This window comes from Elephas maximus, chromosome 6, assembly GCF_024166365.1.
Source record: "Elephas maximus indicus isolate mEleMax1 chromosome 6, mEleMax1 primary haplotype, whole genome shotgun sequence".
In the NCBI taxonomy this organism is placed as follows: Eukaryota; Metazoa; Chordata; class Mammalia; order Proboscidea; family Elephantidae; genus Elephas; species Elephas maximus.
The window spans coordinates 102,832,545-102,976,723 of record NC_064824.1 but is presented as its reverse complement, the minus strand read 5'-3'; the positions used below and the strand labels follow the sequence as shown (position 1 = coordinate 102,976,723).

The following is a 144,179-nucleotide window of genomic DNA, read 5'->3' as shown; positions in this document are numbered from 1 at the left end:
TTGGCTTTAGTTGGTACATAAATTTGAATAATACTCGCGTTAACTGATATTCCTTGTAGGTGTATGGATATTATCCTATCACTGACATTGTTGTACTTCAGGATAGATCTTGAAATGTTCTAACCTACTATTATAAATTGAATTGTGCCCCCCAAAATGTATGTTCAAGTCCTAACCCCTGGGACCTGTGAATGTGATCTCTTTGAAGATGTTATCAGTTAACATCAGGTTATATTGGACTAGGGTGAGTCCAATATTACTAGTGTCTGGATAAGAGAAAAGAAACACAGACCAGAGATGCAGCAGAAAGATGGCCATGTGAACACAGAGGCAGAGATTTGGAGTGATACATCTACCAGCCAAGGAAGGGCAAGGATAGCCGGCTGTCAACAGAAATTAGGAGAGTGGCATGGAACAGATTCTCTCTCAAAGACCCCAGAAGGGATCAACATAGCCGATACCCTGATTTTGGACTCCTAGCCCACATGACTGTGAGACGATAAATGTATATTCTTATAAATCACCCAGCTTGTGGTACTTTGTTATAGCAGCCCCAGGACACTAATATACCTGGGGACTTTACGAGAATTACTCATGCCTGGGCCACACACCCTGGAATTGTGACTGAAATTTCTCTTGCAGCCAGGGTAAAACCATTTGCCATGGAGTCAGTTTTGACTCTTGGTGACCCTACATGTGTCAGAGTAGAATTCTGCTTCACAGGATTTTCAATGGCTGATCTTTCACGTGTAGATCTCTAGGCCTTTCTTCCAAGGCACCTCTGGTTAGACTTGAACCTCCATTCTTTCTGTTAGCAGCAGAGTACTCAGTCATTTATACCACCCAGAGACTCCAGCTAAAGTGGAGAACCACAAATGGAACAGTCAATGTATTGTGTAGGTAGCTCCAGAATTTGGGGGTTGAAGGCAAGGAGAACCTTTTAAGCTTTGGGAGATCTCAAGAAATAACTAGGCTTTTTTTTTTTTTTTAAATCCCCACTCATCCTTTGTTTTCCTCCTTACATGCCACCTCCCTTCTTACTTCCCCTCCCCTTTTGCAAGATGTCCTTAACTCAAACAGCTTCTTTGGCCTTGAACCACTTCTGTCTATAACCTTCCTGTATGAGCCTACTATTTAAGGCTGCATTTGGCTTTATCTGAATTTGCCTGAGTAAACTGTTACAGTATGGAAGAGGGAGTACACGTATTTACTCTGGGCCTCACACAACCTTGACAGGACCCTAGTGGTCAGAATGGCTTAGAAGGCCTGACACAGGACCCCACATCTTCAGTTATTCCTCACTTACAGTAGCACTGAGTTTATTCCCACTGCACCGTAGTAATTTATGTGGCTATCTCCTAGACACTCCCAGACTGCTGGCAGCCATTTTTGCTGACTGAGAAAGGGTGGTACTAAGCTTTCTGATTGAGAACAAGGTGATGCTAAGACATCTGGTTGTGGCAAGGTGGTATTAAGCCATCTGATTGGGGACAAGGAGGTTATAAGCCATACTCCCCTCCAAAAATTATCTTTAAATGATGCATGTTTTTCCTCACTTCACCAGAAGAAACTCAATATGGCCTTTCCCTTCTGAAGGCAAAAGATAGCTAAGGACTTACTTGCTAAGGACATACTGGGTCTTTATTTCTTCATTCTTTCATATACCTGTGATCAAAGCCAGAGCAACATCCCTGGAATTCAGAGCTCATAGGGAGCCAGAGTTTAGGATCAAATCTTTCCTTATAATTTTCATCTCCGGACACCCCTGAGGGAAAATCATTTATTCTAGGTGCAGTGAAAAACTTGTTTAGGTTTGACCCGCTTAATTCTCTGTGAGTTACACTGGATGTGAATAAAGAAGGTTTAAGACCAGACCCAGGCTGTATCAAGAAACCACAGCTTATTAAAGAAAAAGAAAAGGAAGGCTCTGACAAGATTTCCTCCCACTAGCCTTTTTTTAAAAACCCCACTTTAAAGATAATAAAAAGGTACCTTTCCAGGATAATTTCTCGCCTCCCCCCCCCACCTTGGGTGTAAAGGGTGCAGAAGATGAAACCTTTGGAATTAAAAAAAAAAAAAATTAAATCCAGTAACTTGGACATAAATGTAAATCCTTTTGCTTTCAGGTTTAACAGAGTTTCTGAAATTTATTTTAATGGGGTGAGGAAAGGGGTGGGGAAGAAAAGAAAAAGCCTCACCATTATTGCTGGAACCCCATTAGGAGTTCACTTGCTTCCCTCAAATTTACATATAACTTCCACTTAGTGACACCCCCTCTTTTTCTCTTTACGGTAGCTTTTATTGAATGCCATCAAATTGCTGTCATTTGGATATGTATATGCAAGGCTATACCTGGGAATTCCCAATCTTACTCTGAAAGAATTTTCTGAGCTCCCTACATTCACTGCCCTCTCCTCCACACTTGTCACTTAGCTTCCCTATCTTAGGGACTTACATCCACCTAAATGCAAGGGTACATTTTCTACACATTCAATTAAAAGCTGAGAACAAATCTATTCCTTAGAAGTCTCTGATCTTAAGACCATATGCTACACAGAATTCATGGAAAAAATGTGGACTTTGGACTTAACGGAGTAAAAGTTTGAAATTTGACTCTGTTGTGACCTTGTATAAATAGGTTCTTTTTTTTGAGCCTCAGTTTTCTCATTTGTAACATGGAGAAAGTGATACCGATGTATTAGTCAGGATTCCTCGCTCCTTCTCTATTCCTTCTCTGCTATCTTCTCATGATTGCAAGATGGCTGCTGCTCCAAGCTTCTTGACCTCCTTCAATGTGGAAAGCAAGAATAGGGGTAGGAAAGAGGCAAAAAGTACATGCCAGCTGAATCTGTTCTTTTTTGTCAGGAAAAGAATAGCTTTCCTGAGAGCCTTCCCTGGTAGATTTATGCTTACTATTCATTGGTCAGAATGTGTCACCTGGTCTCCCATAGCTGCAAGGAAGCCTAAGAAAGCAAGTTTTTATAGTTGGCACATTGTCAACTTTAACAAAAGCAGGTTTCTATTAGTTTGGAAGAAAGTGAGAATAGATCCTGGAGGCCATGACATTGTTTATATCAATCTACTTCACAGCATTGTTGTGAAGATTAAATGAGACTTTTATGTAGAATGCCTGACCCATCTCAGGTGCTTAGTAATATGTCCCTTCACAACATGACTTTGATGAGGCCACATCCTTCATATGGATGTGGGTGTGTGCTTTCAGGAAGAAAATCAAGCATGCATCAATGGGTTTTAAAGAGGACTCTGCCACTTCCATCAACACCCTTGACCTCTATCCCTTGAGTGGAGAATTCTCACATTCAGGGTAGTTAAACTCCTTCCCTGATGGCACCCCCGTGGGGGCAGTAACAGTAGGTCTGCCAAGATCAAGGCTGATTTCAAGCCCTACATCATCCTCTGGGCTCACCTACATCTGAATATAATAATATGTTGATAAAATACCTTGTCAAACTCCACAGCAGTTCTCTGCCACACAGTCTCATTACACTCCTGCTTCATAATTAAAATGGAAAGAGCTCAAGCCCGCTGGACTTGTCGTTAGCATGCAGCGTGGCTGCCACAGACGGAACGTCAACATTTGATTTCTGGGGTTGGCCCCATATGCTGGCAGCGGCCTGGGGCCTTTGTTCACTGTGGCGATTCAACCTCCTCAGATTTCTTACTAAGCAAATGTATGTGAATGAGGTACCTGTTTTTCTGCTCTCACTGAGAAGGTGTAGGATGGGAAATCTTTATGACAGGACTGAGGGGGGAGATGAAAGACACTTGAGAGAAAACAATAACCTGGGGAAGAGACTAAGCTAAAATCTCATACCCTGGTAAGAAAGATGCAACCCTTCTTCAAACTTTCCAACCCTACTCACTTAGGGTTGGAGCTATTCAGAATATCTTATAGCTTACGTTGCTGAAGTGCCCAAAAAGCTGGGAAGGAGCAGAAGCATATAAGCATATACATATTTTAGGGAGCTCTTCATTTCTACCAAGAGTTGCACACCCTTGGGACATTAATTTGACCTAGGACTAACCCAACCCACTGCCACTGAGTCAATTCTGATCATAGTGACCCTATAGGACAGAGTAGAACTGCCCCACAGAGTTTCCAAAGAGCACCTGGCAGACTCGAACTGCAAACCTTTTGGTTAGCAGAAGTAGCTCTTAACCACTATGCCACCAGGGACTAAAAAACCCATAAATTAAGCATAAAGCCAACAATCCCATGCACTAAATTTGGCTAGATGCTGTCTGAGCCTAGGAAGGAAAGAAAAAGCTGAACTCCCCTACATTTAATTACGGCTATCTGTCCTAAAAAAAAAAAAAGTCCTATCAAGACCCCCAAAAAGTCAGAACCTAGTCAATCTTCCCAAATGGCAACAAAACCATGCCACAGACCTAGCCATGTCCTCTGCAGGTCAAACTCTGCTACATCTTGTGTCGAAGGAAGAGAGGAGAGATGTGATAATTCGTGATATGTGACAAACTTCAACTGGAAAACATTTTATCCCTTCCAGAAAGTATCTGGATAAGAGCCAGTTATTCAGGTACTAGAAATGACAATGTGGGCAGCAGTGAGTAGGGAAATTGAGAGGCAGGGGACACATCAGACATGGTTTACATGACATGTCTATTTTTGCTTCAAGTGACAGACACCATATTCAAACTATCTTAAGAAAAAAGGATAAGAAATTTGCTGACTTTAAACTCAAGATTCCAAAGATGGCTCCAAATGCTTTAGGCAGCAGCTGGATCCAGTGGTTCCAATGGGTTTTGTTTTCTCTCCCTCTCTTGACCCTCTTAGCCCTGCCTGGCCTCATCCTCAGATGGGCTGTTTACACATGACAGCTCCTAGTAACCTGGCTTCATGTTTTTCTGGCTGAGCAAGAAAGAAGGTGTATTAGTTAGCTCTTGGTTTAAAAATGCTGTATAACAAGCACAAAATCTCAATGGCATACGATAAAAAACATTTATTCTTTATTCATCTGAAGGTGGACTGTGAGGAGTCTTTGCTTTAATCTATGGCTACTGGAGTTGCTTTGCTCCATATGTGTTCATTCTCAGGTCAAGGAAGAGGGGGCAGAAATACCCAGAGCAAGCTCTTCTCAAGTCAAAGGCAGAGGTATGGACAGACAAGTCTCGAATATGTAAGAGAATATCTCAACCCCCTGCTGGTGTCATGTTAATCAGCATCCCATGAATCAAAGTAAGTTGCAAAGCCAAGAACAAAGTCAAGGGAAAAGGAACTGCAAGGTTGAATTACAAAGGATGTACATACAAGGAGAAATGAAGAATTGGGGATAATAATTCAACTAACAAATGAAGACATCTTATTCCATAGTCCAGATAGCTATCCCAGGGTAGACTCAAATGGGACTTGTTTGAATGACGTACCCATCCCTGAACCAATTGCTGGAGACAGAAAGAGGGTGAGCCAGCAGAAGCTATATTGCCTTTTATGATCTAGCCATGGACATCCGTAGCATCACTTTTGTTGCAAGGCAGCCTCAAAATCCAGCCCAGTTTCAAGGGGAGGGGACATAGACTCCATCTCTTGATGAGAAGTGACAAGACTGTAAAAGAGCATGTGGGACTGGAAATATTGCTGTGGTCATTTTGGAAAATACAGCCTTTCGTGTTGCTTTCCCCTTCCTGCTCTGATCTGAGTATGAACAGAACCTGGGATTTGGAGCCATTCAGATGACAGTTAAAATTCTTACTTTACCACTAACCAGCTATATGATTTTAGCCAAGTTATTCAGACACTCTGAGCCTTGGTTTCTTTATCCCAAAAATGTGAATGCAGATATGCATTATGATGGGCAGCTGTGAAAAACATGAGGCCTTCTTTGTAAAGATAATAACTCAATATAGTATAGTGTTCTTTCCTATCCTCCCAGACCAGCCCTCAAGGGTTTTCTTGAGTCATTTATGGTGGTTGGAGTCATGGCTGCAATTTCTCCCTGGACCTGGGGGCACACAGAGTGTGATACTTGACATGAGTGAGTCAAGAAATGGAGTCTAACCATTAGTAGTCAGAACCCAATGCCCTTGACGTCTATAGATCTTTTAATAGAAGTCAGTGAATTGTAACCTTATCAGTGCGCCAGGGGGCACATGTGGTGCTATGACTCATGAGCTAAGTTTAGTACAAAAGTTAGTTCAAAATTGACAATGGCTCTGTCCTTCACCCAAAGAACCCACACAGCCTTGTAAAATAATATAAACAGTTATCAAATAAACAAAGAGACAATTTATCCAAATAAAGGCATGATTTTAAAAGTTTTCTGACTTTCTAACTTCTGTTTGATATGTGTAAGTTAGTATGAAAATGCCATCTATTGGGCCAAACGTTTATTTTTGTGCTGTGCTATATATTTCTGACAAAAAGCCTGTTGCATTTGAGACTTCTAAATTCTCTTTATCAAAGGATGTAATTTGCTTTCATGGAAGATAAAATCTGTTGATCAATTCCTTCCCACTCCACTCTCTTATTTTAATAATTATATTTTCTAGAAAATATTCCTAGAATTATATTTATTTCTACTAAATAAAAATATGCATTCCTAATTAATGCAGTTAACTAGGACTCTGGAAAGCTCACAATCCAGATATCATCTTCTCCTGGCATCTAGACTTCTATTGTTGCAAACCAAAGCTTCTTAGTAACAATCCCTGCCTGACTCATTCTGGCAAAAAGGACATCAAAGGAAAGGGGGTCCACCTGTGGTCATCTTAAGCTTTTGGTTTAGGACTTCCAAACAGATATACTGGAAAACTATATACCAACTGGCTTAGTGTCTTTAAGATCTTTTGGTTAGAGATCCACCCAGAATATATTCATACCCCAAGAACCAACCAACACTCAAATTGAGGGTAAGAGATTGCCTTCGTTACCTCATACTGCTGTAACAGAAATATCACAAGTGGATGGCTTTAACAAACAGAAATTTATTTTTTCACAGTTTTAGAGGCTAGAAGTCCAAATTCTGAGCACTGGCTCTAGGGGAAGGCTTTCTCCCTCTGTCGGCTCTGAAGTAAAGTACTTGATTCTTCAGCTTCTGCTTCCTGGTTTTTTGAAGATCTCTATTGTGGCTTGACATCTTTATTTCCACTCTGCTCACTTGTTTAATCTCTTTTATATCTCAAAAGAGACTGACTCAAGATACACCTTGCACTAATTCTGCCTCATTAGCATAACGAAGTCAGTCCATTCCCAAATGGGATTACAGCCAGAGGCATACAGGTTAAGATTTACAACAGATATTTTTGGAAGACATAATTCAATCCATTACAGAGATGTTCAAAGTAAACGAAAAGGAATTTGGTTTACTAAATGCATCTCTAGACAGAATCCCTATTCTTTTCCGAGCAGGAAGGCAAAGCTCCATTGAAGAGCCTGGCTAGTGGTGAAATAGCATACATACAGAAGAACTGTTTTCCAGATAGCCTTCAACAACTAATTTGTTTCCTGAAGCATGAAATTTAATTACCCATATGGGACATACTTGCATAATCACATACTTTTTATTGCACAAAACTGTGCAGTCCCTTAAAATATAGGGGCAGAATCCTGGTCACAAAAATGTCTTCAACATCGGAGATTTCTACAAGTAAACATTATTTGGTACAAATAACTGTTTGCTAGTATTGATTTTATTTGTTGCCCTTTGATACTGTTGAGCATTCACCTGCACTCATATTTTGCTGTTATGTTGACAAAGAGGGAGCAATGAGTTTTTATTAAATCCTCATAATGCTGAGTCCTGCTATCAAATTCATCCTAATCTTTTGCTAATCCTACTCTTTGATGCTTCTCATAGTACATAAATCTTCCTCAACCTCTCATCGAGATCATGCCCTTCTCCAGCATTTTTCAATCTCAGCTCCACCTCTCTTGAAACAAGGTGACCAGATGGGAACACAAGACTCTCCACAAGGACAAAGATGCACCACCTCTTGGAGGGGAAGCCAATTAACTGTGAAATAGCCAGCAATATTTTTTGCACTCTCTTCACTTTTATAAAAGAGATTGAGATGTCACATTTCCTTGGCTAATGGCTAGTGCTCTTAGGAAAAGCTGGAGCTAATCTAAAAGTGGCTCATCAGGACAGGCTAATTCATGCCTATCAGGACAAAGGGAGAAGAGACCTATCCCCACTGGAAAGCTGAGATGTCCATTTGAAGTTTGGTTTCTAAGGCCTTTTGGGGGATCCTATCTGGATATTAGAAGAGAGACATGCACAAGAGGCCAGGCATAATGCTAGGGGATGGGTATACAGAGGAAACAACAGTCTAAAGGATGGAACAGTACGGATGATATAACCCTGTTGCCATCAAGTCAATTCTGATTCATAGTAACCCTACAGGACAGAGTAGAACTGCTCCATAGTTTTCCAAGGCTATAAATCCTCATGGAAGCAGACTGCCACATCTTTCTCCAGTGGAGCTGTTGGTGGGTTCAAACCACTGACAGTTTGGTTAGCAGCCAAGTGCTTTAACCACTGTACCACCAGGGCTCCTTAAAGATGATATAAAGATCTTATATTCAGTGAGAATTTAATGTGTGCCAGGAACTATTTGTAAGTGTTATACTTGGATTAATTCATTTAATCCTCTAATAGCCTTAAAAAGTGGGAACTATTATAATAATTATTTTACAGAGGAGGAGAGTGAACCTTTGAGAGATTTTCTGAACCTCTCTAAGCCTGTGATCTTAACGTTCATGTCTTTCACATCAGCAGGCCTTTATTTTAAATGTATTTTCTCACCTAATTCCCACAACAGTCCTATAAAGAAGGTACACCTCCTTTTAGAGATGGAAGCCAAGTCCCAGAGAGGTTAAATATCTTCTTCAAGGTCACACAACTAGCCAGCGACAGAAATGAGAACTAAACTCCATTTTACTGAGTTCACCAAACAGCCTTTCTCATCCTTTAATTCGTAAGGATGCTGTGTGGGGGTCACCTCACTAACTTCTTCCCCTCTTCTACTGCTTATACTGTAGAATGTCAGAGCTGTGTGAGACCTTAGAGGCCCTGAGTGGGTGGGGGTGGGGTGGGGAGTGACTTGCCCAAGGACACACAGTTTGTGACAGAACCAGCTCTAAGGAAATAAGCCAAGTCCTGAGGTATCACTGGGTTTTCCATCTTTCTCAGTTTCTTGCTTTTCTGTCTTTGGACTTCTTTAGAGCTTGACTGACTCATGCCTTTGGCATTTTAATCACCACCCTGCATTCTTGGGACGGTCAAATTAGCTTGTTAGTTCTTGGGAAAAGCTGAGCTTGTAAGGATTCTCAGAGTCCAGCAACAAAATGCTACCAACAATCAATAAAAACAGAAATGCCAGAGGCAGCTAGAATGTAATCTTCTGTGGATGGTGTAAGGCCACCCCCACCCCACCCATTCTTGAGAATTCTAACTGGTTCCCTGGTCACAGAGAAGTCATATATCCTATAAACATAGCAAACTCTGACCCTCAGATTTTAGGGAGTGGGGAGAGAAGTCTCCTTTTCTTGTCATGTGAGGATACTAATATGTGCAGATTTACATAAGTTAATTCCTATAACTTCATTTTATAGGTGAGAAAGCTAAAGATGGGGAAATCGAATAACTTGCCCAAAGCTAATAATAAATAAGCATTATATCACGTTGTCCATACTTAATGTATCGTTGAGCCAGAATTTGAACCCAGGCCGATCTAAGTCCTAAACCTATTTCTTTTCTATTACCCTGTTACTGAATAAAGCAAATGTCACAGTCCATTCTTTACCTTCCTACTTCGTCTTTTGGGAGCAGGTATCTGTGTCTTCCATTTACTCTTTCCATACTACCTGAAGGATTTGCCCATAATGGAAAATGAGACAAGAACAAAAACCATGCCCATTACTAACGCTTTAGATTTCTGTGGTCGTGGATTATATAGTTATCAGCCTTTGTTTGCCATGGCTGCAGCTACATTTCCCAAACCTGCTGGCAGAAGTCTGTGTATCACCAGCCCAGTGACCAACAGAACAAAAAGCTACAAATTATCTCTATGGAACATTAATCGAAGGTCTCTGGGCTATAGAATCTTTCTCTCAATTAGAGAGCTGTCTCGGGAGTAATGTTCTCTCTAAAAATCATGATATACACGGCTCTATAAATCGATGAAAGACTTGTGACCATTAAACTTAATTGATACTGAATTTAGAGGAATGAATTTCAATCATGTTACCATTTTATTCGAAAATTAGTTTCTGACATTACCTCTTTTCTTCTCTTGGCATTCAGGGTCACGTCGCACCCTGAAGTGAGAGGCCTAGGAAACGGGGAGACAGACAGGGATCTGGGTGGAAGACTCAGAACAGGGCAAACAAACAGAAGATGTTTCAAGGTGCTATAAACAAGTAGACATAAAACAGGAAATAAAAACTGATTTTAAGTAAAATCAGCAACAACTTCATTTTATATGGTACCCCATATGTTCCACAGGAATAATACCCCACGGCACTGTATAGTGAAACAAGGTAAAAGGGGGAAAAAAAAAAAAGAAAAAGCCTGCTCCAAGGACCACGCTAGGAAAATAATTAACTTCTTGAATATGTTCTCAGGCTTGAGTAGGTGCAATTCTTTCTTTGAGATTACTGCCGGCAATGGTGCTAGGGAGCTGTTGTTTTCTGTAATTGGCTCTGGACGGAAGCCATGCTGAAAGGAAAGAGCAAAGACAGCTTGTAGTTAGTGGTTGGAGTGTGAGTGTGACTGTGTTCATGTGTGAATTGCAGAAAACCCTTCAAAATGTGATCAGATGATCTAATCTAGAACTATCATTGAAGCCACTATGACAAAATAATAGAGGAAATCTATAATTGATTGTTTCTAGAGTGCCCAGAGACCTTTACTCTGTTACCATTCTCTAAATGCCTTCATGGAAGGAGAAAAAAAAAAAAAAAATGGGAGGACACAATTTTTTTTTTTTTTTTTTTTAAGGGAAATAAAGAACCCATGAAAAGTAGGTTTGCACAAAACCTTCCTGTAATGCATTACTGTATATGGTACTTTGGACAAAACAAGCCATACTTATCCACCTCTGTGAACACCTTTCTAGACACATAGATTCTTTTTCTATCTCTTCTTTATTTTCTAGCAACTCCGTTGTAACCACGTCAGTTGTTAATGACATAAAATTATGCCTTCTTCAAACATATTTCCTCTGGAGGGGGGGAACCCACGAACATGGATAATTGTCCCCAATTTTTCTAGTTTTCTTCTTTTCTCTAAAACTCTGTGTACATTATAGAATATGTGAACATTACATGGCTAGGAACTAGTTTATAATAAGCATTTGCCATGTGAACAATGCTTTCTTGTTTATGAAAACTACCGACCTCTAAAGTCTCACCTATAGATATCAACTCTTTGCAAAATACCTAGAACAGCCAGTTAAGTGAGTCAAAATAAAATAATTTATTTTTTCAACTCCAAAACATTTAATTGTCAAATGGTTGACTTTTTATTATGTTATTTCATTGTTTAAGTAGAGACTGTAAACCACAATTTGAAATATCATAATGTTTTACCCTTCTTTTAAGTCAGGCAGTAGGTGGATGGAATCTTAGAAACATAGGAAGTTGCATAGAATTTGAAGAATTGTGATAACCTCTGTTTGAGTAAGTAAGATATGTGCATACCCATTTAGTTTTTCTTTCAACTTTTTTAAAATTGTGCTTTAGATTAAGGTTTACAGAGCAAATTAGTTTCTCATTAAACAATACACACGTTGTTTTGTGTCATTGGTTGCCACCCCCACAATATGTCAACATTCTTCCCTTCTCAGCCTTAGGTTCCCTGTTAACAGCTTTCCTGTCCCCTCCTGCATTCTTGTCCTTGCCCCTGGGCTTGTGGGCCTATTTAGTCTCGTTTTGTTTTATGGGCCTAATTTTTGGCTGAATGGTGAACCTCAGTAGTGAATTCAGGACTGAATTAAAAGGGTGTCCAGGGGCCATACTTTCAGTAAGTCTGGTCTTTTTTGTGTGAGTTTGAATTTTGTTCTACATTTTTCTCCAGCTCTGCCTGGGACCCTCTATTGTGATCCCTATCAGAGCAGTCAGTGGTGGTAGCTGGGCACCAGCTAGTTGTCTGCACTCAGTCTGGTGGAGGCTGTGGTAGTTGTGGTTCACTAGTCCTTTGGACTAATCCTTTCCTTGTGTCTTTGTTATTGTTCATTCTCCTTTGCTCCAGTTGGGGTGGGGCCAGGGGAGTGTCTTAGATGGCTGCTCACAAGCTTTTAAGACCCCAGATGCTACTTACCAATGTAGGATTCAGAACATTTTCTTTATAAACTATGTTATGCCAATTAGCTAGATGTCCCCTGATATGGTCCCCAGCCCTCAGCCCAGTAATGCAGTCCCTTGGGGATTTTGGATGTGTCATGAAGCTTCCATGATCTTGCCTTGGTCAAGCTGTGACAGTATTATATACTCTTACCTTTCACCAAAGTTACTACTTACCTATTGTCTACTTAGTGTTTTTTCCTCCCCATTTCCCCACTCCTCCCCTCCCTTGTCACCATCAAAGATTGTTTCTTTCTGTATGTAAGCCGTTTCATGAGTTTTTATAATAGTGGTCTTATAAATCGTTTGTCCTTTTGTGATTGACTTGTTTCACTCAGCATAATGCCCTCCAGATTCACCCATGTAGTGAAATGTTTCACAAATTCATCATCATTCTTTATTGTTGCATACTATTCCATTGTGTATATGTACCATAGTTTGTTAATCCAGTCATATGTTGATGGGCACATAGGTTGTTTCCATCTTTTTGCATTGCGAATAATGCTTCAGTGAACATGGGTGTGCATATGTCTATTCATGTGATGGCTCTTATTTCTCTAGGTTATATTCCTAAGAGTGGGATTGCTGGATTATACTGTATTTCTATTTCTAGCTTTTTAAGGAAGCACATATCATTTTCCAAAACTGTTGTACCATTTTACATTCCCACCAGCAGTACAAAAGAGTTCTGAACTCCCCACAGCCTCTCCAATATTTGAGCATTTATGTTCTTCAAAAAACTTCACCAAAATGGGGCCAAGATGGCGGACTAGGTAGACGCTACCTCGGATCCCTCTTGCAACAAAGACTCGGAAAAACAAGTGAATCGATCACATACATAACAATCTACGAACCTGAACAACAAACACAGATTTAGAGATGGAGAACGAACAAATACGGGGAAGCAGCGACTGTTTTCGGAGCCTGGAGCCAGCGTCCCAGTCAGGTAACCTTGGCGCCGGGCTTAGGTCTGGGCCCAGGGGAGCTGAACTCAAAAATCTTGTGAAGGTGCAAACAAGGGGCGCAGCCCTACCCCCCTGAACTGACCCCGGGAGGGGCCCCAGCCGGTCCGCGCCAGCGGCGTGGCGACGAGGCTGGTGGGAGAAGTCCCCGGGAGGCAGTGACTGGTTTTGGAGCCGGGAGTGCAGCATCCCAGCCAGGGAACCTTGGCGCCGGGCTTTTGACTGGACGCTGTCACGGCACAAGCACGGGGCGCAGCTCTACTCCCCTGAACTAACACTGGGAGGGGGCCCAGCCGGTCCGCGGGGGCGGCGTGGCGACGCGGCTGGCAGGACAAGAAGTCCCCGGGAGGCAGCGACTGATTTTGGAGCCGGGAGTGCAGCGTCCCAGCAGGGGAACCTTGACGCTGGGCTTTGGGTTGGCAGCGGAGGATCTGACCGCGGCTTCAGCGGGCCAGAGCCCTGGGGGCAATCTCCACACAGCCAGCACACATAGGCGACACGCCCCTCGGGAATCTCAGATAAAATAGTCATTCCAAGCAAGCAACTTTGGCTATATTCCGAGGTGCTACTCTCCTATTTCTATGAACCCTCCCCCACCCTTCCCAGGCAGCTTCATTAACATTGGAATTTCCTGAGCCAGGGAGAGAACGGCTCTGGCTCCGCAGCGGCTTTGCTTCCCCCCCCCCCTTTTTTTTTTTTTTGGTCTTTTCCTAACCCATTCCTCCGGCCTGAGAGAAGGAACCACAAAAAACCCAGGGACCAAAAATCCATCCCTAATTGGACTAAAAACACAGAACCAGCTACAGCCAAGCATATATGATCCAAATCTCGGACGTTCATCCTTACAGGGAACAAGGCGGCGGTTATAATCCAAAGGCAGTTCTGATAGGGATCTGACTGCATTTTTTTTTAGTGGATTTTCTGGAAAAACAAGTTTCCCAGGTCTGATATCTCTGCTTATTCAACAGAGCCCTAACTGACCCACAACAGGGAACTGAGGGCTGAAGCTCCCCCCAGACCACCTAGCCTCTTGCCTTAGGGGTCTAAGGAGGGTGACACCTACCAATCAGTAGAGGTACTTGCACTGGGGGCCTAAGGTACAGCTGCAGTGCCCTCCCACCAAGGTGCTATAGGAATAGAGACACACCTACCTCACTGACACTTGGGGGAAGGCTGTCAGCATCCTGCCCCCTGCCCCAGACAGTGAACCCCAGCTGCTAATAGAATCTGGTGCACACAACAATCACCACTACTTCTCGAGGTGGATAGGTGTTAGGGTGCAGCACACACTTGATGACCCAAAATCAGATTCTACTCAAGAATAGTGAATAGACTCAGGCATATATATCTGGCAACAGCCCAAACCAGCTGGTAATAGGTCATAAGTAAGTCAAGGGCTACAACAAACAAGACAGCACAATCTAGTAGCCCATCCACGTATATTGAAAGAAAACAAAACAAGATAAGACACAGTGAGCAATTATGGAATAAACCATTTTTTTTTATATCTTAGTGATGGCTCGGAGACAGCAGTTGATATCAAACCACATAAAGGAGCAGACCATGACAGCTTCTACAACCCCCCAAACAAAAGAATCAAAATCTTTCCCAAATGAAGATACAATCCTGGAATTATCAGATACAGAATATAAAAAACTAATTTACAGAATGCATCAAGACATCACAAACGAAATAAGGCAAACTGCAGAAAAAACCAAGGAACACACTGATAAAACAGTTGAAGAACTCAAAAAGATTATTCAAGAACATAATGGAAAAATCAATAAGTTGCAAGAATCCATTGAGAGACAGCATGTAGAAATCCAAAATATTAACAATAAAATTACAGAATTAGACAATGCAATAGGAAGTCAGAGGAGCAGACTCGAGCAATTAGAACGCAGACTGGGAAATCTGGAGGACCAGGGAATTAACACTAACATAGCTGAAAAAGAATCAGATAAAAGGATTTTAAAAAATGAAGAAACCCTAGGAATCATGTGGGACTCTATCAAGAAGGATAACTTGCATGTGATTGGAGTCCCAGAACAGGAAGGGAGAACAGAAAACACAGAGAAAATAGTTGAAGATCTGCTGACAGAAAACTTCCCTGACATCATGAAAGACGAAAGGATATCTATCCAAGATGCTCATCAAACCCCATTTAAGACTGACAAAAAAAAAAAAAAAAACACCAAGACATATTATCATCAAACTTGCCAAAACCAAACATAAAGAGAAAATTTTAAAAGCAGCCAGGGAGAAAAGAAAGGTCTCCTTCAAGGGAGAATCAATAAGAATATGTTCAGACTACTCAGCAGAAACCATGCAGGCAAGAAGGCAATGGGATGACATATACAGAGCACTGAAGGAGAAAAACTGCCAGCCAAGGATCATATATCCAGCAAAACTCTCTCTGAAATATGAAGGCAAAATTGAGATATTTACAGATAAACACAAGTTTAGAGAATTTGCAAAAACCAAACCAAAGCTACAAGAAATACTAAAGGATATTGTTTGGGCAGAAAACCAATAATATCAGATACCAGCACAACACAAGGTCACAGAACAGAACATCCTGATATCAACTCAAATAGGGAAATCACAAAAACAAATTAAGATTAATTAAAAAAAAAAATGCTGAAAACAGGGAATCATTGAAGTCATTATGTAAAAGATCACAATAATCAAAAAGAGGGACTAAATACAGGTGGCATAGAACTGCCATATGGAGAGTGAGACAAGGCAATATAGAACAATACAAGTTACGTTTTTACTTAGAAAAATAGGGGTAAATATTAAGGTAACCACAAAGAGGTATAACAACTCCAAAACTCAAGATAAAAGCCAAGAAAAACGTAACGACTCAACAAACATAAAGTCAAATACTACGAAAATAAGGATCTCACAATTTACTAAGAAAAACATCTCAGCACAAAAAAGTAAGTGGAAAAATGAAATTGTCAACAACACACATAAAAAGGCATCAAAATGACAACACTAAACACTTATTTATCTGTAATTACGCTGAATGTAAATGGACTAAATGCACGAATAAAGAGACAGAGAGTCTCGGACTGGATAAAGAAACACGATCCGTCTATATGCTGCCTACAAGAGACACACCTTAGACTTAGAGACACAAACAAACTAAAACTCAAAGGATGGAAAAAAATATATCAAGCAAACAACAAGCAAAAAAAGGAGTAGCAATATTAATTTCTGACAAAATAGACTTTAGACTTAAATCCACCACAAAGGATAAAGAAGGACACTACATAATGATAAAAAGGACAATTGATCAGGAAGACATAACCATATTAAATATTTATGTACCCAATGACAGGGCTGCAAGATACATAAATCAAATTTTAACAGAACTGAAAAGTGAGATAGACACCTCCACAATTACAGTAGGAGACTTCAACACACCACATTCGGAGAAGGACAGGACATCCAGTAAGAAGCTCAATAGAGACACGGAAGACCTAATTACAACTATCAACCAACTTGACCTCATACAGAACTCTCCACCCAACTGCTGCAAAGTATACTTTTTTTTCTAGCGCACATGGAACATTCTCTAGAATAGGCCACATATTAGGTCATAAAACAAACCTTTGCAGAATCCAAAACATTGAAATATTACAAAGCATCTTCTCAGACCACAAGGCAATAAAACTAGAAATCAATAACAGAAAAACTAGGGAAAAGAAATCAAATACTTGGAAACTGAACAATACCCTCCTGAAAAAAGACTGGGTTATAGAAGACGTTAAGGAGGGAATAAGGAAATTCATAGAATGCAACGAGAATGAAAATACTTCCTATCAAAACCTCTGGGACACAGCAAAAGCAGTGCTCAGAGGCCAATTTATATCGATAAATGCACACATACAAAAAGAAGAAAGAGCCAAAATCAGAGAACTGTCCCTACAACTTGAACAAATAGAAAGTGAGCAACAAAAGAATCCGTCAGGCACCAGAAGAAAACAAATAATAAAAATTAGAGCTGAACTAAATGAATTAGAGAACAGAAAAACAATTGAAAGAATTAACAAAGCCAAAAGCTGGTTCTTGGAAAAAATTAACAAAATTGATAAACCATTGGCTAGACTGACTAAAGAAATACAGGAAAGGAAACAAATAACCCAAATAAGAAACGAGAAGGGCCACATCACAACAGACCCAACTGAAATTAAAAGAATCATTTCAGATTATTATGAAAAATTGTACTCTAACAAATTTTTTTAGAAGAAATGGATGAACTCCTGGAAAAACACTACCTACCTAAACTAACACATTCGGAAGTAGAACAACTAAATAGACCCATAACAAAAAAAGAGATTGAAATGGTAATCAAAAAACTCCCAACAAAAAAAAGCCCTAGCCCGGACAGCTTCACTGCAGAGTTCTACCAAACTTTCAGAGAAGAGTTAACACCACTACTACTAAAGGTATTTCAAAGCATAGAAAATGACGGAATACTACCCAACTCATTCTATGAAGCCACCATCTCCCTGATACCAAAACCAGGTAAAGACATTACAAAAAAAGAAAATTACAGACCTATATCCCTCATGAACATAGATGCAAAAATCCTCAACAAAATTCTAGCCAATAGAATTCAACAACATATCAAAAAAATAATTCACCATGACCAAGTGGGATTTATACCAGGTATGCAAGGCTGGTTTAATATTAGAAAAACCATTAATGTAATCCACCACATAAATAAAACAAAAGACAAAAACCCCATGATCTTATCAATTGATGCAGAAAAGGCATTTGACAAAGTCCAACACCCATTTATGATAAAAACTCTCACCAAAATAGGAATTGAGGGAAAATTCCTCAACATAATAAAGGGCATCTATGCAAAGCCAACAGCCAACATCACTCTAAATGGAGAGAACCTGAAAGCATTTCCCTTGAGAACGGGAACCAGACAAGGATGCCCTTTATCACTGCTCTTATTCAATGTTGTGCTAGAAGTCCTAGCCAGAGCAATTAGGGTAGACAAAGAAATAAAGGGCATCCACATTTGGCAGGAGGAAGTAAAATTATCTCTATTTGCAGATGACATGATCTTATACACAGAAAACCCTAAGGAATCCTCCAGAAAACTACTGAAACTAATAGAAGAGTTTGGCAGAGTCTCAGGTTATAAGATAAACATACAAAAATCACTTGGATTCCTCTACATCAACAAAAAGAACATGGGAGAGGAAATAACCAAATCAATACTATTCACAGTAGCCCCCAAGAAGATAAAATACTTAGGAATAAATCTTACCAAAGATGTAAAAGACCTATACAAAGAAAACTACAAAGCTCTACTACAAGAAATTCAAAAGGACATACTTCAGTGGAAAAACATACCTTGCTCATGGATAGGAAGACTCAACATAGTAAAAATGTCTATTCTACCAAAAGCCATCGATACATACAATGCACTTCCGATCCAAATTCCAATGTCATTTTTTAAGGTGATAGAGAAACAAATCACCAACTTCATATGGAAGAGAAAGAAGCCTCGGATAAGCAAAGCATTACTGAAAAAGAAGAAGAAAGTGGGAGGCCTCACTCTACCTGATTTCAGAACCTATTATACAGCCACAGTAGTCAAAACAGCCTGGTATTGGTACAACAGGCACATATACCAGTGGAACAGAATTGAGAACCCAGATATAAATCCATCCACGTATGAGCAGCTGATATTTGACAAAGGCCCAGTGTCAGTTAATTGGGGAAAAGATAGTCTTTTTAACAAATGGTGCTGGCATAACTGGATATCCATTTGCAAAAAAATGAAACAGGATCCATACCTCACACCAAGCACAAAAACTAACTCCAAGTGGATCAAAGACCTAAACATAAAGACTAAAACGTTAAAGATCATGGAAGAAAAAATACGGACAACCTTAGGAGCCCTAATACAAGGCATAAACAGAATACAAAACATTACCAAAAATGACGAAGAGAAACCAGATAACAGGGAGCTCCTAAAAATCAAACACCTATGCTCATCTAAAGACTTCACCAAAAGAGTAAAAAGACCACCTACAGACTGGGAAAGAATTTTCAGCTATGACATCTCCGACCAGCGCCTAATCTCTAAAATCTATATGATTCTGTCAAAACTCAACCACAAAAAGACAAACAACCCAATCAAGAAGTGGGCAAAGGATATGAACACACACTTCACTAAAGAAGATATTCAGGCAGCTAACAGATACATGAGGAAATGCTCTCGATCATTAGCCATTAGAGAAATGCAAATTAAAACTACGATGAGATTCCATCTCACTCCAACAAGGCTGGCATTGATCCAAAAAACACAAAATAATGAATGTTGGAGAGGCTGCGGAGAGATTGGAACTCTCATACACTGCTGGTGGGAATGTAAAATGGTACAACCACTTTGGAAATCTATCTGGCGTTATCTTAAACAGTTAGAAATAGAACTACCATACAACACAGAAATCCCACTCCTCGGAATATACTCTAGAGAAACAAGAGCCTTCACACAAACAGATATATGCACACCCATGTTTGTTGCAGCTCTGTTTACAATAGCAAAAAGCTGGAAGCAACCAAGGTGTCCATCAATGGATGAATGGGTAAATAAATTGTGGTATATTCACACAATGGAATACTACGCATCGATAAAGAACAGGGATGAATCTGTGAAACATTTCATAACATGGAGGAACCTGGAAGGCATTATGCTGAGCAAAATGAGTCAGAGGCAAAAGGACAAATATTGTATAAGACCACTATTATAAGATCTTGAGAAATAGTATAAACTGAGAACACATACTTTTGTGGTTACGAGGAGGGGAGGGAGGGAGGGAGAGGGTTTTTTACAGATTAATTAGTAGATAAGAACTGCTTTAGGTGAAGGGAAGGACAACACTCAATACATGGAAGGTCAGCTCAATTGGACTGGACCAAAAGCAAAGAAGTTTCCGGGATAAACTGAATGCTTCAAAGGTCAGCGGAGCAAGGGCGGGGGTTTGGGGATCATGGTTTAAGGGGACTTCCAAGTCAATTGGCAAAATAATTTTATTATGAAAACATTCTGCAACCCACTTTGAAATGTGGCGTCTGGGGTCTTAAATGCTAACAAGCGGCCATCTAAGATGCATCAATTGGTCTCAACCCACCTGGAGCAAAGGAGAATGAAGAACACCAAGGTCACACGATAACCAAGAGCCCAAGATACAGAAAGGGCCACATGAACCAGAGACCTACATCATCCTGAGACCACAAGAACTAGTTGGTGCCCGGCCACAATCGATGACTGCCCTGACAGGGAGCACAACAGAGAACCCCTGAGGGAGCAGGAGATCAGTGGGATGCAGACCGCAAATTCTCATAAAAAGACCATACTTAATGGTCTGACTGAGACTAGAGGAATCCCGGCGGTCATGGTCCCCAAACCTTCTGTTGGCACAGGACAGGAACCATCCCCGAAGACAACTCATCAGACATGAAAGGGACTGGACAGTGGGTAGGAGAGAGATGCTGTTGAAGAGTGAGCTAATTATATCAGGTGGACACTTGAGACTATGTTGGCATTTCCTGTCTGGAGGGGGGATGGGAGGATAGAGAGAGTTGGAAACTGGCAAAATTGTCACAAAAGGAGAGACTGGAAGGGCTGACTCATTAAGGGGAGAGCAAGTGGGAGTACGGAGTAAGATGTATATAAACTTATATGTGACAGTCTGACTTGATTTGTAAACGTTCACTTGAAGCTCAATAAAAGTTAATTAAAAAAAAAAAAACTTCACCAAAAGAGCATGACTATGACACATCTGACAGAGGTCTCTCTAGTCTCTAAAATCTGTAGGAATATTCAACACTTCTATAATAAAAAGACAAATAACCCAATTTAAAAATGGGTAAAGGATATGAACAGACACTTCACCGAAGAAGACATGCAGATGGCTAACAGACAGATGAAGAAATGCTCATGATCACGAGCCATTAGAGAAATGCAAATCAAAACTACAATGACATACCTTGTTACCCTGACATTACTGGCACAAATAAAAAAAAAAACACATTTAGATTTTCAACCAACCTTTCTGGATCCCAAGGTCTCTATTCGATAATGTATAGATACAGAAACAATAAGATATAATTTCTAACATGTTATTAAGAGCTCATGATCTAGGGAAGATTAGTATATAAAAATGAATGAGCATTTTTTTTCCAATGTGGAATGTGATATGTGACATAAGGAAGATGTAAATGTTATAAGAGGCTAAAGAAAGGCAAGGTCACATCTGTTTTCTCCGGATTTGGGGCAATCAGGTAAGTCTTGATGAGGGACTTGGAATTTGGAGGAATTTGAGGCCTTCAGTACCTATAGCTGGGGTCTCAGGATGGTGCAAATGGTTAAGCACTAGGCTACTAACCAAAAGGTTGATGGTTCAAGTCCACTCAGAGGTACCTCAGAAGAAGGCCTGGTGATCTGCTTCCAAAAGATCTCAGCCATTGCAAAATCCATGAAGTTTTGGAATTAACTCAGTGGCAACTGGTAGTAGTGGTACTTATAGCTACAGCAGAGATTAAACTTGGCCTAACTCATAGCCAGATTTACAGAGATCTGAATGACAGGTGAGCTTTTTATAAGCAAAAAAAAAAAGAAGATTCAAATTGAGACACCCGATTGGGAAAACTGTAAATCATGGACAAAGAATGTTGATAGGTCAGTCTGGCTGGAGGGTAGAGAATGTAAAGGATAGTGATGGGCTTTAAAAACAAGAAAGATGTTCAAAACTCCTAATTGCTAGAATGAGGCAGTATTTATGTTAGTACATGACCTAGAGTAGGATTTTGTGCAGAGGAGTGGCATAATCTGCAGTGTAACTTACTCTTTGCAAACAAAAAAAAAATTGGTTAACTTACGTCTTAAAGGCTTTATTGGAACTATACGTGGTAGCTCACAAAATCAACAAGGAGGCTGGGAGTGAGGTTTGGGAAATAGGCAGGTGACACTGCTGAGAACACAGCTGATCATATCACAGAATTAATCTGGTTAGGACCCCATTACCACCCACCAGTGGGCCCTGCTGGACTTCTGACTCCATTGCCACCACTTCTCTGTACACTGGGTGGGAGACCCACTGCTGCCACCACAGTGTTAATGGATTCTAAATTATTCTTGTTTCTTTGTATTCCTTGCTGCAGCTCGGAATACTAGATGAGCCATCTGATTGGCTAAGCTTAGGTCACGTGCCTTCACCCAGCTTCCAAGGGCTTAGAAGAGCAAATGTCTGGCTTTCTCTACATCTACAATGGGTTTCTCCAAACAGGAGAAGGAATTCAGATGCTGGGTGGCCAACAATAAAAACAAACGCCCATTATGGAGTCGTAGATGAAACCATGTTGTAAACAGTGGAGCATTAACTTTTTCTGAAGCAGAAAAATACCACACACACACACACACACACACACACACAACCCCCTGGGCATTACAGTTGAAAGGTCATCCATGCTCTGATATTTCCATGCATCTCATTTTCATGTCTACTCAGAGCATATCAATGCATATTCAGATTATGTGACATATGCAAATATGCAGCTGTAGCTATTTGCTATACCAACCTACATTTTGAGAATTTGGTATATCGTTTGGGAAAGACCATTCTATCAGGCCAACATGAAACCAAACAATCTAATATTTTTATGTGTGACTAGGTCAGAATTTTAAATGAGAATAATAGATTGAATAATACACCCAAATACGACCATAAGAATTTATGCAACCTCCTACTCTTTCTTTAGGTTGCACTATAAATAAAGGACCCAGGAAGGAACATTCTCATTTTTAAATAGGCCCAAAAGTGACTCCATAATCTCCCCCTCAGTATTCTTTTTTTTGTGTGTACGTGAAACAGTACTTGGCCATGCCAAACCTATTCCTCTTTTATTACTTTTTAAAAATATATAGGTAGAAAACATTTGCCATTTCAGCTGTCTTCACGTGTACAGTTCATTGACATTAAATATGTTCATCAAGTTTAGCCATCACCATTCTCAAATTTTTGCATCGCCCTTAACAGAAGCTCAGTATCCCCTAAGCATTGTGTCTTCCTTTCCTGCTTTCCTTAGCATTCTTATAACCATTCTAGTAATTAAGTGTATTTTGTGATTGTAAATTTTAATCTTAAGAGAGAGAAGGAGAACTTTGTTAATACTTCATAATTTGAATAGAAAGTGAAGCTGATGCAAGAGAAAACTCCCGAATATGTTCAGAAAATTTACAACATGGAACATCTCAGCAATTGCCAATCTTTAAAGGTTATGTCCATCGTGTTGGAAAGTGGCATAAACTTTTCACCCTTTTCAAATAATCAGGCATCATACCGATGCGTAAAATTGTGCACATCAGTGATTCCCACACCGATGTAGGGAAATTGACAGACACTGTTTAAAGGAAGCCCAAGTTTTTGTGCATCAACATGTCATGCTGGGAATGATTATACAACTGCTTTGTTACCCTCAGCCCTGTGCTGTATATTGTAATATCCACTGAATCTTCCAGAGTTCTTTTGTTTGCTTTTGCATAGTGCAGCAGTTCTGGGAAATATAGGTTTGTAAAGTGGTTGATGCTAATACACTTTATAAATGAAGCCCAAAGCTTAGTAATACTGATAAACATTGTCCTTACTGCCGAGGGTGCATTTAGATATGGCCCTCACTCTATATTCATTAGGTTTAGCATCATCAACATAAAATTATAGGCTAATAGGTCTAGAAAGGACCTCAAGAGGTCAACCAGTGTTTGCTGCAGCCATCAGGTATGCCTGCACTCAAGCCGTCCACCCTCATGAGAATCATCATCAATAAACCCTTTAGTACCACTGTGTGTGAGTGTGTGTATTGCTGTACCATTGTTGTTCTAAGTGAAGAGTGGTCAGGAAGTGGCAGCTGACTTAAGATCTCTTTAGTAATATCTTCTCAAGTAGCTTGTTATTATTTACATGGCACTTCATATTTGCAGAGGGATTTTCTAGCACTCACTAATCCTCAGAACATTAGTGTCAGGAAGGGCAGCCCAAGTTCTTCCACAGACAAAGGCACAACAATTAAGAGGCTTGGAGAAATCTGCAAACTAACAGCTAAACAAGGATTAGAATCTAGAGTCCTTGTTCCTGAATTCTTTTCAATCCACCACATTTTTTTTTTTAACTGACCTTTCACTTTGGATATTAATCTATTAGATCCTGATAGATCTCAGAGGAGCTAGGGGCTGGGCAGAGGGGTGGAAACAAAATTAGACTTCTCGAGTCTAAGGCATATGCTTTCCTGAGTGACTAGAGTACCGGAAGATTCATATGGTTGGAGAGGGTTGCACCACTTTGCACTATTATGGGCTAGTTCACTGGTGCCCCTGGGGAAAGGAAGCCTGGTAATGCGAGTGCAGAGGGCACTGAGCTTCCTCCCCTTAAGGTGAGAATATACACCTGAGTATATTTTGACAGGCTGGAGCTAAGAAAATACAATCTGTCCCTAGTTAAGAAGAGAGCACATTGTAATAAATAAGACCTTTCTGACTTTTGTCATCAACGTTAATTAATATTGCAGGTTGGTTGTATTTATTGAGCCTGCACAGGTGTATTTCAGGGCTGGGAATGTTAGTCCATATTGCAATAATTATGGTCGAGGCAAACCAGTTGGAATGAAAACCGGATACCTCTTATTCTTAAAACTTGCTTCACATGTCCCTTTGGAACTGACAAATTGCTCAGGTGAAAGTCATCCCCTGTCAGATTTCTGCAATTTTACCAGCTTCTTGCAACTTTTCATTTTCTTGTTTCTTGTCATGAACACAGAAAAAGAGCCACCTAAAACCTTTGGGATGGCATTTACAGTTTGGCTGCAAAGTGGAAGTGCCGGACAAGTCAGGAGAGGGTTGTCTTTCAAAACAGGACTTCGAAATTTGTCAGTTGCACTGCAAATAGCTGACAAATAATGACATGAGGTGACTTCTATCAGAAACAGGAAGCACTTTTGTTCCAAGGGTGATAACTAGGCAACACTTATTTAAAACTCTGTGCCAATTGTGTACGCTTACACAGGAGGCAACTAATATATGGACAAATTCTGAAAGGTATGTTACCAGCGGGGCAAGAAGTAAAAACTTACGGTTACAAATTAGAAGCCTTAGGCAGAGAAGATAAATCAAGTCATCCCAATATGGGTAAGCAAATAATCTCAGGGATTTGAGAGACAATTCATTGCTCTCTTTTGAAGCAGTCATTACCTGCCTTTGTAAATTAATTCAAAATATTTGGTAAATATGTATGCTGGGATAAGAAAGATGTAATGCCATCATCTCATGATATGATGCCTTGGTAAGGAGGTGCCATCAAGCATTTGAACCTTGATTTAGCAGTCCTGCAGATGGGAATGCTCAGCCTTTCATTCATTCCGTTGGTTATCAGACCAAGAGAAAAATGTTCTATTCAGCCCAAATGTCCCATAAATTTATCCGTACAATGCAGCAAATGTTAAAACGTTTTACTGGTAGGAGTATCAGAGATTCTTGTTGGGGTATCAATGAACCCTTTTTGGAAGGGGAATGTATTGGTTAAAACTGTGTTTGATAGTTTACAAAGGAAATATTCTACATTCTACTTAGGTGAGTAGCATCTGGGGTCTTAAAAGCCTGTGAACGTCCATCTAAGATACTCCACTGATCTCACCCCATCTGGAGAAAGAGGGAATGAAGAAAACTAAAGATACAATGGGAAGATTAGTCCAAAGGACTAATGGACCACAACTACCAAGGCCTCCACCAGACTGAGTCCAGCACAACTGGATGGTGCCCGGCTACCACCACTGACTGCTCTGACAGAGATAACAACAGAGAGTCCTGGAAAGAGCTGGAGAAAAATGTAGAACAAAACTCTAACTCACACAAAAAGACCAGATTTATTGGCCTGACAGAGACTGGAGAAACCCTAAGAGTATGGCCCCTGGACACACTTTTAGCTCAGTAATGAAGCCACTCCTGAGGTTCACCCTTCATCCAAAGATTAGACAGACCCATGAAACAAAATGAGACAGAAGGGTCATACCAGCCCAGGGGTCAGGACTTGAAGGCAGGAGAGGACAGGAAAGCTGGTAATAGGGTTGTGAAGGGAGACTTGACATGTCATGGGGTTGTTAATCAGTGTCATGAAGCAATATATTTACTAACTGTTCAATGAGAAGCTAGTTCTATAAACCTACAACTGAAAAAAAAAGTATATTTGGTCCAAGTAACAGAAAACCTAAATAAGTATGGTTTAAATAGATCAGGATTTGTTTTCCTCATGTAACAAGAAGTCTGGTGGGAGGCAGAGCAGAGATGCCCAGATGCCATCAATGACATAGGCTCTTGGCAGCCTCCTGCTTATCTTCAGTATACTGCCATTTTTTCCTGTGCCTATTGCTTCATGATCACCAGCTGACTGTTGCATCTCCAACTACCATGTCCATATGAAAAGGAAGAGAATGGGGAAAAGAGGAAGCACCTGCCACATCTGTCCCTTTTATTCAGAAAGCAAATATTTTCTCAAAGTTTCCCAGGTGACTTGTGCTTATGTCTCAATGAACAAACTAGGCCATGTGGCCATTTCAAGCAAGGGTGGCAGAGAAAGTTAATATTTAGTTTTTCTATCCTTTATAGTAGAGGCAGCAAGGAAGAAGAAGGTTGGGAATGGCTTTGGTGTTAACTAGTTAACAAGCATGACACCGAAGGGGAAAAAAAATTCAGAAATTTCTTTATGCATTCATTCAACTAATATTTCTGTACTCACCATTTGTTTTTAGTCATACATAGCTCCTGACAGCTGCTTACTTTCTTTCCAAATCTGTGGTTGTTTCATGCTAGTTCCTTTACATGTTCATCTTGCTTTACCTGACCAGTAAGTGTCGGAGTTGAGCACTGGCTCCTAAATTTTCTTCTCACTCCATATTGTCTTGCTAGGTGACCCCATTCATGCACAAGCCTTAAATTGCCACCTGTTAACAGATAATTTATAAATGTACATTCCTAGGACGGACCCCTTCTTTGACCTTCAGACTTGGAAACGCAACTGCTGATTTGATATCACTAGAATGCCTCAAAGGAAACTCAGATTTAATGTCTTCAAAAATGAACTCATGACCTTCACCCCTTACCTCTCCAAACTTTGTCCTCTTTCAAAGTTAACTATTTTGTGAATGCAGCCACCTTTCATCCAGTTGCATAAGCTAAAATTCCCCCTACCCCCATTATCCAATACATGTCGTATACATCTCTTAAACCTATCTCAAATCCATTTACTTTTCTCCATCTTCAGAACTACCCTCTACTCCAAGTTACCTTGCTCAGGATACTCTAACCATCTCCCCATTTCATTCTTGCCCTGGTAATATATTCTGCATACTTTCGCCAGACCCAACCCAAATCGGATCATGTCCCTCATCCTCCTTGCTCAGAAAATTTCAAGGCTTCCACTTTCCTTTGGAAACAAAAGACTCAAATCCTTTACTTGGCTTATGTGGCCAGACCACTGCCTCTCTTTCCAGGCTTATTTTACACCACTCTTTCCTTCCCTCTCAGAATTCCAACTACAATGACCTTTCAATGCCTTGTCCTTACCCTGTTCCTTTTAACCAGAGGGGTGCTACACATGCATTTCCTTCTTCCTTGACTATTAGTCTTCTCCACACTCCTTATGGGTAGCTAATTCTTTCTAATCCTTCAGATCTTAACTCAAACATCACTTTTTTCAGGTCTGTCTTTCTGAACACCCAGACTATGTCAGATCTTCATATTATACTGCCACCTCATGTTAACTTTTCCTTGGCAGAATATATTAAATTGTCATTTTAAGTTTATTTTTGCAATTATTTGCTTAACCTATCTTCGCTACCATATTGTGAGTTTCATGACCACATCATGTTCTTCCATTGTATTTTAATGACTAGCACAGTCTATTTGTTGAAACGAGGGATAGAATGAAGAAGGGGATTGACTGGCCAACACATTCTTTTTCTGGATGGTGTTGAAGAAAGGATGTTTATACCTGTCAATTAGTCTTTGAACAGGCATTCATTAAGACCATCTCAAGAGTAGATGTGATGTATTGAACACTAATGACTGAAGACCAGATGAGTCGTGGGATGACATCAAGGACATCATACATGAAGATGGCAAAAAGTCATTAAAAAGACTGGAAAGAAAGAAAAGGCCAAAATGGATGTCAGCAGAGGCTCTGAAACTTGCTCTTGAATGCAGAGTAGCTACAGTGAATGGAAGAAATGATGAAGTTAAAGAGCAGAACAGAAGATTTCCACAGGCAACTCAAGAAGACAGTGAAAAGTATTATAATGAAATGTGTGAAGACCTGGAGTTAGAAAACCAAAAGAGGAGAATACACTCAGCATTCCTCAAGCTGAAAGAACTGAATAAAAAATTCAAGCCTAGAGTTTAAATACTGAAGGATTCTATGGGGAAAATATTAAACGATGCAGGAAGCATCAAAAGAAGATGGAAGGAATATACAGGGTCACTATACCAGAAAGAATTGGTAGAGGTTCAACCATTTCAGGAGGTAGTGTATGTTCAAGAATGGTGGTATCGAAGGAAGAAGTCTAAGCTGCACTGAAGGAGTTGATGAAAAATAAGGCTGCAGGAATTGACGGTATACCAACTGAGATGGTTCAACAAATGGATATAGCACTGGAGGCGTTCACTCATCTGTGTCAAGAAATTTGAAAGACAGATACCTAACCAACTGACTGGGATAGATCCATATATGTACCAATTCCAAAGAAAGGTGATTCAACCAAATTGGGAAATTAGCAAAAAATATCATTAATATCATGTGTCTGTCATTTTGTCATACTGTGGTGGCTTGCATGTGACACTGGAAGCTTTGCTACTGGTATTTTAAATACTAGCAGGGTCACCCTTGGTGGACAGGTTTCAGCTAATCTTCCAGACTAAGACAGACTAGGAAGAAGGACCTGGCAGTCTACTTCTAAAAACAGGGGCTAGTGAAAACTTTATGAATAGCAGTGAAAAATTGTCTGATATAATGCTGGAAGATGAGCCCCTCAGGTTGAAAGACACTCAAAATATGAGCGGCATTACTCAAAATGAGAAGAAACACCTGCAAACATCCATTAATAATTGGAAAATGGAATATATGAAGTACGAATCTAGGAAAATTGGAAGTTGTCAAAAACAAGATAGAACTCATAAACATCAATATCCTAGGCATTAATGAGCTGAAATGGACTGGTATAGGCCGTTTTGAATCAGATAATCATATGGTCTACTATGCCAGGAATGACAAATTAAAGAGGAATGGTGTTGCATTCATTGTCAAAAAGAACATTTTAAGATTTATTCCAAAGTACAGTGATAAAATTACATCCATATACCTACAAAGGAGACCAGTTAACAAGACTATTATTCAAATTTATACACCAACCACTGAGGCCAAAGATGAAGAAATTGAAGATTTTCACCAACTTCTGCAGTCTGAAATAGGTCACACATGCAATCAAGATGCGTTGATAATTACTGGCAATTGGAATGCAGAAGTTGAAAACAAAGAAGGATCGGTAGTTGGAAAATATGGCCTTGGTGATAGAAATGACACCAGAGATTGTGTGTTGGAATTTTGCAAGACCAATGACTTCTTCATTGCAAATACCTTTTTTCACCAACATGGATGGTGACTATGCACATGGGCCTCACCAGATGGAATACACAGGAATCGAATCGACTACATCTATGGAAAGAGATGATGGGCAAGCTTATTATCATCAGTAAAAACAAGGCCAGCAGTTGATTGTGGAATAGACCACCAACTGCTCATATGCAAATTCAAGTTGAAGTTGAAGAAAATTAGAACAAGTCCAGGAGAGCCAAAGTATGACCTTGAATATATACCACCTGAATTTACAGACAATCTCAAGAATAGATTTGACGCATATAATACTAATGACTGAAGACCAGGTGAATTGTGGAATGATATCAAGAGCATCATACATGAAGGAAGCAAGAGGTCATTAAAAAGCCAGAAAAGAAAGAAAAGACCAAAATGGATGTCAGAAGAGACTCTGAAAGTTGCTCTTGAATGCAGAGTAGCTATAACAAAAGGAAGAATTGATGAAGTCAAAGAGCTGAACAGAAGATCTCCAATGGCAGCTAGAGAAGACAAAGTATTATACTAAAATATGCAAAGACTTGTAGATAGAAAACCAAAAGGGAAGAACATGCTTGGCATTTCTCAAGTGAAAGAACTGAAGACAAAATTAAAGCTTCAAATTGCAATATTGAAAGATTCTATGGGGAAAATATTAAACCACACAGGAAGCATCAAAAGAAGATGGAAGGAATACACAGAATCACTGTACCAAAAAGAATTGGTTGACGATTAACCATTTCAGGAGGTAGCATATGACCAAGAAATGACGGTACTGAAAGAAGAGGTCCAAGCTGCACTGAAGGCACTGGTGAAAAACAAGGCTCCAGGAATTGAGGGAATACCAATTGAGATGTTTCGACAAATGGATGCAGCACTGGAAGCACTAATTCCTCCATGCCAAGAAATTTAGAAGAGAGCTACCTGGCCAACTGACTGGAAGAGATCAATATTTGTGCCCATTCCAAAGGAAGGTGACCCAACTGAATGCAGAAATTATTGAACAATGTCATTAATTTCACACACAAGTAAAATTTTGCTGAAGATAATTTAAAAGCAGTTATAGCAGCACATCAACAGGGAACTGCCAGAAATTCCAGCTGGATTCAGAAGAGGGCATGGAATGAGGGTTGTCATTGCTGATGTTAGGTGGATCTTGGCTGAAAGCAGAGAAAATCAGAAAGATGTTTGCCTGTGTTTATTGACTATGCAAAGGAATTCAGCTGTGTGGATCATAACAAATAATGTCTAACATTGTGAAGAATGGGAATTTCAGAACACTTAATTGTGCTCATGAGGAATATGTATAGAACTATATGAAGAAGAACATGGCATCAGAATTGGTGGAAGACTCATTAACAAACTGTGATGCTCATATGACACAACCTTGCTTGCGGAAAGCGAAGAGGACTTGAGGCACTTACTGATGAAGATTAAAGACCACAGCCTTCCTGTGGATTACATCTCAACATAAAGAAAACAAAAATCCTCATACCTGGACCAATAAGCGACATCATGATAGACAGAAAAAGATTGAAGTTTTCAAGTTTTCATTTTATTTGGATCCAAAATCAATGCCCATGGAAGCAGCAGTCAAGAAATCAAATGATATACTACACTGGGCAAATCTGCTGCAGAAGACCTCTTTACAGAGTTAAAAAACAAAGATGTCACTTTGGGAACTAAGGTATGCCTGATCCCAGCCATGGTATTTTCAGTCATCTCATATGCATGCAAAAGCTGGACAATGAATAAGGAAGATGGAAGGAGAATTGATGCCTGTGAAGTATGGTGCTGGTGAAGAGTATTTAATATACCATGGACTTACTTACAGAAGAATGAAAAAGTGCATCTTAGGCAGAGTGCTCCTTGGAAGCACGGATGGTGAAACTCCTTCTCACATACTTAGGAGATGTTATGAGGAGGGACCAGTTATCCTGAGAAGGACTTTGTGCTTGGTAAGGTCAAGGGTCAGCAAAAAAAGGAAGACCCTCAAAGAGACGGATTGACACAGTGGCTACGACAATAAGCTCAAACAGCATCAATTGTGAGGATGGTGCAGGACAAGGCAGTGTTTCATTCTTTTGGACATAGGATCACTATGAGTCCGAACCAACTTGAAGGCACCTAACAATACACAAGGTCCATGTTTTGACAATAAAAATAGAAAAATAAATGAGATATTGTCCCTGCTCTCAAGGACTTTGTATTCTTATTGGGGAGACACACATACGAGCCAGTGAAGATGAATTAAAATAACACATTTCAATCAATTTGAACCACCAGACATAAAGCCGACAGCAAAGTCCTTTCTGTGAAAGTGAAACACGTGCCAAGGACTGGCTGTCTTTACTCTGTGTCTGCTCCCCATACACCTCATATACTTCATTACTTTTAGCCCATATTATTTTCAGTGTTTAGGTTCACAGATTACAGGGATTTTATGATAAACTGGCTGCTTCCCAATGATATTTATGGAGAAACTGTAGTCTTATAAACAAATTAGGTTCAAACCCAGTTGTGAGGAAGCTGAGTCCTGGCAGGTCTACTGCAGCCAGCTACCATATACAGAGATGTACATTCTTAGGAGTTTTTCTCACTGAAGGTCAAACTTCTTGATCATATTCAGATCTGGGATCCCATTTAACTCTGGTTCTGAAATATTCCCTTTGATGTCCACATCAGTTACTGATCTTTGAAGGGGGATATTCGCAGTAGTTTCTGGGACAGTGGTGAGAGCAAGAGTTGCTGATAGCTCAAACATGGTCCAGCATTTCTCTGTAACTACTAGAACATTCAGTAAATACCTGAAAACTGTGCCACAAAAAGCAAACAAACAAACAAAAAGAAGCAGCAGCAGCTGAGCCGCTGGTGGTGCCGTTTCTATGTTTCACGAATATAATTGAGAGAACTCCTTCATACCATAGAATGATTTCTTATGGGAAGTTCATCTCACTCAGGTGTGCAAAACTATTTTGTGGGTTCTCCAGAAGGTGTAAAACCTCTGTGTTACACAAAGACCTGACTCCTCTAGTAAGGTCACTTACTTTAATCTGTGGCTACGCCCAGACATCCCAAGAATGGCCACAAAGAAAGGAAAAAACCTACTCTGTTCTGGAAATAATGTCAACTGTGGCTCACCATCATACAGACTTCCTCCCCATCAGAATCTCTCTACATTCTTTGAGGGAAAGTTCCCATTGTGTATAGCCAGGATAGGAGGGTAATTCCTGGTTCTTAGTCTCCCAAATGGAAGCTGGGCAGGGGCGGGAAGTGTGCAGCATTTTTCTCATCTTGCCTCAGGTACAGATCCTAGACAGAGAATATGGACATGGTAAGACAATGAGGTCCATTAGGGTTCAGCTGTGGCACCTGAGTGGTGATGGACGTGGTGGCTAAGGCACTAGACTGTTATCGTAGTTGTAGAACACAGCAGCTATTCTTCAGCTTCTTGGTCCTTCAAGACAGCTGGGTCCTCACATTTTTCAAGCCTGATTCCCCAGATTTCTAAAACTTGTGTAAACCTCTAATATTCTTCCAAAAAATTCTTTTGGAGGAAAAAAATTGTTTTACTTAGAATAACCAGAGTATTTTCTGTAGGTTGTGATTATGAACCCTGAATGATGCACACACAGGGGCTTAAGAAAACATACACACACAAATTGCCCTTAATCAAATCCAGGGAGCATATGATTTGGTAAAATGAAGGCTTTCTCCACTCCCATTCCATGAGTTCATTTCTGTTTATAAAGGAAAATCCCATTGTGGATTGTTATAGCACATAACCATTTTTAGGGCTTGGCCATAATCAATGTATTAGTTTTCCATTGCTGCCATGAAAAATACCACAAATTTAGCAACTTAAAACAACACAAATTTATTATCTCACAGATTCCATGGGTCAGAAGTCCAGGTGTGACCCCCACTGGTTTCTCTGCTCTGGGTCTCACAAGGCCAAAAACAAGGTGTTGGTTGATCTGCGCTCCTATCTGGAGACTCTGGGGGAGAATTTGCTTCCAGATTAATTCAGGTAGTTGGCAGAGTTCAGCTTCATGTGATTGTAGAATAGAAGGCCTTTTCCCTTGCTGTCTATTAGCCAGAAGGTTGTTCTCAGCTTCTACAGGCTGCCCGTATTCCCCGGCTCATGTCCAGCTTCCTTCATCCTCAAAGAGAGCAACAGGGGTTCAGCCATTCTCACATTTTTAATCTGTTTGACTCCCCCTTCTGCCTCATTTTTCCTATCCTCTTGGCTTCAGTGACTTCTCTCTGACTTACCCTTCTGCATACCTCTTCTCCTTTTAGGGTTCATGTGATTACATTGGCCCCACCTTGATAATTCCAGGGTAATCACCCTATCTTAAGATCAGCTGATAAGTATGCTTAATTTCATCTGCAAAGTCCCTTCCTAAAAAAAAATTAGTGCTTGAATAATCAAGGATGGGAATTTTGAGAGACATCCTTAGAATTCTGTCTGCTGTATTGAGCTCACGGTCCCTAATTTCACCTACCTGAGAAAATCCTTCCAAGGTGCAAATCTGTAACCAAATGAGTTTAAAAGGCTAAACCCACGATGTACACAGAATATGCAAAGCCAAACAGAACACAAAGCTTACAGAGAAACCCACTGTCACTAAGTGTGTAGGGAACATACAAAAACAAAATATCCCAAGGAGCCCTGGGTTTTGTTAGTTATTGCTGGTCTCATTGAACATTTTTATTCAATGCAATAAAACCAGTTTTATTTTAAACGTGCCCATGAAAGGAGAGAGAAGTGTCTGAACAAAGTACCTAGACATCTTTTGTTACAGTGTTTCCTAAAATGGAGTGCAAATACTAGACTGTACGTGAGTTGATTTTAATACCGTCACTGTGAGTCAGGATCGACTCGACGGCAACGGTTTTGTTTTGGATTTTTTTGGTATGCTGAATATTTTTAGCTTTAATGCTTATGCATTTGGCAGAAAGGAACAGGAAAAATGGACGGATGGAAACAGGGAATTGGGGTGTGGAAGGGAAGAATGTTGACACATCACAGGGACTGCAATCAATGTCACAGAACAATTTGTATATAAATCGTTGAATGTTAATTTGCTCTGTAAATTTTAACCTAAAGCACAAGTAAAAAAAAAAAATCAGAAAATACTTGTGTATTTATTTTAATGTGTAATTTCACAGGTAATATAGTTTAGAATGATGGTAAATATGGGTTTTCCTGAAAGCTGAGGAAGAAGGAGTTCACTTGGAAAGATATCCCAGGAAGCAGAAGTGAGGGTCTAAGAGGGGAAAACAGGGAAGAAGGGAGACCAATGAAAGGGGATGCATAACTGAATTGGTCATGGCTGAACACAACTGGCACTTGATCCACAGGACCTTCTGAGATGAGTCTCAGTGATGACTCAGGAGATGAAAGGAGAAAGTATCCATTGACTCCTATCCTCCACTTATCAAAGATGGCCCCAGGGGCATTTACGTCCCACACTTCTGGGTGGTCAGCAGTTCCTGCCAGTGTTCTGAGATGCTGAACAGGCTATCACTGTGCAAAGCTGGTTGAGATCGACATGAAACTGGTTGCTGCAACAGTGGCTAGAGTAAGACATGGGTCCATGAGTAGCTAAAATGATGAAACAGAGGTGCCCAGTATGTCACTGTAAGTTGATTTACATAACCTGTTGGTGGCATTACCTATATGAGCTAGTCTGGGTCCTCTGAGAAGCAGACACAAAGATGGGATTGAATGTCCAAGAAATTTATTAGGGCAAAGGCCTAAGAGAGAAAATGGGAGGGACCCAGGAGAGGCCGGGAGAGCCATCAGGCCATGAAACAGGCCTGACCCTGAGTAAAGGAGAGAGGGAAGGAAAGAAGAAAGGTCGAGGGCAGAGTATCACACTTTAGTGCAGTTCTAAGGAGAGTTCAACAAGGCTGTCTAGGAGTCCTCAAGCCCAACTGCAGCAATAGTCTACTCAACATGCAAACTTGTATTGGTTTCCCTCCTTCCCTTTTTTACTCTTCCAGACTCTCACCTCTGCTTCCTGGAATGCCTTTCCATGTAAACGCCTTGCTAAGACTTTGCTTTGGCATTCAGGGAAACACATTCTTAGCCTCTTCCTAAACTATATTGTTGTGAAATCATGTATTAAAAAAAATATTCAAATATCAAATACACATATTCAACATTGTTGTTGTTAGGTGCCGTCGGGTCAGCTCTGACTCATAGTGACCCTATGTACAACAGAACAAAACACTACCTGGTCCTACACCATCCTCACAACTGTTGCTATGCTTGAGCCCATTGTTGCAGCCACTGGCTTATTTCATCTTGTTGAGGGTCTTCCTCTCTTCTGCTGACCCCCTACTTTGCCAAGCATGATATCCTTCTCCAGGGACTAGTCCCTCCTGATAATGTGTACAAGGTTCGTGACACAAAGTCCTGCCATTCTCGTTTCTAATTCTAAGGAGCATTCTTGCTGTACTTCTTCCGAGATAGATTCAATTGTTCTTCTGGCAGTACATGGTATATTCAATATTCTTCACCAACACCATAATTCAAAGGCATCAGTTCTTCTTCGGTCTTCCTTACCCATTGTCTAGTTTTCACACGCGTATGTGACCCATGGCTTGGGTCAGACACCTTAGTCCTCCAAGTGACATCTTTGCTTTTTAACACTTTAAGGAGGTCTCTTGCAGCAGATTTGCCCAATGCAATATGTTGTTTGATTTCTTGACTGCTGCTTCCCTGGGCATTGATTTTGGATCCAGGTAAAATGAAATCCTTGGCAACTTCAATATTTTCTCCACTTATCATGATATTGATTCTTGGTCCAGTTTTGAGGATTTTTGTTTAAAAAAACAAATTTTTTTTTTTATGCGCACTTGATGCACATCTTTCTTGATTTTAAACCAAGCAGTATTGCCTTGCTCTGTTTGTACAACTGCCTCTTGTTCTATTTACAGGTTCCCCATGAGCACAATTAAGTGTTCTATAATTCCTGTTCTTCACAATGTTATCCATCATTTGTCATGATCCACACGATATTCAACATAGTACCTAAAATTGACTCACATACTTTCTTGTACCGGGTATCCATTTTAAGAACATCTCCCAGGAATGAGTCCGTCTTCTTATCCCTGCTGCTCTCAGTCATTGGCTAAGGCAGCCTGTGAGAAGCATAGTTCAAGTATTGTTTGTTGTAAACGTGGTGATGAATTTCAGAAGGAAGTCGCTGGGGCCCTCTATCAATACACTCCCTGCAGTCTGAGAGGTACATTCTCAAGGCCACCACAGTATACACATAACAAAAATTATTTATGTGATAACTATGTGACTGAAGTTTTGGAAATCTGGCCCTACCATAATTACTAAGAAAAAAATTTTTTTCCATTTACATTCTTCTAAGATACTAGTCTTAAAAGTTCAAATTATATATGAGGGCTAACCTCTTGTTCCTCACGCAGAGGAACGAATAAGTTTGGGGCAGCTGTTCTTCACTTAGTGAGTGTAACAACATACCACAAAGTGGAAGGCTTTAAACATCAGGTAATTATTGTCTCACAGTTCTGGAGTCTGGAAGTTCAAATTCAGGGCGTCATCAGGTTCATGTTCTCCCAAGGCCCTAGGGGAAGATCCTTTCTTATGTCTCCCTACTTCTGATAGCCCCAGGTGCTCCTCGGCTGCTAGATGCATCTTCATATGGCTATCTTCCCTGTATTTCTGTGTCTCTTGTAAAAGGAGTCCACTTAGATGGAGTTAGAACCCTCCTATATGTCCTCATGTTAATTTAACTGATAACAGCTTCAAAAGTTCTATCCCAAACGAGGTCACATTCAGAGGTACCACGGGCTAAGACTTCAATATATCTTTTGGGGGGACACAATTCAATAGACAACAGTGAGAGAATGTTTCTATATTTTTCTCCTATTCCTCTTACTTCCCTTTTCAGCTTCTAATCCCCATCCCCCACTACTACCTCAAGTTTTTATGTGCTTTTTCTGCTGCTTGGCTTTCTAACTCAGTTCTTCCATAGTCAGCAGAGAAGCTCTTTTAAAGTAAGCATGAATTAAGAAAAAAACAAATGCTGTTAGCTCAATGACAAGGGCTTCCTTGAAGAGATAAGTGTTCTGAAGCCTCCTTTAGCCTGTGGGGGGTAGTGATAGCAGGCTTATTGAATAACTGTTTATTTAATTATTTCTCCTTTGGGACAGGTATGTTGGTATTCATTTAACCCTGGATAAATCCATTTTATCCATTCTCTCTCTCTCCTTTTGCAGTTAGGAAATGGCATCCCAGACCTGTCATCATAACCCTTAATCTCATTTAAAATAAAAAAAACTATAAACACGAAATAAGGCATATAAATGTTCTAAAACAAAGATGTGGATGTTTTCATGTTTTCTTTACAGAAGATACTGGATTAGGAAAAATTTAGAATGATCTAGAAATTCCGTGAATGCTTCTGGTGATAGGAGCATATTGTGAAAAACATGCATCTATTAAGGCACCAGCCGGACAAATATTGAGAAGGATAGAAAATGGGTTTCAGCAGCCTGAGGCTTTGATGAAGGGTAAAAGAGGGTTCCACTTAACTTGTTTTTGGATACTGTCCCAGAGCTCTCAGTTTATTGTGGCTTCTGGTGCGGTATGTGAACATGCAGGAGATGAGGGTATGATTTTTGTAATGAGGTGCATTTTTAATCCTTTTTCTGTTACACTAAATGAATAACTCACCATGAAATACTTTCAGAGGGGGAATCTAAACTGCAGCAGGGAATGGGGCAATGTAAAAATTTTGGAATGTGAAAATTAATAAACTAAGCCGGGGGCATGGTTTCGTAGGTTGTCATTGTACTAGAAACACTGGCACCATTTAATGGAAGTTTTCTCCTCGTGCTTGCTTGTCTCTTAAGTTGTGAACCCGTGAAACTTCTGGAAACTGGTTCCCTAGAAGAAAACAGTAAAAATCAGTTGCAGAATTGTGCTTCATAGGGTTTTTGATGGCCTATTTATTGGAAGTAGATAGCCAGGCCTTTCTTTCAAGGTACCTCTGGGTGGACTTGAACCTCCAACTTTTGATTAGTAGCCAAGCATTTTAATCATTTACATCACCCAGGGACTCTGCCTAGAAGCAAACACTACTCTAAAGCTTGCCTTTCCCTAGTCCGAAAGGATTCTTGTATTTCAGCAAAGCCCAGGGTCGTGAATGTAGGTCTGTTCCAACCCACATAGCGTCCCTGATAACAGGACTAGCATTTCCGTTTTAAAATAGCAAAACATGAGTCCAAGGTTACTCCGTGGGGCTAGTCAAGAATAATAGACCAAAAGTGGGACTCAAGCCTCTTACCTTTCAATATTTCAGTGTTTTAACTTCCCCCTTGGACATTACTTATGTATGGCACTCACATACACACAGAGGTTTCTCAAATACCTATATTTTAAGGGTATTTAGTTGCAGCCCAGCTATTCATATGTCTCCACTAGAGCTACTGCTGCAAAGAATGAAAACAAGGGGAAAATTTAATGCCTATTGAAAGCTGACTCAGAGTGGTAAAGGTGAAAGTGTGTGGTCGGAAGGCTTAGCTGCCTGTTGAGTTCTTTTATTCAATAACTTAAGTGGCCTGTTGTGAGCTGCTTTCACACTATTAACACATCTGGAGCCAGTGGGCATACATTTGGGACTTTTTAGAATGTAAAAGTAGCTTTGTAGGCAAACTTGGGTTACAAAGAAATATTTCGGAAGAACAAAGTCTAACTTTATAGAGTATACCCCTTTCTCCCTGACTCAATTCCACTGGGCTTTTGATTCAGCTTGTGTTAAACCTATATACTTATTTGGAGTAATAAAAGTTGTCCTGTTCTGGATTGTGTTTACCTTGAAGGTAACTCTTTGGATCTCTGACCAGCTCTAAAAATCAAACAAACTAACAAAACAGCCTACAGTTGTATAGACTCTGCTGATGTTCTCCATCTGCTGCTCTGGACTATTCCCCATGCTACTCTCTGCCCCAAGAGGATGACCTGTGGGGCCTGCATCAGTGGGCTCCCTTGCCCTCTGGCTGTTGGTTGGGTTTGGCCAGTGGGAGTCATCAGCATGAAATCAGAGGGTAAGAGGAGAGGGCGGTCAGGGTATTCATTCCCTGGCTTCCTGACATTGGGGTTGGCTGCATTCCTGCATTATAGGTCCAGCTCCTGTTAGTCCTCTCTGTAAAGCTTCTCTCTCCTGATTCTAGTAACTACCCCATAAGCGCATAAGCTAAACTAGGAGGGAAGACCAAGGACAGAAGGAAAACAGGATCGAAATGGAACAGGAGTGACAAAATGAAAGTGTAAAGTCACAGACGTCTTCTGCTCGCCTTGTCGTTGGTCTGTGCATGATGCATGGGTGACTGCTCTGATTTAAAGTTGGGAGCTGCAATCCATTCTTTCTCCCCCTTCCACCTGGCCTCTCCTTCCTTCTCACTTCTCTCCCAGGTATGAATGAGGTTCAAGGGCAGGGACATTTATGGAACCAAAATGTCACTGCACGGAGTTATCCCTGAGAGTAGAAAAAGGATTGAAAGTCAGTCCATAAGGATGGATCCTTACTCTGGACTTTACTTCCAGAAATCTAGTGAAGTAACGAATTAAAGGAGGTGGTGGAACCTGACCTATGGAAGGCATTCAGTAAGTGGAATAGCAGTTAACATACTATTAGAAGGGCCAAAGGATTTGACCAGTGTTGCCTGGCTACTGGGGCAGATGCTCTCTCTTTCCTTTGCAATGACTGCCTTATTTTTCCTCAGATTGCCTTTACCTCACCATCCCAGTGTAAAGATACGGAAGCTAAGATGTAGCCATGGTTCCTAGGAAAGTAACTTGCCCTGTATTGTTCTAGACCTGCCTCTAAACAAGCTGAAGGGGTCTTCCAGTCACTGAGGTTCCCCACTGAGGTTCATGGCCAAAGCCATGGCTGCTTGTATGTGGCAGAGGGCTCCTTGTCTAAAGATAACTTGGCTCTGGCATTCAGTCACAGCAAAATATCATCATAATAGCACAATCATTTAATGGGATTTGCAATATCCACAGTTAGTCTCAGCAAGATTTTGCTACTTTGAGACTAAAACATGACATTTCCTCAGTCAGGATTGGGGATTTATTTGTCAAAGGCAACACTCCCCTTGAAATAGCGAATCTTGATTATTGTTTCCACCCTGGAGCAAATGATTAAGTGCTTGACTACTAGCTGAAAGGCTGGCAGTTTGAACCCACCCAGAGACAGGTCTGGAGATCTACTTCCAGAAAGTTCGCAGCCTTGAAAACCCTGTGGAGCAGTTCTACTCTGCACTTAGGGGATTACAATAAGTCAGAATCGACTTGATGGCAACTTACAACAGCAAACATCTGAGAAGGGGCAGTGGTTGTTTAGTGGTAGAATTCTCACCTTCCATGCAAAAGGCCAAGGTTGGAGCCCCAGCCAAAGCAACTCATGCGCAGGCACCACCCATCTGTCAGTGGAGGCTTGCGTGTTGCTATGATAACGAACACGTTTCAGCAGAGCTTTCAGACTAAGACAGACTAGGAAGAAAGGTCTAGCCATCTAGTTCTGAAAATCAGCCAATGAAAACCGTATGGATCACAGCAATCCAATCTACAATCTGTCATGGGGATAGTGCAGAACCAGGCAGCATTTCATTCTTTTGTGTATGGGGCCTCCATGAGTCAGGGGCTGACTTGACAGAAGACAATAACAACCTCTAAGAAGGCTGCTAGTCTTGTCTGACTTTTTGAAAAGAACTCTGTCCCCAGAGATCCGTTACTTGAGGTATCAGTATATTGACACTGAAACACACCACCTTCATTTATGTCATTTTGTTGTTGTTGTTAGGTGCTGTAGAATCAGTTACAACTCACAGTGACCCTACAGGACAGAGCAGGACTGCCCCATAGGGTTTCCAAGGAGTGACTGGTCGATTTCAACTGCCAACCTTTTGGTTAGGAGCTGAGCTTTTAACGACTACACCACCAGGGCTCCCATTTATGTCATGCCAACTTTCAAAGAGCCCAAAGCACATTAGGATTGTTGTCTCATTAATGTTCCTTTCTACAAAGCCCACAAAGCAACACACACCTGTCCACGAGGTGTAAGCCTTCCACTGAATCGTGCATACCACAGACACAGATTAATTTGCCAACCCCCAGCCTGATCCCACTTAGCTGCTGAGATCTGATGGGATCAGAGCAGAAGGTGACATGGCTATGAGCTTAATTAAAGGAATGGTTTTGTTCAATCCATGCTCATCCTTTCACCCAATAGTGCTCACACAAGCTGAGAAAATCACATTGAGGATGAGATTATGACCTAGTGATCTCATTCAGGATGTGACATTATCTCATTTCAACAGCCTGCGAAGGGCAATGTCATTTTCAGCTCTGGGAAGAATTTGACCAGCGGTGGAACAACATTTAGCCCAGACTTTTTGCCTTCCTGTTCATCCCCAAGACAAGGGGTCCCCGACCAGCTGTCAGGGAATATGAACACTTTCCCGGTCTCTAATAAACAGCTTGCGAACAACGGAGCCTTCCCCTCAGCTTCCCACCTTTTCTCTCCACAGGTTAGTGGTATCCACATGTGTCCAAGAAGTGAGACGCGTACTTTCAGGGAAGGAAAAAAATTATATAAAGTCTTCTCATTCCAGTATCTTTGTTCCCTCCCCCCCCCCCCCCGCCCTGCCCCACCACCATGCAAGGAAAGGATTTTTGCCTTCTTCACAGAAAGGTAGAGATTTTCAACCTCTTATACCTATTACTCAATATTTAAAGGCTTTGGCTACTGAATAGCCTTAAAAATACACTCCTCTCTACTCTCTGTTTCTATCTGCTTTTGGTCACTTCCATTCATCTGCTCATGGCTGGCTGCCTGGATTAATTTTCTGGACTGAATACATTTCCTTGCATTACCAACACATGTGACAAATAACTAATCTGACTCATCAAAATGCATTAGAATGCAATGTTCCAATTACTGAAGGACATTTGAAATTCAGCGAGTTGTCTTCTTACTCTTATTGCCAGAGAGAGTAAAAAATTATGGAGTGGTAGATATGGTGTTAGAGCCCACTTTGTGCCCAGAATTTCTATCAGTGTCTTTGTTATTGCCATTCCAACAATCTAAGACAACTTGGACCTGCCTCTGTTTGTTTTGTACTTCTTACAATATTTTTCAAATTAAAATTTGAAATATAACTGAAATAATTCTGAGAAGCATAGCATAGCCCAGACTATAAATCACCCCAAACAGCATTAAGTGACTATACTAAATATACCTAACACTGTATAAAGTATCCTAAATATACCATTCGTTTTCTAGGACCATTTCCATATTCTATATTTCAACACAGACCTTCTAAATCAGGCAAAAGTTGGGCCGTATGAGTAATAACTCCAAATGAGATGCAAAAAAAATTTGTCAAAAGACTGTGTTGTAAGTACCAGTGTTTAATTGAGTGTGATGAGCATCTTTCAGAAATCTCCCAATATATCCAAGGAGTCATTGGAAAGCAGATTTACATGGTGTCTTTCAGAAAGAAAAAATAGGGGGCTGATTTTTACAACTCTATTTCAAATTCTATGTTAGAAACGATTAGCACAAAGCGCTGTCATGTAATCAGAATCCCAAGAATATTAAACATGATTGTTATACATGAAGAAATGCCTTAGAACATTTTTGCCAATATATTAGTGAATGGCTCATAATTTTTTCTCCAGCATGGTTTTACCTCCCCTCCCCGCCATGGTTTTATCTTGTTTGTTTCTCCTACTCCTGTGTTTTCACCATGACATGCCTGGAGTTCTTCCTTGAGAGGGGAAAAAAGCCCAAATTAAGAGGTTTTGGCTTTTTAAGAAGCCAAGGGCTCCAGAGGAAAATCTTAGCTTTCCTACTTTCTTCCTAAACTTGGATGACTCACTCTTCTTTCTCTGCCTTTTATTTATCTGTAAAAGGAAGACTGCGAGTGATTTGCCTCCTTGGACTGCTCTGAAAGAAAAAAAAAGCATATCTCATAAAAATACATTAGATCGCTTTCCAATAGAATATGTGAAATTGATGTAGCCAGACGTTCAGCTGGCGGCTTAGGCAGGCTGCAGATGTTCTGTTATCACATCGTAGAAGCTCACTGTCGACTCCTCCCAAATGTTCTCGAGGAGAAGTGTTCTCCTGATGCAAGTGAGCACCACGTGCCTGTAGCATTTTCGTTGGCTTAGCCAGAGAATGGTATAGGAATCAGCGCAGCATGGGGTTTAAATACGTGGATTCCCTGATGGCTCTCTGGGTTCAGATCCTCGATTTACCACTTTTCAGCTTGGTAACTTAGAGCGATTAACTTAACCTTTCTAAGCCTCAGTTTCCATATCTTCAGGGGTAATCTTCAAGGGTAAATGTAAGGTATACATTCAGGAATGCCTATAAACTATTCGGCACAGTTGCTGGCAAATAGTAAACACTCATACATGTTATTGTTACTAATAAATATATGCTAAGAGTTTGGGGTGTTTAGGAAGGAGGCAGTACACAATGGAATATAGAGATTCAGTCCCTCCTTTCAAAGGACCTACAACCTAATTGGAGGAAAAAAAAAAACAACAACATATATTTAATATGTAGAAATTATTATAGGATTTGTGGTGGGCAGAAGAGCAGTTATTAGTTTTTGATTAAACTTCTGGAGTTGTCTTACCAGGGACTTAAAAGGATAGGAACATTAGCCACATCTTGGATAGGCCTAAATTGGATTTGAATTAGACGGGACTAAAAATTTTTTTAATGGCAGATCAGGTTAAATTTCTTGTTGTATGGGGTCAGGCTTTAAAGTTTCCTAAAAGGGAAACTCCCTTTAGAGAAAATTCACTTAAGGTGGTGTCAATTTGTGTGTGCTTTCTATGAGCAAACTATCCTTAATGTATACTAACTGTGTTAGACATTGAAAAAAAAAAAGGATTTTGTCTACAATAAAACGTATATCTTTTAAGAGGGAGGCAAACGCTCCCTGGTGGTCTAGCGGTTAGGATTTGGCACTCTCACCACAGCAGCCCAGGTTTGATTCCTGGTTAGGGAAGTCTTTCTTCTCTTTAGTCTCATGGGACAACTCAGGCAATTGGCACCACAAAGTGCACATTCAGCATCCTAGTGAGATGAGTAGCATCTGAGGTCTTAAATGCTTGTGAGCAGCCATCTAAGGTACCACTATCGGTCTCTACTCGTTAGGAGGAAAAGGGAAAGAAGGAAACCAAAGTCTCAGAGAAGAAACTAGTCTACAGGTTTACTAGGCTACACAAACCACACCCTCAGCTACCCTAAGACTGGAAGAACTAGATGATGTCTAACTACCAGTATGAACCATTCTGATCAGGGCCACAATAGATGGACCTGGTTAGAATGGGAGAAAAATGTAGAATACAACTCAAATTTTTAAATAGTGCAAACTTACTGGACCAGTTGAGACTAAAGGACTCCCTGAGACTATCACCCTGAGATACTCTTTAAACCTTGAACCAAAACTATTCCCTGAGGTCACCTTTTAGCAAAATAACATTTTGGCATACAAAATAAAGGATATTACCCATGAGTACAGGGCTTCATTAAAAAGCCATCTATTCATAATCATAAGGTCAAAAATTAAAGTTAAGATGAGAAGACAAGGGAGGCAGGACAACTAGAGTACTGAAAATGGAACAACTAGAATGCAATTAATGAGAATGTTGAGGCATTGTAAAAAATATAACTAATGTCACTGAACAACTTGTATAGAAATTGTCAAATGGGAACCTAATTTTCTGTGAAAACTTTCACCAAAAACACAATAAAATATTATATGTATGAAAAACAAAGAAAAGAGGGAGTAAAATCTCCTACTGAAATGGCTTTAAATCCACTTGCAGGCCTCTTGAGAGCTGCCCCGTATTTTCCCTTTCTGTATGTCTAATTGTACCTAGGACAGTTAATTTGGGATTCAATAAATATTAATTCAACTGTATCAAATTGAATTTCTTACTTTGAAGATTTTTGCTGGTTTTTTTTTTTTTAATTTTTTTATTGTGGTGAAAATATACATAACGAAATATACATATCCCTTCCATGTTATTGTTTTGAGGTTGTCTTGACAAAGGCAAAATGGAGTTATCTGATGGCTCTGAAGTTAGATGATAGCTCAGATCCCTTTTGTCTTTTTGTCATGGGGACAGGGTCTCTTGAGCAAGAAAGCAACTGATCAGATTTCAGAACACACTCTGATAACCCAGAGGTGCCCAGGAAAACCTTGGCTTCCCACAGACTTAATCCCTGATCAGTGTTTTTTATTCATTTTTAAAGGGTTTTCAACTTAGAGAGGGGTATATCAGAATCCGAGTGTATCAGAATCTCTGATGGCCACATGAAATCTCAAAAGTTTTCCCGTGATTCCCCACCATTTGCCACCCCTGCCTCCCAACACACATATCAGTTGAAAATAACTGCTTCAAAGCAATATCTTTATCTTAGGTTCAAGTCTGGGACTGCCCTGCAGAGACACTGTGCATGGTTGAACGATGTGCAACATATACAACCATATACAGTGAGTGGCCCTGCTCATGTCCTCAAGAAGCTAAAGCAGTAGGTAGCTGGCTCCATCAGAGGTGAGGGGACCCTAATCCCTGCTTGACAAATGTGAGCACAAGCCATTGGAGCACAAGCCATTGGAGGCTGAGAGAGTAATTTTGATTTGAAGGGAAAGAATAGACCTGAAACCTACAGTAAGAAGAATGGTCAACAAGTACTTAAGGGAGTGAATGGGGAGAAGAGGAAAGAGATCAGCTTGGGACAAGGGATAAAATTAGGAAATAAACAAGAAGGGGTAATGAGGAGCCTGACAACTACAATGTTATAAGAACCTGAATATTAGCAGCTGACATTTACTGCATGCTTACCATTTGCCAGGCACTGTCCAGCCCTTACAACAGAGGTCAGCAAGCTTTTTCTGTAAAGGTCCAGATAGTATTTTTAGTTTTATGGACCATAAATCTCTGTTGCAGTTTTGTCATTAAACAAACTTCATGAGTGCTGTATTTCAGGAGCTTGTTGGGGGCTGACAAGAAAAAAAAAAACAGACCCACTGCCGTCAAGTCGATTGTGTGACTCATAGTGACCCTATAGGACAGAGTAGAACTGCCCCATAGAGTTTCCAAGGAGCGCCTGGTGGATTTGAACAGGTGACCTTTTGGTTAGCAGCCATAGCACTTAACCACTATGCCACCAGGGTTTCCTTGGGGTTGAAGATATTAGATAAAAAGGAAAGAAGGTTGTTGAGTCCCTTTGTTGTATTCCTTGGAGGAACCTTCTCTCGATTCTTTCTTTGCCCCTTCCAATGCTGGCAGTATACAGTTGCTGAGGAGGAAATATGACCAGCCACTGTCCAGAAAGCACACTGTCTTCAGAGGCAGATGGCCCTGCCTTCAGGCTCCTGCTTGGCCTACTAACGAGGGCATCATTTTGGGCAGTGGACAGATGGGTCCTTGCCTTTTAAGAGCTTGAAATCTAGAACAGAAGGCACACTACAAATTTCATATTATCACAGACTTTCCTGAAGTGATTTTGCTACTGTCTCTTCATGACTAGCATATTGGATCATATGTTTGCCATTGAAGTCTTGTGTTTGACACTCCTTGAAGACTCATGGTCTTCTGACATATCACTTCTGTTGTATTTACAACACTGATGCTGACAAAATAAATATCATGGTAAGAGTAATAAGGTCTGTATTTTAATTGCCAAAGGACTACAAACCTTCACTCACAGAGAAAGAAAATGTGGATGAAAACAGAGTCAGGGCACTGCACTTTCTGCAGAAACCCTAAAACCACAAGGATTTCACCATGATTAGCTACTTTTCACAGCTGTGGTAATTCACAGAGCCAGTCTGTGATCCAGACCCCTCCTTAACCTCTTTAACTCCCACACCCTATTGGTCTCTTCAGAAGGAAACAGGAAATAACTTGTAAATGAATACCCTGCTGGGAAACCTACTAATTTTCCTGAGAACTCTGCTTTGCTTGGGGGAGTGGAGAGAATTTAAGATTGCCCTTGGATGAGCTAGGAGACCAATGCTTGGGCCTGCACCAGAGCTAAGGGCTTTGCTTGAGAACCCAAAGGAACCACTGCTGTTAAACCACCAAAAACCCATTGCCATGGAGTCGATTCCAACTCATAGTGACCCTGTAGGACAGAGTAGAACTGCCTCTTAGACAGGGGTGGGTTAACCAATAAGCACAGAATGCCCCAGTTTACAATAATCAACGTAGATAGGCTTAATTGTGTTTACTAATCTGTAGTGCACAATTTCACTTAGATTTCTGAAATTGTTCACTGCAGATTAGTAAGTAAACACAATTAAGCCTGTGCATACCTTGCTTATTGGGTAATATGACCCTGCTCATCGGGTTCCAAGGCTGTAATCTTTATGGAAGCAGATTGCCACATCTTGGCTGATGTGTTCGAACCACTGACCTTTAGTTAGCAGCTGAGCACTTTAACCACTGTGCCTCTAGGGCTCCTGTAGCTTATTAAAGTGCCTTTTAATTAGACTTTTCTGACATGAACTTTCATGAATGCTTGTTATCCCTAGAGGGGTCTGGGTGACATATATTCATCTTTTTTTTTTTTTTTTAATTTTTATTGTGCTTTAAGTGAAAGTCTACAAATCAAGTCAGTCTCTCACACAAAAACCCATATACACCTTGCTACACACTCCCAATTACTCTCCCCCTAATAAGACAGCCTGCTCTCTTCCTCCACTCTCTCTTTTTGTGTCCATTTCGCCAGCTTCTAACCCCCTCCACCCTCTCATCCCCCCTCCAGGCAGGAGATGCCAACATAGCCTCAAGTGTCCACCTGATCCGAGAAGCTCACTCCTCACCAGCATCCCTCTCCAACCCATTGTCCAGTCCAATCCATGTCTGAAGAGTTGGCTTCGGGAATGGTTCCTGTCCTGGGCCAACAGAAGGTCTGGGGGCCATGACCACTGGGGTCCTTCCAGTCTCAGTCTTCCTTAAGTCTGGTCTTATGAGAATTTGGGGTCTGTATCCCACTGCTCTCCTGCTCCCTCAGGGGTTCTCTGTTGTGTTCCTTGTCAGGGCAGTCATCGGTTGTAGCCGGGCACCATCTAGTTCTTCCGGTGTCATAATGATGTAGTCTCTGGTTCGTGTGGCCCTTCCTGTCTCTTGGGCTCATAATCACCTCGTGTCCTTGGTGTTCTTCATTCTCCTTTGATCCAGGTGGGTTAAGACCAATTGATGCATCTTAGATGGCTGCTTGGTAGCGTTAATACCCCAGATGCTACTCTTCAAAGTGGGATGCAGAATGTTTTCTTAACAGATTTTATTATGCCAATTGACTTAGATGTCCCCTGAAACCATGGTCCCCAGACCCCTGCCCCTCCTACACTGGCCTTCGAAGCATTCAGATTATTCAGGAAACTTCTTTGCTTTTGTTTTAGTCCAATTGTGCTGACGTCCCCTGTATTGTGTGCTGTCTTTCCTTTCACCTAAAGTAGTTCTTATCTACTATCTAACAAGCGAATGCCCCTTTCCCACCGTCCCTCCCTCCCCACTCTCGTAACCACAAAAGAATGTTTTCTTCTCAGTTTAAACTATTTCCCAAGTTCTTATGATAGTTGTCTTATACAATATTTGTCCTTTTGCAACTGACTAATTTCACTCAGCATAATGCCTTCCAGGTTCCTCCATGTTATGAAATGTTTCACAGATTCGTCAGTGTTCTTTATCGATGCGTAGTATTCCATTGTGTGAATATGCCATAATTTATTGATCCATTCATCCGTTGATGGGCAACATGGTTGCTTCCATCTTTTTGCTATTGTAAACAGTGCTGCAATAAACATGAGTGTGCATATATCTGTTTGTGTAAAGGCTCTTATTTCTCTAGGGAATATTCCAAGGAGTGGGATTGCTGGATCCTATGGTAGTTGTATTTCTAGCTTTTTAAGGAAGCGCCAAATCGATTTCCAAAGTGTTGTACCATTTTACATTCCCACCAGCAGTGTAGAAGTGTTCCAGTCTCTCAGTTATTTTGTGTTGTTTGGATTAATGCCAGCCTTGTTGGAATGAGATGAATCTCATTGTAGTTTTGATCTGCATTTCTCTAATGGCTAATGATCGTGAACCTCTCCTCATATATCTGTTGGCTACTTGAATGTTTCATTAGTGAAGTGTCTGTTCGTATCTTTTGCCCATTTTTTAATTGGGTTGTCTTTTTGCAGTTGAGTTTTTGCAGTATCATGTAGATTTCAGAGATCAGGTGCTGATCAGAAATGTCATAGCTAAAAACTTTTTCCCAGTCTGTAGGTAGTCTTTTTACTCTTTTGGTGAAGTCTTTAGATGAGCATAGGTGTTTGATTTTTAGGAGCTCCTAGTTATCTAGTTTTTCTTCCGCATTCTTAATAATGTTTTGTATACTGTTTATGCCATGTATTAGGGCTCCTAATGTTGTTCCTATTTTTTCTTCCATGATCTTTGTTGTTTTAGATTTTATATTTAGGTCTTTGATCCATTTTGAGTTAGTTTTTGTGCATGGAGTGAGGTATGGGTCTTGTTTCATTTTTTTGCAGATGGATATCCAGTTATGCCAGCACCGTTTGTTAAAAAGACTGTCTTTTCCCCATTTAACTGTTTTGGGGCCTTTGTCGAATATCAGCTGCTCATATGTGGATGGATTTATGTCTGGATTCTCAATTCTGTTCCATTGGTCCATGTATCTGTTGTTGTACCAGTTCCAGGCTGTTTTGACTATTGTGGCGGTATAATAGGTTCTAAAATCAGGTAAAGTAAGGCCTCCAATTTGTTCTTCTTTTTCAGTAATGCCTTATTTATCCGGGGCCTCTTTTCCTTCCACATGAAATTGGCGATTTGTTTCTCCATCTCATTAAAGAATGTCCTTGGGATTTGGATTGGAATTGCAGTTAACACATAGATCGTTTTTGGTAGAATAGACATTTTTATAATGTTAAATCTTCCTATCCATGAGCAAGGTATGTTCTTCCACTTATGTAAGTCTCTTTTGGTTTCTTGCAGAAGTGTACTGTAGTTTTCTTTGTATAAGTCTTTTACATCTCTGGTGAGATTTATTCCTAAGTATTTTATCTTCTTGGGGGCTACTGTAAATGGCATTGATTTGGTGATTTCCTCTTTGATGTTCTTTTTGTTGGTGAGGGGAATCCAACTGGTTCTTGTGTGTTTATGTTGTATCCCGATACTCTGCTGAACTCTTCTATTAGTTTCAGTAGTTTTCTGGAGGATTCCTTAGGGTTTTCTGTGTATAAGATCATGTCATCTGCAAATAGAGATACTTTTATTTCTTCCTTGCCAATCTGGATGCCCTTTATTTCTTTATCTAGCCTAGACATATATTCATCTTTAAGCTGTGGTGTCTACTCATGTAACTTGTTGTGTAGACCCTGCATGGTCTAATACAGTTGCCACTACATTTCAATTAATAAAATTAAAAGTTCATTTCTTCATAGGCACTAGCCACATTTCAAGTACTCAACAGCCACCTGTGACTAGTGGCCACTGCATTTGACAGTGCAGCTCTAGAACATTCCCCTCTTTGCTGAAAGTTCCACTGGAGAGCTTCACCACTGTAGAATGGCAGCTGCAGAGAGCCTGAGCAGGCATTGCAAACAGGCCCTTCTGAACACCTACCTGCTAGAACTGTGAGAGCTAAGTCAGTACAGTACAATGATTAGTTATTGTGATGAAGCTGATGAAAATGAATCCAGGTTTTCATTGTACCTTCTAGGGTGCGATGTGTGGCTTGGTTTAAAATTTGCATATGAACAAGGTAAAATGTTCATGGAAAAGAGACTAGATGAAAATATACCAAAATATCAACCATAATTGTTTTGAGAGATAGGAAAATGGCCCATCATTTTGCTTCTGGCTATTTGTAGTGGATTGTACAGTTAGAGTTTTAACTGCCCCCTCCCCAATATTATGATTCAAGTGATATTGTTTGAATTCCTGGAACCAACCATACCTGAAACTACATGCTCCATCTGAATTTCTTCATTACATGTCTTGGAAGAAGTACAGCCAGAATGCTCCTTAAAAGCCAGGATGGTGAGACTTTGTCTCACGTACTTTGGACATGTTATATAGAGGGAAGAGTCCCTGGAGATAGACAAAGTGGAGAGTCAACGAAAGACAGGAAGACCCTCAATGAGATGGATTGACATAGTGGCTGCAATGATGGGCTCAAGCATAGCAATGACTGTGAGGATGGGGCAGGACTAGGCAGTGTTTCATTCTGTTAAACATAGGGTCACTGTGACTTGATAGCATCTAACAACAACAAAATTACATGAGCGAGTTAAGCTGATTGAATTGGGTTTTTGTTACATACTACCCAACAATAGACTAATTTTGATACGTTTCTGAATTTGTATATCTCCTACAAAAATGTGTACCTATTTATCTGAAAATTGGGAATAAGATTACCTTTTGGAAAACTGCATGTGAGAAACAGTGTGTGATTATATTTTGTAAATCAGCCATGCACTGATATTCATGAGCCCTTACAAAGCAGTTTATCTGACTAAGCTAGAGCTGATTTCCAAAAATCCACAAGGAACACGGTGTAACGTGCCAAGATAGCTTTGTTTATTAAAAGGAAATTTGAGGCAACTGTTATTGCTGAACTGTTTGGAGTCCTGGCAGAAACACTCCCCAAAAATATGATTGGAACTTCTTCAGTAACTCCTGTTGTCAGACTTGGTTGTAAAATACACAATAACATCTCATTTGACCCCCCCCCCACAAAAAAAATTAGCACCATTTATCATTAGAAAGCATTCTTCTCATTTGCTAATCTGGCCAGTTCTGAGGACGCCAAATAATGATTTTCCGTTTTAAAAAATGAGTCTATTTACAAGTACTCTAAGACCCAGAGGTTTGGCCGATCACATGCATGTCTCAAGCTTGGCTCTGAGCACAAACCAGAGGGAGCTTTCCTTGGGATGATATTTTGGTTAGCGTTGCTACTGAAAAGATTCTGAATTACCCCATTCTGCAGATCCTTCTTCCCTCCTAATTGACTGGCCAGTGATGGAGTCACACAGGTATTTATCTCTCACCTTTCTGTACTGCCCTTAAGCTTCAAATGTCGTTGTCTCCCTGCCTATAATTGTTGACAGTCACCTAGGGAGATGCTGAAGGAAAACAGCACACTGCTGGAACCATACATAGTGGATTCTCTTTTAGCCGCTCCTCCAAGTTTTCTAGGCTCTTTTATATACTTCTCTTGGAAATGGGCTTGACTGGGCCTTTGAACACATAAATCCTTTCCTTGAAGTCACACATTCCACAGTTTGCTTGGAGGTGGCTCCAGGGCCCAGATGATGTCGGTTGGAATGTGTTGCCTTCTGTTCCCCCCTCCCCAGAGATTTGTCTCTCGCTTGCCATGGCAACCACCTCTGTGGCATTATGCTCCCCCTCCAAGCGGGAAGGCTGACCTGCTAGGCAGGGTCATCTAAGGGCAGGACCATCTGCAGCTGTGGAGAAGGAAGAGCCTGACAGGAACGGATTCTGTGCTTTTGGTACCTGCACCTACGCAGTAGCCTCTCTTCCTACTATTGTTACCGCACGGATTTTCCCTTTTGGTCTCCAAAAAGTGTAACTTCTCTCTTCCTTTCCCCAACGGTCTTCCTTTCTCAGCAGCCTCTCATTTTGTTTCTGAGGCTTCCAGCATGGCTTGCCATGTCCACAGTGCCTGAGATTTGTACAAATCAGGTCCTCTTATACACACGATACCGCTGTGAGTAGGCCGTATGTTTTTCAAAGGGTCTTCATATTTGCTTTCTTATTTGAGCCTCACACCCTCTCTGAGAACTAAAGTGAGATTATAACCTGTGTTTTAGAGATGAAGAGGCTATTACATTTTTTCCTACGTAAAATAAATATAGTGCTTCCTTATTTTTTTTCACTTGGCTTTTTGACTCTAAGCCTTGCAATGAACATTCCAAAGGAAAGAAATGGTTGCAGTGCTTCACAACCATATGAAGAATGACAAATAATATAGTTTATCAATATCCTCAACATTAAAAAAAAAAAAGGTATTATTAAATATGTTTAGCGGGGCACTCTTACACAACTGCTTTAAGGAAGATAAAAATGTGTCTTCATTCTGTTTCCTACTGGGAAAAAAAGAGACATGCAGCCTGAATATTATTACAACTAATAGTAATAGAAACTAATATTTATTGTGGTCAGGCACTGTGCTAAATTCCTCACAAAGATTGTATCATTAATACTCACAACAACTCTATTAAGCATTTATTAAGGAAAATAAAGACTTAAATAATATACGACAGGTGATTTAGTGTACTGACTAAGAGCATGGAATCTGGAACCAGACTGTCTAGGTTCAAATCCCAGCCCTTTCCTTTACTAGCTGTGTTACCTTAAGTAGGTCACTTAACCTCTCTGTGCCTCAATTTTCTCAGCTATAAAATGGAAATAATACTAGTACCTACCTCCAAAATTATTGTGAGTCTGAATGAGTCAACATATATAGAGCATTTAGAACAGTGCTAAGCCCAAAGTAAATACTATACACCTTCTCTTCACTTATCAACTATCTTGTTATCTAACATTTGGCATTTATGACAATAATTTAAAAAATCTACTATCTATTTTGTGCATTAATGATATACATCTGGCAGTAATGAAAGCTGAGGTGCGAGGCAAGAGTAATGCTGGCTGTGATAGTCAAGGTCATGTGTCAGCTGGGCTGGGCCACAATTCTCAATGATTTGGCAGTTATGTAATGATGTAGTCATCCTCCACTTTCACATAAAGCCAATTTTGCACAATGACCTGGTGTTTGGAACCTAATGATGTCTATAAGTGAGGAGTATATGATGTTGCTATGGTAACTATACAGCTGTGTGACCTTTAGCAAGTTAGTTAATCTCTCTGTGCCTTTATTTCTTAGTCTCATCATTTGTAAAATAGGGATAACATTACCTACCTAATAGGGCTGTTGTAAGCATGAGGAAGAAAAGCTTAAACTCCTAGTGTCGGGAACATTGTAAATGCTCAATTAATATACCTATTTATTGCCTTAGGTCCTAAGGTGGTGGATTTGGGGGGCTTAAATGGTCACAAAGAATCCATACTCCACCAGGAAATCTCTGGTGTCAGACTACTCTCAATAATATTTAAGTTGCTAGATCCATTCAACTTTAGAGATAGTTGCACCTAAACTACATTTAGGAAAAGTGAACAAAACCATTTATAAAAATGACTTGTAAATTAAAAAAAAAAATGAAGATAACACAGAACATGAGCACTGTAGATTAAATCCGTCCTACTGCTTCTCCTTCCTGAGGCAGCTCTACCAGCATAGCCTATCTTCTCAGTTAAAAACATTTTCCTATAGGGAAGGTGATCTTCAAAGTTGCTGCTGCTTAACTGTGGCATTGGGCTCTAGGAGAGGTCATTGTTTTCGGCAGAAGCGACAGGGCAGCAAGAAGAGAATCTCAGAGATTTTGAGAACATAGGTACTAAATGAAGGCAGAGGCTTTCCCAACTCAGCCTCCTATTCTGAAGAACAGATTCTGTGAGAGGAATATGGGCGAGCGGAGCAGAGTTGGAACTACATGCAGAACTCTAAGCCGCTCCTGGCTTCAGAAGATCCACTTGTGTTGAGAGAGGGTTGTGTATGGGCGACCGACCAGCAGAGTCACATCTCAGAGCTGAGGGAGCAGGTGTCTGGCACCAGTCAGATCCGGAGCCAATTTCTACCTCAGCTGACATTTAGAAGGCATAATGGCAGTGTGTATCTATGCCAAGGATTGCAAGTATGAGATTTATACAGCTTGTACCCACCTACTTGCTCCGTGTGGAAATTTGCTCTCCCGCCTACCCAATTAAGAAAATAGAATATGAGAAACCAGAGGGAAAAATTGCTATTCTACTGTGGTTGATTTGGGTCACCAAATTCGTTTTATAGCAGATTTCTGGGTTCTACCTTCCTAGAAAACAAATCAGAAACAAAAGGACCTCAGTACTGATCTTCACCCCTTTTTCCCTCCAAAGCTTCTTGAATTAGGAATCTTCACCGACCACCACCTGCAAAGTCACTGGAGTGACCTCTGGCTGGTCAGAACTCCAGTACTTCTGACAGCATTCGGCTGTCCTCCTTTTTGAGATCTGGTGTGAATGCATAAAAGTCAGATGCAGAGACTTGCTCTTCTTTGTTTAAAGCCATGTCAAAGCATGTTCTGAAAGTGCTCAACTTCATGCTTGACAGAGTTTGCTCTGCGCCCAGACTCTAGAATGAATTGGTACTTGCGGGCCTTTCAAGACTCCTGCCTGGAATTTCATTACTGAAATTCTTCAGGTCATTTCCCATGGAAGTCATCACCCTAATGAGTGTACAACATTCACATTCTGTAGGGCTGACTCAGTGAGCCGCCTGCCCACCCAGGGATGTGAGCAGCACCTGCCAAGCACCGCCACCCCCGGCCTCCTGGCACCACCCCCAGCCCCAGCCCCAAGTAGTGATAGATCTGTAGGAAGGGAGGAGGTGCTGTTTTTCTTGAAACGGAATTTGTCCACCTGGAAATATGAGTGCCAGCAGCCTGGGAGGGTCCCATGACTGGAACAAAATCCCCATTAACAAAGACTCCATGGGACATGTGTGGAGACCAAAATGTGTCCCCTAAGCTGTGTTTCAATGAGCCTTTGGTTCTTTCCATCCTGCTTAGCCAGTTCTGCCGGTCTTGGTACTTAACTGCTACAAGGAAAACCAAAACCAAACCCACTGCCATCAAGCCGATTCCGACTCATAGCGACCCTGTAGGACAGAGTAGAACGGCCCCGTAGAGTTTCCAAGGAGCGCCTGGCAGACTTGAACTGCTGACCTCTTGGTTAACAGCCGTAGCACTTAACCACTACGCCACCAGAGTTCCCGCTGCAAGGTTTTTTGTTTTTTTTTTTTTTGCTACAAGGAAAGTACATAGAAAACACACTGGCAAGAACATTTCCCTAAAAGATCATCGAATCCCAGTGGGGCAAAATATCTAAATACATGGTTAAACTCTTCTGTAATTAACTTAAAATAGGCACAGAAGGCACCTTCGTCCAAATGCTCTGCACATTTAAAAGCACCAGGATGCCACCTTTCTTCCTCGTGGATGTGGTTATTGGTGTTAGCCTACCAGAACACATCATTTGCTTAACATCAGTTTTGATTGATATAGTGCAATCTGAAGCATTTTCTTTAACAGAGCCATAAGCCCTGAACAAATGAAGCAGAGGTTCTTGTCTGAGATATGTGGAGTGAGCTGGCCTCCCAGAGCTTCCACCTAGCAGGCCCTGCCCATTTGTTTCTCACCCGCAGTGGAAACACTGACTTGGGGTTTGGTGCTGGTGGTTGAATTTTTCAAACTCACTTAACGTTCAGGAGTAACTGGGGCTTTTTAGAGGCAGAAACTTATCCTGCCTGGGCTGGTATTTGGGCTTGAGTTGTGACTTCAAAGTTTCTTTGATCCAAGCCCTCACCAGAATCTGACACCCCTGATTGGCATACTGAACAATCAATGGTGCTGCTTGTCCGCTGAAGACACTGGTGTAATCGAAGTGGCACCGGGCTGGGTCCTTAACATGAGAAAAAAGGCCCTATGCCTTAAAAGTCTGAGTCAGTTAATGCGGTTGTAATTAGGAAATAGCTTTGTGGTTTTTGCAAGTAATAATAGAGAAAAATTAAAAGAAGCAAAGAAAGCTTCAAACGGATCTAAAACTAAAGCATGTTTTAAAGTCTCCAGTAAGTAATTTTTGTGCCACTTCTTATAAAATTATTCAGAGGACTGCAAGTTCCTTGAGAACAAGAGTGATAGCACCATCTCTTTGGGGCCCTTGCTGCACCATAAGCTGTCTAGTGGCCATGATATGTTAGGTGTATGAGAGAATCCATGTCTTAAAATATAATAATGCAAAACCCTAAGCTCGGGGTTCTTTTATATACAATATTTAAGATCTCTGAATGTCTTATTGGCAATCTGTGTAAGATACTGAATAAACCTGAGACTACTAAAGCGGCATTTTGTTAGCAAAGATCCCTGGTCCTTTTTCTGAACACTCCAAAGCAATATGTGTTGAAATTCAGAATTTTTTTTTTTTTTTTAGATTTTAGAAAGGGAGTAAGATGAATATGCCATTTATTACCTAACATTCCCAGGGGTATCTGGAGCTCCCTATAATCAAATACCTTTATATTTCTTCAGAGGAATATGTGAATAGCCACTTTTGGCAGGGTAAATACAAACAAGGGCTCTAAACAGTCTCATATCAGCTCCTGTAAGGTTTTGCTGCTGAATGAGTTATGAAAAATTTTTGTCAGAGCTTTTTGGATTTGGGAATTATGGATAAGGGATTGTGGACCTGTATATGACATCTGTCTTCCCCTGTGGAAGCACGATTGCCAACACTGGGAATGTTTTACTGTATTATTTGTGTTTATTTCTCCCTACTGAAATATTTTAAAGTCAAATCAACGTCTCCTTTATATACAAGCTCCTCGAAGGAGTTTGGCCCTTTAGGAAGTTATATTTTAAGCCGCTTTCTTTCACCTGCAACTAGGTTAAACTAAGCTTCCATTTTCCAGTGTAGAGCAACCCTTCCATTCACTGATTCATTCATATCATATCAAACCTTTATTTACTACTTGATATGTGCAAAACACCATTCTGGGCTCTGACATAGTCTTTGAACAGTGTGAAAGTAGTAGGGAATAAAAACACTAGAATGCAGGAACTTAAGCTATTGAGAATAATATATAAAGCAATACTTATGAGGTAGCTATTGTGAACCAAGGGAGCTAAGGTAATTGACACAAGGGCATCTTGCCTCTTGAGCTCCCTCGACATCACAAGATGGAAGATGCTTGTACTTCCAGTCTCAGTCAGGAGGCAGTGATATTACTGAGAGGTAACCTTTGTCATTATAAAGAAGGAAGCAGGAGAAAGACACACTTAGACAGATGTCACCTACACTCAGAGGCTCAGTGCTGGAGGAGTATCATGCCAGAACACACCAGAAGCTGTTATATGGGGATAGAAAAGGATAAAAAACAGCAGAAAAAATTGCCCATCTCTAATGCCTTTTTTTTTAATGCCTGGGGAGCTTTAAGAGGGTGACTCAGATTAGCTAGCGACCTTGGGTCACTGCCTTTGGAAGGATAAAATCCTCTTGGCCCTTCATTCCTACTTCACCTTAGCCTACCGTATATTGTAATTAATATGTGTCTTCTTGAAAATTCATTTTGAGAAAGAGACGGAAACCTAGCTTAATGTTCTCAAGGTTAAAAAAAAAAAAAAGACGGTGAAATTAAGATTTTAGAGATACGATGTAGAGCAGGGAAACCCTGGTGGCGTAGTGATTAAGTGCTATGGCTGCTAACCTAAATGTTGGCAGTTCAAATCTGCCACGTGCTCCTTGGAAACTCTATGGGACAGTTCTACTCTGTCCTATAGGGTCACTATGAGTCGGAATTGACTCGACAGCAAGAGTTTGGTTTTTTTCGGGTTATGTAGAGCAGTGCTACTCTGTCATACACGGGGTCACCATGTGTTGGAATCAACTCAATGGCAATGAGTTTTTTTTTTTTTTTTTTTTTATGTGGGGCAAAGAAGTGTCTGGAAAGTACAGGGGGAAAGCACAAGAAAAAGTTACTGAGGAAAGAAGAAATAAGGCATCGACTTTATGTGGACAGATACACCGAAATATAAGTTCTGTCAGTCCATGTTGCAGAAACCTCCCCAGTTCTTCCAGCAACATTGAGGTAACAAACAGTGCCATGGAGCAGGGGATCACGAAGCATCTGGGCCCTGGAGGTGGCATGGGAGCAAGCAGATAAGGCCAACAGCAGGCTCCCGGCTGCCATGGGGTGGGCCCAGCTCAATGAAGAACGCTTTGTTCTTCCTCTCAGTAGTCACTACAGTGGCTCTGTTTTATTTTCCATTAAATTTCTACTAATCCTAAACTACAGAAAAACATAGCTGCTGGTGCTTCCCTCCCCCTTCCAAAAGCAACCCAGTCTGAGGAGAAACCTTTTATTGTACAAGCCCCTCCTTACAGGCTCCATAAAAGACACATATGCCACTGGTTTACTGACAAGTGCTTTCAAGAAGGTGCTTAATGGCCCCTGGACCCTGGGCTTCCAAGGCGGCCTGTGAATAGTGCCTCTTGTTAGGGTGGTTGCTATAGCAAGCCCTTGTTTTTAATTCAATTGCACAGTAAATAACACTTTATGCACGGTGGAAACTATGGTCACTTTAAATTGCCTACTCTTCGTTTGGTCAGAAAGGCATTTCTATGCTTTGAGTCATGGAGCAGAGGACCTGCTTCTTCAACTTATTTAGATTTGACTCCTCCCACCCCCTTACAAGGCTTTGAGGCTTAATGAGTTATGAACACCTGTATCAATATAAAAATCAGATTTTATTAACATTTTTTAAAATAACGTTTTAGACAAACCCTTCAGAGCTTGTTTGGAATGAAGTCTCATCAGGCAGTTGCATTTCTACTCACCAACAGGCTTTGTAAGCCCTACATGACATGAAACTGACCAGCTGTGTGGTTGAATTTGAGGGACTTTGGGGAGAAAATTGTCACACTAAGAAACAGAAAATGTGGTCTATGTATGTGTCTAGATCATGTGATAAGTAGTTGACAGCTTTGGGAATGTTTGATTGTTCTGGAAACATAGAAAAAATGGGACGGGGCCAAATGAAATAAAAGGGGGATAGAGGACGGGTGGCCCTCCTGGGAATACATAGCCAGGGAGGGGTCAGGAATTATACACTTCTGGGGAATAAAAATAAAAGGAGCATAGAGGTTAATAAAATGGGGACGCTTTTCTCTCTCTAGACACAGTGAGGCGAAAATTACTTATCACCTGCTGGAGTTGATGTGAGAACGGGCCAGTGACCAAGTGTGTGGCAGGGAATATTTTGTAACGGGGAAGCAATCTAAAAGAACCCCTGCAACAGGCTTCTTAGTGGAGCAGCATCTTGTGGCTGCCGTCTTCTCATTAAAGGACAACAGCTGTTTCTTACTCTAATCAGCTCACAGTTCAATAGTTAGCTCCCATCTCTTACACCTGTACCACGCGCACCGTGGAAATTACAGAAGCAGATGTTGTTTTTTTCTTAAATCAGCTCCACTTACACACGTTGTTAAGCATCTAATAGGAAACAACCATACCTTTTCTAGTTCCCTTCCTCCTTGGAACGCTTTTTAAAGGCAAGTTGGGAATGCCTTTGTTTTTATGGGCCCCAGTTCCTGTTTCCCATCTCACCTCCATGCTCCACAGCTCCCCTGAATTAAAGAAGGTCTCCAGCGTTGTCAACCAGCCCACCATGTATCAGGTCATAAAACCTTATTTTCAGCCACCTGAGGGATGATCCAGGGAAGAGGAAACTGAGCTGAGGGAGGGGTAGGGGGAGGGCTCCAGCTGGCCGATGAAGATGGTTTCAACGAATTCTTCTTCGAGGGGTGGAAGGGTGTGGAGTCTAGGGTCATTTCCTGCCAGGTCCGTGCTGCATTGGGGGAGAATTGTAATCACACTGTCTCACAGTTCCATTAGTGTCAAAACTCATTAGGAGCCCAATCCACTCGGCAGCAGTGGGCACACAAAAGAAAGAGCCAGCCAAAGTCTGCAGACTGCATAGTAGTTGTTAGAATTTGGGGGCGGGTGGGAAGGAGGGATTGTAAAATTCCCGACTGGGTAATTAGAGTCAGCAGGGAAGCAGCGAGACTACAGCAGGCCTCTCATTTCTCTCCTGGCTGTTTTAAAGGATTGGCAGGGGCGGCTTTCTTCCAGGGGTGAGGCAATGCGCCTGTGTCATCATTCACAAAGAAAAATGGTCATCAATTTGCGCCCTTATCCTGGGAGAAGTCCAGGAGGTGGACTGCGGTTACTCTCGTTATTAGGATCTGGTTAGGAGGGTGTGAGGTGGGCACCACTGGTGCTGTTCACCAAAGAAGCTTAGATGGTTGAGTAGCCAACATCTAATAATATGAGCAGGTTCACAGGCCTTATGCATCGGGTAGGGAAAGTTAGGAAGGCTGTGGGGGAGTGACAAAATATGGTGGTATTATCTATACCAATTTGAATTTAGAATTACAGTACATCATTCTGGTTTTCTTCAAATTCAACTACAACAAAAAAGCTTATGTGACATGGGGAAATAGGGACAAAACAGCTTATTCTGGCTATTCTATTTACCTTTTATGGCAGTTTTAATACAAAATATGAAAACGTATCCCTCCAAAAGGAATTAAAAAATTTTTTTTGTGGTTGAGGTGTAATTTATATGCAATAAAATTCATATATTTTAAATGTATAATTTGATGAGTTTTAACAAACGTATACCTTTGTGTAATTACCACTACAATTAAGTTATAGGATGTTCTCACCTTCCTGCTCCTTTGCAGTCGACCCCCTTCTCCACTTCCCCTCCATGGCCCCAGAAAACCTCTGATTTGATTTCAATCATTGTGGGGTTGCTTTTTCTAGAATTTCATATAAATGAAAACACACAGTGTATAGCTTTTACAGTCTGGCCTTTTTCTGTTAGTATAATCCTTTTGAAATTCTTCTACGTTTTTGTATGTTCCTGGGCGTCATTCCTTTTGACTCCTGAGTAGTATTCCATTCTATGACTATACCACAATTTGTTCACCCATTCACCAGTTGATGGACATTTGGGTTGTTTCCAGTTTGGAGTTATTATGAAAAAAGCTGCCATAAACATTTAGGCCAGGTCTTCGTGGAAACATATCTTTTTCATTTTTCTTGGTGCTCTTTCCATCTGTTATCAAGTAGTAAAATAATCAGTCTCCTTTAATGATCACCCAACTGATGAGAGTCCAGGGAGTGGCTATTCACCTACCTAACGCACAGCAACAAGTACAATTCTGTACGTTTCAGAATATGGTAATAAAGAAAGGAAAGAGCTGTGAAAGAATGGGAGTGGCAGGTGCCATCTCTTGCATAACCAGGTAGTCTTTTGGTATTTGTAACTATATGTGACACAGTCCCTGGGTGGCACAAACAGTTAAGTGCTCAACAACTAACTGAAAAGTTGAAAGTTTAAAGTCACCCAGAGATGCCTCAGAAGAAAGGCCTGGTGACCTGCTTCTGAAAGTTGACAGCATTAAAAACCCTATAGAGTGCAGTTCTACTCTGCATGCACGGGCTCATCTTCAGTCAGAATTGACAAGATATCAATTGGCTCCGGTATGACATGGTCAAGTTTGAAATCAGTGAATGAAAGCTCATGTAAATTGCAAAAGAGTAATATTCCATAAGCATAAAACTGGAAAACAGAATATTTTTTGGTAGTTTGTAATCTGAAAAGTCTAGCGATTGTAAAATTAAATGCATAATAACAAAATGGAAGTGCAAAATGTGAGGAGAAATGATTAAACCTGAGGCATTTCATTGGTGCTTCATTAAAAAACATCGAAGGCATTGAAGGAATGGGCTAGTAGACACCGATTATGAAGCACTGAGGACCAATATCAAAGTCAAAGTGACAGAGTAGTCCATATTTGTATTCAGAGGCTACAATTTCCATATTAAATCAGCGTGATCTGCGTGTCTAAACACAACTGCAAACTGATCTGCTTTGCGGAACTTAACTCATAAAGTCAGCCATGTTCTTTCTGCTTCATTCATGAAGCTGTAGTCTGGATGACACATGAGTTGATGCACCATGGAGAAGGGAAGACGGCTTATTCTCCTGTTGCTGTGTGTTGGCCTAATTGTTGTTCATCATAAAAACCCTAGCTTTTTTTCAACAGAAGTGATCTCTTTCATTTTCAAAAAGATTGGAAAAGTGGAGAAATAAGACACAATTTTAAGAATCCATTTTTAGGCCAAAGCCTCATTTTCAAGAACACCTGAAACCAAAATGATTCTGATTGCATTTTGTATTCCTAGTTTCTTTTTTTAAGGTCCTGACCTTAGCTTTGCTATTATACATTTTGGGATTCCAGGAGTCCAGTTTTACCCTGAGGGAAAATAAGGAAACAAATAAGCTTTAAAACATTTTTTTTTGACCTAACCCTACATCCTAAGGTCACCACTGAAATGTATCAGATTTAAAATCTGCAAGGTCTTAAGGCCAAACTCGCAGGAAAAGTCAGGCAAACTAGAAGCTGTGAAGGACATAGATCTGCTCAATATGTTAAGCCTGCATATTTGTGCGTGCGTGTGTGTGTGTTTTCTATTCTCCAAGGTAAATTTATACCAATCCATACAGATGTACTCTTTTCTGTTTATTATTCCCATTTGTGTAATGGAGGTTTAATGTTGTGCAAAGGGGGAAAAAAATCTGCAGTTTGACAGCACTCTTCCTATTTTATTTTAAGGCAAAACAAAGAAAAACGCAAGCTTGTTCCTTTGGCCAGTGTTCCTCGCTTCCTAATTCCACCCAGACTGGATCATCTTAAATCTGATTTGGGATTTGAGCGTTATTTGGATTAGCTCATTAGTGGGGCACCATTCTGACAAGCCACTAATCTGGGGCACTGGTGCACAGCACCATGGCAATATTATGCAGAAAATGAGAAATCTAATGAGATTAGACAGGTCCTAGTGCAATTGGTCTAAAAGTACTTTGCATGGAGATCCATGAGCTTGGGAATGTGAGAGGTGGACAGAGTGAGGCATCAGACTCAACTGAGCTAGAACACAGCAGCTCACACACCCAGAAGGGATTTCATTCTTCAGAATGAAGAAGGTTGCAGCAATACTGCACCTTTTCTAAGTGGGTTCCATGGAATATTAAGCAATTGAGCATATTAAAACGTAATAATAATAAAAGGCAATTACTTTGAGGCAAAGGTGTCAGGGGAAGAAGCTGAGAGCAGAGAGGGAGTTTTCCTGTAAAACTCTGATGCAGTTTATGTCTCTGCAGTGGAAACAGAACAAGTTACAGTGTAAGTATTAACCGGCAGCTGGGACCAGGAACCTGCTGGGTTCTAAAGTTACTTGCCCAGAATTGGCCGTCCAAATAAACCCCACTGATGTTTACCCCTCCGTTAAAAATGGTTTTCTTTTCTCCCTTTACTTGTGATTTTTAGTTGTTTTTAAGCTAAACAGAACATGCTGGTTCCCTTCTGCTTAGAATGGGGCTGTCACTAAGATCAAAAAGTGCTGGGTTCCAATAATGCATGATTTATAATGTCCAGATGTGGTTATGGGGCAACACACAACACACAGTAGAAGGAGGCTTTGTGTGTCCCCCTTTCCTTTCCCCCTTCACTCAAAGAGGAAAACAAAAGTTTCCATGGCATTTTCTTGCTTGTAAGTGGAAAATCAAGCCATTAACAGAGAGAGGCTGGGAGTTGCCCCCACCCCCTGCCCCGAATGTAATTCCTTTTTCATATTGTGTTGTTCTGCCACCTGGTGGTGACTTTCAAGACCTGCTTGTTAATATAGCCCCGACCCCTACCCCAATTAAATATCCTTTCTTAAGCCCAGAAGAAAATGTGGATTTGTTAATCCATTCTATGAATTACCTTTAAAATGAACATGTACAAAACAAAAGCAAATGGATTTGCAGTAAGTTAATAACATAAAAAATCAAGCAGTTGGCTTCTTTTGTATTCTTCCTTGCCAGAAAATAAATGACCATTTTGACTTAAAAGTCAAGAATTATCATTTAAGTATTTAAAACTGAATACGTGACAGAACTGAGTTCCACCTTCTTATTTTACCCTTTCCAAAGTGTTTAGAGGTTCAGAGGAGAAAGTCAGCCAGAAACTAACGGATGATACATTTAATGGAGTGTCTCTGCTTGCTTTAAATATCTTAATCGAGTGCGGATGATGGTCCCAACATGAGAGGAGAGAGGAGACACAAATTCCTGGTAACCTAGTCATAAGCACTTTCTAAGTCTGAGAAAAGGATTGCCAAGAAGAGAGCAAAAAAAAAAAAAAGAAATTCTTAACCTGAGGAAAGAATCTTCCAAAACACATTTTAACCTTCCGTACCAGAAAGCAGGGAAATCCTGGTGGCTTAGTGGTTAAGTGCTACAGCTGCTAAGCATAAGGTCAGCAGTTTGAATCTACCAGGTGCTTCTTGGAAACTCTATGGGGCAGTTTTACTCTGTCCTACAGGGTTGCAATAAGTCGGAATCGACTTGACTACAGGTTTATTTTTTTTTTTTTACCAGAGAACAAAAGGTACAGTCCAAAATTGTTGTCAGAGTCCACAGTCTCAAACAACAGACTTTTATGGGTCACTGTGGAATGATCATGTAGCACTATGCTATTTCTTGTGTGAGCCAAGCATGGATATAGCTGTGGGCTTTCATGAATTCTAAAAAGAAAAAAAAAAAAAAAAACTGAAAGGATTGGACTACCCCCAATTTCTTCGTGAGATAGGGGGGAATGTTTCATGATTCACTGAACCATTTTTCTAAACAAGGTTGCTTACGAGAACCCAGGCAGTGAGGCAAAGAGAGGTTTTTAAGTTTTTCCTTTTCAACAAAATCCATTGTAGTTTTTTTTTTTTTGCCTTTTCTTCTTGAGATTCATGAAACCCCTCTGTCATTCAACTGTAACTGAGCAGTACTGTATTATTTCACTTAAACACACACTAAGAGAGGTACTGTTGATTAATCAAACTAGAAGAAGCAGACATGCTTTGAAAACAAAAACTCTGCTAGAGCTTTGAAAGGAGTGTTCATTGGCCATCAGGAACTCTGTTGCTAGGGAGATGGTTACCAGGCATAGGTGCTTTTATGGCAACTGCATTTAATGGAGGGGTGGCCCCCTGACAGCTTGTTTGGTACCCTTTGGACTCATGTCATGAATGAAGGGTTTTCAAATATTTGATTTTTCCTCTGTGTCTTGGGACTGTGCTGGTGTGGCTGCTTCCAAAAGCGACATTAGGAAAGAAGAAAAGGAGGAGTGGGGAGAAGGGAGAACATGATCTGAGAGCCATGCTGAAAATGTGAAGTGTGGGGACGGTTTGGAGGAGCCATGGAACGAGGAAGTGAGCCCAAAGAAAACACATGCTGGTAATCACTGAACTTCAATAGCCTGGTGAACATTGAACATAACCTCTGAGTTGGTAGCAAGGCTGATTCCTAAGGAGAAAGAAGCCAAAATGATGTTCCTTCTATTAACCGTGTTTTGTTGAGTGCTGACCATGTGCCAGCCACTCTCCCAGCCTCCTTACACACTCCATCCTATTTCATTCCCACACCGGCCCAGCGTTGGGCCTTATTATCGCCATTTAACATGCAAGAATACCAAGCACCAGAATGGGTAGGGGGGTTGCCGAATGTTAACGCCCCCTCCCTTTTGTTGGTGTGATTTCAAAGTCTTATCTGACTCCAGATATCTTTTTCCAAGGGCTTTCACAGGATGTGAAATTCCCAAAATTCAGTAGCAAACATTTACTGCACACTGGCTCTGTGCAATGAAACATTTTTGGATGGAGTATGTATATGTGTGTGTGGATGTGGATGGGTGTATGCCCAGTGTGACTGTAGACATAAGTTTTATCTTTGGTGGAGCTTAGAGTCTGGTTGGAAAAAATAAATAGATGTAAAAATAACAATAATTTTCTCTTTTTAATCTGAAAAACCGATGAGTCAAGAATGGAGGAAGTTGTTGAGGGGGGAGCTTAACAATACTAGGGCATTGGAGTTGGAGCCTGGATGGATTTCAGATACTTGAAGACAGAATATTCCCTGATCTGGGGTTAGAAAGCAGATCTAAGAGAGGAGCTGAAGATGACTTTTGATGAGTGAAAAAGGAGCAAATAAAGGAGGGCAGACCTCAGTGATGTGTAAAAACGGGACCATTTTATGGGAGCAGTATCCAGTGAACTGGACTGGGGGTGAACCAGGTGTTTGTGAGTGTATGTGTGTGTGTGTACGTGTGCAGTGGTGATCCTGGGCCTGGATGTAAGGAGGTGGCAGAATGGAAGGTGAAAAAGACAGGGAAAAAGCAGCTGACAATCAATTTTGCTTTCTTTATTACTTTACCTAGAACCATTTCTGGTTAATATATAATAAATTTCCTGTCATGGAATTTCAGTCCTTTAAGAAATAAGTAAAATAAATAAAAATTACAGAAACTGTAGTAGATCTGCATTTTGCTATCAATTCATGAGGAGAAAAAAAAAAAAAAAAAAATGTCCCAGCTAGGTCATTTTAGGGTATTGCAAAAGGAAGGAAATATTTCTATATTTTTTCAAAATCCAGTAGAAGGCAAATGTCATTCCCAGCAGCTCAAACCGTTCCTCCTCAGCCAAATGGCAGGAGCAGAGCTGAAACTTCCGCCCAGCCCAGCCCAGTGAATGATGGGATGCAGAGGCCTGGACTGCAGCTGCATGAAGACCCGGCCATGAGGCCCCATTAGGAAAAGGTGAGGCAGTGAATTATTTTTATAGCCTGGAAATGACATATCTCATTCATTTGGTGAGTTATTTACCCTCTGGATTAAGTTCATGGACCTATGAGTCATACAAACATGTCTGTGTCTTTATCTTTGGGGACAGGAGGAGGGTAGGAGGGTAGACACTTGGAGAGAGGGAGGGGGAAGGGGAGGTGCAGGCTGATAAATGTTTCAGAAGCTTGTTGAACAGGTCTAGGTCATGGTAGGACCTGTCCCCTTCTGTAGACTTTATCCGTTTTAACCCTCAACTACACCCCCCACCCCCACCCCCTGCAAGGGTTTTAAAACCAGGCAGGCTTCGTCTCTGATATGAAAACTTTCCTATCACTCTCTAAAAACCCTGGCTGAGGCTGGTAGGGGTAGGGTACATTCCAAAAGGGAGAGAGATTTCCTCTTTTGTGATTTGATCATTTCTTTCCAATCCAGGAAGATGAGAGAGAGGAAATAAGAGGGCAAAAGAGAGAGTAAGTGCTGGCAATGAAATGGCTTTTGCACTTTTATCCAAATCACACTGCAGTTGGACTAGTAGCTGACTGGCCACCATATGATGTCTGCCTCATTGACAACTGGTGTACCTCACTTCATAAAACTACCATCTAGAGGGGAAAGGTAACAGCTTAGATACAAATACTTCCCTGCTCTGTTTTGGTATCTTAGTAAAAAATCAAACCTCTCTGCCTTCAGTCCCATTTAAATAAAAACGTCCTTTGCCTCCAACAAGTAGAATACATTACCCGGCTGATTGATGCTTTTCCATTTATTTTATAATGCTTTTTTTTCCCTCAGCACTGGATTGTTCTCTGGAATGTCAAGAAGGAAATATTTCCCAAATCCTGTGCTGTGATTGACGGGGGTGATCCTGATCAGATAGTGAGGGCGGGGGGCAGGGGAGGGGGCAGAAAACAGTGATTTGTCACACTGGTAGGCACTCCAGCTCTGGAAAAAGAGGGGCTTTGTAAAGCCAGCCTGCCAAATTTCTAGGCCACAATCAATTTATCCTCTTCTTGCTCCCCCGCCCCCACTCTCCCACCACTCTCTGTCTCTGTCTCTCTCTCTGTCTCTCTCTCACACACATACACACACCCTACCTCTTCAGATCTATCATTGACAGAATAGTTATTAAACAAAATCTCAGCCCAGGGAATTAATAATCTGCAAGATTCATTTCTTTATCAAATGCTGTGGCCTGAAGGAAGAGTACTTTGAGCTTGCAGAAAAGACTGAGGTAAATCAATCACCAGAGGGGTGGGAATGGGTTGGTGATTTTTAATACTTCTCAAATAAGTAGCACAAGAGAGTGAAGGAGATCTCAGGAAGTTGCTTGCAAACGCAAAGAGGTTACAAACCTGTTTTCTGAAGGATTCACGGTCCCACGGGGGCTAAAAAGTTTTTTTGAAGGGGGAAGAGGGCATGAGGTGGGGGATGAGGGTGGTGATAGCCACAGATTGAAGAGGAAGGGTCTGGAAGCATCATCAGTAGATGTTTAAAACTGACAGTTCTGTTGCCTTTGCAATCAGAAAGCAAAGGGGGCGGTAGGGTGTGCGGGAGATTAAGGGAGCCAGGGAAGAAAAGAGCTACAGATGTGAGCTATATAGGATGTTCCTGCACCTTACAAGTTGTGTAATTCTTAACGTTCAGCTCGGCGCTTGCACTCCTTTTGGCAGTAGCCGTCATCCAGCAGCATGCAATCGCACACGAAGGATATGAAGTCTGAGCAGGAAATGTCCTCTCTTTGTTCCTCTTGACCTTGTTCACTGGGACACTTGTGACTTGTCACTCTCCATGATACAGGAGGAAAGAGAAGTCAAGAGGCTCCTGGTAGAACTGAAATCAATGCATCTGGGTAAGAATTACAGGTTAGCCAGCTTCGTAGTTATCAGCATCTCAAACTTAAAATTGTCAACTTGAGCAAAGCCATGATCATCATCACAGAGTGTTTTCATCTAGTGTCTGCATTTCCTGTTCCGAATTTCTGATTATTATGGTGTGAAATGTGCCACCCTAGAAGTTTTCTTCCTGGTGGCTGGGTTGCAATTACAAATCAGAGCCACTTGTTCACTGCCACTGCCATTACTATCATGTTGAGCATCTGTGGATGGCCCTCAGATTCATGTCTGAGAAGTTATGCAGCCTGAAAGTGCAGGGGGATTAACGCCCCAGAGGTACCTCTCAACCAAGGAGGGATGGGAGCTTGTGTGAGTGAATGTCCAAGTCTCCTCGCCTTTGATGGATAATTCTGGGAGGCATTCTTCATGCTTGCCGGAAGTCCAGCCGAATGGAGCCCCCATTATGTACAGAGACAGTCTTCATAATGCACCTTCAAATCGTCTTTTCCTTCTTCCCTGCTTCATACTCCCTATTCCCTTGCTCCTATTTCTTGTAATCACCTCCCAAATAAACTACATTCACCCAAGTCCTTGTCTTGGGCTCCACTTTCAGGGAGAACCAAACTAAGACAGCAGCTATTGAGCAATTATATTTCTTCAAGACACTCATAAATTTCTTCAAGGCACACTCCACCAGTGCTTCCTTTCACAGGTCTAAGACCCAGGCTGCCGAAGTCAGTTGTCATCTAGCCACTTCAATCCCATGGACAGGGAGTAGGAAGGAGCCAGCATTGGAGGTGGCACCCTAGCCTGCCAAAATCCAGGAGAGTGGGAGAGTCTGTAAATGCTGCTTCAGGTATCATGGGAGGTGAGCTCATTTAGGAATGTTTTGTTAACCCTCCCATATCCGGACTGGCATCATAGTTATCAAATATGTATTGAAAATCTACCATATGCCCAAGCACTATGTTAGAGTCTGAAGACACAGTGCTGAGCAAAACAGATGGTTCTTGCCTGACAGAACTTCTGGGAGACACATATTCATCAAATAATCACCCACACAGATGTATAACTATGATCTGTGGTAAGTGAAGGGAGCCACGAGGACATACAACAGGGGCCTGTTTCCTATTGGTGGGCCCAGGAAGGCTTTCCTGGAGAAGTGACATATCTGGGGTATAGGGAAGAGTCAGGGGGGAATTGTGGGTGTTGGGGAGAAAAAGCTTCCAGGTAGAGAAAAGAGCATATATGAAGTCCTTGAAACTAGGGGGCAGGGTAAGAGGGGCATTGCCTGTTGGAGGGACAGAAGAAAAGTCACTGCGGATAGAAAGCAGAGTCAGAGGAGTGGAAGATGGAAAAGGCAGTCAAGGTCCAGATTATGTAAGAATGTCTTTATGCAAAAACCTACAGGAATCCACTAAGGGTTTTTTTTTTTTTTTTTTTAAATGACATCAGTAATAAATAAATACACTACTATTTTTCAAACACCCAAATTAAAAAAGAAAAAATGTCATCAAGTCAATTCTGACTCATGGTGAGTCCATGTGTTACAGAGTGTAACTGTTCCACAGGGTTTTCTGGGCTTTAATCTTTACAGAAGCAGTTTGCCAGACCTTTCTTCTACGGAACCACTAGGTGAGTTCAAACCACCAACCTTTATGTTAGCAGCCTATTGCAAACCGCTTGTGCTACATGTGTTATTACCCAAATATTATGTAAAAATAAAAAGTGTGCCTTTATAAGCTTCTCCAATCCAATCATTCTCACAGGTGTAACTCTCTGTATGAAAATAAACTGAATTTAGTGATACATCAAACTGACAGTCTGATAAGAAGTGTCAAACTATACTTAAAAAAACCAAAAGAAGTACATTAATTTTCCTAATTCAGTGAGGGCAAACAGGGACACTTTTTGGCCACTCATAAAATAAAATTTATTTGAAAATATAATTTAGTTCATCTTTATCTCTTCCTGTAAAAATTTCTTTTGTTTTATAATGTGCATATAATTCAAAAACATATATTGGAGGTGCTTGATCAATCCTTTTGACTTATTATACCCATGAATAAAAATCTTGCAGACCACTGAACCTGTGTTCAAGAGCATGATTTCTGATATCAGTTTGTATTAGTTTCCTCAGGCTGCCGTAACAAAATACCATGAAGTGATTATTTTTTAAGAGAGGAATTTGTCTCACAGTTCTGGAAGCTAGTAGTCCAAGTTCAAGGTGTCATCCAGCCATGGTCTCTCTGAAGGTTCTAGGGGAGCATCTTTTCTTGTCTCTCTCAGTGTCTGATCGCCCCAGGTGGTGGTTGGCCTATAGACGCATCTTCACAGGGCCGTTTTCTCCCTCTCTCTATGTCTGTTCTTTTATAAGGACAACACTCAGATTGGAGTAGGGTCCACCCTAAACTAGAAAAACCAAACCAGTTGCTATCCAGTTCATTCTGACTCATAGCAACCACATGCACGTCAGAGTAGAACTGTGCTCCCGAAGGTCTTCGTTAGCTGAATTTTTGGAATTAGGTTGCCAGGCCTTTCTTTTGTGATGCTGCTGGGTAGATTCAAAGTGCCAATCTTTCAGTCAGTAGCTCAGCACTTAACCAGCTGAGCAACCCAGTGACTCCTCAGACCTACCTGTCTCCTGTATAACCTCATTTTAACTGGTAACATTTTCAAAAAAAACCTAATTTCCAAACAGGGTCATGGTCACAGGCAGTAGAGGTTAGGACTTCAACATATCTTTTGAGAGGACACCATTTAATCCATAACACCTGAGTTCAAACCTTAGTTTTACCACATAAAAACTGTATGCTCCCCTTTTAAATAAGGAGGATAATGGTACTCACTTCATAGGGTTACCATGAGTATTAAATTAGAGAAAACCTGTAAGGCACTTAGAATAGTGTCCAGCATTCAATGAAGGTTAACAATTATTATTAAGGTTGTTAGTGTTTTCTTGAGGTTGTTTCTAACCACTTTACTGAACTTTCTCTTTGGTTCTAGCAGTAAGTTTATTCTTTTGAATCATTTCTTGGCGAATAATGACAATTCCAATATTTAGTCCATATTTCTTTGTCTTATTGCCCCAGTATTACCTTTTACATTGTAGAACAGTAGTGGTTGTTATGGATTGAATTGTGTCCCCCAAAATGTCTGTCAACTTGGCTAGGCCATGATTCCCTGTATTGTGTGGTCGTCTACCATTTTGTGATCTGATGTAATTAGCCTATGTGCTGTAAATCCTAAACTCTGTGATGTTAATAAGGCAGGATCAGAAGCAGCTATGTTAATAAAGCAGGACTCAATCTACAAGATTAGGTGTATCTTGACTCAGTCTCTTTTGAGATATAAAAGAGAGAATTGAGCAGAGAGGAGACGGACCTCCGACCACCAAGAATGAAGAAACAGAAAGAAAATGTGTCCTGTGGACCTGAGATCTTTGCTCTGAGAAGCTCCTAGACCAGGGGAAGATTGATGACAAGGACCTTCCCCCAGAGCCGAAAGAGACAGAAAGCCTTCGCCTGGAGCTGGCACCCTGAGTTTGGACATCTAGCTTCCTAGACTGTGAGAGAATACATTTCTCTTTGTTAAAGTCGTGCACTTGTGGTATTCTGTTGTAGCAGCACCAGATAACTAAGACAGTGGTGATGGCAGGCAACCTGCTACTGTTCTACAATGTAAAAGATAATACTGGGATAATAAGACAAAGAAACATAGAATAAATATTGGAATTGTCATTATTGGCCATTAAGTGTGGTAAATTTCTTTTATCAAGCCAAGGAAGTTTCCTTCTGTCCTTAAGTTTCTTAAAAGGTTTTATTTTGTATTGTCAAAGGAAGGCACCAACATTCAATAACAGAAGCAAAGAGCTGGATTAATTCCTTAAGAAAGGGCTGTAATGGTTAGATACAGTCTCTCTGGGCAAAGAAGTCTGGTGATTTTAGGTAGGGTTTGGGAGGGATTGCCTCTAAATGATGTTGGTTATAGAGACAGTAGTTGATTGACATCAACTTTAAAAGTGTGTTAAGACTTGTTGAATGGCTAGGTTTCAGAACTGTCACTGGAGAAAGTGCACTACTGGTTGGTTGACTCTCCAAAATGTAGAACTGTCACTGATTGGTTGGTGCTCAGATGTGAGTTCAGTGAAGTGACCGGTCATTGATTGATTAGATTGCAGTGAGCTGTCACTGGCTGATCAAACAGCAGGTAAAACATGGTATCTGGAAAATATGGGAAAAGAAAAAAAAAAGATAGCTGTCCTGGTAAGCAGTTGTCTTTAGAGATGTGCAGGTAAACTTAAGCAAGATGACACTCATGGGACTCCTGGTCTTAGGAGGTGGATCTGAGGTTGGAAGCCCAGTGAAGTAGCATATGCTATCAAGAAAATATGGCAAAAACAATAGGTGGTTGTCCTGGCAATCCACGTCTTTATGGATTTACAATCAATAGTAATAAAACACAGCAGAAGGGAGACAAAAAGAAGGTATTATCTTGATATCTAACTGGGTAAGCAGACTTAGAAGTAAGTTTTTAGCAGTCAGCAGATTCTTGCCTGGGATTCAGGTGCCAGGATTTGGGACAAGAGGACTTATCAAGAGGAAGGTAGGATTCAAGCTCTAGAAGGTCTGAGATATCAGACAGGGTGTCCAGGCCAGGAATTAGATCTAAGATCACAAGAGACATATTTAGTTAGCAGAACGGGGCCATGGCATGATCTCAGAAGAATGGAGAAAATATTTATTAGGGCTAAGGCACAAGGGCAGAACCAGACCTGTAGGAAGAGTTGCACAATACAGTCTTCTCTTGGTGTTAAAACCAGAGTTCCTGAGGCAGGGCTGGGCCTTTCCCCAGGGAGAAGTAGTCCTACCTGCATCATGCAGATGGTTCAAATCGAGAGGACTTCATGGGGGCATTTATTTCCATAGATGTGGGCAGAATTAAGGGGCAGACGAAGGATGATGAAGCCAGGAGCCTAACTACAGAAAATCGCACACAGGGCAATTAATATTAAATTGCTGAATGATGGCTCACAGCTGGTGATGGAAACTATGATGGCCAATAAATAGGAACTGTTAATTGACGCCCCACCACAAGTGGCTCCCAGGGCATGCACACAACACCCAGAGCATGCTCCCTACCTACCTCCTCACCCTACTATTCTCCAGTTAGGCCTTTGGATGAAGCACCCAGAGATTAGAGGTAAGGTACCCCTAGGACCGAAGGCGCAAGGGGAGGGGAAAGTGGGGCAAGAAGCAAGTGAGAGCTGGTGTGTAATTTTGGTTGTGAAGAGACACAGCTAGTCCAAGAAACCGGGCACCAAAGCTGGGAAGGAATGAATGAAGAACTACCCTGAGCCCTCTCTCATTCTGTCTCTGACCTCCTGCCAGGGCTTCCTCTAAGCAGAAACCAATTGGCAAGGGAGCTTGGGTGATGCACTCCTCAAGGGGTCAGCCTGCTGGGGCACAAAAGAGGACAGAGGATGGTGGACAATGAATGCGAGGAGGTAGTCAAAGGAAAATAAACTCCCAAACTGATGAGAAAGGGGTCCATCAATGTCAAATCAGTGGTGCTTCTGCAATTTTTTTTGAGATTTGGGCCAACGCCATAGACTCTCAATGGACTCCTGATTCAACACGTACCTCTCCTTTGTAACACGGAGAAATGGTGGGGAGTCACAGTGGAGCCCCCATGATTTTGTCACTGTGTCAAATTATGCTACTTACGGGAGGCAAGTGAGCAAATGAAGGGGAATGTTTTGTGGTCTAGATACCAAGGCAGAGAACCACAGCACATGTGAATCCAATGGAGCCTCATTAAGAGACATAGTAAATGCAGGAGCTGGCCCCTTTCTGCATAACCAGCTCAAGTCTCTGCCTCAGACGATAGCCAGAGTTTTGTGAGTTAATGGTGTGTGACGCAGAAAAGGAGCTGTGAAGGGAGCAAATCTCTCTTTAAAGTGAACATTTTATAGAAATCCCATTTTCTCTGGGGCTCAAAGCCAGACCGACTTAGTGGGTTAAGCTCTGAAGTTTCACTACTGGGATGGATTTCAGGTCAACGCCAGCCTACAAATCTAAGTAAGAGGATGGGGAGAGATCCAAAAATAGAAATAACTGGTGATTTCTAGAATGCTACCTCAGGATGTCCAGAGGCTACGTCACAAAAACATGTTGAATTAACTTGGGAGGTGGTGAGGAACAGAGAAGAGGATGGTGTTGTCAAGGTGATGCTAACATTCATTACAGTATCTGTCGAATTTTTAACCTGGAGTAATATCCCAGTGCCAGCTTAGAAGAGGGCAGCCTTATTTACTTTGTGCCAATCAAATGCATTTTTTTTTGTCAGTTCTAACAAACTTATGTAATTATTTCTGTCACCTCAGGATGATTTTTCCTTCCAAGTATCTTTAAATGAGGCAAGAAGCAGGTGGTTCTTGCCCTAGCCGCACCAGTTTTAAGCCCCCACAGCTCAACACAAACAGCTGCCACATTCCATATGTACACACAGCTTCACTTTGTGTGTGAAAGTATATCACGGATTGTGCCTGGGGTTTCTTGAAATTGGTGAGATTCGAGTTAAGACTGCACAATTGGCCCCACATGATTAAAATGGCACCCTGGCACACTCCCTCTGTTCTATTTCAGCTGTCCTCTCACCTCACAGCTAAGAAGCTGTTTCTCGTTCTGACAATGGGGAAATGGTATTGGAAAGTACAATCCTCTTATTCATAGTTGAAAGGTGCAATGATTATTAGAAAACTGTCGAGCTTTCTCTTTAATTAACAGTGCTCCTATTTTCTGTCTGAGATGTACAACCTCACGCCAGGTACAGACATTATAGAGAAGTCTCCTGATGAGTTTATTCTTAGGTGGTCAAGATCAGGGTTGGGATTATGTAGGTCTTTTAAATTATTATTATTGTGGTTGTCGTGGTTAAGATACTGAGTTTTGTTTTGTTTTTTTCCTCACACCTCTTCACTCGGAGTCTAGGAAGTCTGTGTATATGACTAGAATAGCAACCCAGAGATAGAAAAATAGAATGCTCTCTGTTCTCTGTGCTGCTCTTCAACTGTGCTGTGCCTGAGCTTGAATAAAATGCCTCATTCTACCACACCAGTAGTGAAAGCTGTTGAAAATTGTTTGATGTTCTTTCAGTGCTTGGAAAAAGCCAAGTGATTTTCCTACAGGGTCTGGATTTCCATCTCTTTTAGATATTACTGTTATTCCTACAATGATATGCTTGTGTATTCCATCAACAAATGTTTATTTAGAGTTGTGCTAGAGATGAAACAGGAAGACCATTTGAGAGGCTATTGAATTAGTCCAAGGGAGGGGTAATGGGGGCTTGGACTAGGATAGGGATAGTGGAGACAGGGGAGGGAGAATGTATTTAAGATGCATTTTAGAGGTAAAATTGACAGGGTGACCTTGATGCTGGGCACTGGAATCAGCCCTGAGGCTACAGTGCTGAATAATACAAATGAGAATTCTCTCTCATGGAAGTTATATTGCAATGAGGAAGACAGATAATAAATAACTATATACATAAACAAAATAAATACAGATGGTGATGAGCTCTAGGAAGGAAACAGAGTGATGGTAGTAGAGAATAACTGGGGGGTAGGAAAGGATGAGGATTGGGTTTTCATGGAATAGCCATGCCATGAGTATGAGATTTGAAGGTTGAAAAAAAAGCCAGAAAGGCAAAGAGATGAGGAAGAGCAATTCAGGCAGGTGGAAGAGCCTGCATAATGATCCTACAGCAGGATAGGCCTGGCACATCCTAGGAACTATCAGAAAGCCAGTGTGCCCAAAGTCGTCAATGAGGGGGAAAATGAGTGATCTTGGTGAATTTGCCAAGATCATGCAGAGCCCAAATTCAGTGTTTAGATTTTAATCTAAATGAAAATAGAAGTTAGTTAAGAATTTAATGAAGGGGAATGACAAGATATGATTTTCGTTAAACCCTTTCAAGACCCAATTATTTTCTGCTTTGAATTTTTTGTTGATACCATGTGTTTTCATTAATGGAAGCATGCTGAATCATTGAGTGCTGTTGAATTTTTGGTATGTAGTATAGCTTTTTTTTTTTCTTCTCCCTTCACACAAGCCTACATTTAGAGTCCAGACAGACATACAGTGTCCCACTAATTCTACTCCCAGAGTCCCTCCTGAGTCCACTGGGACATATGTGTCCCCCCAAAATTTATCAAAATTTCTATTTTTCTTACTAAAAATGCACATACCTCATACAAGACCCTGTAGAAACATTAATTTGTGGCACATGCCAGTTTTTTTCAGTTTCAAACTGTCATAAAGGTCCCTACTTTGCTGCAGCATGCATTATCAGTGGGAAAGCAGCTTCCCAATGAACTTGAGAGGCAGAAAATGTTGGTGGGCAAGCATATATCCCACATGGTTTCAAAAAAAATTATTCTGGCCACTTCATTAAGAATGGACTGTAGGTGGGCTGAAATAGAAGAAGGGAGCCAGTTGGGAAGCTTTTACAGTGATCTAAGCAAGAGATAATGGTGGCTTAGATTAAGGTGGTTACAGTGAAGGGAGGAAGAGAGAATGTAGCCACAATATATTTTGGAGGTAAGTTGACAGAATTTGGTGATTTACTGAATGTTGTTGGGGAAGGGTGGTAGGAAAAGATATAAGAAAACATTTTCCAGAAAGTTTATGGGTGGAGATTGGTGCCATTTCATAAAGGGAAGAAGACCAGGGTGAATTAAAATACTTCTTACCCTCCATTTTCCTTGCTCCATCCTCTAATATCACAATACTTATTAAATGATGGTGACTTGGTAAGAGTACTTGACTGAGAGACATGAGATCTGTATTTTTGTCCAGCTGCTGACCATAAATAGTGGTATGACTTCAACTAATTCACAGTACCTCAGTTTTCTCATTGCTAATGGGAACTTTAGAAGACCTGTTGTTGTTGGTCATTACTAGAGCTTCAAACGAGTTCATTCCAGTTTGAACTCCTGCTGAGAATTTGCATTTCCACCCCCAATCCACCCCAGATATACTAAATCAGTATCTACATTTTAACAAGATACCCAGGTGATTCTTATGTATAATAAATTTTGAGAACACTACTCTAATACTGCATCTCAGAATTAGTCCCTAACCAGCAGCATTAGCATTGCTGGGGAACTTTTTAAAAATGAAAATTCACAGCAGGGGTTCAAAGTGGAATGATTTGAAGCTCTGGTTGCTACCATTCTTTTAACTGGATTGATTTGTTCTGCCTCTGCCTGGGATTTCCTCCCACTTCAGCACCAGCTCTAGGCACCAAATCCAGAGGAAGAAACATGGATCCTTATAGTCTAATATAAATTCTGTAGTAACAATGGCACTTGGAGAGGCAAATTATTTTGCCTCCAAACTAATAATAGCTGTCACTCAGCTACAGAAGTGCTAGGGAAGTTAATAGATTTTATTGTTTTATTAAGCACTTACAACTATGGCAATTTGTTACAGGGCATTATTTAGACATAGTCATCAGACATTTTTTATCAATTCATTTACATAAAGTAAGGCTTATAAATATAAGTATTTACATTTGTAGAGTATGTGTTTGCATACATACTCTCCTGTCTCTGGAAGTCCCTTAGAATAACAATTTACAAAGGCACTTTGAAAAGTTTAAAGTGCTATGCAAATCCAAGGTGTTACTAATACTGGCCTGTGAACTAATTAGATGCTGGAGTGAAAAGAACTTTTCTCCCCTAGTAAGTACTGTATAAAATTCCAAGGTTTTTTTCCCCCCAAGGTTTGCAGCTATTTTATTTACAAGTATACATATAACACAATGAAAGAAAACACTGATGTATCAAGCTTAGAGTAGTATAACAATATTTTGATGATTACATTATTTTAAACAACAAACTACACTGAAAAATTAATGCCAGTAAAAGTCTTGGTCATAATATTATTAAGAAATACAATATATAAGTTGAAAATATGATTGCTTAAAATTTGAAAATGGAAGTGAACTCATTTAGAGAGCGTCAGAGTTTAACATAATCCAAAAATGGGGTGGGGAAGCTTTGACCCAAATGTGCACCACTTAGAGTTTGAATCTTTATACACAGACACAGAGAGTTAGTTGTGAACATAATACATTAAACATATCAGTTTTTGTGCTGACCTCACCTCAGTTCCTGCTGAAAGAACATTCCTACACTTGTGATGAATCCCATTCTTCTGGCTACAGACAATTGGATCAGAAGAGGCACCTGACCCAAGGACAGTAATCCATGAGTCTGCCAGCAACTTGTGATGCCTGCACACAACCAAGATGAACTCTGGAGCTATTGAATTCTTTCTTTTGAGAATTTGAACTGGAATTTCCTCAGGAAATAGGCATCATTTAGCAAAGAGAATTGACAGGTTGCATAGAGAGAAGCCATGAGGCCAAATCATGGTCATTGTAAACTGAAGTGATGAGGTAGCAGAAATTATGAGTTAGTGGGGGCAAAGAGGTAAAGAAAACGCACTATTCTCTTGAAACAACTCTCATAAAATTCCCCAATGGCCTACCAGTTACCAGCTCCAACATCTTCACCCTTATCCTTCTCAACCTGTTTGCAACTTTGGACAGTGTTGGCCACTCTTTGCTTTTGAAACTTTCTTCTCCCCCAGTGATTTTTACCCTTCCCTTTTCTGTCTCTATTCTTGTTTTCTTAAGAAGCTCATCCACTTCCTCTCTTTTAGGGTAAACTGAAGACCCATCCTTCCAGTTTCCTGATTATCAGTATCTGCACCTACGTGAATCTGCTAGCACCTGAAATTTTTGAGTCAAAGCAAAACATATTTCATTGCCATTTTCTGATGATGGCACTCTGTTCTCCCACTTGAGTCCCTGGGTGATGCAAATGGTTGGCAGTTTGAATCCATCCAGGGGTGCCTGGGAAGAAAGACCTGATGATCTACTTTCAAGAAATCAGCCATTAAAAAGTCTATGGAACATAGTTCTACTCTGATACTCATGGGGTCTCCACAAGTCAGAATTGACTTGATGGCAACTGGGTTGGTTTTTTGGTATTCTCCCACTAATCTTGAAACCACAATACTATTTTTGACTTATCTCTCTCCCTCACTCCGTGTAGCCAGTTTAATATATATTTTGCCTCTGCTACATGTCTTGAATATCTTTTCCTCTTTCTATTCTCACTAATAGCAACCTTTCTCCTCATTCATAATCAATTTCTCACTTTTCAAAGTCTCTCTTGTATTACATCAAAGCTCATCGACTAATCCCCTCTAGTTATGTGGTCATCTCCTTGAGAAAAGAAATTCTCTTATTTTTGTATTCCAGTTCCCACTTCCCCCATAACCAAGAGTCTAGCACACTTTCTTCAGCATAGGCGATGCTGATAAATATTTGTTCATTCGTATTAAGTGACTTTAGTGAATGCCTCTCTCAGATAATGGTATTTAAATGTAACTCTATTGGTTGTTCATCTGTAATTTCAAGTTAGTGAACTGTTCTTCCTCTGCCAAATACCTTTACATTTGGCTCATTTTGGAGGCCTGCCCTATGAACACATACTTGTAATCCTCACTCTTCTCTTAAAACTTTTAATGTGTGCAAGTTTATTCAAGCAGAGAGAATCGCCAATTGCAGTGCAGTAAAGACAGACCTTGTGAGGGTCATGCTATCTTGGGCATGTCAGATGGCTAAGAAATAAATAGGCTTAAAGAAAAAAAAAAATGTCCTTAGATTAGAAGAAAGAAGTTTGGTTAAAAAAAAAAATCTTGGAAGACGGGGGATAAAAACGACAAGGATGATCTTCAGAAAGTAGCTTGATGGAGGAGGGGTCATTAGTGTCACATGGAGCCTGGCTTGACACTTACCCTTTCATCAGAGGCCTTAATTGGAGCTGTAAGCATTCTCAAAAGTAGCAAGATGTCAACACTAATGAAAATAGAGTGATTTATCCTGGAAACTTCTACATCAGGTATTTTTTTTATTGTTGTTCTTGCCAGTGTTCAAGGAGAGAAGGAAAGAAGTCACACATCCTTTCCTGTTGGAAGGAGCAGTTGAACTTGAGCTGATTATTGCTGAATATTTCCAGAACAGACCCAAAAGAAGAGAACTGGTTTGGTGTTGTCTAAAGCCGCTTACAAAGTAAATGTTTTGTGATTCTGCTATTTAAGTAATAAAGTTAATTTATGGTGGGTTAGCCTGAATCAGACTCTCCATGAGCAAGACATTTAATTTCCTTAGACCAGGAGGGCTGTTGCTTTCCTCAGCACTCAGAAGCCTATTCCATACTTGTCTAGTGCAGCTGTTTAGAAATTGTTCTTCAGAAATACTCAGAGGCCGCCATATTAGGTACCTGTGGGGAAGACGTTAGGGGCTGGGAGGGAAGAATGGGAGGCATTTCTTAGTTCCTCTCCCACCTCCACCACAGCAGGTTCACTTTTATCTGTTCGATATAAATTTTTGTTTGAAGGGAGCTCTGCTGCTTTAAAAAAAAAAAAAAAAAAGACAGGAAAAGATAAAGGGGAAAAATGAACTTTAAAAATCACAGATCTAGCGGCTTGTGAAGTAACCTGTCCTTTTTTCACTTCCCCAGCAAGCCTTCTAGGATGAGGTAGAACTATTGGGTGTTTCCCTAGAAATATGACCAAGAAGGTTGGTTTTTGAGCTATCTCTGGTCCCACCAATAAATGAAAATTCTCAACACCTTTCTGTAGAACCTAGTGATACAGACACGCTGCCACCAGGGTACTGGAGAGCCAGGAGAGGCTGGGAGTATTTATCACTGACTGCTTTATTCTGGTCCTGTGGTCATCACAGCCATCATTCATGGGTAAAAAAAACAGTTTGGGCTACTGGAATAGAGATTTTATTTAAAGTTTTATTTATGGGCGATTTGGAAGAGGATAGGAAGGACTGTAGAGTTGGATAGTAAGAATATCTCTAGGATATAAGAATAAAGTATAAGAAGGAATGAAGGGAACAAATAAAAATTATACCTCCTTATTTTGTCTAATGCTTTACAGTTTCCAAGGTGATTTAACATAAATTATTTCACTCAGGTTAGAAGGCATCTTAGGTCCTGCAGCTGGAAGTGGGAAAGGGCAGGACTTTCATCTCCTCAACCCTCTGCTAAGCCCGCCTATAAACACCTTATTCTGTGTTACCCCCACTGCCTGCTTATTCTGCTCTTGCTGCCAGGCTATCAAAAGCAGTCTTGGCCAATGAAAAATTCATGTGTCCCACTCTGACTTGGCCATCATCTTTTTTCAGTAATCATATTTATTCTTCTGTTCCATGCTGTAAGGGTGCCTGCCTGTATCAGTTAATTTGTACCTTTTCTCTCCCCTTGTAGTAGTTTGGATTGTAGCCCCTAAAATATGTTTACCCTAATCCCTGGAACTTGTGAATATTACATTATTTGGAAAAAAGGGTCCTTGCAGATGTAATTAAATTAAGACTCTTGAGGTGAAATAATCCTGGATAGTCCAGATGGGCCCTAAATTCAATGACGAGTATCCTTATAATATTGAGACAGGAAGATTACACGCACATACACGCAGAGGAGAAGGTTATGTGACCACAGAAGCGAAGACTGGGGTGATAGGCCAAGGAAGCCAAGGAATGCCAACAGTCACCAAAAGCTGGAAAAGCAAGGGAAGATTCTCCCCTAGAGTCTTCAGCCCTTTTGATACCTTGATTTTGGATTTATGCCTTCTAGAACTATGAGAGAATAAATTTCTGTTTTTTTAAGCCACCCAGTTTGTGGCAATTTGTTGTGGCAGACACAGAAAACTAATACATCCTTAAGCACCTACATTTCTTATCCTTCCTAGCAGTAAATGGCCTTGACTTCTGCTTTTCTGAACAGATTAAGACCACCCCAAATGAAGTTCCTCATTTACCTTTTCCTTTACTCAAATCTGTCTCTTTCCCTCTTCAAATCTGTCTTTGCAGAAAATTATCCATTTGTTTCTTCCTTCTAGTTCATCTAAGAGAAAGATACCCACCCCCCTTCTTTATCAAATCTGAATTCTCCTTCTGCGCTCCTGAGCCTCTTCCTTTCTGGGTCTTGAGAGACCCAACTGAACTTTGCTCAGACTTCTCAGTCCCAAGCTGGGGAGGAAGAAGATTTTAGCATTTCCCAGATGGAAGGAGCCAAAGGAACCATTAAGGACAGAGAAGTCTGCATGAAAGGCCAAATCAGAATGAGAGAAAATAAACTCTAGACTGAGATGTGAAGCAGGAGACGTTAGTTAATGGATCACCAAACTGAAAGGGTAGAAAATTGTAGATATCAGGAAAAAACTAAAATTGAGTAGAGAAAGAATACTGCCAATCCACTTGTGATTATAAGGCCCCATTCAGGTTAATTTCTCACTGGGTGGGAATCTGTTTTGGTGTTTTTACCTTCTTTCATCTGTTTCCTTCATTTTTTTCTTCTCCCTCTCATCTTCACCTTTTCCTCTCTGCCTTTAGATATGTTCTTTACTTTTTAATCTTAAAAAGAATTTGCATTTCCTAATCACTTAGTGGAAACCCTGGTGGCATAGTGGTTAAGTGCTACGGCTGCTAACCAAAGGGTTGGCAGTTCGAATCCGCGGCGCTCCTTGGAAACTCTATGAGGCAGTTCTACTCTGTCCTATAGGGTTGCTATGAGTCGGAATCGACTCAATGGCATTGGGTTTGGTTTTGTTTGGGAATCACTTAGTGGCCATATTGTTTTGACTTTCCCATACCTCTTCTTTTGGTTCTGGAATCAGTAATCTCCTTTCTTTTGGAGAATGTCTGACTTATCCATTTGTGTCTTCTTACATGGTCCTACCACCTTGGTGACAGTGGTTAGCTAGTCAGTCCTGCCCTAGGATTTTTAACATTGCAACTCAGGAAGCTTCTTTCATGGCAAAGCTCAAGTATGAGAGCTACCAGTCACAATCTTCTCTATCAAATGTAAAAAGCTGGTCTACGTTAGGAGAGAATAAAGTCAATACTCAAAGAGAAGCAGAGATGGAACAAGGAAGTAGAGTCCCAGCAGTAATCCAGTGCCTGGCTATGGACATTTCTGAAATCTCCGCATCCCTGCCTTTGAACACATGAGCCAGTAAATCCACCCTATTTCCTCAAGTTCAGTTATTGTCAACAGGAAACTAAAAAGCTCTGACCAAGAAGCCTCTTCTTCAGGTTCCTGGTATCCTCTTGGCCTCAGTGGCCACCTCCTTGGTGGTCCCAGTGATGTCCCAAAAGCATTGTCTCCATTTCACAATTGGTCTTCCAGCCAAATTTAAGAGCTTTCTTTTGGCCTTTAATCATTCTCTCAATAGTATTTGATTGTCTGCTTTCAAATAGGCTCAAGTTGTTTGAAAACATCACTTTATTGCCCCCTCACATTGTACCATTCTAGTCTCCAGTAATTTCTTTATCCCTTCTTTGCCTATTTTTCCAGTGGTTTGTCATCTTATCCTCTAAATAATGGTAACCCCTAAAGGTTAACTCATTATGGTCTATTATTCCCTATTTCCACCCTTATCCTTAGTAACACACATCATCTTTGGTCAGCTCTCTGTGATTGACTTTAGTCTAAATTTGTAGCTTAAACTATTGTTCAATATTTCCAAGACCCAGAGTTGCTCAGTAACTTGCCCAAGGCTGTCCAACTGGTTAGTGGCTGCCAGCTTTCTGAGAGCCTCTCCTGACAATTCTACAGTGATTTTTTTCTTATTCCTAGTACATTATACACTGGTCTGTTTTATGGTTGGTTGTGCTTCTCAACTTAGTGTTTTAGTATTTATGTTGCTCCATAGCTGTACACATGGGCAGATTTCAGGAATTTGTTATTCTACCATTTTGACCATAAGAGTATATTGATTCCATATGTATAAATGTGGTCATTTTAATCAGAATTATATCATCATTGCCAAGAAAGAATTTTCTGAATTAAACTATATTAAGCCAATTTTATTATTTGATCAATTTTTCTATATAAACCACTTAAGTAGTTTCCCATTTTTTTAATTGTAATTTAAAGGAAATTATTTTTCTCAGAAGCGGCTCTTATAAATTTTATGACAAAGATTTGATTTATCCATCAGGATTTTTCAAACATATCAAACTTTACCAATTGTATCTTCTGCTATTACAAGTTTTCTTTTTTGACCCTTATTTCTACTTTTTTTATGACCCTTAACTCAAAGTCTAATTGTCCAGAATCATTTTTAAACAGATAGATTTTGTTTAGAAGATTCGACTCTTCTGTCTTTTTTAAGTCAATAGCAAATTTTGCCACATGCTGTTTTAGCCATTGTCTCTTTTATTTGCGTTAATTATTTCAACAAAGTCTCTCTCTTCTCAGATTCATTTTTGAATTTTCAATGTTACCAGAAAGATTGATTCTTTAGTCAATTTTTCATTTATAACAAATTTTAGCCATTGGAAGTTTTATTTGGTGTTTTTTTTCTACAAGCAACATAAATTATGAATGAGACAAAAGGCTAATAGTTTGTATTTCATTAATTCAATCACAAGTATTGAGAGAGTTCCAACTACAGGGTAGCTACTGTTCTAGGCACTGATGATATAGCTGTGAAAGCAGGTAAGATTCCTGCTCTTAACACAGCTTCCTTTCTAATGTAGGCTAGAAGAGGGCACACAACAAAAAAATGAAGAAAAAAATCATGTAGCAAATAGGGCTTTGAAGAAAATTAAACAACATACTGTGATAGTGACTGGTTAGAAGGCTACATTATGCTGGGTTGTCAACTAAAGTTTCTCTGAAAGGTGACATTTTAGCTGAGACCTAAATGACATAGTGACAAACATAAAAAGATAGTCTGTTTCTTAACTGTTATAGTGATAAAAATTTTTTAAAAGGTGAAAATGTGTTCATAAACTTTCAAGCACATTATGTACCACTTTTCCACACCACATGAGGAATGAAGACCAAACTGTGAGGTCATAATGGCAGAGTTAAAGCATACTGTTTTTGCAAATTGCTTTCTTGCTTATGGCCGCATATAAAATCAAAAAACCAAACCCGTTGCCACTGAGTTGATTCCAACTCATAGTTACCCTATGGGACAGAGTAGAACTGCCCCATAGGGTTTCCCAGAAGCGGCTGGTGGTTTTGAACTGCTGACTTTTTGGTTAGCAGCCTGACCTTCTAACCACTGTGCCACCGGGGCTCCATGACTGCATATGGCAAGAAAGAAATATGTAAGAAGAAAATGGTTGTGCCAAGGTGGTATGATTATATTTTTTTGTTCTCAAAATGATTTAATATTTGTTGTAGTTTCTTATTAAAAAAGTATAAATGTGCCTTTTATGCTAATATTTTTACCTGTATGGATCATATCCTAACTCTTCAATGAGACTGAAAGGTCAATTGTGGGAACATGCCCCATGTTTTATCCTTCTTTTGTCTCACCATTGAATACTGAGCACTCAAAAAAAAAAAAAAAAAATACTGTGGCTTGATGGTTCCTAAAGATTTACTAGCAGCAAATAAAAATGAAACTTTAAATATGAATTTCCTAATGAAAAGTAGAAGTAAAATACAGGTAGTCCCCGACTTATGACAGTTCCATTCTAACAACTCTGTCCTAAGTCAGTTCTGATGTAAGTCGATTACATTATTTTTTTTTTTTTAGCTTTTTTATAGCCTAATATATGGCAGTGTTTTGAACAATAAATCATAATATTGAACATCTTCAAGTGAACATCTGAGAATGATAACATCATCAAAATACCGGCTGCAACATTGTATGTAGTACGTATTACTAACAATGTACTAAAAAAACAGGGTGGTAAGGTGCAGTTCATCATAACTCAAATATGTCGTAAGTCGAGGACTACCTGTATTAAGTTCTTCCAACAGTCATGGTGGGATCTAACCATATGAATCAAGTGCATTCCTGTAATGGATATTTGTAGGCTTTTCTCTTTCAGTGAAACTTTCTATAAAATAGTGGAACTTTTCTTATAGAGTGACATTAAACCAACTCCTCGCCTTTTCAAATAGGAATAACTTATGGATGAAGGAACTTGCGAAACAACAGAACAAACTCCCCTAGAAGAGTGAGAGAACAACAAGCAGCTGTTCACACAAAGACTGTGACAACCATGACCATCTGCAATTTAAATGGCAGCCACATTTGTGCTTTCTTCCAAGGACTAGTGCCCAAAAACTTCCTCTGTCCGTGGCCTGCATGGAACCCAATGAGGAGCCGAGCCAGTGGAATTTCATCTGCAAGTTCACTCTGAAAGGAATGGAAGGTTAGTCTTTTCTGCTTCCCCTTCCAATCTCCTTTCCATTCTGTAATATGTAAATATACACATTCACACCCACTGACACTGGTAACTTTCAGCAAAGTCTAGGTTTTGTTTAGAGAGACCATTTTAAACAAACAGATGAAGTGCACATAATATTTTTACAACTCAAAATCTGGACTACTTAGCATTAACATTGAGTCATTGAAAGAGCTCCAAGTAAAACTGCATAATATAATGTACCCTGCCAATACTTAAATGTTTTTTTTTTCCTATGGAATCACAAGAATTATGGTTAAAGTAAATAAATAAATGCCAGTCTCTACACAGGAGTCTAGATTTATAGAGTGTGGTTTCATATGAAGTGACAGGGCCAATAATACTTAAATGTTTCTGGTGTTGCACTGTCTCAGTGGAAAAAAAAAATCACAATAAATGCCACACTTTAGGGGTAGTACAGCATTTGGGCAGCATTCCTACTGCTGTAAGCCTTGGGCAACCTATTTCTCCCCTAAAATCTTTACATTCATTTTCATAAAAGATGATTACTCATTCAACAAATATCTTTTGAGTATCTATGAAGTGCCGCGAAATGTGCTAAGAAATGAAAATATAAAGAAAAAAAATATGTGGTCCTTGTCCTCAAGATCACTGGCTAACAAGGGTATAGTCATATAAATAAATGTAATCATATAATATACTATATCATATACCATAGTATATATAGTAACAAATAACCACAAACTTAGTGAGTTAAAACCACACAAATTTATTCTCTTACAGCTCTAGAGATTAGAAGTCTAAAATCAAGGTGTTGACATGGCTGTGTTCCTTCTGGAACCTTCAGGAGATAATCTGTTTCCTTGCCTTTTCCAACTTTAGAGGCCACCTACATTCCTTGATTACTGGTTCCTTCCTTCATCTTGAAAACATAACACTTCAACTTCTGGTTCTATTTCCTTTTTCTGACTTTGACCCTCTTGCCTCCTTCTTGTCCCCCTTCCCCCCCATGATTAAATCGGGCTCACCTAGATAATCCAGGGTAATCTCTATCTCAATCCCTAATTTAATCATACCTGCAAAGTCCCATTTGCTATGTAAGGTAGCATATTCATGGGTTCTTGGGTTTAGGAAGTGGACATCTTGGGTGGGATGCATTATTCTGTCTTCCACGGTATCTATTATAGTGTAAAGGGCCTCTGTACAAAGCAAAATGGAAACATAGGAGAAAAAGTCTCTAAATCTAATGGAACTCAAAGAAGAGGCAGCATTTGAAGTGGTATTTTAAGGCTGAATAGGAGTTTTCTTGATGAAGACATCAGAGGAAAGCTTTGAAGGAAGAGAGAACAATGACATCCTATCTTCTTGAAGAAAAGGAATCATTCTAGAGGACCAGAAAGTTGTAAAGTTACAGAATAGGAAGGGACTTTAGAAAAACTCTGGTTCCAACCATAATTTTTGACAGTTAAGGATACCTGAGAATCTTGGCCAGAGAGCTGAGATGACTTGCTCAAAGCCCCAAGGCTGTTCAGTGGCAGGCCACGTGGGCACTAGAACCCTGTTTCCTTTCCCTCATTTAATTTCTTGAGAGACCTTCTAATACTGAGTGAGATATCTACTTAGGTCCAGATGGCTGGGATTTCTGCCTATTTTCCAATTTCAATAAAATTAATGTGAATTTAATGCAGAAATCTACCCATTGTTAACTGGCAAAAAGTACAGTGTTTGATTTTAACTAAAAAAAAAATACGTTTCCCCAAAAAAACCTCAGAGTCCTTCTGGATTGATAGGAGCAGTAAGAAGGATAGAAATAAAGATAACGAGCCATATTCATTTCTAAAATGGCAACTCTTTATAAGCTCAGTGATTTCTTCCTAGAATATGAATTGGCAGGTGTCAGTGGCAAAAGTTGCCTGACTACAAAATGGATGTTTGTTGAATATAAAACCCATTAACGCTTATAGAATTCACTGTCTCAGGGATGAATTCACGACAATGTGATGTTCACAGAGATGTACTAAATGGGCTTTTAGGCATTTATTTTAGTCACTGGTGGGCAAAAGGCCAGACTTGACTCATAATCTGCAGCCCGAGCTCTTCATAAGTACTTTTGTAAGTGATAGGCCATAAGGAGTCCTAATCGTGCTTCAGCACATGACGTCACTTAAGCGTGAGCGCGTGCATACCCTGACAGCTCCTAATCACAAGTGTCTGTCCTTTCATGGAAATTCAGAGAACTAATCCTGGTCTCTCCCCTAGATTTCCCTTTGGGAAAGTTACATAGTTTTGTTTTTTTCTTGTGCTTTAGATGAAGGTTTACAGAACAAATTAGTTTCTCATTAAACAATACCCATATTGTGTTGTGACATTGGTTGCCAACCCCACCACCTATCAACACTCTCCCTGTCTCGACCTGGAATCACCATTTCCATTCATCCAGCTTCCCTGTTCCCTCCTGCCTTCTCGTCCTTGCCCCTGGGTTGGTGTGCTCATTTAGTCTTGTATACATGATTGAGCTACATGTATTGTTGTTGGTTTTATGAGCCTGTCTAGTCTTTGACTGAAGGATGAACCTCAAGGAATGACTTCAGTACTGGGTTAAAATGGTGTCCGGGGGAGTTTTTTTGGTTTGCTTTTTAAACTTATGACAATAAAGCAGTGGATAGTTTTGCCCGATTGTACATTATTGGAGGTTCACTAACTCCCTTTCCAACTGCCAGGCATGTTCCTGTGCTTCGTGTCTAGTTTGGAGGGCCTCACAATGATCAATTTCTCCTTACTTTCATGTTTGGATTTTCGATAGCAGTGTTTATTTATCATAAGTTCATGGGCATCTGGAGTAAGAGACACTTATTGAGTCAGATAAGCTAGAAGTTGAGGAGAAATAATCACCAAATTATTGTGAATTGAAATTTCAATCCCGTTTTACCAGAAACCCAGAAAGTGATCACAGGCAAATATCTTTTTTTTTTTGAGAATGCTATTATTGCAAAGAGATAAAAATAATGGGATAGTCTTTCATAAGTGCAGAAAAGATGACTGGGTCCAGATTGGAGAATTTGCAGGGTTAGTCGGAAGGGAGCACATTGGCTGACAAATTAGTTAGAAATGGGGACCAACAGTTCAGAAAATTTGTCAAGACAAAGAGAAATAGCCTAGAGAGTACGAGGAACTAGAAACAAGGGGTTATGGAACCAGAATTGGCTGTGTGCCCAAGAGCAGTGTCCTAGACTGAGTTTTGAAGAGAAAGATGAACACATTCCAACAGTGGCTGGGCAAGGAACATAAAAATCCAGAGACAAGGGAATTATGTTGTTGGGGGATTAGAAGGCATGCACTTTGTTCCTGAAGCTTTTGTATAGAATTCAGCCTGAAAACTCAGAACCAAACAGGGCTGGATCTTACTTTCTCTGTGTGGAGGGGTGGGTGAGAGAGACTAGTATTTTGAAAAAATCTGGAAAGAATTATCTCTAAGTAATATTTATACAACTATTAATGGTAATAATAGAAGTAATTTGAGTTAGATTGTCTAGCTGGATAGATAGGGTTCAAATCTGCCCCTTCTAGCCAGGAATCTGTGGCTATACTTAATCTCGCTGGAATTCAATTTCATTGTCAATAAAAGGGAAATAATAATATCATCTCATGGTTTATTGGTGATGATGGAATGGAATAATGTATGTAAAGTGCTTGACCCACAGATGGACTCAGAGATTGTTTTTTTTGAGACTGCCCACTACCTTTTCTGTAGCCATAATATTGAAGAGGGTACCTCCTGTGTTAATTCTCCCTAATCTCCTTTAACATCTCTTCTCTCTACTTCTTAAGGTACAAGGAAGCAGTACAAATAGCTGATTGTTGGATATGAATCTCAACCATAAACTCATGGAGCTAAATATGTAACCTGGTTAATTTTTCTATAACTGAACTTAATTCTTATCACAAATCCTTCTGTGCTTATATAACAAATTATTCCTGAAATCTTAGTGGTTTAAAACAACAAAGGCTGGCCGGGGGCTCTGTTCTACACAGTGTAAGTGCCGCAGTGTCATGGATTGAATTGTGTCCCCAAAAAATGTGTGTCAACTTGGCTAGGCCATGGTTCTCAGTATTGTGTGATTGTCCACCATTTTGTCATCTGATGCAATTTGTCTATGTGTTGTAAATCCTATCTCTATGATGTTAATGAGGTAGGGTAAGTAGCAGTTATATTAATGAGGCAGGACTCAATCTACAAGATGAGGTTGTGTTTTAAGCTAATCTCTTTTGAAATATAAAAGAAGTGAGCAGAGAGATGTGGGGACCTCATACCACCAAGAAAGCAGCACCAGGAATAGTGCACTTCTTTTGGACCCAAGTTTCCTGTGCTGGGATGCTCCTAGACCAGGGGAAGATTGATGACAAGGACCTTCTTCTAGAGTCAGCAGCGAGAGAGAGGCTTCCCCAGGAGCTGGCACCCTGAATTTGGACTTCTAGACTACTAGACTGTGAGAGAATAAACTTCTCTTTGTTAAAGCCATACACTTGTGGTATTTCTGTTGTAGCAGCACTAGATGACTAAGACACCAGTGACTAGTCTGATCAGGCTCTGACATCTTCTAGATATACTATCCAGTAGGCATGATCTCTAAATATCCTCAAAAGAGTAAGAGACGGTTGGAGGTGGAGGACCATCTCTTGAATACCTCAGACTATGATCACTTCTGCTCACAGTTTGTAGGCAAGAAATAGTGGCATGGCCACAACCTAGACTACAGAGTAAGCTGGTAGATCTGGGAAAGCACTTTTTGCCTCCTTATAAATTTCAAGGGTATAAGGGCTTTCTTGGTGGCAAATGATAGAAGAAACCTAACTCAAATTTGTTATTGTTATTTGCCATTGAGCCAGCTCTGATTCATGGCAACCTTATGTATAGCAGAATGAAATGTTGCCTAGTCCTGTGCCAACTCAAACTACATTAAGCAAAAAATGAGATTTTATTCGCTCACAAAACTGAAAAGGATATTTATTACTGGTATAAAGCATGGCTGGGTTCACAGGCTCAAATTGTGTTATGATTTTGGTTTCTCTCCCATCTCTGAGCTCAGCCTGTCTCAACTTGCCTTCAAAATATCTAGAAGGTTTTTCTCATATGATTAGTAAAAATGGCCATCAGCAGCCCTCAGCCCACCTCGCTCCCTCTTAGTACTGCTATTGAAAAGAACATATCTTCCCTCAAGCTCTCATGGAAAAGTCCTGGCAGGGGACTCTTATTGGCCTAACTTGGATCACAAACCTATCCTTGTTCCAATGACTGTCACCAGGATAGGATGCTCTGATTGGCCCAGCTTGTGTCACATGGCATCCCTGTAGTAGAGGTTGGATGGGAGAACAGATTCATCTCCATTCAAACCATATGGCACAGGTTTCCTGCTGAAATGCTGAGTTCTGTTAGGACGAGGAGGAAGAGTTCCAGGACAGTCAACAACACCAGCTGCTCATCACAGTAGGTAATGCTCTCTAAGTCACCTCTTTCCCCCACGTATCGCTTGGGGCCAGTAAGTGGCTTCTATAATGTATGTCAAAGGGAATTACATTGGAAGTGATAGGTGTTGATGGGCAAATGGTCACTTAATCTTTCAATATTTTGTGGAAATAATGGTTATGTCTTTTGTAAATTTGACACAGAACACATCTGGGAGATATTTGAAGTAGAAAAGCACTATGATCAATGATCTATGCCAAATCATAAAACAGTTCTTTTAAAGTAAAAAAATAAGGATGCATCCCATGGGCAGGAGGAATTTCTCATACTGGCTTTATGGGGTGCTTTATGGCCAGCCTGGATTACTGTGTCGCTGTATCTCAATCTCTTCCAGGAAGTCACCGCTCCATCTCCCATGCCCATCAGCCTGAATTCAATCCTGTGCCTGCCAGGCCTTGATCTGAGTGGCTATCTAGCAAAATAACCAATTACATTAGGGACTGTGGCCTCCTGACGACTTCCTCAGTTCTGTTTCTAAAGCCCATTTAAAATACATTTCTCGTTTTACTACACATTCAAATTTTATTCCTCTGGTTATAGAACTATAAATGTCTGCATTTCATATAGACTCAAAATGAAGGGTATATAAGTATGTATAAATCACACTGCAAAAGTTGAATTTTCTTCATTGAATTGTGCTTGATATTTGGCTGGATGAAAATTATATTATCTAGTTACTGCTCACACTTTTCCATATCTAAATATGCAAAAGAGGCCCATACACAATGCTTCTTTTTTTTTTTTTTTTGCAATTGGGCTACTATAGACCATATTTTAAAGTGAAATAAATTTTCTTCCTGAGATCTAACAATGCTCCAGTGGGTATGCATATTTTTTATGCCCATATGATTGGAGTTAAGTTTCCTCATAAAAATTTGTGAGGTTCAGTTTTTGGGAATTGAAAATTGATCTATTGTGCAAAATGTGCAAAAAGGGAATAATAATATTGACCCTGTTCTGGAAGGTGACGTGCAAAACAAGGACACCACCTCTGAGGACATACTCCGGGCTTTTCAAATTTGGGTTTGGATAACTCTATAGAAGGTGAAGTCCTCTGGGGCTTTACGAAAAAAGGAAAGGGGAGCCTCTTCCTACTGCCTGCGAGTGGAGAGGCTGTTTCTTTGTCCACTTCAACAAATAATAAATAATCACCAGGTGCAGGGGCTGTATCAGTAACTAGAGGGACGTGAGCTGTGCAGACTCCACCCTCCACAGCTGCGAATGCTGATAGCAGAGGTGTCTTAGGGTCTGTTACTCTGCAACAAAGGAAACCAGACTCAGCCTGATTGTTATTTGTTTTTTTTTTTAGTAGTAGACTTTAGGATCCCTGAATTTAACCTTATGTTCACCCACCCAACTGCTATGTCTATTTGTGAGGTCCTTAAATCATGCCTATATTCATGGTTTCCCAAAAACATTTGTCAATACACCAAAGTGTCCACACAAACTAATGGAATCATCAGAATAAAGATAGGTAAACACCCACAGCGGATTCTTGAAAGTAGAAGAAATCACCTTCAAATATGTGTCTCTTTTCCATGTGTTTAAATTCCTGGAAAAGACAGAACTTTCCAACTCGCAGGTAGGGAATTTCTAGCAGAGACCAGAAGGCCAGATATGGAACCTATAACTACCCCTTTCCTCCATAAGCAACATCTTTTAGGATCCCATTTTTATCTGTTTTTTTCAATGTAATTACTACATCTGATACTTGAGAAATATGATAAACACACATGAAGCAACAAATTAAGAGATGATTGGAGGATCTCTTCAGTTGTCTAGCATCTGGCAAGACTATGAGTTTCTAATACTTGCTTCCTTCCCCTAAACCTTGACAAGACAAATAAGAGAGTTTCAGCAAATTGCAGATTTAATTGTTTAAAGAGGGGTTTTATGTTTCCAGGGAAAGAGATATGTGGTCTTTGCTAACTACACTGAAGTTAAGCACTTCCAAAATCTACATTGCAAAAAGTTCCATAAACAATGTAAGGACAGAGAATATGCATTTGGCAATTCAACACCACTGGTATTTGAGAATGGGTAAGAAGACCCCTTTTGAAAAGAATTTAACCTTAGAGTCCCACAGTAATATTAGCTTTATGCATACAATAATACCAGTCCTCACCAGCTCCTTCCCCTTTTTCCTCGTCTATTTCTCCATTTTCTTTTTCTTTCCTGACACTATTGTGGATCTTGGGCCTTTTCATCCATTTACTGCTTTATAAATTAGTCTGTTTTAATTTGAGCATTTGCATTTTGACTCCCCCTGCCCCTGCTCCTTTTTTCTCCAATTAAAGAAGTCCTAACTTTTAGGTCCAGCCCTAGTCCCACCTCTAGGTAAAGGTCAGCCTGTCTCTAACCCCTACTGCTGCTCAGAGGAGTCACGGTACATATTATCTGCACCATTATTTTGACACTTATTGCCTGCTCAACCCACACTGTCTTTTTATTCTTGGTATGTGTCCTTTCTTCTAACTAGATGGCGAACTTGAAAGCAGGAGATTATTGAGGCTCCTTTCAGTATTCTCAGTACCTGGATTGGCACCTCTTATAAGCTACTTTAGAGGCACTAAGTGCCTCTGACTTCCTATCCAAAGAGAAAGCCACCTGTGGATGCTCTTTTCCCTTCTTCCCCCAAGACAACTATCCCATGACACAATCTGAGATCAAGCATCAGTTGTAGTTGGTACCAAGTACCAGCTCTGTAACACACCCTCTTATTGGCTATCCCTCCTTTCTTGCCCTACCCTGGGATTGCACTCCCTAATGAAATAGCACATAAGTTTTTGCCTCAGATTCTGTTTTTTGAAAAATTCAAGCTAAGATGTGCTACACAGTGACTCCTTCAAAGAAAGACTTTCTGCCCAGCTGCAGGGAGTGAAGCCAGCAGACAGCCTCTGGCTGTCAGCTCCTTCAGCGTCTGTCTCAGCTGCAGAGAGACACCTTGCATTGAAATGTGGTCCTTATGAAGATAACACCTTAACCCAAAGACTGGATGGGTCTTTTAGGACAGAAGTTCTTTGTCACTACTGGATCATCAGAAAGATATATTAGTATTGGCACTAATTTATTTTAATGTGTATATGCTTTTCATTTTTTTTTTATGCTCATCATTATATATTTCTGAAAAGCCCAAAATGTGGTAATCATCAGGATAGAACATGTAGAAGGTGGAATCCAAAGCATTCATGAGGGGCACTTATTTAGGAACAAGAGCTTTGGAATTAAATTGTTGCTGGGGGCCATCGAGTCAGTTCCAACTCATAGCGACCCTATGAACTACAAAACGAAACACTGGCCAGTCCTGCACCATGCTCACAATCATTGCTCTGCTTGAGCCCATTGTTCCAGTCACTGTACCAATCCATCTTGTGGAAGGTCTTCCTCTTTTTCGATGACCGTCTACTGTACCGAGCATGATGTCCTTCTCCAGGGACTGATCCCTCCTGATAACATGTCCAAAGTATGTGAGACATAGTCTTGTCATCCTTGCTTCTAAAGAGCATTCTGGTTGTACTTTTTGCAAGACTGATTTTATCTTTCTTTTGACAGTCCACAGTATATTCGATATTCTCCACTAACACCATAATTCAAAGGTGTCAATTCTTCTTCTGTCTTCCTTATTCATTGTCCAGCTTTCATGTGTGTATATGATGTGATTGAAAATACCATGGCTTGGGTCAGGCACATCTTAGTCTTCAAGGTGACATCTTTGCTTTCAATACTTTAAAGAGGTCTTTCACAGCAAATTGCCCAACACATTGTGTCTTTTGATTTCTTGACTGCTGCTTCCACGGGTATTGATTGTGGATCCAAGTAAAATGAAATCCTTGACAATTCCAATCTTTTCTGTATTTATCATGATGTTGCTTATTGGTCCAGTTGTGAGGATTTTTGTTTTCTTTATGTTGAGGTATAATCCATACCGAAGGCTGTGATCTTTGATCTTCATCAGTAAGTGCTTCAAGTCCTCTTTACTTTCAGCAAGCAAGGCTGTGTCATCTATATAATGAAGGTTGTTAATGAGTCTTCCTCCTGATGCCCCATTCTTCTTCATATAGCCCAGGATCTCAGATTATTTGCTCAGCATACAGATTGAATAGGCCTGGTGAAAGGATACAACCCCGATGCACGCCTTTCTCGACTTTAAACCATACAGTTGCCTCTTGATCTATGTACAGGTTCCTCATGTACACAATTGTTTTGGAATTCCCATTCTTCACAATGTTATCCAGTTGAATGCCTTTGCATAGTCAATAAAACACAGGTAAACATCTTTCTGGTATTCTGTGCTTTCAGCCAGGATCCATCTGACATCAGCAATGATGACATCCAGCAATTTCCTATAATTGAATTAGAAAAGTATTATTGCACCATGCTGGGTGTTTTATAAGCATGTCACATTTGCTATTTCTATTTTAAAATAATAAGAATAAAAATAGTTTGAAATGGAAATATTTACCTAGAGATCAAGAAACACGGCAGTTTGATGGCTAGTGTGTAGCACTTATTAGAGATTTTTTAAGGCTCATAAGGAGAAAACTGACAGTACTTTAAAAAAGTTGCTGGCTTTTTTACCCAAAATCTTGTGTCCCTCTCATGTATTCTCTTGATAAATATCACACCTCTCCTTTGAATAATGAGCATGAGACTAATAATGTCAGGTATCCTGGGTTATTTATGGAAACCTTGAATTAGCTTGGCAGTTGTGGCTTCGTCACCAGCGCTGATAGATTTCCGTAATCATTTTGTAAAAACCCCAATGGTATCTGTCAGTTCAAGTCTGTGAAGGAAATGCTAGTGGATATCAGGCAATGAACCTCTTGCCAGTAGTGATTTCCAAGTGTTTAAATATAGATTTCACCTGTCTTGAGAAACTGGAGTAAAACTCACCATGCTGAGAGAACAAATGGAAAAGTGTAGTCCTGTTTGGAAATCTCTAAATTCAATTATAAATCATTAAAAATAAGCAAAAGAGTGTGATGCACCAGTGAATAAATCTCAAGGTAGCATTTTGTTTGGATTACGGTTCGTAACCAAGACCCTTCGTTAATTACAAAATCACAATTATTTCCCATGATTTTAGAGTCATTAGGAACACTGCAGACTTGATCCACTGCCCCTTTTAAGCCCCATGCCCTACATGGAAAGAGCCCCGGCTCGCCCTCCACTAGAATTCCCCAATCTCTCTATCACTGGCAGTGTTCTAATCCCGTGTAATTGTATTAGTCTCAATAGCAGATTAGCGCTAAATCCCCCAAAGAAAGGGAGCTGTCAGCCCTGCTATTGTTTTCCACTTAATGTGATTCCAGACAGCAAAGAAGAAAGGCAGCCAGAGCCTTCGTCTCACATTACAGACCACAGTTTCTAAACCAATTAAGGAAAAGGGATTTACAGTCCTCAGGATTAGAGACTCTGTTTATATTATCCTGTATTTCTTCTCATAATGCCCTCCATTTTATGTCTCCTAACAGCCATCTCTCCATCTGCATCTTTGGAACGCACCCTTTCACTTGCCCGTATTGCCCGTTCGTTTTCCTGTCTCCTTTTCTGTGTTTGCCCTCGGAGTGCAGTCGTCGAGCTGGCAAATTCTTGCTGATTGTTTTAACCACGTTTCAGAACCCTCCTGAGTTTGCTCTTAGGAGAACTCAGTGAGGAAAACGCTGGGGCTCAGCCCAAACCTGATATCCAAGCAGACCTTGATAAAGTGGTATATTTCCGTGCAAGCAATCATTTCAATTAATTGAATAAAAACATCCTGCAGGATGTTTATCAGAGAATTAAAGCTTGGCTCTCAGGAGACAAATTGGTCAATATCTTGATATTGCAGCAAGAAGTGCAGCAAGAAGTGCCTTTTTTTTTAAAGAATTACATCTGATGTGGAAGGTGAAATAAGGTTTCATTGAAGCGAGGGGACAGATAGGAAAATGCTGCTGAAGAAAGAGCTCCAGACCATTTTACACAAGTTGTGGTTTGATCTGGGTGTTGGTCCGAGGCTGCTCTTCCTTTTCTGAGGGAAGCTCATACCACAAGAAGTCCCACTGATTTTCTCCTACCTAAATGTCTGTCTCATTTTTCCCTTGACTGGTGCTGCGACAGTGAAAACCTCACTCGGGCTTCTATTAGAACCAAATGGGCTTGAAGAAGCATTTTTACTCTTAATGGAGCTTTTCTATTGAATTCCATTTTTCAGAATTTTATTTTAGTTTCAGTTGAATATTTAAACAGGTTTAAATTTTAAATATCTGTGCTGAACAAGCCCCAATATATATTTTTTAAATTGCTGTAATACTTCACTGGGTTTCATTTTTAACCCAATACAATATGCATAATCTATTATGTCAGCATTACATAAGTTGGGTATGCTCAGACACCAGGCTAAGGCACCCTCTTACACACTTAAGTCACACCATTGCAATGGACTGTCTTATCAAATTACTTTTATAACAGCTTTGTTACTAACAAAGCCTAAAGAAGATTCTAAAATTCAGCCCAGGGCTCATTATTGTAGGACTACCCATTCCGATTAATAAAACTTTTATTTAAGGTTGTCCTTAAACCAAATTATCATATTCTAGTCTTTTAACATCATCAGGGAAGAAAAACAGAGTCTCCTTTGGGAGAATTGTATTTCAACACCTACTGGTTTTATGGGTTCTGGTTGTTATCCTGGCTTTTTCTACAATCACTTTGGCCCTTTTAAATGAACAAATATTTGAATGTTCTAGGCACAGCAATGGAAGAGGAAGACATAAATAATGGTCAAGTCTTAGGAGCTCCAGCCAATCTAAGAGCCTAGACATAAACGTGAAAGCTTATCACACCACAAAGAACTTTGGGGAGATAGTGTAGACTCTGGAGAAAGTCCAGAGCAGACTTAGCCTGCCTGGGTATGGATATCAACTCTAGCACTTACTACTCTGGTGACTTTGAGGTAGTTACTGAACTTCAGCTTAGTCTCCCCACCTGTAAAATAACTGTGAATCGTATCCATCTTATAGGACTATGGAATCCTGGTGGTGCAGTGATTAAGTGATACGGCTGTAACCAAAAGGTCAGCAGTTTAAATCCACCAGCCAAACATTGGAAACTTCTACTCTGTCCTGTAGGGTCACTATGAGTCAGAATTGACTTGATGGCAAAGGATTGGGCTTTTTTTTGGTTTGTATAGGACTGTAAGTATTAAGTATGATAGTTCGTGGAAAGCACTTAGCACAGAGCCTACCTAGTACATGGAAAGGGCTATATTCCAATTATTGAAGTTGAAGGGTCACATGGAAACACTAAGAAATATTTCCAACTATAGGGTACTACTTACTCATGATTAAATGTGCAGCCAATGATAGTTTGACTTGAAGTCTATGAAGTAAACTTGAATATGGGTGTTGGGTTTCAACAAGCAGAGAGACGGGGGAGAGCCATTACACTGGTGTTTGGGGACAATCTCTGGCTACCTTTCCCAACTGTATCCAGGAGGGATATGGCAGGGCAGCCTCGGCCCAAGAAGATTGAAACTGGCACATGTAAGATGGGCAGAGAGTGAAACAGCTGTGACTTTTTATTCCTTCACGATATTTAAACTGCAGGCTCTGTGTACATTAATAGAGCTTTATAGAAACAACTCCTGCTCCATCCATCCAGCACAAAACCCACAATCACAATTCACTCGCTAGGCTTATAAGGTTCTCAGGCTACAGCAAATTGGAGAAATTGATGTTTACTTCGAAAGCTTGTACCATCCACTATTTGTAACTGCTGTTGCCTTGGTGCATGTCTGCCAGCATGCCCAGACTTAAATCCCTCTGTGGTAACCTTTAACTCTTTGCTAGGAGGCAAAATCAATCCAAGGTAGAACTAGGTGGGAGGATGGGGCAGAAGGAAGGTGCTGAAGCGAGCCCAGGGACTCTGACTATTGACTATCATATTCTGGGCACAGGTGGGAGAAGCCAGTCGTGTTAAATAGCAACAATTTCTAAAGTCTTTCCTGTGCTGACGTTTCTAAAGAGATTCTGGTCAATGTAAGGGAAAAAGCATTTCTGGGAAATAAGGCCGATCATGTCGAGAAGGGGTGAAAAAGCTGAAGTAAGTGTATTTCTGACAAATGCAGAAGGCGCTATTCCTTTGTGAACACTTGCAGGATAGGCAACTGTGGTAACAGGAGGGCACCATCACGCGAATGCTATCTCTCTCTCGCCTTCTCTCTCTTTTAGAGAGGCTCCATTGATTAATGCCTCAGAAAGCCTGGGAGCTTTCTGCTTTCTAATGTGCTTCCTTGTATTTGCTGCAGGTGTTTAACAGGCTGTGGTGAGACATTTTGATGTACGTAAATTATGCTCTTACTTTGGGCCTAATCATTATGAAATTTATAGAGGATAAAACACAGGCAACCATAAAAATAGAATTTTTACTTTGATCATGCAAAGTTATACGTTCCCTCAATGATTAACCTTTTATGGGTCTTAAAGATCACCGCCATTGTGAAGACTTCACAGTTTTCATCATTCTGTCCAAATCTCCTCAAACAACAGAGGAGTAAACACAAAGCCATCTAGGATAGTTATGATAGGAATAAACTTACCTGCTGAGTGGGTTCAGGCCCAACATTTAGACAAGAATAAAGCAAAGGTATTTTTCACAAAAACAATGGTAGGATTAGAAATTGGAGATGATTTGGATAGTGGATAGCACTTGACTTGAGAGACAGCAAATTTGTGTTTCAGTCTTGGCTCTGCTACTAGGTTGCTGGGTGACCTTAGGCATGTAATTGAGCCTCTTTGAACCTCAGTTTCTTCAACCATAAAATGGGGAGATTGGCTTTAAAAAATCTCCAGCTTCACCATTCTATAAAGTATTAAAATAAGTTTTCTATTTTTTTAGATGTATATGTGAATACATAAAATCTATCATGTTGGCAAGTTCAATCCGCACAGAGTCATGAACTAACTATGATGAGGAAGAACTCCTGAGTTGGGGAAAACCTGAAAAATGGACACCCCTAATGAATGACTAGCCATGTGACTGAGCAAGCCACCTGCCTCACTGGGATTACATCCTCATCTGCTGCTATATGGGTTAAGAACACCTATTCCATTTATCCCATAAAGCAGCAAAAAAAAAAGAAAGAAAGAAAGAAATGACACACTTTGGAAAAAAAACAAAGCACTGTGCTGTCATAGTTATAGGTTCCTTTTTCCTTTTTTCTAATTTCTGTCAATGATGATGTGAAATTGACACAAGAACCGGCCATGGCATCTAGCACAATGATCAGTGGTATCACCAGAGCAGCTAGCACAATGTTAGGTACGTCATATGTCTTTAACAAATAATTGTTGAACCAAATGTTGAATCATATCTCGATTAAACAGGGATCACGTTTTCATCACTGAATACTGGTTATTAAAGGTAAAACTTCAAGAATCTGAAACTATCAAATCTTGAAGGAGAGTGGAGGGAGAGAGCAGACTGTCTCATTACGGGGAGAGTAATTAGGAGTATATAGCAAGGTGTATATGGTTTTTTGTGTGAGAGACTGACTTGATTTGTAAACTTTCACTTAAAGCACAATAAAAATTATTAAAAAAAAAAGAAGGAAGTTAGGCAGTTTATGTAGAGGGCCAAGAGCAAGGGCCATGGCTGTGTTTCTCAACCATCCTCTGAAAAGACAGAGTTCTGTGTTCAATGAGCTGGGAAAACTTCCCTACTATTTCCCAGAGAGTTATGATTCAGATTGACATATTAAAGTCTCTGAGCAGTAAAATAACAACAGTCACTCCTATTTAACCCCATGTTGCCGAAATTTATTTGTGTCCCCCAGTTTTCTTCACTAGTTCTTATTAACATACTGTAGCACCAGAGTTTTAAAGAACACAGCTCAGGACATGTTGATTCAAGAGGCTGGACAGACAGGTTCACTCTGTCACTTACTCTGGGACTTCAGACCAGTCATTTAATTTTTTTGCTGCTCTGATTCCTTTTTGGTAAAAGTATTATCTTCTCAGGTTAGTGGTGAGGGTTAAACAAGATATTTAAGACCCTCCTTCTTAAGTCATGACTACAGATTGTCCCTGAAAACCTGAATCCCCCCTAAATGTCCCAACATTCTGAACATGTGAGTCATTTATACATATATTCACTTCTCCATCATCTCCTTAAACCTCACCTCAGGCTCCCATCTCCCTGTTTCTTCCATTTATCTACACAACAGATATTTAATGAGTCCTTACTATGTGGCAATGAACACTTGGAAATACAGTTGTGAACTAGACAGACAGAAGGTTGTTGCCCTCATGGACTTCTTCCCAGTGGGGCAGACAGACAGTTACATATGCAATTGCAAATTGGTATTTACAGCATACAACAACAATGTGATAGATACTGTAATACTACTAACACTAGTAGCTAATATTCACTGAGTGCTTACTAAGTACTTTGAGTATTTTAACTCACTGAATCCTTCACAGCCATTGTACAAGATGGACATTGTTATTATATTCAAGTTATGGATGAAGAAACTGAGGCAGAGGGAAGTTACAAGAAGTATGTGGTAGTAGGAGAGCATACAGCAGAGGCCTCAAAGATGTGTCTTCTGAGACCTGAAGGTGAGGTAGGAGTCAGCTAGCTAAAGAGGTGAGGAAGGTTCCAGGCTGAGAGGGTAGTGGTGGTGGGACAAAGAGAGAGAGAGTGAGAGAGAGAATGGTACAATAAGGGCTTCACTTGAGAGAAATTCCACAGACCAGAGTATATTGTTCAAGGTCTGGGCGTGGGTGTGTGGTTAGATGGGGACTTGGAGTAGGTGGTGGTGAGAGATTGTGAGGCAGAGGAGAAAACAATAGCTAGATCCAGAAAGGTATTTTAACTATCCTCAAGATTTAACTTTATACTTAAGTCAAACAGAAGTCAGCAAAGAATTCTAACCAAAATACTGCTGGGAGCAGTTGCTCTTACTGAGTTTTAGACCAATCACTTGGCTACAGTGTGATGAAGAGATTCTCAAACTCATTGTTGTCAAGTCAATTCCAACTCACAATGACCCCATAGGACAGAGTAGAACTGCCCCATAGGGTTTCCAAGGCTGTAAATCTTTGCGGAAGCAGACTGCCACATTTTTCTCCCGTGGAGTGCTGGTGTGTTCAAAGCACCAACCTTTCAGTTAGCAGAGAAGTATTTTAACAACAGGGATCCTTGGTGATATTAGAGGCAGGCAAAGCTGGAGGGTCGATTTTCAGACTGCCACAGTAATCAAGGTAAGAGAAAATAGCTCTCTGAACTAGAATTGAGACAGTGGTAATGGAGAGATGCAGATAAACTTGAAAAGTATTTAGAAAGTAAAAGGCAATTGATTGGATGTGGTGAGAGGGAGGAATTAAGGGTAATGCCTGATTTCTGCCTTGGGCAGCTGGGTGGATTGTATTGTCATTCACACTTCCGGTGGAGAGGGAACAGGTTTTGGGGGGAAAGTGATAACTTTACTCTGGACATAATGGATTTGAGTATTCTATGGGACACTCAACTGGATGTGCTTGGTAAACCAAAACCCCATTGCTGTTGATTCCAACTCATAGCTGCTCTATAGGACAGAGTAGAACTGCCCCATAGGGTTTCCAAGTAGCAGCTGGTAGATTAGAACTGCTGACATTTTGGTTAGCAGTGGAGGTTTTAACCACTGTGCCACTAGTGTTTGGTAAAAAAAGACACTTGAAAATGTGCATGTAGCACAAAGGAGCAATCTAAGCTAAATATAGCTTTCCATCTGGTGTAGGGCATCATGGCCATCTTCTGGGGGGCAGCAGGTAAAGGGAAAACTACCCTTTCCTTGGACATTCCTGGATCCAGAAACATTTGGCGTTCAGAGTGATAGAGCGCATGAATCAAGAAAGGAAGGAATAACATTCGTGGCCAGGAGCAGATGTACTCATTACCTTTCTCACATATCCTTGGCTTACCTGTAACCTTTAGACACTGACAACTTCCTACCTGGAGCACCCAAGTTTTGCTTTTCAACCTAAGGGTTTCTCCACACAAGAGTTTGCACATCTACATCCAGAGGAGTCAATACCCTCGGGGCAACCCTCATCTCAGCTTCTCTTTTCCTCCATGGGGTTGCTCTGAGGAGAGTTCTACAGGATTCCTCAGAAGACTCCCAGGGGTTTGAGCCACAGTTGTGCACAGTGAGAGCTGGGTCAATAACATACACTTTTTTTTTTGGCTTTTTTCCATTTTATGTCTCGATTTACCCATTCCCTCATTTTTTTTTTTTTTTTCATTTTGGCTTCCTGGAATCATTTTCCAAATAATCTACCTGTAATTGTCTCAGGGTTTGCTTTTGCGAAAACCCAAACTAAGATTAAGACACCAGGTTGAATCACTTATTTGCTTCTTTCACATTTCTCACATATACAAAGATGAGAAAAGATTGAAGAAACAGCAAAAATCAAACTAATGTTAAACAGATGAACCTAGAACATCTTATTGTGTGAGAAAGCAAGGAAACATTCAAAGACTAACAAGGTTGTTCAAAAGACATAGGAAATGGCTTCAAGGAGCTCCCACTGACAATATCTGGGACAATACGAGAATAAAAAAGAAAAGTAAACTAAAATCGAAATAAAAACACGTAAGTCTATATTGATACCAAAAAAAAAAGAGGAGGAAACAATGACATTTTGCTACCTTTGGCAGCAACCTCTTAACATGAAAGTTGTTAATAAAAGAAAAAGAATAGAGTGTGTTTTTAGACATTTTAGTTAATGAGTTAGTGAAGGAAATTTCTTCTTTATGTAGAATCGTAAGTGAATAAACGCAGAAGCAACTCTAAAATGAAAAAAAAAATTTTTTTTCTCCCCCAATGAAATAAGTTAATTCAATCACAGATCACTCTCAACGCCCAAAACCATTTGGTGAAAAGTTGAGGAGGAATTGGGCATTCACATGATGCCAGAGTGTTCATGCCCCAAATTACCTGCTAATTGCAAAAAGTATTAGAGATGTAACAATCAAGGCAATATCTGAGACTTGATTTATTGAAAAAAAAAAAAAGCTATAAAAATATTTGGGGGACAATTGAAGAAATTTAATATGAGCTGGGTATTAGGTATCAGGGAACTAATGTTGACTTTGTTAAGGTGTGACAACTATTCAATAATCTATGCAGGATGAGAGTCCTTATTTTGGTGTATGCATACACTAGAATCTAGGGGTAAAGTATCAACCTTTAAATTATTGAGTCAAAAAAATTATAGGTAGCCATATAGATAAAGCAATTATGTTCATAAAAAGTTAACAAATGTTTAATCTAGGTTTTGGGTTTATAAAAGTGTTAATTGTACTACTTCTACTTTTCTATATGTTTGAACATTTTCATAATAAGGAGTTTTAATTGCATTTTAAATTACTCTTTCCATTAAAATATTACTTGACTTTTGTGAAATCTGAGTTTTTAGTTTTCACTTTTCCTTTCAGTTTAACTTGCTTGGGAGCCTTGGTGGTGCAGTGGTTTAGAGCTCAGCTGCTGCCCAGCAGTTCAAATCCACCGGCTGCTGGAAGTCCTATGGGGCAGTTCTACTCTGTCCTGTAGGGTGGCTATGAGTCGGAATCGACTCCACAGCAACAGGTTTAGTTTTTTGCTTTGTTTTGTTTTGGTTTATGTTACTTTTAGGACTTTTCTTTTTTTTTCCCCCATACTAATGGGGTATTGTTCTGGCTTTTTTTCACATGTTTGTTTTTATTTTGACCATTCAAATCTCAAATTGCTCTTCTGTTTTGGTCTGCCATGGTCCTGGTATTTCTGCAGCTGCACTTCTCATTTCAGTTGCCAAGGTTTAGACCAGTAAATAGGATTCTTATTGACATAAATCTTCTCGTTGACATCAAATAGTCCAAAATATATTTTTCCCAACTTGCCCTCTGGTATATTACTTTTCAAGGGGACAATTTTGTAAGTGTCTTGAGGGTAGGAGGGGGAGGTGAAGGTTCAAGGATAGTGGAAAGCAACCAGGCTTCAGTGGGACCTAGAAAGACTATAAGTCTTGCAGTGAATTAAAAATAAGTCTTATACGGCTAGTGGACATGGAAATTGGTATAACTTTTCTGGAGGGTAATTTGGCCATATGTCTCAAAAGCTTTAACATTTCACATACTCTTTGATCCAATAATTTCAATTTATATGAATTTATGCTAAGGAACTAGTGATGGATAGTGTTCACTGGGGCATGAACATCTTTGTGGTAAGAAAACAGCAATCAACCCAAATTTCTAACAATAAATTATTACACATCTACCAATGGATAATAATAGTAATAATAATAATAATGAAAGGAAATATAGTGCTTACTATGTGTCAGACAGAATTCTGAGTGCTATACAAACATTAATTCATTTAATCTACAGAGGAATCTTACAAAGAACATACTTATATTATTTCCAGATGAGGAAATTGAGGTACAGAGAGGTAAGTAATTTACCCGTGGTTATCCAGGCAGCAAGTAGTGGAACTAGGATTTGAAAGTAGGCAATCTGGCTCCAGTCAAATTGCTCATTGTTATTTGTACCACATTGTATTGTCCAAGGAAAGACACACACATCTAATTTGAAATCAGAGTAGGGAAATGCTACCTCTCTAAAAAGACATAAAAATTATGATGTAGATGGTTATTTAATTATAGGTAAAGATTGTATTAATTTAAAAACAAGGTTAAAATCATGTACAAAGTTTGATTTTATGTATGTATATACATACATAAAAAACATACACATATACATATAAATGTGGAAACCCTGGTGGCGTAGTGGTTAAGTGCTATGGCTGCTAACCAAATGGTTGGCAGTTCGAATCCGCCAGGCGCTCCTTGGAAATTCTATGGGGCAGTTCTACTCTGTCCTATAGGGTCGCTATAAGTCAGAATCGACTTGACGGTGCTGGGTTTCTACTGGGTACACATACAAATATATATATACACACACACACACACACACACACACATATATATATATATACATATATATATACACACACACATATAGCTATACTTACATATGGAGAGAAATTCCAAAACATTACCTGTGGCCATATCTGGGTGGTAGAATTAATAATATTCTTTTCTTTTTTTCCCCTTTTTGTTTTTGCTATGCTGTGTTTTATACATTTCCTACAATAAATATTTGTTTGTTTTTTGTTTTGAGTCAGTGTAATTTATTAAACACGTTTGCTCAAAGTAGAAATGGGATATATAAGTAACTGTGTAAAGAGGTAAGGGATAACATAAAAGAAATTAATCCCTGTGTTTGGAGAGGAGTAAATATTGAAAAGAATATATTGAGGTACGGGGTTGCATTTGAATGAAAGTGAAGAGAGCTTGGTCAGAGAGATCTAATTTTGGTATGTTGAGCATCCAAGTTGGGAACTGAAGTAGGCAACTGGCAGATATATTACTTAAATCTATCTGGTCAGTCCATTAGTCACTATCGCTATTGACTAGTTTAGGATTTATGGTTTAGGCAAATCTCTTTAATGAAATCACAAATGCTGTATGAATTGATGAAAAAGCAGACAAGTAAGAATACTGCAGCTATTAAATTATGTTCATGCTCCCAAATGTGGAAAGAATGACATTTATATGTGAATCATGTAAGACACCAAGTTAGAAACATTTTTTCACAGCCAAGGAACCGGCAAACAAATGGAGGGCACAGGGAGCCTCAGGGCCCAGGGAGTTCCTGTGGGGTATATGGGAGGGCAGCCTTCCTGGGGGCACTTGAGGTGTTAAAAAATGTAAGTAATTTCAACTGCCAAGGATTAGATAATCAGAGAAAACTAGTCCTAATGTGCAAGTCACATATGCCTTTGATGCTCAATTATAGTTATCTGTAAAAATATTACGGGTCAAATCCCACCACAAGGAATTTAAGGAAGGTACAAGATCTTTCACTGGGCTGGAATTTACTGTAATCAACATCGCTCGAAATCTCATTGCCACTACTTCTAGGTCACTTCCCCAGGGTCAAGGACTGGACATAAAACAAATCAGGAGCCAAAGTCCCTCAAAAGATGAGGTGGTTCATTAAAGTTGCCCAAGCATGCTGACCAAGGCAGAAATGCACTCTTGCAGAAGCCAATCGTCTTTTCCCTCTGACATTTCCCCTTTTGGTCTTTCTTAGTCCTCCAAGAGTTAGGCCAATTATAATCCCTTGTAATTTTTCTAGGAGAATAATGTTTTACTCCTTATTTGTGCTACACTAGCTAGAACTACTGTGTTATATTTCTTTGCCAGTTTGCATTATGTCACACAGTCAGATGTTAGACGTTTTCATTATAACAGGCCACTAGGTCTGGTAAAAGAACATTGACTGTATTGATGTATATATGAAAATTTCACTATACCAAGACCAAAAAGTACAGTTACCATGGGCCATTGGTCAGCACATAGAGATATTTCCACTGGACTAAATTTTGGGTTTCAGTGGTATCCATAATAATAGTGTTTGTCTTGTAATAATAATGTGCAAGCCCCCTGTGGTGGAATAAAAAGGTAGCATTTTCCAATGTAGGAACTGAATTGAAAATACAAATGTGAGGCTCTGAAACTTCCATGACAACAAAAACTCTGTGTTGATGTGAGTCAACTGAGAAAGCTAGTTCCTGATGGTCAGCGTTTAGCAGTATTTCAGGAAATCTCAAGGGAGTTCCAGTCATTAGTTCATTCAAAACATTTATTTAACACCTACTATGAAAAAAAAAAAAATTTTTTTTTTTTTTTTTTTTATGTGTATGGGGGTGGGTAGGGTCACTGTGAGTCAGGACTGACTCAAGGGCACCTAACAACAACTGCTTGTGCATGATAGTCGTCCCTAGGTGGCACAAACGGTTAACTGCTGGGCTACTAGTTGAAAGGTTGATGGTTCGAACCCACCCAGAGGTGCCTCAGAAGAAAAGCCTAGTGATCTGCTTCTAAAAAGCTACAGCCATGAACACTTTACTACTCTGAAACCCATGAGGCTGCTGTGAGTTGGAATCGACTCAATGGCAACCTGGTGGTTTATGTGCATGACATTATTCTGGGGCTGGAAAATACAGCAATGATCTAAAAAAAAAAAAAAAAAAAAAAAGACACATTTCTGCCCTCCTGGAGCTTATATTCAAGTTAGGGAAACAAAATAAATAAGATAAATTACATATAACTCATAACCCATTGTCATCGGGTTGATTTCGACTCACAGCAACCCTCTAGGACAGAGTAGAACTGCCCCATAGGCTTTCCAAGAAATGGCTGGTGGATTCGAACTGCCAACCTTTTGTTTAGCAGCCGAGCTCTTAACGACTTCACTACTAAAACCAAAACACCAAGCCCAATGCCGTCAAGTCGATTCCGACTCACAGTGACCCTACAGGACAGGGTAGAAAGGCCCCATAGAGTTTCCGTAAATCTCACACACTCACACACAGACACGCACACACAGACGCGCACACACAGAGACATGCTACGTTAGAGCTAGAGATATTTAATAAGGGAAGCAGGACTGAAAGGTATAATTTTAGATAGAGTAAAAATGGAAGGCTTCTTTAAGAATGTAACTTTTGAATAAACATCCGAAAAAATGACTGCACTAGCTAAGTGACTATCTGGAGGAAAAGACTTCCCGGCAAGGGTAAAAGCCCCGATGTGTAGGCATACCTGGTCAAGTGGCCAGTGTGGCTGGAGTGGAGCGCCCAAAGGGAAGAGTTGTAGAAGGAAGTCAGATGGGGTATAAGGGCCAGATCATGTAGCATACTGTAGGCCAGTGTTAGTTAGGGCTTTGAGCAGAAGAGGCATAAGTAACTATAGTCATTTCCAAGTAAAGTTATATGGGTAATGATACATGTTAACTTTATGACACTAATCAAGTCACTTTTCCAATTATAATTATGATGATACATCTAAAAGTTATTTTTAAAAGGATAACAATGTACAAAACTTTAGTAAAGGAATTTAAGAGATTATTGTGTTTTGTTTCTCACGCTGAAAACAACTTTTACTACAAACTATAAGTTTGTTTTTTAAAAATTTTTATTGTTAAACCTAAATTGGTCAGGGTGTCAAAATTCAGCTAACTAATCCCACCTACTAGATGGAAACCATGGAATGCATATTAAACATTCCATAAGGTATTTATGGTACTGCTATTTTCCTTTCAAGAGCACACTTCATTTTCAAAGTATAAAGCAGCAAGTTGAATAATGGTGGAATAGCTTTTTTCAATTAACACTGTCACAGAAAACAATTATAAATACATAGAAAATAGTCTATGGAATGGGTTTATAAAAGGTCTCAATATTCTTCAAAAGATTTCTGACCACAAGGAAGTTAAATTAGTAACTAAGCTATTTAGAAAAGCCACAAATATTTGGAAATTGAACAATATATTTCTCTATCATTTATGGATCAAAGGAAAAGTCACAAGGGAAATATGAATAACTTTGATCTGGATGAAAATACGACATCAAAATTTGTGTGATGTAGCTAAAGCAGAGCTTAGAATGATAGGTAAAATCTTACATTATTATATTAGAAGAGAAGGAAGATATTAATTTCAGTGCTCTTAAGCTAGAAAAAGATGAGTAAAATAAACTCAAAGTAGAAGAAAAAATAAAGTTCAGAAATCAAAAAACAGAAAGGAGAAAATTTTAAAAGCCAAAAATAGTTCTTTGAAAATATTAATAAAATCAATAACCTCATAATAAAACTAAGGGGAAAAAAGAGAGAAAACAAAAATTAACAGTATCAGGAATAAATTAGGTCTTATGATACAAGGGCAGTACATAAAAATCAATTGTATTTCTATATACTAGAAACAATTGGACATTTAAATTTTTAAAACAATTATAATAGCATCAGAAAACATAAATATTTGGAAATAAATATAACAAAAAAAAATGAACAAACCCTTTGCACTAAAAACTACTAAACATTGCTAAGAGAAACTGAAGACCTAAATAAATGAATAAGTACAGCAATTCATAGACTGGAAGACTCACTATTGTTACGATGTCAGTTCTATTCAAATTAATCTATAGATCCAATGAAATCCAAATCATAATCTCAGCGGGTTTTTTATAGATATTGAAAAGCTGATTCTAAAGTTTATGTGGAAATACAAATGACTTAGAACAGCTAAACAATTGCAGAATGGGGGGCGGGGAGTTCAAGGACTAGCCTATACTATACACCTCCAAGACTTTCTATGAATCTACAGTAATCAATACAATGAAGTATTGACGTAAGGATAGACAAATAGATCAATAGAACAGAGAGCCCCAAAATAGACCCACATTTACTTGGTCGATTGATTTTTGACAAAGGTGCCAAAGTAATTCAGTGGTAGGGAGGGAAGTGTCCTTAACTAGTGGTGCTGGAACATGGGGAAAAAAATGAATCTCAATCCCTACCCTTTACCACATAAAAAGTAATTTTAGATAGATGAATAAACCTAAACGTAAAAGTTAAAATTGTAGCTTTTAGAAGAAAAACTTTTAGAATAAAAATATAGGAGAATAGCTTTATAACTTGGGGCTAAGTATTTCTTTAATAGGACAGAGATAACAATACCCATAAAAAAAAAAAATGATGAATAGACATTAAAATTAAAAACTTCTCATCAAAAGACATTAGTAAAACAATGAATTAACAATGCACAGACTGGGGATAAAATATTCACAAAAACATATATAAAGGACTTATATCCAGAATATGTAAAGAACTTTTATAAATCAATAATAATAAAAATAAAAAGAACCCAATTAAAAATTATCAAAAGACAGTTCACAAAATAAGATATTTAAATTTTCAACAAGCACATGAAAAAGTGCTCATCATCATGTCTCGTTTGGGAAAAGCTAGTTGAAACCACAATGAGATACCACTACACACCTACCACAATGGGCTAAAGTTAAAACGATGGACAACACCAAATGTAGACAAGGATGCGGAGCAATTAGAACTCTTATTCATTGCTGAAAGGAATGTAAAATGGCATAAGCGCTTTGGAAAACTGCTTAATATCTTATAAAGTTGTACATACACCTATCCTTTCACTCAGCAATTCAGTTTCTTATTATTTATCCAGCTGAAATGAAAACAGATGTCCACCAAATGACTTGTATACGAATTTTTATTGTGGCTTTATTCACAAGAGTTGACAACTGGAAACAGCCCAGGTGTCCATCAAGTGGAGAATGGATAAACAAAGCATGGTATGTTTACTTATAGAACAGTCATAAAAAGTAACCAACTGACAACAATGAGAAACCACTACTCACCTACTCACCTACTACAATGGCAAAAATAAAAAGCACTGACTACACCAAATGCTGGCGAGAATGTGAAGCAACAGGAACTCACATTTATTGCTAGTGAGCATGTAAAATGGTACGGCTACTTTGGAAGACACTTTGTTCTTTTCTTACAAAGTTGAACATAGCCTTATCATACAGTCAAGCTATCACACTCCTAGGTATTTACCCGAATGAGTTGAAAACTTAGTCCACACAAAAACTGAACAAGGATGTTTATAGCATCTTTATTCATAATTCCCCAAAACTGTAAGCAACCAAGATGTCCTTCAGCAGGTGAATGGATAAACAAACAGTGTTACATCTACACAGTGGGTTCAGTGATAAAAAGAAATGAGCTATCAAGCCATGCAAAGACAGGAAGGAAACTTAAATGTGTACTGCTAAGTGAAAGAAGGAGCCCTGGGGGCATAGTTGTTAAGAGCTCAGGCTGCTAACCCAAAGGTCGGGAGTTCAAATCCACCAGCCATTCCTTAAAAATGGCTGTTTAGAAACAGGCAGTTCTACTCTGTCCTATACAGTCACTATGAGTCAAAATTAAGTCTATAGCAACGGATTTGGTAACAGTTACACAAAAGAAACCAGTCTGAACAAGCTATATACTGTATGATTCCAACTATATGACATTCTGGAAAAGGCAAAATTATAAAAGCAGTAAGAAAAAATCAGTGGTTGCTGGGGTTCAGCCAGGACCTGGACGAGGGGTGGAGGATTGGAATAGGTGAAACACGGGATATTTGGGTCAGTAAAACTATTCTCTGAGATACTACAGTGGTGGTTGTGTGACACTATGAATTTGTCAAAATGCATAGAATTGTACAACACAAAGAGTGAACCTTAATGTAAAATGTGGATTTTAGTTAATAATTATCAATATTGGTTCATCAGTTGTAACAAAAGTATTACAATAATGCAAGGCATTAATAAAAGGGGAAAATATGTGGCAGGTGTATGAGATCTCTCTGTACTTCCTGCTCAATTTTTCTGTGAACCTAAAACTTCTCTAGACAAAGTTTATTAATTAAAAAGAATATGCTACGTATATATGTAAAATATGAATAAATATCACAGGCATTATACAAAGTGAAAAAAGACAAAAAATAGTTATTCCATACATTTGATGTTTTAAAATGGGCAAAAATTAGATGAAAAAAATCAGAAAAGGGTTTTCCTCTGAAGGGGTGTTGACTGAGAAGGGATATGTCTTAGTGTGCTAAGTGTTGCTATGACAGAATGCCACAAGTGGTGGCTTTAAAGAACAGAAATTTATTTCTACACAGTTCTGGAGGATAATAGCCCAAATTCAGGGCATTGCCTCTAAAGGAAGTTCCTTCTTGCCTACTTCAATTTCTAGCAGCTGCCAGCAAGTCTCCGTGTTCCTAAGCTTAGGATTTTTCTGCTTCCATCTTCATGTGGTGTCTCTCCGTGTGTGTGTCTGTGTCTAGTCCGCTCTGTTTATAAGGTACCACTCAGAAGGCTTTTTCTTACAAAGCTGATAGAGCTTTGTTCAGAGTTAGGACTTCAGCATAGCTTTTGAGGGGACAAAATTCAATCTCTAATAGGACATGAGAGGACTTCCTGGAGAGATGAAAATATGGGTAAGAGTTACATGATAGGGGTAAGAGATACTTGAGTCTGTCAGAATTGTACAGTTAAGTTTTGTGCATTTCAGTGTATGTAAATTTTAGCTAAAATGGTAAGTAATAGCAATCAAGTGGGGGGAGTAGGTAGAAGCAGAGAGGATACAAGAATGGTAGAATATTGGTCATCGTCAAAGCTGGGTAATGGGTATATAAAGAAAGATTCAATATTCTATTTATTTTGTATATGTTTGAATTTTTCTTAGAAAATGTTTAAAAAGCCAGTGAATCCAGTATTGTGGCTGTTGTTGTGTGCCTTTTAGTTGATTCCGCCTGTTGCTGTTAGGTGCTGTGGAGTTGGTTCCGACTCACAGTGACTCTAGGCACAACACAAGAAAACACTATGCGGTCCTGCACCATCCTCGCAATTGTTGCTATGGTTGAACCCATTGTTGCAGCCACTGTGTCGATCCACCTCGTTGAGGGTCTTCCTCTTTTTTGCTGACCTTCTACTTTACCAAGGATGATGTCCTTCTCCAGGGACTGATCCTTTCTGATAACATGTCCAAACTATGTGAAACGCAGTCTCGCCATCCTTGCTTCTAAGGAGTATTCTGGTTGTACTTCTTCCAAGACAGAACTGTTCATTCTTTTGGCAGACCATGGTGTATTCAATATTTTTCTCCAACACCACTATCTAAAGGTGTCAGTTCTTCTTTGGTCTTCCTTAATCCATCATACAGCTTTCACATGCATATGAGGCGATTGAAAACACCATGGCTTGGGTCAGGCGGACTTTAGTCCTCAAGGTGACATCTTTGCTTTTCAACGCTTTAAAGAGGCCTTTTGCACCAGGTTCCCCCTAGTGCTTAAAAAAACAAACAAACAAACAAAAAACCACAAAAATGATTGCCCTTGAGTCAATTCTGACTCATAGCCACCCCAGAGGGTTTCCAAGGCTGTCAGTCTTTATGGAAGCAGACCACCACATCTTTCTCCTGCAGAGCTGCTGGTAATTTCGAGCTGCTGGTGATTTCAAGCTGCCGACCTTTCAGTTAGCAGTCGAGCACTTTAACCACTGAGCCACCAGAGCTATCTCATAAAAAAAAAATAGAGACATGAAAATCAGTTCATCTGGCCTCAGTTTGAGAAGCTGTTTCTGCAAATATTTAAATTTTTTGATTTTCGAGTTTTTTGGAAAGAAATATTCTCCAAGTTGAAAAAATCTGATGATCTTTCCACTAGCATTTCTTCAACAAATGTTTGAAGGCTACCATGTTTAGTTACTTTGCTGAACACCTAAGAGGGAAACCCTCAAAGATTTGGGGTATCCACTGGAATGGGGAATTAGCAAGTTTTCTTGGAAAACTGAACTATTGAGACTAAGTCACTTAGAGACTTCAAAGTGGTTGCTTTCTGAGCAGTTTCATTTGCAATAAGGACACACATGTAATGGTTTATTCTGAGATTTGACTTGCCCCAGCTGTTGCCTTCCTTGAATTTCCTCTGTAGCGGTCAGCGCCACAGCATACTCATCCAAAGGGCAGGATGCGTGGTTGCTTGTTTGTTCTGAAATCTGTGCAGATTTCTGTTTCTGTGTTCTTTACCAAAATTCTGTGGGGACACACGGGGATTTTTGTCTTGTCAAAGCAACTTTTTAACATTCTAGGGCTTCTCCTAAGAGATTTTTCTGGGAGAGGTAAGGGATGAGGCTTCTTTGGCCGATGTGATGTGAGTGTATAGTTAGCAGCTAGTTCTGAGCTCGCAGGACTTTCTTGTCCATTGCCTTATACCCAGATCTGGTCCTCCTGGAAATGGGATGCAGTCTTCCATCTTTCCACCCGGTTTTGCACAGTAACAACATGAATGGAAGTGGATAAGGGGACATAGACAGCTACTACATCATGTGACCCAAACCCAGTTTGCAGACTAAAGGGGTATTGCCAAGGCCGTTTTCCTTAAAGCCCTGGAGATAGTCAGGAAACAGATCAGCAGAAAGAAGGAAGAGAAGGAGGGAGGGGAGAGGAAGGGAGGAAGGAGAGACTTCACCCAGCAGTCTGGCAGAGTAGGCCTTAATTACATTCATTCATGGTACAAAAGTATTATACATTCAAATTTAATAGAGCAGAGAAATACTCTCCCTCTCCAGCAGAAAGTACATTCAGCTTTCCGGGGCCTTTGGCTCTCTCTGAGACAATATGGTAACAGCAGTCTTTGATAGACAAAAGGGCAGAGCTGAAAACCAATTCTTCTACTGACACGTTCTTAGCATTGTCCAGAAATCCCAGGGAGCATTTTTCTCAACACGCTTAATCTATCTGTTAACATTTTATCGACAGTTATGACTTGTGTAGTTTCATTTGGTTTGAAGCCTTAACTCCTTTTTCTGAGGCAAAATGTCTTTGAGTTTATCCCTTTTTTATCTGCTTCCCTCTCCCCTTAAAACCCAAAATACTTTAATTAAAATTATGTTTTCTTTCTAAGACGGTTGAGGGAATCAGAGAAGGAAAGAACCTAGGAGAGTCTAGACACCAGATAGAGCAAAGAAAATTGTTTAAAACCAGATCGAAAATGGCCTATCTTACTTCCTTTTCCCTTTTATCTACCCTCCTCCACCCCACCCCGCAAGTAAACCTTTTTCTGGTTACAGTAAACACCTTCTTAGCAGATCAAAAGCAACGATTTTCAAGTGAGTTGCTTATTCACAAAATTCATTATGGTAATGCCCCATCATGTTTAGCTGAGCCTGCTCCCTGAGCTGCCTCACTTTGATCTGCTGCTGTGGCCTTGTGCTTGTTCCTGCAGTTAATCTACATTTTGTTGGCGTCAGACTTTTTCAGTAGTTATGCCTCGGGTTATGGAAGAGCCCGTTTGAATGAGAAGACCCAGCTTAGAGACATATATTTTTTTCTCAGTACCTTAAAAAATATATTTTTAAACATCAGTAATAACACCTGTTAGATATTTAGTTCTTCCTTCCCACCCCCACTCCAATGAATTCATCCCTTTTACTACCTTCATCCCATAGTGGACCTCTTTTACATGGTAGCTGTCATGTCTGCAATGCAGGTTTCTTGCAGAGCATTATTTAGTATTAATGATAATAACATTTTATGGCATACCAGCCTCCTAAGCCTCAACGTGCCTTACAGATGCATAATGTAGTGCGCCAGGGCATCTGGTTGCACTCCAAATGGTGCCATCCTGACCTGAAAGAAGCTACCTCCAAAAAGAGTATTTTCACCTGTGTGTATCTCCCAGGATTGCTCAGGCTGCCCTCTGTGCTGGCTGGTGCAGACTGCAGACAAGTGATGGGGGCTTTCTAATCTGCAATGATATAACTTGACCTTTGGGAAGGTAGAGTTTTGATACGATTTGTACAAACTACTTACCCAGGGATGTCTGTGTTGTTCAGTGTCCTGCTCAATAAAATGGATGAAAATAATCCATTTCAGGGCTTCAACCCAGTTCATTCTGGTTTGAACCCCTGCTGAGAATTTGCATTTCCACTCTCAGATATACTGAATCAGAATCTACATTTAACAAGATCCCCACATGATACTTAAATATAATAAACTTTGAGAACCACTGCTCTACGAGTGATTCTCAGAATTGGTCCCTAACCAGCAGCATTAGCATCTCCTTGGAACTTGTTGTAAACCCTGGTGGCATAGTGGGTAAGTGCTATAGCTGCTAACCAAAAGGTCAGCCGTTCGAATCTACCAGGCGCTCCTTGGAAACTCTATGGTGCAGTCCTATAGGGTCGCTATGAGTCAGAATCAGAGTTGACTCAATGGGTATGGGTTTTGGGGAACTTGTTAGAAATGCAAGTTTTCAATGGACAGGGAGAACCCAAGGTGGAAAGGGAAAGGGAGAGAGTGCTGATGTATTGCAGGGATTGCAGCCAATGTCACAAAACAATTTGTGTATAAATTTTTGAATGAAAAACTAATTTACACTGTAAACTTTCACCTAAAACACATTTTTTTAAACGCAAATTCTCAGCAGAGGTTCAACTGGAACAAACCGGTTGGAAGCTCAGAATTCTTTTTATCATCTCCCTGCATCCCCCAAGGCACCAGCTGCCCAACTCAGCCTCCTGAGTGCCTTTTCTCAATTCTCATTCTCCTTAAGCCCTGCGACTATGAGAGCTGCTGACCACCCTCACCTCGGAGTTCTTGGAACTTTGTCCCCTCTGGCTTCTATAATGCTAGGCTTTCCCTATTCTCCTCCCTTGTAAGCCATTCATTTCATTCATTTATTCTCTCAACATTTCCAAGCTCACAGTTTGTCTATTTCTGGTCTTTCTTTCCTATTCCTCCATAACCATTAACAGATCTCCTCTCTGCTAATAATACCAAGAAAACCAAACCCTTTGCCAATTGTGGAGTCAATTCCAACTCATAGCAACCCTATAAGAGAGAGTAGAACTGCTACATGGCGTTTCCAAGGAGCAACTGGTGGATTTGAACTGCCAACCTTTTGGTTAGCAGCCAAGCTCTTAACCACTGTGCCACATCAGGGCCCCTGCTAAATAATAAGGATGATGATAATCAAGTATGTTCCCATATGCATACTGTACTTTGTAAATCCTGTTTCCACATTATCACCTCTTACCTCACAGCAACCCCAGAAACTAGGCGGGGCACCTCATCACATTTCATTATCACTTATTTAATGTTCTGCTTGTCTACACTGTGTGCTTGCTCTATGAGGGCAAGAACCATATCTGTCTTAGCTCACTTAGCTCATTTGACACATAGTAGGAGCTGAATGAATAAATGAATATTATTAACCTTATTTTAAACATAACACTATATTTTATAAATTACCCTGGTGGTTACAGAGATAGCCCATAATCACAAAGCATGTTGTTATTATTAGTTGCAACCAGGTCAGTTCTGACTTATGGTGACCCCATGTGTGCAGAGTAGAACTACTCCATAGGGTTTTCAAGGCTGTGATCTTTCAGAAGTAGATTTCCAGGCCTGCTTTCTGAGATGCCTCTGGGTGAGTTCAAATTGCAAACCTTTTGGTTAGTGGTTGAGTGCTTAGGAGTATCAAATATTGACAAGGTCTCCTAACTCCCAGACCATTCATCTTTTTACAACACTAAGTTGAAAACTACAGTGAAACTTGTATTTTCCTTTGTCATATTCCATAACTAACAACCAGTCTTCATAAATTCATGAATAAATAAATTTATTTACTATTGCTTCCTAGATTTGTCTGAATACAAGAGTCCCTGAAATGCTTGAGAACAATGTAGGTTTCTGGGTTCCACCCCAGTCCTACTGCACATTGAATTTCCTGAAGAAGGATCTGGGAAGTTGGACACTTAAAATTTCTCTTTCACTGTTCTTCTGTGCAGGTGAGTTCTCTGGAGCTACTGGAACTGGCTTCAACTTCAAAGGAGGAGATGAAAGCAGAGGGAAGCAAAAGGACTCACTTTGGAGCAGAGAAGTGGAAGAGAGACCCAGCTCAACATTTTTAGGGGGTTCTCAACAATTAGGAAACAAGATTCTAGACTGATGTTTCCAAAAGTGTAGTCTTGGCAACATCAGTATCACCTAAGAACTTGTTCAAAATGCAAATTATCAAGCCCAACCTCAGACCTAGGGAATTAGAAACTCTGAGGATGGGGCTTAGCAGTCTGTGTTTTCACAAGCCCTCCAGGTCATGCCTATACATGCTAAACTTTTCAAACCACTCTTCTAGTCAAGGCCGTCTTCTAACACCATCCTAAACAGTTGAGACTAGTCCTAATTTACAGAAGGACATTGTCATGGATTGAATTGTGTCCTCCAAAAATATATGTCACCTTGGCTAGGTCATGATTCCCAGTATTTTGTGGTTGTCCTCCAGTTTGTGATCTGATGTAATTGTCCTATTTATTATAAATTCTAATCTCTGCCTGTGGTTAATGAGGTAAGATTAGGCTATGATAAAGAGGATCAGGGTGGGATACAACATCCTTACTCAGATCACAGCCCTGATCCAATACAAGGGGAATTTCTCTGGGGTGTGGTCTGTATCACCTTTCATCTTACAGGAGATAACAGAAGAAAGAAGGGAGCAGAGATGGGGTGGGACGGGGGGAACATCCTACCACCATGAAGGAAAAGCCAAGGATGTAGCATGTCCTTTGAACCTGGGGTCCCTGTGCTGAGAACCTCCTAGACTCAGGGGAAGATTGATAACGACCTTCCTATACAGCAGACAGAGAAAGAAAGCCTTCCCCTAGAGCTGGTATCCTGATTTTTGACTTCTAGTCTCCTAAACTGTGAGAGAATAAATTTCTGCTATAGCAGCTCTAGATAACTAAGACAGACAGAAATCAGCAGATTAGTCCTAATTTAGCACAGCTTTTTTTTGGAGGCAGGGCCAAGATGGCAGAATATTCAGATGCTTCCTGTGGTCCCTGTTACAACAAAGACCTGAAAAAACAAGTAAATCCATTATATATGACAATCTGGGAGCACTGAACATCAAAGACAAAGTTGAGGAATCAGACTGAGCAGCAGGGGGAGGGAGAGACAGTTCAGAAGCAGCAAGGATTTGCCAGACCTGACCTGGAAGGCACCCTGCAAGCTGGATCAGTTGGTGCTTCCTGGCTGAAGCTAGCAGTAGCACTCAGGAAGAGTTTTCCACACCGGGAAAAACCAAGTGGCAGAGAGTCTGAACAAGCCTTTGGAACCAGGGGAAAGTGGAGCTGGATCTGCAAAAGTTAAGTGCAAGCATCTAACCGACCACCCAGGATCGAAAAAACCCTTCCCCCTCTGGGAAGTAGCTCTTTCCCATTTACCTGCCCCGTCCCAGCTCTGCTTTGATCCCAATCAGGCTTCAGCAATTGCCGTGCCTCCTGGGCTGGAAGTGGGACCCGTCACACAACCTGAGACATTCTCCCAGCTTTGGAGAGGGAACAAATTAACAAACAAATAATAAACAGCAAAAAATAATTTGCCAGCTCCCCTGAATTGGGACCTCAAAACAGGCACAGCCCCTTTGCCTAGGCACAGGCATAAGGAGTCCACAAACTTTGAATGCTTTTTGTCCCTGCCTAGGTTCGTGTGGGCCCATTTCAACAGCATAGGCCTTCATTAGCATAGTATAACAGGGTGCATACTTGAAGCTTATTTTCAACTGCAACAGCTGAGGAAGAGTGGCAGATTTTTGACATTTGACACCACCTTACCTGTTAAACAGGGTCCTCACCTACCCACATCAGAGGCCTGAGGACTGGTGGCTCCACCCACTCCACCTAGCCACCCTCAACAGGGGTCTGAGAATAAGTGGTGCCTCCCAGTCCTTACAGCCAACAGCATTGGGTGCCCAAAGTCCAGCTGTAAAACCCACCCACCTATGAGCTCTAGGAAACAGGGACATGCCTTCCAACCAGGAACTCAGGCACAGCCATCAGCCTTCTACCTTGCTCAGCACATAACCCCCTACTGCAGCCAGATACCTGTACCTGTCCCAATTACCCCTACGTAGCCCTGCCCATCTAGAGCTGTAGGTGAGAGCCTGTACCACACACTCAGTGACTGATAACCTGGATACTTGAGCTGAACCCACACAAGAAAAGTAAATGGACTCCTGGGCTCACATACCTAGTAACAGCTCTGACCACCTGGTGTCAGGACGTGAGAGCTTCAAAGACACCAATAATCAAAGTAGCTCACGTGACCAGCCTATTTGGGCATATTAAAACAAAATAAAACAAGAAGCTAGGACACAGTAAGCAAACATAAATAACTTATTGATGGCTGGGAGACAACAGTAATATCAAATCACATAAAGAGGCAGACCATGATGGCTTCAGCAAGTGACCAAAACGAAGAACCAAGAAACCTTCCAGAGGGGAGAAGGTCTTGAAATTACCGTACATAGACTTCAAAAGATTAATATACAGAGCTCTTCAAGAGATCAGAAAGAAGGTCAGGCAAAATGTAGACCAAGCCAAGGAACACACAGACAAAGCAATAGAGAAACTTAAGAAGGTTATTCAAGAGCATAATGACAAATTTAACAGGCTGCAAGAATCCATAGAGGGACAGCAAATAGAAATCCAAAAGATTAACAATACAATTTCGAATTAGACAACTCAATATAAAGTCATGAGAGCAGAATTGAGACAATGGAAATCAGAATTAGTGAGACTGAAGATTAAGCACTTGACACCAATTTATTTGAGGAAAAATCAGATAAAAAAATTTTAAAAATGAAGAAACCGTAAGAATTATGTGAGACTCTATCAAAAGGAATAACCTACAAGTGATTGGAGTACCAGAACAGGGGGCATCATGGACTGAATCGTGTCTCCCCAAAATATCTGTCAACTTGGCTAGGTCATGATTCCCAGTATTGCATGGTTATCAACCATTTTGTCATCTGATGTGATTTCCCTAGTGTTCTAAATCCTATCACTATGATGTAATGAGATGGGTTAGTGGTGATTATTTTGATAAGATCTACAAGATTAGATAGTATCTTAAGCCAATCTCTTTTGAGATATAAAAAAGAGAAGAGAGCAAAGAGACGTGAGGACCTCATACCACCTACAAAGCAGCACATCCTTTGGACCCGAAGTTCCTGTGCTGAGATGCTCCCAGACCAAGGGACGACTGATGACAAGACCTTTCTCCAGAGCCAACAGAGAGAGAAAATCTTCCCCTGGAGCTGACGCCCTGAATTTGGACTTCTAGCCTACTAGACTGTGAGAGAATAAATTTCTGTTTGTTAAAGCCATCCACTTGTGGTATTCCTGTTACAGCAGCATTAGATGGCTAAGACAAGGAGGGATAACAGAAAATACTGAGAGGATTGTTGAAGATTTTTTGGCAGAAAACTTCCCTGATATCGTGAAAGATGAGAAGATATCTATCCAAAAAGCTCATCAAACACTATACAGGGTAGATCCGAAAAGAAAGTCACCAAGACATATTATAATCAAACTTGCCAAAACCAAAGTTAAAGAATTTTAAGAGCAGCTAGGGATAAACAAAGAAAAGTCACCTACAAAGGAGAGTCAATAAGACTAAACTTTGACTACTCAGCAGAAACCATGCAGGCAAGCAGGCAATGGGATGATATCTATAAAGCCTTGAAGAAAAAAAGAAAAATGCCAGCCAAGAATTATATATCCAGCAGAACTGTCTCTCATATATGATGGTGAAATTAGGGCATTTCCAGAGAAACAAGTTAAGGGAAGTTTTAAGAACTAAACCAAAATTACAAGAAATACTAAAGGGAATCCTCCAGTTAAAGAATCAATAACATCAGATAACAACCCAAGAGTAGAACACAGGACAGAACAGCCAGATATCAACCTAGATAGGGAAGTCACAAAAATAACACAGCCTCTTCAGTAATTCTTTCCAATATATAGCAATCATCCAGGAACCCAAATTCTGCCTGCCTTTTTTTTTTTTTTTTTTGAGTCTTATTATTATTTTATTGTGCTTTAGATGAAAGTTTACAGGTCAAGTTAATTTTTCATACAAAAATTTATATATATATACATTGTTTTGTGACATTAGTTGCAATCCCCTCAATGTGACAGCACACTCCCCCTTTCCACTTTGAATTCCGAGTGTCCGTTCAACCAGTTCCTGTCCCTTCCTTCTTTCTCATCGTGCTTCAGGACAGGGGCCACCCATTTGGTCTTGTGTATCTGATTGAAGCACAATCCTCACCTGTATTATTTTTTGTTTTATAGTCCTGTCTAGTCTTTGTCTGAAGAGTGGGCTTCAGGAATGGTTTCAGTTCTGGGTTAACAGATCATCTAGGGGCTTCCTCCAGTCTCTGTCAGACCATTAAGTCTGGTCTTTTCACATGAATTTGAGTTCTGCTCCACACTTTTCTCCCTTTCCATCTGGGGCTGTCTGTTGTGTTCCTTGTCTGGGTGGTCACTTGTGGTAGCCAGGCACCTTCTAGTTCTTCAAGTCTCAGGCTGGTAGAATTTTTGGTTTACATGGTCCTTTTTTTTTTTTTCAGTCTCTTGGGCTAATATTTTCCTTGTGTCTTTGGTTTTCTTCATTCTCCTTTCCTTCAAGTGGGATGGGACCAGTTGATGCTCCTTCTGTTTTCGAAGTCCGTATTTTCTTGTGCTGAACCCAATCCTTCATAGACTGGGGTTTTAAATCTCTTTGAAAATCAGATAGTTTATGTTAATATTCTTCAAAGGCATTTTAAATTTCTGTTTAGATTTGTATTTTTAAATTATTTTATCGTGGATATATATATAAATATATATATATCAACATTTGCCAATTCAATTTTTTTTTTTATGTACAATTCAGTAACTTTGGTTATGTTCATCACATTGTGCAGCCATCACCACCATTCATTTCCAAATTATTCTACCACCATTTACAGAAACTCAGCGCCCTCTAAACAATGACTCCCACTCACCTCTCTCTCCCACCTCTATTGCTGTTGTTGTTAGCTGTCATGGATTTGGCCCCAACTCATGATGACCCCGTATGTTATAAACTGCTCCATTAAGTTTTCTTGGCTGTAATCTTAACAGAAGCAGTTCACCAGGATTTTTCTTCTGCAGAGCCACTACGTGGGTTTGAACCACCAACCTTTAGGTTAGCAGCCAATTGTAAATCCTTTGGACCACTAACCACTAATAAACTTAGTTTCTATGCATTTGCCTTTTTCATATAACGGGGGTCATACAATATTTGTCCTTTTGTGATTGACTTATTTCACTTAGCATAATGTTCTTAAGATTCATCCATATTGTAACATGTATCAAGACTTATTTTCTCTTTAAGGCAGAGTAATATTCCATTGTATGTATGTAACACATTTTGTTTATTCATTCATCTATTGATAGACATTTAGGTTGTTTCTATCTTTTGGATACTGTGAACAGTATTGCAAAGCAATTTTTTTTTTTTTTGGTTGTTATGCCTCTTAAGACCCCCCTTTTTTAAAAAATTTTTATTGTTCTTTAAGTGAAAGTTTACAAACCAAGTCAGTCTCTCGTACAAAAACTTATATACACCTTGCTATATACTTCTAGTTGCTCTCCCTCTAATGAGACAGCACACTCCTTCCCTCCACTTTCTATTTTCGTGTCCTTTTGGCCAGCTTCTGCCCCCCTCTGCCTTCTCATATCTTTCCCAGACAGGACATGCACACATAGTCTTGTGTGTCTACTTGATCCAAGGAGCTCACTCTTCACCAGTATCATTTTCTATCCCATAGTCAAGTCCAATCCCTGTCTGAAGAGTTGGCTTTGGGAATGGTTCCTGTCTTGGGCTAACAGAAAGTCTGGGGACCATGACCTTTGGGGTCCTTCTAGTCTCAGCCAGACTATTAAGTCTGGTCTTTTTACAAGAATTTGGGGTCTGCATCCCACTGCTCTCCTGCTCTGTCAGGGGTTCTCTGTTGTGTTCCCTTTCAGGACAGTCATTGCTTGTAGCTGGGCACCATCTAGTTCTTCTGGTCTCAGGCTGATGTAGTCTCTGATTTATGTGGCCCTTTCTGTGTCTTGGGCAAATGTATTTTTGATACTTTATTATATTGGTGTTTTTCTGAGAACTTTTCTACCACACTGTTATAGTCAATGAAACAGGAACTATAAAAGTCTGTTTCACCACCATTTTATGCAAACATTGCTCAGTACAAGACCTGGTACAAAGAGCTCACTAAATATTTGTTAATTAAAAAAATGATAATAACCCTTTGGTTGCAGGGATGGTATTCTGGTCAGAGATTGTCCGTGGAGGAAGAAGGGGTTTGCAGGGTCCACACTTTTCATTTTGCAGGTCAGTATTGCAGACTTGGTACTCCTCATTATCTGTCATGACCAGTTCATGCATTTAGCTCTAGTTTGTGGTATTTGTCTTACCTCCTAGGCTGCCACCCACCCAGAATTTAAGACACTTCCCTTATTACCTTTCATTTCATTTGAGTCTTCTTCCACTCTGATTCCTGATCCTGACTCCCAAGGTGTTGGCACCCTATCCTGTCCAGTTCACTGTCACTTGCAGGATATAGAGTTGGGTCTCTCTTCTTTAGCTCTGTTCTCAAAGTCCTTTTGTTCCATCGTTCCCCATCTCCCCCTTTAGAGCTAAAGTCAGGTTCAGCAGACCCAGAAAACTCATGTGGATAGAATGGGAGAAAAGGAGAAATGGGGTACTTGCCAAATAGAATCACTTGTGTAGGGGTAGTCTGTTATTAATGTGCATTACACACTTGGACATGCTAAGTGCTTAATACATGTCAATAACTATAATAAGATGCATCTTGAGGAAATGGCATTGTATTTATGCCCTCCCTCCCGCCTGGGTAGCTATTTAATATGGTCAGTTGGACATCTGGACTCAGGCCAGTCTAGTCTTTGCTAAGAGGTAACTGCAGCTGCTACAGCCCATGAACCCCTTGTAATGCTGCCCAGTACCCAGCAGGGAGATGCAATTGTCCAGTGAATAGATTCAAGAAAAGGACTAGGAGTGGAGTTTCCCAGGCAGGATTTGAAAAGCTAATCCTTCCATTTCTAACAATAGCAACAAAAGAAAATGAAGAAAAATGCAATGCACTGTGAGAATCAATTGAGATAGGAAGTGTTCAATAATTTAAAATACTTCTACAGCATGTTTTCCTATAAAATTTTACACAAAATGAATCCTCATTTTTATATCAGAGAATCTTCCTACCCTTTAACTGCATGGCCATTAGATATGTGCTTAGTTAGCTGGGAGACATGAAAAGAAAATGATTACTGATGGGTTAGAGCCTTCCCATGGAGTGGGACATTGTTTAGGCCATATGCATAATGGAGCACTACTCTTGGTATTGGAACATCTGGATCTGACTATACCAAAAAAACCAAACCCATTGCCAGCAAGTCGATTCTGATTCATAGTGATTTTATAGGACAGGGTAGAACTGCCCCCATAGAGTTTCCAAGGAATGCTTGGTGAATTTGAACTGCTGACGTTTTGGTTAGCAGCCATAGTACTTAACCACTATGTCACCAGAGTTTCTGGATTTGACTATCGTCTCCAAAAATTGCTACTGGCATAATATTAGAAGAGTCTCAAAACCCTTCTAAGCTTCAGTTGCCTTCTTTGTAAAATAGAAATAAAGATTCTTCCTCTGCTTATTTACAGAATTATTTTGTGTAAAATAAGAGATAATGCAGACATATCAAAACCTATACTCAGGTTTTACAATAATGGTGCTGTATAACAAACAACCCCAAAATTTTAGTGGTTTGCAACAATAAACATTTATTTCTCCCTCATGGGTTTTTGTATCAGCTGTAGCTCAGCTGACCTTGACTGGGCTTGGGCTCAGGTCTGCTTGAATATCTCTCATTTCAGGACCCATGCTGAAGGTGTACTGGCCATCTAAATTATGCCCTTCTTATGGCCATTGGCTGGAATGCAAAAGAGCAAATGGACCCTCACCATGGTTGTTAAAACCTCAGTTTGAAAGTGACACACGTTCACTTCAGCCCACATTCCACTGGTCAAAGCAAGTCATATGGCTCAGCCTAATGTCAATGGAGTAAGGAAGCCATGATATGGGGATAATGGAAGGAAGAATTTTGAACTAATATTATATTCTACCACAGTAGGTGGAATTGTTCTGAAAACTGTAAGGTGGCATTTAGATATAGGGTTGAAAATGGATGATTACTTTGTCTTTGGACAGTTAGCAATCTAAAATTGTCTTAAAAAGACAAGATCTGGAACTTTGTATAAAAAGAGCACTCAGGCACATATTTCCTATAAATGTTATAGTTCTTTGCTATAACCTCAAAGGATGTACTTTCAGGAAGTGCTACCTTCCAGCTAACTAAGCATGCTAATAGCCAAACAGTTATGGGTTGGAAGATACTATGATATCCCACAGTGTCTATCTGGGAGCACAGCTTCTTGAGTCTTCTTCATTCCTCACAGGATATTCATTGGAGTTGGTGGGTCCTGCCTGCTGAGGGTAAGGAACTTCCAGGTTACAGGAAGCTCAGAGTGAAGGCTTTGAACTGGTTCATTGTGGTTCAAACCCCTGCTAAGAATTTGCATTTCCACTCCAGATATACTGAATCAGAACCAGTATTTTAATAAGATCCCCAGGTGATTCTTATGTATAATAGATTTTGAGAACCACTGCGCTACTAGTGGTTCTCAGAACTGGTCCCTAACCAGCAGCATTAGCATCACCTGGCAACTTGTTAGAAACGCAAATTCTCAGCAAGGGTTCGAGCCAGAAGGAACTGGTTTGAAGCCCTGCCCCAAACCATATATTGTGAAAACCCAGCATGATTTCCTTATATGGTTGGAAAAACTGCCTTCACAAGTTTTCATGTCACCTGGTCTAACAATTCTGTAATAGGTAAGATAATGACTAGTCATCCCACCTGTGCAGTTGTACCGCTAATGCACGACATTGACCTGACTGAGGATATATGTATTCAGCTATCTCCTCTGTTACCAGGTCAAAGAGGCAAAGCCACCCCTTTTCAACTCTTAGGTGGAGCCATTTTCTGTCCTGGGCTTTATGGAAGATCATGTTTATTCATTTTTCTGGCATGCTATATTCAATATTCTTCACCAACAACTTAATTCAAAGGCATCACTCAATGAGATGGATTGACAAAAGTGGCTGCAAAAATGGGCTCAAACGTAACGATGATTGTGAGGATGGTGCCAGATCAGGCAGTGTTTCGTCCTGCTGTACACAGGGTCACTGTGAGTTGGAACTGACTTGATGATGGCACGTAACAACAACAGACTGGGTCTTAGACCAAACTAGACTACTCTGGACATAGGAATCCAAATGGAATTAAAGTGAGCTAAATGGATAGAAATACCCTGTGAAAAACTATTTTCATTATAGGAATTAAAGCCTTCCTTTTCCAGCTCTTACGTGGAGCCACATTCTGTCCTAGGCCTTATGGAGGAGCTGAAGGTGAATATGACTTGCTCCTGCCCTCAGGATGCATATGGTCCAGGAGGTTTTTATGCACGTGTCTTATCTCCCTAACAAGCTGTAACAAGCTTTAAGGGCTGGCCTCAGCAGGAGAAGGGTGTGTGTGTATCTATAAAGCATTGAGGATTACATGAATTAATGCAGTAGCCTGGGACAGAGGAAACAATAAATGTTATTGTCGTTGTTATTATTATTAGCAGTAGCAGTGCTATCATTAGGAGTAGTAGTATTATTTGATCACCCACACAAATTTCTTGCAAAAAGCTGACCAGCCTTATTAGAGATAAAGCTTTAAAATGCAAAGTCTCGGCTGAAGGGAGGGTGTCCAAGAGGGAGAAACAGAAGAAATGAACGGTTTGGCTCTGAGCACTATTGTTGCTGGTACTAGGGCACTGATCCTCTTTATGGCTACCGGGAAGATTGAACTAATGCAACAGACATTTATGGATTGTTTCCAGGGTGCCGATATTCTGGGGGATGGCATTCGCCTTGGAAAGAGACACACTGGCCAGCTTCCAGGAGCATGGACAGAAAATCCCAGAGAGTGGTTCAGGTTTGAGATTTAACCCTCCAACCTCTCTGAGAAAGAGGCTTTTTAATTTCTATTTATTTATTTTATGTTGAGTCAGGAAAGCTGTTGGAAAGACACAGAAGAACATTAGAAATGAAAAGGCATTGCAGTCATCAATGCTTCCAAACACCATTGTTGCTATTCTCCTTCTGTGACTGCGGATCTTTCACCAGCACATGGCCTGTGTGTGAAATCCCTGCTTTCTACATGTACAGGAAACGTGGGAGAATGTCATTGCAGGACTCACTTTCTCACAAGTGGAGATGAAAAGGGTAGAGTTGTCTCCACTTCTTGTCTGATGTGTGAACCAGTGTGAGAAATCCTGTCTTTTCCGTAATGATGGATCAGGAACTCAGACATGTTTTTGAAGGAATTTTAGCTATGAAGGAAAAAGGCAAGGAAGTAGACAGGTAGACCACTTATCCACAACTTCAACAAAAATGAGCATGACTCAGATGTGGTGGCTCGGATTCCGACTGTGGGAGAAGCAGCAAGGAATTGGGGATAATGAACGAACACCCTCCTGAACTTACTCATCTCTATCCCTACCCTACTCTTCCCTGGAGAGGTGTGCCTGTAACTGAAGTTTGGACAACTAGAACTCTTCATCTGGCTTCCTAAGGCTCTTTGAGGCAAGAACTGGAAACCAGAGCCTCCTCTCTGGAGTTCATGTAGGAGTAAAAATCTCTCACTCGGGGATACATATCCAAAAGCCTCTTAAAAAATGTCATCTTGATCTTTGATAGGTGAATGGATAAACAAATTGTGCTCCTGTACATCCATACAATGGAAAATTTTTCAGTGATAAAAATAAATGAAATATCGAGCCATGAAAAGATACAGGAAACCTTAAATGCATATTACTAAGTGAAAGAAGCCAGTCTGAAAAGACTATACCATATGACATTCTGGAAAAGGCAGAACTTTAGAGAATGTACAAAGATCAGTGGTTGTCAGAGGCAGAGGGAGGGAGGTGACTAGGTGGAACACAGGGCATTTTTAGGGCAGTGAAACTATTCTGTATGTTATTGTAAAGGTGAATCCAGGATATTATGCATTTGCCAGACCCACAGGACTGTAAACACAGAGTGAACCCTCATGGAACGGATGGATTTCAATTAATAATAATGTATCAATATTGGTTCATCAATTGTAACTAATTTATCACACCACTGCAAGACATGCATAGTGGTGGTATAGTAGTTAAACATTTGGCTGCTAAGCAAAAGGTTGGCAGTTCAAATCCACCAGCCACTCCTTGGAAACCCTATGGGGCAGTTCTATTCTTTCTTACAGGGTTGCTATGAGTCGAAATTGACAGAGTGCCAACGGGTTTATTTCAAGATGTGTATAATTGGGGGAACTGGAGGGAGGGGGCAGTATATGGGAACCCTATACTTTCTGCTCAATTTTTCTGTAAACTTAAAACTCCTAAAAAAAAAAAAAGTCATCACATTAGACTTCGTGGCAGTTTAAGTTTGGGGAAAACTTACATTGGGCATAAAGAAGTTGATTGTTTGAGTCAATAGTGAAGTTACCCTGTTTTTGGAGAGCATAGCTGAGTCCCAGAGTGGTCCCTGAAGGCAGCTGCCTCCACCCTGGGTAATGACAAGCTTTTTGTCCTGGCATTAGGAGTGTCTTGACAAAGGTCATGTGGATAGGCAGGGATCTCAACTTGGAGGGAAGTGGGGCCTAGTGGGGTGATTGTAGGATTTGATTCCACGTTCACTGAAACATATTTTCCTCTCTGCTTCTTCAGCTATTTTTTCTCTGTCAGCAACTTCACAGTTGGCCTTGGCTCATAAAAGCCGGTCATCAAAAGATCATGATCAAAGAGAACCTTTGACACAGACTTCGGACCACCTGCCTAGAGAATGCCTGAGTAGGCATCCTTCCCCTTCAATTTCCAATGTTCAGAGTTTCATGTAATTTTCTATTCTTTTCTCAGATGCAAGCTCCAGGCATCGGTCTGTGTTATTAGACTTAAGCATCCAGGTCAAGAGCATACATTTCCAGTGCCCCTCACAGCTGGGAGGGCTGTTGTAGAGTCTTTTCTATACTTGATGTTTTCAGCCCAGCTCATGTCTTCCTCTTTCCCAAGGCAGTGGCGTTAAGGATCATTAGGGTAAGGCAGCTGAGAACATGAGGCAAGGTTTATCATGAAACCAAAGACTAAATCTCCAGGCTCACCAGACCTGGCACGGACTTGTCTACCTCTGGGCTTCTGTGTGCCTGGGAAGAATGACTCCTGCTTTAAAACAGTTGTTCCCCTGTGGCAAGGGGAAGTGGCTGTCAAGATCAGATGTGCTGTGGCGTTAATGCTTTGAATTTACAGGAGGCTGTTTGTGAAATGCCATGCAGCTTCATTTCTCTCTCCTGGATGCATGAAAGGCTGGAAGGTCCAAGGATGGGGCTGGTATTGATAGAGGAAAATCTTAGCTAATTGCAAAGGATATGCTGCAATGTCCTGTTTGATATCAGAACTATGTTAGCAGAGGTAGAAGTAATATAGAGACACATGGAGGCATTTAGGATGTCAACAAGAGGGAGCTATAAAAATAAATTAGTTAAACTAGCAACAAATGAGCTGGAAATGTAAAACACACATCTGAATCTCTTGGGTCAAAGGTAGGGAAGGGAAGTGGATTGGTTCAAGTTGGGAGAGGGAGAAGCCCGTCATGTGAAGAAAATACAAAACAAACAAACAAACAAAAAACATTACCATAGAGTAGATTCCAACTCATGATGACCCAACAGGACAGAGTAGTACTGCCCTCTAGGGTTTCCAAGACTATAATTGTTATGAAAGCAGGCTGCCATATCTTTCTCCCATGGAGCAGAGCGTGGGTTTGAACTGCTAGCCTTTCAGTTAGCAGCCCAGTGCTTTAACCACTGCACCACCAGGGCCCCTTATGTGAAGAAAAGGAAAGGGAAATGACTGAAGGGTTTGGAGAGAAGAGGCCTGTTAAGGCGAGGAAAGGCTTGAAAACCAAAAGAAAGGTAAGAGCTGGATTGCACAAAAACTGAAAGAAAACAAACCCATTGACATCGTGTCAATTCCTACTCATAGCGACCCTATAGGACAGAGTAGAACTGCCCCATAGGGTTTCCAAGGAGTGCCTTGTGGATTCGAACTGCCAATCTTTTGGTTAGCAGCTGTAGCTCTTAGCCACAATGCCACCAGTAGCAGGTCTTTTTAAAGAGATGATTCTCATGGATTTTCTTTTCATTTTCTCTTAAAAAAAAAAAAAGTATGCACTTTTTTTTCTTGTAGTACAACATGTAGAATTAGAGTTATGTGTTCATTATTTCCCTACCTGAATCATTTACTTCTGATAGTGTATCAGCACTGATTGATTCCATCATTTAGAAGTTTTCTGCCACACTGAGAAATTTGAGGGAAGGGTTCAGATCTGATCCTTCCAACACCCTCTCTAAGCTATTGCCTCTTTCTCCTGCTTGCTGAGCCCTGAGTTTACTTTCTGGAACTTTTGTGCCCCAATTATAGATGAAGGCTTTAAAGCCCTAGCCTGGTTAAATAACACAATGACTGAAAGTCGTTCACCTGGATCAGTTATCAATCAGCAAGGTTGAATGAAAGAGAATCTTTTCCGCTACGGGGAGAGGGATTGTTCAGGGCTTAAGGGTTTAGAACTGAATTTCTAGAAGAAGTATGGGAGGTGAGGCCAAGTGAGGGAAAAAAGGTGAACGAAGGGGAATCAAAGGTATTAAGATTTTATAATTTTTGTACCTTGTCCAGAAACCAGACAGAAACTGTGGCTAGTAGCATTATAATTCACATACTCAATATTACATTGCATTATTTATAAAGCTTTGTGTTTTATTTTCATGTTATTTTGGTATTACAAGCCAAGTTCATTTATTCAAAAAATGCTTGTTGAGTGTCTGTGTATGAGCCATGATGACGAAGTAGGTCTTGTATCATGACTTTTTAACAAATATATAAGCCACTTTCTCAGTGATTTCATTGGTAAGAGCAATACTGTGACTGAATGTAGATGTTTAGATGAATACAGACAGAAGATAATTCTTCAGGACCATGTACCTAGACTTACACCAAAAAACAAACAAGTTGCCATCCAATCGACTCATGGCGACCCAACGTGTGTCAAAGTAGACCTGTGTCCTACAGGGTTTTCTTTCAGTGGGTGATTTTTCAGAAGTAGATGGCCAAATCTTTCTCCCAAGGAGCCTCTGGGTGGGCTCCAACTGCCAGCTTTTTGGTTAACAGCCAAGTATTAAGCATCTCTGCCACCCAGAGAACTCTAGATTTGGCAAGGACATCAACATTCATTTGTCCTGTTTTCCTACCTGATACGTACTCTCACTCTAACACCCTTATTAAGTATGTTCAGGTACTTTCTCCCTGGATGCCCTCAGTGCCAAGGAACTCACCATCTCACAAAGCCATCTCAGAGTGATACAAAATTCTTTCTCATATTGAGCTAAAACTGATCCCTCTATGTCTTCCCTTTATTGATTTCCATTTTTTGCTAACCAGAGCTACTAAGAATGTCTATTTTTCAACCTCACTTGGCAACTGTTTACTTACTAGAAGATAAAATCTTCGTTTACTTCCCACCATCAAGTTTCTTCTCTACACTCAACGTGCAATATTCATTCAAACACTCCCTATACATCAAGGTTTCCAACGCCTTTCCCCAACCTTGGTGATCTACACTTTACTGCTGTTCTTTTGAAAGCATGGCTCCCAGAACCACACACAATATTCCAAGCATGATTTCTGAGCAGCTTAGACTAAGTAGGACTATCAGCTACCTTATTTGGAAGACTCTTCCTTTATTAATACAGACTAAGTAGGGATTGGTTTTTTTGGATGCTTTCTCATATAGCTGGATTGTACTAAGTTTGCAGGAAATCATGGCCCCTAGGTTGGTCATCTTCACACGTGCTGCCCTTCAGCTACATCTCTGCCATCTGTCCACATTCACTAGTTGTCTGGACCCAAACACAGGCTTTGCTCTTATCCCTATTAAATTTCATTCTGTTTGAACAAATTCATCATTATAGCTGGTTGAGTTTTTTGGGAACCTTTTTTGCCATCGAACACTGTAAATATCTCTCCCAGCTCTGTTTTCTGCTCTGCTGTGGCCAGCATGTCGTCTATATCCTTCGCCAAGTTTGATAGCTGTTGAATAGAACAAGATTTCAGAAGTGCCTTTTATGAGGAGATCAAACCATCAAGGAAAACAACATAAAGACCTCTTTCCATTCTGGATATTGAACTAGTTCCAAAGTGAGCAAATAAATCAAGATTGACTTGATGTCAAAGTAATGCAACAATTAAAGACCAATGCAATTATTTTATCTTGGCAACCTAGTTTTTGGTAGGTTAACCTAATCACAGTTTGCAATAGATTTTTAAAATGCATTCATGGATTAGGGCTCCTTGAAAATGTTGATGAAATTGCCAAACTTTTCCAACAAAATAGAATCCATTGATTCCAAAGTTTTTTTCATGTGTTATCTCATCTAAGTTTTAGCCTAGCATTACCAACCAATTGCTGGGAACCATATAATTTTCTATTTTGTATTATTTTTATTTCAAACATGATGTCTCCTTTATGACAGTATATGCTTTTTGAAGGCAGGCACTGTATGTAATTTGTCTTTGCATTGCATGTGGAATCTAGTATAGCACTAGTAGAGTATAATAGATGCTCAATAAATGGTTGTTGAATGACTGAATAATTGAGTTGATATAAATAAAAATTAATACCTTTGGCTTCAAAGAAGGATTTTAGGACTGTGTAGTGCTTTGAGATTCTGACACCAAACACCATCTTGTGAATATATACATTTTTATTCCAGAAGTGTTTGCTTTTAAAACAGCTCGAGGCTTCTCATTTAATACAGCAAACATTTTTTCTTAGTGTATTCTCCCCAGAATCAGTCAGTTTTCCAGCTAACCTGCCAGAGACAGTGTCTGCCAATCTGCAGAAATTATCTTGACAAGGTCAATTTGTATTTTAAAAAATGATACAGTCACTTGGCTGCTGGTTTTCCTTTTACTTCTGTTTCCCAGCAGAATGCTTCTGGCATCAATTGACATGGAAGCTGCATTGCACCAGAGGAGGAAAAAATGTCTACGTTGATGCCAAAAGAAGGTGTCCTTCAGGAAGAGAGAGAGAGAGAATGATTTCTAGGTGCTTGGGGAGACACGGTAGCTCCAGGCATATTACTCTGTGACTACACAGTGTTCTGAGATGCCTGAGACTCTCCCCTTTGCAACTTAAATGCCTGAGGAAGTTGCTCAGGTGCCAAGCTGGAAGCTTAGAGTCATGAGACTTCAGTGTAAATTGGGGGGGTGGGGGGGTAGGGGGAGTGGAGCAGGAAAGCAACTTCTGAGGAGAAGATTTAGAAAACCACCACCAAGAAAATAGCTCTCCTGCCGGCCATTGTAAAGGATGGAAATTAGATCAAGCTTTAGTCAAACATTAAAATCTTTCCCTAGCTTGTTTTTGTTTTTCTCATAACTCACAATTCCTAAGAGTTTGCTAAGCTAGTCTATGAAATATTCAGTGTCTTCTATGGCCTCTTATTGGGGATAAGATGCTATTTAGACAATTTTTTATTACTATGTTATCTTTCATGTTTCTTTTTTCTTAATAACATCAAGAATAAATTGTGTGATTTTTAGGTCAATGTTTCAATTATTGTTAGTGGCATATTTTTATTTCCCTGGAATGTTCACGGTTGCCCTTCACATCTACTTTTAAGGACATGAATCAAAGATACAAAACTATTCCTGGGGCTGTAAAATTGACTGGAGTCTCTGGGTGGTCCAGATGATTAATACTTTCGGTTGCTAACCAAAAGGTTGGAGGTTCGAGTCCACCCAGAAGCACCTCAGAAGAAAGGTCTTAAGACCAACTTTGGAAAAAAAAAAAAATCAGCCATTGGAAATCATATGGAGCACAGTTCTACTCTGACACACATGGGGATGCAATGAGTCAGAATCAACTTGAAGGCAACTGGTATTGGTATAAATTTGGCCAGTGTAAGATGGGAGTAGGAATTTATGGGAGAGAATTAAAAGGATTGCAAATAAACCAGATTTGGACAACTTTTTCTCTTCTCTCCTCCATCATTTCTCTTCAGTGAAATATATTCTCACCATGTGAATCTCCTCTCCTTTAACTGCCTGGAAAGGCAGAGCAGATCCATAGGCGGGCTTCTTCGTGTTGTGGCTGTGTGCTGTCTAGTTAATTCCAACTCATAGCAGCCCTATAGGACAGAGTAGAACTGCCCCACATGGTTTCCTAGTGTGTAATATTTACACAAGCAGATCACCAGGTCGTTTCTCCTGTGGAGTGGCTGGTGGATTTGAACAACTGACCTTTTGGTTAGCAGCCAAAAGCTTAACCATTGTGCCACTGGGCCTCCTAACAGGTGGGCTTAGGGAAAAGGAATTGTTGGAGAATCCTGTCTCTGATATGGGCACCCCCACAGTGTGGTGTAAGCCAGTTCCGAGCTGAGAACTGCCAGGGCACCTACTTCCTCCCTCCTATGTGGTGAGACCCAGTAGACAGGACACAAGGAGAGTCAGCTTCCATAGTCTCTGGTGCAGGCCTTAAGCTAAATGGACAACAGATGACTAACAAAGACCTAGTCATTCACCTGGAGTGTCCTGGGTGCATTTATTCCCCAGGACTCAGCAGAGGTGGGAGTGACTACAACAAGCCACCTTCGCGGGCTTTGGGCCTGGTACACCAGCCACATAACATGAATAACACATACCATGGACCTATCAGGAGAAAGACTAAATTTCTCTCAGCAGTGGTAAACAGCAGAAGGAAAAAATTAGGAACTCAAGGTAGCTTTCACTATTGATCGCAAGGCTGACCTGACAAAGAAAGGCCTAAAATCTTGTTTGCTGTTGCTTTTCTCAAGGGTCCTGGGATAATTTGCAGCTCAAACTTGGAAAGAATCCTAAGCTAGTTCCTTCAGATTTATTCTTTCCACATGTGAAACAAAATAATTAAAACACCTTATCTGCTTTTAGAGCTTGAGAAAAAAAACATGGCAAGGAATTGCTGATTGAATCCATATTCCTCCCAATCTTCCTCTAATTTAATTTATTGTCAAAAAAGTATTTACTGTACTGAACAATGATTTTGCATGCAAATGATTTTTAATTTATTTTTGTTAGTAATAATAAATCTATCATCCTCATCCTTATTACCGAGATCAACTCCACAATACTTGAGGGTAAGAGGTCTCACGGGCATTTTAGTGCACTTAAAGGACAGTTTTTCTGTTAGGCCACAAGGTGCTAGAGATAGTTGCTATAGTACTCAAGTGCTTTCATGTAGCAACTTATAATTATCATTATGCAAATTAACAAAGATTGTATAATTATGGACGTATGGGAGAACTCTTTCTTTTTATGGGAGAACTCTAGTTAACTCAAGTTTCTGATATGGTATTGTCACATTTATCAAAATAAAAGAATTTGAACATGAGAAATCCCATTCTGGGATGTATATAACAATCCCCTCCAACAAAGAAAACTGTCTCTGATGTGGGCAGTGAGCAGTGTCTTTGGGGAGACCATGGCTGACCAATTAAGAAGGAGTTTTTTTTTTTAAGTGTTTCCTATGTCTCTAACTTCCCTTTATCAATCCAAGAATATCCTCACATTACACTTATCCAAATCTCTCTTGAATCTATGCATTTTTTTTTAATTTTTATTTTATTGTGGTTTAGGAGAAAATTTATAGAGCAAATTAGTTTCTCAATCAACAATTTATATAGTTTATTTCTTGACATTGATTGCAAACCCCTGAATGTGTCAGCACTCTCCATCCTTCCTCCCTGGGTTTGCTGTGTCCATTTGCCCAGCTTTCCTGCCCCTACTTTCCTTCTGAGCTTTGCTTTTGGGCAAATGTTGACCTTTAGGTCTCACATAGTTGACTGTTCTGAGGTGCACTCTCCTCACTGGTGTTACTGTTCATTTTATAGACCTGTCTATTGCATGGCTATAATATGATCTCCAGGAGTGATTTCAGTTCCAAATGTGAAGGATGTCTGAGGGCCATATTCTCAGGGGGTTCTACCAGTTTCTGTCAGACCAGTAAATTTGGTCTTATTTATGAGGTTGAATTTTGGTCTACATTTCTCTTTCACTCAGCCCATGACCTACTATTGTGGGCCCAGTCAGAGCCTCCAGTAGTAGTAGCTGGGCACCATCTAGTTCTTCTGGTCTCAGGCTAGTGGAGGCTGTGGCTCATGTGGTCCATCAGTCCTGTGGACTAATTGTTTCCTTGAGTCTTTTTTTTTTTTTTTTTTGAGTCTTTGGTTTTATTCACTCTTCTTTGCTCCAGAAGAGAAGAGACCAATTGTTATATCTCAGATGGCTGCTCTCAAGCTTTGTGCATATTTTCAACCTTCTTCACTTCTTAATGTTGTTCCATCAAAGGTGCCTTTGGAAAACCCACCACCTATGACCCTAACCAGTAGATTGTAAGGAGAGCAGGGTCTGTATCTGTTTTATTCACTTATGTTTCCCCGGTGGCTCCCACTGTAAGTTCTCAAAACGTACTTGTTGTTTAAATTGTAGTTACTGACCAGTAGTCCTAAGGAAATGAAAACAAAGTATGAATTATTTGCTTTCATCTTCTTCTTGAATAAAATATCACTAGAAGTTTGTAAGATGCTATTAATTGGCTTTTCTTTATGAATCTCCAGATCTACTCACTGTAGGCCAGCTTCTTTCCCCACCTTTTCACCAAACACACACACACACACACACACACACACATTGTTTTAAACCATAGGAGTAAGTCACCTCCTCAGTCTGGCACACAAAGCCCTTCTTGGCCAGATCACTCTCTGATCCCTCTCCACACACCTGCCCGGTTCACCCTTTTAGCTTCATCTTCATTGAGTTCTGAGCCAATAAGTGGTCTAGTTACTCCACGCAAGTCACCTTCCTGGTGATGTGTTGGTGCCTTTGTCCATGTGCTTCCATTTTTCCCACAATGCCCTTTCTCAGCTTTGCTCTGGAATGCCTGGTACACTCCCATCAATCCTTTCAGATCTAACTCAAATATTATTCCTCAGAAGCTTTCCAGACCCATTCCCCTGAGCATCCTATATATGCCTCAATGCCAAGGGTTGTGAATCCTGGCTAGAAATTAGAATCACTTGGGGAGCCTGTAAAAATGACTGGGCCCCACACAAGACCAATTAAACCAAAATATCTGAAGGTGAGATCATGTCATAATTTTTTTTTTTTAAGCTCTCTGAACAACTCTAATGGGCAGCCAGAGTTCAGAGCCCCTGTTTTCTTGTAATCCTTTTACTTCTGTTTATCATTGTCTCTTAACTTCTCACAGGCAGAGACAATGTCTTATCCATCTTTGTCTTCCCAGCAACTAGCATAGTTCCTGGCATATAGTAGGTGCTCAATATATCTTTGTTAATTCAAAATGAGATACTCATGAAGGCAAAGATGCTTTGACTGAGCTTAGAAATCTGTAAGTTCAATTTATCTTGAGTCCTACAACTGAAAACTTTTCACAGACATAGCCTTCAAAGTTCTAATCCAGAACTCACGAGTAGAAATGCTTGATTTTATTTCTAACTCTGGGTCAAATAATAATTGAAAGCTAAACTGGAGGTGAGGCGGGTGACCATTTCATTTGAATATGTTCCCTAAAGATGGTTGTTACCTTTTCAACAGTTTTAAAAGCTAATATTTGACCTGACATTTGTTAAGACTATGATAATTTTTTAAAATTAAAAATAAAAACACTTTAGGGAAAGCACACCACCCACACCCATTGCCGTCGAGTCAATTTCGACTCATAGCAACCCTATAGGACAGAATAGAATTGATCCATATTATTTCCAAGGAGCAAATGGTGGATTCAAACTGCTAACCTTTTGATTTGCAGCCAAGTTCTTATCACTACACCACCATGGGTTCATTAGGGAAAGCAATGGGAAGCAACACCCAAGACATAGAAAAAATTTAAGGGTAGAGCCTTTTTAATGTAATTCCTTCTCACCCAAAGAACAGTGTGGACCCCACCCAACTACCCTATGTTCCTGCCTCCACCCCTGATGTTACAACATGGCTGTACCTCTGCTCTGTCCTATGCTGATGCTCCCTCCACCTTGTTCACTCTAACTATCACGTGGTCCTGTTTATAGATGGAAGGTAGGACAGCCTCACCTCAGCCACTGTCTCTCAGATGTGAGCTCCACCCATTATGTGACCTCACTAAACCCCACCTACTCCTCTGTTAAACATCAACACCTTCCTCATCTGATTGTTAAAATAATAAACTCTTTTTATACATACAAAGTGCTTAACTAGTGCCTGAGATGTAATAAATAGTCAATCAATGGTAACTGCTATTATTATTTGATTGGTCATCAGATAGCAGAATAGGCCAAAGGTACAAGCTGAAGCAGAAAGAACCTACTGGCATGTCTTTTGACAAGAAGAGAAAACATTTCCTCATATAAAAACATAATTTTGCTTAAATCCAGACATTATGACCTTTTGAAATACATTATTGACAATCTACTTAACACACAAATTTAATTTCTGATCTCCAGACATGATAGAAAGGAAGACTATCTCATTTCAATTGTAAAGATTTGGGGCATAGTATTCAAATAATCTAATCAGTTGGAAAAATAGAAATGCTTCCTGAAAAACAAAAGATTTTTTTTTTTTTAACTTGTTTTTCTAAGCAACAAATACACTAACATATAAACAATGTTTCCATTTGTCAGGGCCAATATCTGTCAAGGCCAAACTAGGTGATGACTGAGGTAACCATTCTTCTCTGAGGAAGAAGGGTCTCTTCATGTAGCCCTATTGCATACCTTTTTAATCATGTTCTTCTGTCTTCAGAATCATTCACCTTCCCTTTCTGGGTCTGAACTGAGGTTGGAGGCTCCTTCCCCTTGTTAGGTTTCTACCTCTTCTCTCAGTGAGATGAAGGCTCACTATAGGATGGTATTGGGGTGTGATAGTAGGCTCTTCAGAATCCTCCTTTCTGTTTTAATATGCATATTCTGGTTTCCTTATAAAGCCCTTTCCTGTCTGGCCATTATTTTGACAACAGCATAGAAAGGTGACCTCTGCCTCTTCAATGGTTCCCATAGGTCCATGTTGAGAAGTTTCTCTCATTTGGTTTTCTGACCCTTCATGCTCGTCAATTCTTGCTTGAGATCAAAAACAGTTACTGGCGAGTCGATTCTGACTCATGGTGACGCCACGTATGTCAGAGTAGAACTGTGCTCCATAGTGTTATGGCTGGTTTTTCAGAAGTAGATCAACAGGCCTTTTTCTCAAGGCTCCTCTGGGTGGACTTGAACTTCCAACCTTTTTGTTAACAGCCAAATACATTAACCATTTGCACCACCCAGGGACTCCCTTGCTTGAGAAACTCCCCACACCCAAGACCATTATTTATTTTTTTATGTTAAACCTTGAACTGGTGTCAGAGCATCTGTTCTGATAACTCAGCCCTATCCCGGGGTTTGCTGCACGGTGGAGTCCCCTTAGGTCAACAGAGCTGCGAAGTGCTTCTGTTAATCCTGAACTTCCTTGGTTTAGGTATCACTTTTCCATGAGGCTGTTTCCGCA

The 144,179-nt window shown here is 40.2% G+C and overlaps 1 long non-coding RNA gene across 1 annotated transcript; it reads left to right on the top strand.

Annotated features, from left to right (window-relative positions):
- Nucleotides 1-52,964: 52,964 nt before the first annotated feature.
- Nucleotides 52,965-121,816, top strand: LOC126078013 (uncharacterized). Its single transcript, XR_007517935.1, has 3 exons — nucleotides 52,965-53,120; nucleotides 88,330-88,583; nucleotides 121,373-121,816. It is a non-coding gene; the product is annotated as an uncharacterized LOC126078013 (long non-coding RNA).
- The last annotated feature ends 22,363 nt before the right edge of the window (nucleotides 121,817-144,179 follow it).